The 132854-nt window shown below is 45.0% G+C and overlaps 2 protein-coding genes and 1 pseudogene across 3 annotated transcripts; all 3 read left to right on the forward strand.

The window, feature by feature from the left end:
* Nucleotides 1-4360: 4360 nt before the first annotated feature.
* LOC122946643 (histo-blood group ABO system transferase-like) lies at nucleotides 4361-39354 on the forward strand. Of its 2 annotated transcripts, none has more exons than XM_044306393.1 (7): nucleotides 4361-4522; nucleotides 28049-28130; nucleotides 30131-30190; nucleotides 30460-30510; nucleotides 34549-34584; nucleotides 36080-36214; nucleotides 38355-39354. In XM_044306393.1, the coding sequence occupies exons 1-7, from the start codon at nucleotides 4513-4515 to the stop codon at nucleotides 39043-39045; spliced, it is 1065 nt and encodes a 354-aa protein (XP_044162328.1). In that variant the 5' UTR covers nucleotides 4361-4512; the 3' UTR covers nucleotides 39046-39354. The 2 variants fall into 2 exon arrangements, with proteins under 2 accessions (XP_044162328.1, XP_044162329.1); XM_044306394.1 differs by having other exon boundaries at nucleotides 28052-28130.
* Nucleotides 39355-41444: 2090 nt separating this feature from the next.
* LOC122945936 (histo-blood group ABO system transferase-like) lies at nucleotides 41445-117834 on the forward strand. Its single transcript, XM_044305160.1, has 7 exons — nucleotides 41445-43745; nucleotides 58850-58928; nucleotides 61384-61443; nucleotides 61702-61752; nucleotides 72434-72469; nucleotides 74396-74530; nucleotides 117144-117834. Exons 2-7 carry the CDS (start codon nucleotides 58921-58923, stop codon nucleotides 117832-117834), a joined length of 981 nt encoding a protein of 326 aa, XP_044161095.1. The 5' UTR covers nucleotides 41445-43745; nucleotides 58850-58920.
* Nucleotides 76925-77986, forward strand: LOC122945937 (annotated as a pseudogene).
* Nucleotides 117835-132854: the final 15020 nt, after the last annotated feature.

A 132854-nucleotide genomic window follows, 5' to 3' on the forward strand; every position in this document is an offset into this window, starting at 1 on the left:
CTGTTATGTGGGGGATCTGTGGAGGACGCTGTTATGTGGGGATCTGTGGAGGACGCTGTTAATGTGAGGGATCTGTGGAGGACGCTGTTATGTGGGGGATCTGTGGAGGACCGCTGTTATGTGGGGATCTGTGGAGGACGCTGTATGTGGGGGATCTGTGGAGGACGCTGTTATGTGGGGGATCTGTGGAGGACGCGGTTATGTGGGGGATCTGTGGAGGACGCTGTTATGTGGGGGATCTGTGGAGGACGATGTTATGTGGGGGATCTGTGGAGGACGCTGTTATGTGGGGGATCTGTGGAGGACGCTGTTATGTGGGGGATCTGTGGAGGTACGCTGTTATGTGGGGGATCTGTGAGGACGCTGTTATGTGGGGAGATCTGTGGAGGACGCTGTTATGTGGGGGATCTGTGGAGGACGCTGTTATGTGGGGGGATCTGTGGAGGACGCTGTTATGTGGGGGATCTGTGGAGGACGCTGTTTATGTGAGGGGAATCTGTGGAGGACGCTGTTATGTGGGGGATCTGTGGAGGACGCTGTTATGTGGGGGATCTGTGGAGGACGCTGTTATGTGGGGGATCTGTGGAGGACGCTGTATGTGGGGGATCTGTGGATGACGCTGTTATGTGGGGGATCTGTGGAGGACGCTGTTATGTGGGGGATCTGTGGAGGACGCTGTTATGTGGGGGATCTGTGGAGGACGCTGTTATGTGGGGATCTGTGGAGGACGCTGTTATGTGGGGGATCTGTGGAGGACGCTGTATGTGGGGGATCTGTGGAGGACGCTGGTATGTGGGGGATCTGTGGAGGACGCTGGTATGTGGGGGATCTGTGGAGGACGCTGTTATGTGGGGATCTGTGGAGACGCTGTTATGTGGGGATCTGTGGAGGACGCTGTTATGGGGATCTGTGGAGCACTGTTATGGGGGATCTGTGGAGGACGCTGTTATGGGGGGATCTGTGGAGGACGCTGTTATGGGGGATCTGTGGAGGACCTGTTATGGGGGATCTGTGGAGGACACTGTTATGGGGGATCTGTGGAGGACACTGTTATGGGGATCTGTGGAGGACACTGTTATGGGGTCTGTGGAGGACTGTTATGGGGGATCTGTGGAGGACACTGTTATGGGGAATCTGTGGAGGACTGTTATGGGGGATCTGTGGAGGACACTGTTATGGGGGATCTGTGGAGGACACTGTTATGGGGGATCTGTGGAGGACACTGTTATGGGGGATCTGTGGAGGACACTGTTATGGGGGATCTGTGGAGGACACTGTTATGGGGGATCTGTGGAGGACACTGTTATGGGGGATCTGTGGAGGACACTGTTATGGGGGATCTGTGGAGGACACTGTTATGGGGGATCTGTGGAGGACACTGTTATGGGGGATCTGTGGAGGACACTGTTATGGGGGATCTGTGGAGGACACTGTTATGGGGGATCTGTGGAGGACACTGTTATGGGGGATCTGTGGAGGACACTGTTATGGGGGATCTGTGGAGGACACTGTTATGGGGGATCTGTGGAGGACACTGTTATGGGGGATCTGTGGAGGACACTGTTATGGGGGATCTGTGGAGGACACTGTTATGGGGATCTGTGGAGGACACTGTTATGGGGGATCTGTGGGAATGTTATGGGGGATCGTGGAGGACACTGTTATGGGGGATCTGAGGAGGACACTGTTATGGGGGATCTGAGGAGGACACTGTTATGGGGGATCTGAGGAGGACAATGTTATAGGCAGGGGATGTGTGCTATGACACATAGGGCCATGAGGGGGGCCAGCATAAGACACACATATAGCATCTTATGCTGGTCCCCCTCATGGCCCTATGTGTCCCCTCATGTGTCCTAAACTGCGCACATAACTGGCTTTGTGTACAAATTTTTTTACTACTGTCTGAACTCTGAAACAAGCTCTCTCCTATTGATAACATGGCCAGCCTCTGTACTCACTGTCACTATGAATACACTGTAGCGAGCGGGCCCGTGTTCTGCCACTTTTCTATACCCTGACAAAAGTCTATACCCGGAAGTGATGTAGCTGCACCGGAAGGCGCTCGCTGCAGTGCATTCATAGTGACAGTGAGTACAGAGGCTGGCCATGTTATCAATATATATATAAACATTTTTTAAAACAAAAAGCAGTGTAGGCTACCTCCTCCACCGCCGCTTCCACCTACACCGCCACATCCACCGCCTCCTCAACCTCCTACTCCATATGGACCTGGTCCTCCTAGATCAAGATTATTATTTTTTATTTTTACGTATTTAATGTTATTTTAAGTCATTTCCCTATCCGCATTTGTTTGCAGAGCACTTGCCATGCTCTTAACCACATTTTGAAGGCATTTGCTGCCCTCTAGCCCTTTCCATGACATTTTTACAGCCATTTTAGTACTCAAAAGTTCGGGTCACCATTGACTTCAATGGGGTTCGGGTCCCGAACTCGAACTTTTTTCTGAAATTCGGCCGAACCCGTCGAACCCGAACATCCAGGTGTCCGCTGAACTCTATATAGCACGTTTAGTGGAATCACAATTGTGTGCTTGCAGGATGTGTCTGGACACACTGGAGGTCGTGTATTAATAGATGTACGCCAATTTTTGGTATATATCTGTTGTAGATACGGTCGAAAGCGGACTTCTTCCGTATCCACGCCACGTACACCAGTTCTAAAAAAAGGGGGCACGGCGTGGGGGCCAGTCGCCTGTCTCATTTTCCTTTTCTAGGCCTGTTTTAGGCATAGAAAATGATCTAAATCTCCTCCACTGAGGGTGCTGGCGTAGATACAGGCCAGCGGGGGATGCGCCTCTACATAACTTAGGCGCATCAAGTGCCAGACAGCGGTGTGCCGGCGGCAGAAGGCTATTAGACAGATCGATCTGCTGCCAGCATGCTGTAAGATCAGGACTGCCTGATGAACGGGCGTTTGCTCATTCATTGGGCATTGAGAGGCAGTATTAGACTGCCAGATTATCAGCGACGAGCGCTCATATACCGTTAAGGCCTCTTTCTCACGAGCGTGACGGATTGTCTCCGGATGCGTTCAGTGAAACTCGCAGCATTTTGCAAGCAAGTTCAGTCAGTTTTGTCTGTGATTGCGTTCAGTTGTTCAGTTTTTTTTCCACGCGGGGGCAATGCGTTTTGATGCGTTCTTCACGCGCGTGATAAAAAAAACGGAAGGTTTACAAACAACATGTCTTAGCAATTATCAGTGAAAAACGCATCGCATCCGCACTTGCTTGCGGATACAATTCGTTTTTCACTGAAGCCCATTAACTTCTATGGGGCCAGGCCTGCGTGAAAAATGCAGAATATAGAACATGATGCGTTTTTCACGCAAAGCAGAACTGATGCGTGAAGAAAAAATGCTAATGTACACAGATCCAATTAAATGAATGGGTCAGGATTCAGTGTGGGTGCTAGGCGTTCATGTCACGCATTGCACCCGCGCGGAAAACTTGTTTGTGTGAAAAGGGCCTAAGTGAGGGCCCATAGCTTAGCAGTTGCAATCTTCCAGAAGGCACATGCTCTTGGCGGTTTCACTCACAGAGAGTCAAGCTGCAGTATTAGGCACAAACGCCATACGGACAAGCCAGTGTGTCAGTGACTTGCAGGAATGCCGAGGCTCCTGTCATTGTCATGATCCCGGGGGACCTAGAGTTCAGGCCCCCACCATCAATAGAAATGGCTTGTCCTAACGAGGTATTTGGCTTATTCCGCTTTCCCACTGAAAATGTAGGCACTCTTGGTCAAACCGAGCATGCATGTTTATGGGGCGCTTCTTCGGCTGACATCTACTGAACCTGTATGTCCGGAAAATCTTCCTTTATCATTTATAGGGTCCTGGCAACCATAATACACAGGAGTTACCTACACATCCTATAGAGAGCTGCAAGGGGTAAGATCCACAGCAATTCTGCAACAAATCCCCATATTTTGTGTCCGATTAGATTGTGGTGTATACTTCCTCGCCCTTTACAGCAGCTTGTTGTATGGTGTGAGAATGCAGTGTCCTCCAGGATAGCCCCCACTTGTAGATTTAGGCATTAAAGTGCAAATTACATTTAGCATAAAACAGGTCCCAGAGATTGGGAAGACCTTGGAGATGGTTGACGTTTGTCCTTGGCACACACAACACATACTGGAAGCATAGGCTGAATTAATTAGGCCAGAACCAGCAAATTAACACTTACTGCCCTGCACGTGGCGTTTTACAGGTTGAAAACCAGGAGCTTCTCATGCTTTGGAAAAGCTAAATGTCACCACACCCTAATTCTCATCTGATGAGCCAGACGTTCAGGTTTCTTGAGATGGGGTTGGAAGCCAAAATCAGGAGGGGATCATTAAAGGTAAGAAGTTACGGGCAGATGCAACGTCTCCACTTTTTTCGAAACGCCTCCTGTTTTTTTTTTTTGCTCCCAGAACAAACCTAAACAGATCTGAAAGCTCCAAGAGCCGGTTACTACAGCGGACACATCCGTACAGAAGAGCTGCCGTCATCATGAAGAAACGTAAGTATTATAATAAGTTTACGAGAGCTGGATACGTTCAGTTACAAAATGAAAAGAAATTCGAAAAATCTGTAATTTTTATCACTTACTGTATCTTCCTAGAATATCTTTTATTTTTTACTGTAAATGTGTCTATTACTTCCATATGGTTTTATAACAATATTTATATTCATAAAATGGATTTGTATTTGGATTATTCTTATTTATCATAGTTTTTTTTTTACTCTGGGAATATTGTCCCCCATAACAGTGTCCTCCACAGAATCTGTCATTAATTGTCCTTTAAAAAAAAAAAAAATGCCCCACTTTTTGAACCCTGTAGGAAGGTGCAAGGATCCGTTATTGACGGAGGGTATGTGTCACCGAGATTCCTGACCTCGGTGAGGTAAGAGCCGGTAATTTTAAGTGTCAGCGGCAGTTAGAGCTGCCCTGGTGCGGCCCGCCGAGTATACTGGCCAGAAAGTAGGCGTATTGTGCATCCATGGAGACTTAAAGGACTAGCCCATCGCCTGGTGTGACTTTCCGCAGTGGCTAACACGTGGACTCATGAGGTGGCCGTTGCCACAAAGTTGCACTATGAACTAATAATTGGGAGAGACTTCCCCGGTTTCCCGGCACTATGGCCGGATACGAAAGGTACTGATACCCAGGAGAAAGATGTGACCCTAGCAGAGTGGCCTGGCTCAGAACCATGGGAACCAGTCAGAAGGGCCAGCGGTAGGGTGACTGCCACTTTGGTGGAAGAGAGGGAGAAACCCCCGCTAAGTGTGATGGTGGGAGACGTGGAGGACTTGCCGCCTGGTCCGGAGTTGGCAGACCTCAATGTCTCCGGGGATAATTTTGGTACCGCCCAACACCGGGACCCAACCCTATCCTGAGCCTGGGAAAATGTATCAATAGTAGATGGTGAACCACAACAACCAGGGGCAGAGTCAGTGTTCCCCCGTTTTGTGGTTCATCAGGAGATGTTGTACCCCAGGCTTATCGCAAACTTCGTGTTAGAGTTAGCCCACCAACATGTTCTCGGGGGTCATCTGGGAATGCAGAAGACAAAGGACCGGATACTACAACAGTTTTACTGGCCCAGTGTGTTTAGGGAGGTGGAAGAATTCTGTAAATCCTGCCCGACCTGCCAGGCAACTAGCCCCCAACACCTTTTTCGCAGTCCCTTGGTACCTCTCCCAATCATTGAGGTGGCGTTTGAGCGAATCGCTATGGACCTCGTAGGCCCAGTACCGAAGTCTGCTAGAGGACACCAACACTTCTTGGTCGTCCTGGACTATGCCACTCGGTACCCGGAGGCGGTTCCACTGCGACATACATTGGCGAAGGTAATAGCTAAGGCGCTAATGGAGATGTTCTCCCGACTGGGGCTACATAAAGAGGTTCTGACTGACCAGGGGACTCCTTTTATGTCCAAAGTCATAAGGGAACTCTGTAAGTTGCTGCATATCAGACAGTTATGAATGTCTGTGTATCATCCGCAAACGGACGGTCTGGTAGAAAGGTTTAACAAAACTCTAAAAACTATGTTAAAAAGGGTGGTGTCTAAAGATGGGAAGGATTGAGACCTTCTGCTGCCCTATCTCATGTTCGCAGTGCGAGAGGTGCCCCAGGCCTCTACTGGGTTCTTGCCCTTCGTATTGCTTTATGGCAGACATCCTCGTGGTCTGTTGGACGTGGCCAAAGAGGCATGGGAACAGCAACCTACTCCGCATAAAAGTGTAAAATATGTTGTCAAGATGCAACAGCGGATAGAGACTGTTTTACCCAGAGCCGGCTCCAGGATCATGTGGGCCCTTGGGCGATGAAGTCTCAGTGGGCCCCCTTACACAGGGATAACTCTCTGAGTACAGATAATACAGTAGATATCACCTGCAGTCCTATGTAATAGCATAGATAACACAGTCATGGCTATCTGAGTACAGAAAATGTAGTAGTGTTACCTGCAGTCCTATGTAAAACCACAGATAACACTAGTGTAGATCATGTAGTAGTGTTACCTGCATCCTTAGTGTACCTCCCTGTGCCTCTACCACAGACTCCATGCTGGCGGTGCTGCCTCCTCTTCCATCTTCAGACACAGACACACACACACGCACGGGGACAGACACACACACGCACGGGGACAGACACACACACGCATGGGGACAGACACAAACGCACGGGGACAGACACACACACGCACGGGGACAGACACACACACGCACGGGGACAGACACACACACGCACGGGGACAGACACACACACACGCACGGGGACAGACACACACACACGCACGGGGACAGACACACGCACACGCACGGGGACAGACACACACACACGCACGGGGACAGACACACACACACACGCACGGGGACAGACACACACACACGCACGGGGACAGACACACACACGCACGGGGACAGACACACACACACGCACGGGGACAGAAACGCACGGGGACAGACACGCACGGGGACAGACACGCACGGGGACAGACACGCACGGGGACAGACACGCACGGGGACAGACACGCACGGGGACAGACACGCACGGGGACAGACAGGCACGGGGACAGACATGCACACACGCACGGGGACAGACACACACACACGCACGGGGACAGACACACACACGCACGGGGACAGACACACACACGCACACACAGGGACAGACAGACACACACACAGGGACAGACAGACACACACACAGGGACAGACAGACACACACACAGGGACAGACAGACACACACACACACACGGGGACAGACAGACGCACACACACGGGGACGGACAGACAGACGCACACACACGGGGACAGAGAGACACACACACAGGGACAGAGACACACACACGGGGACAGAGACACACACACACAGGGACAGAGACACACACACACAGGGACAGAGACACACACACAGGGACAGAGACACACACACACAGGGACAGAGACACACACACACACAGGGACAGACAGACGCACACACACGGGGACAGACAGACACACACACGGGGACAGACACCTGTGCAATCATCAACCAACTTCTATCTAATGTGTGGCCACCTTTAGGGGACATTAAAAGGGAATTCCACCTTTAGTTATGCTCCAACCTTTCGTTACCTTATAATATGACTCCCACTGATACCCAGCACTGAGTGGACATGGACTGAGGTTTAAAAGGGAATTATCAACATGTACCAGAAGGTGGTCTAAACCATAACCCATTAGGCACTGGCTAGACTGTGGTATGGAGTCTAAGCAATGCCTCAGTTCTTATGCACACTGCCATTATGCATCCGTTCCGTGCATTGGGGACCACAATTCGTGGTCCCCAATGCACTGGCAACGTCCGTGCGGCGGCCGGGACAGATTGAGACCCATTCAACCTGAATGGGTCCATGATCCGTCTGCACAAAAAAATAGAACATGTTCTATTTTTTTGCGGTGCGGAGGCATGGACGGAAACACCATGGAAGCACTCCGTAGTGCTTCCCATTGAGCGATTGCGGACCCATTCAAGTGAATAGGTCAGCATCCGTGATGCACACGGCCGGTGTGCATGAGGCCATAGACACAGAAAGGGGCACACACACAGGGACAGACAGACTGGCACACACACAGGGACAGACAGACTGACACACACACAGGGACAGACAGACTGACACACACACACAGGGACAGACAGACTGACACACACACACAGGGACAGACAGACTGACACACACACACAGGGACAGACAGACACACACAGGGACAGACAGACACACATCATGGCCCTCAGAATACACCTGGATCTGTATGATAAACCCCCTTAATTGCACCAGATTCCACTCCACTTGAAACCAGCTGCCCCCGAGTGCTCCCCCTGCCCCCTCATATATGAGCTCCATATGCTTCTCCTCACAAGTTCTATGTTCTCCAGCAGCACATCCTACCTCACTCTATAGCATCTTGCAGGCACACAGCCCTTCCTCCTCCCACAAGCTGCTGCTGCCGTCAGGGTCTGTCATGTGACCATGAAGGAGCATGTGACCAGTGATGTCACGGACCTCCTTCTAACAACTACATTCTAGCATAGGATCGATCATCTACCAAAACAACTCCATCTACCCTGTTCTGAGTCCTGGGGCCGCTTACCCCAGCAGTGCACATGGCGAAAATTGTCTGCCTTACTGGGGTAAGCTGCCCTAGAATTCAAAACAGGCAGGACACAGTGCCCCCCCCCCCCCCCCCCCCCAGGAGCAGGGGGCCCCGGCACTTGCCCAGGTTTGCCGGGTGGTGGCGCCGGCCCTGGTTTTACCTCTTGTCAGGGAGCATATGGAGGCCGCTCAGCGAGCCCAGAGTCTGATCTATAATAGGCAGGCTCAGGTCCGGAACTTTAACCCTGGTGACCGGGTTTTGGTTCTGGTACCGACCATGCACAGTATGTTCCTGGCTAGATGGCAGGGGCCCTACGAGGTATTCGAGAAAGTTGGAGAGGTAAATTACAAGGTACACCAGCCAGGGCGGTGGAAGCCGGAGCAGGTTTACCATGTGAATTTACTTAAACCTTGGAAAGATAGGGAGACCTGTACAGAAGACAGCCAGCGGCCGGGTTTTCTAGGGGAAGAGGTTCCGGCTCCTATGTCTGATACAAGGTTGGCGGTTGCCACGGTAAAAATTGCTGACAGCCTCTCCTCTAAACAGGCTCAGGAGACCAGGGAGTTTGGTAGTCGGAACACGGATGTGTTCTCGGACCTCCCTGGACGCACATCCATAATCCAGCTTGAGATTGTCACTGAGCCTCAGGCAAAAGTCCAGTTAAAGCCATACCAGGTACCCGAGGCTCGGCGACAAACCATATCGGAGGAGGTGCAGCTAATTCTGCGGCTAGACATCATCGAGGAGTCTAAAAGTGAGTGGGCCAGTCCTATAGTATTGATACCCAAGCCGGACGGGACATGGTGCTTCGTCCACATCGGCGATACGTCTCGTCTTACCTGGACGATATTGTCATTCACAGTACCGACTGGGAAAGTCACCTGCCCAAAGTACAGGCCATAGTGGACTCCCTTCGAAAGGCTGGTCTAAAAGCTAACCCCAAAAAATGTGCGATTGGGTTAGAGGAGACCAAATACCTGGGGTATGTCATTGGGCGCGGAGTCTTTAAACCCCAAGTAAACAAAATAGAGGCGATAAGGAATTGGCCCCGACCTGTCACCTCTCGGCAAGTAAAGTCATTCCTGGGAATTGTGGGCTATTATATGAGGTTCATTCCCCATTTTGCCACTTTAGCAGCTTCATTGACAGGACTCTTGAAGGGATGAAAGTCCCTGGTGGTCCGCTGGAATGACCAGGCGGAAGAGGCTTTTTCCGCTTTGAAGTCGGCCCTGTGTGGGTCCCCGGTTTTGGTGGCGCCGAACTTCAAAAGGGAGTTTATAGTACAAACCGATGCCTCCGAAGTAGGCATTGGTGCTGTACTGTCTCAGGAAGTCAACGGGGAGGAGCATCCCATTGTTTGCCTCAGCCATAAGCTCTCCCCAGCCGAGACTAGGTACAGTATAGTGGAGAGAGAGTGCCTGGCTATCAAGTGGGCACTCGAGTCTCTCCGCTATTATTTGTTGGGGAGAAAGTTCCGTCTGGTAACTGACCACTTCCCTCTCAAGTGGATGAGCCAAGCCAAAGAGAGGAATGCTCGGGTCACCAGGTGGTTATTGTCTTTACAAAATTTTAGTTTTTTTGTGAAACATAGGGCAGGCAGGTTACAGGGAAACGCGGATGCCCTGTCCCGGGTCCACTGTCTGGCAAGTGTTCACTCACTCAGGGTTAAACAAAAGGGGGGGGGGGTTTATGTAGGAAGGCGCAAGGGTCCGTCATTAACAGAAGGTATGTGTCACCGAGATTTCTGGCGGTGAGGTAAGAGCCGGTAATTTTAAGTGTCAGCAGGTAAGGTAAGAGCCGGTAATTTTAAGTGTAGAGCCAATCCGGGCCGGCTCTTACTGGGAGCAGCCAAAGTGCATGATGGGTTGCTTCTCCCCACGCTCCAGGCCGGGTTTTGGATGGGATAAAAACCCAGCCAGCAGTCTCAGCTGTGTGGATTATCCTCCACTTCACAGTGAAGCTGTGGAGACGCTGTGGTTTTGGGAGCTCTCTGTGCTGAGGTCTGAAGGCTGTGTGTTAGGCGAGCAGGCCGCCTTACAGCCTGCAAGTGGACTTTCTGAGGCTGAGCATTCACCCGGGTGTAAACTCACACCCAGGATACCAGGCGAATGTTATTTTGTTTTTTTCTATGTGTGAACAAGCACCAAGCCTGAAAAGGGACTGTTCTGTTATATTATGCGTGTGAAGATTAAAACCTGGTCCATTGCCTCTATATTGCGTCCGCTAACCTGCCTACCAGAGCGAATTACCACAACCCTTAGTGACCGGTCCATTTTGAGCCTTTTCTTTTCCACATCTCAAGAGCCATAAGATTTTATCTTTCCATCTGATGGCTTTTTTTTTAAGGGTGGGTTCACATCAGCATTATGTATTCTGATATGGATTTCCGTAACTAACATGGTTATAACGGAAAATAACGGAATCCATTTTGTATTATTATTTATTATTAAAGCGCCATTCATTCCCTGGCGCTGTACATATGATAAGCGGTGCACATACATAATACAGACAATTGCACTAATCATAAAGAAGACAAGTTACAAACTGGTACAGAAGGAGAGAGGGCCCTGCCCGGGAGGGCTTACAATTTACATGGTATAGGAGAAGGGCACAGTAGGTGCGGGTGAAGCTGGTCATGGCGGTATAGAGGCAGCAGGGTCACTGGTTGTAGGCTTGTCTGAAGAGGTGGGGTTTTTTAGGTTTCTTTTGAAGGATTCTACTGACGGTGAGAGTCTGATATGTTGGGGTAGCGAGTTCCAGAGTGTGGGGGATGCACGGGAGAAATCTTGGAGGCAATTGTGGGAAGAGGCGATAAGAGGAGAGGAGAGAAGGAGGTCTTGTGAGGATCGGAGAGAGCGTGTGGGGATGTATCGGGAAAGTAGCTCAGAGATGTAGGGAGGGGAAAGGTTATGGATAGCCTTGTATGTATTTGTTAGTACTTTGAAGTGAATTTGCTGGGCAATGGGGAGCCAGTGAAGGGATTGGCAGAGGGGAGAGGCAGATGAGTAATAGGGTGAGAGATGGATTAGTCGGACAGCAGAGTTGAGGATAGATTGGAGGGGTGCAAGAGTGCTAGATGGAAGGCAACAGAGGATAGTGTTGCAATAGTCTAGGCGGGAGATGATGAGGGCATGTACAAGCATTTTTGCAGATTCAAAGTTAAGGAAGGCGCAGATGCGTGAGATGTTTTTGAGTTGGAGGCGGCAGGTGGGGCTTGGATGTGCGGCCGGAAGGAAAGGGCAGAATCCAAGGTCACTCCAAGGCAGCGGACTTGGTTGACCAGGGAGAGTGTGCATCCATTGATCGTGATAGATAGGTCTGTTGAAGGGGGGGGTTGAGCAAGATGGGGGAAAGATGATGAATTCTGTTTTAGCCATGTTAAGTTTTAGAAAGCGAAAGGCGAAGAAGGATTATATAGAAGATAGACATTGTGGGATTCTTGATAGTAAGGTGGTGATGTCTGGACCAGAGAGGTAGATTTGTGTGTCGTCAGCATAAGAGTGATACTGAAAGCCATGGGACTCTATCAGCTGTCCCAGGCCAAAGGTGTATATAGAGAAGAGCAGGGGTCCTAGGACAGAGCCTTGCGGGACACCAACAGAGAGGGAATGAGACAAGGAGGTGATGTGAGAGTGGAAGACGCTAAACGTCCGGTCTGTGGGGTATGATGTGATCCAGAAGAGGGCCAGGTCAGTGATGCCAAGAGATGAGAGAGTTTGCAACAGAAGGGAGTAGTCGACAGTGTCGAAGGCAGAGGACAGGTCAAGGAGAAGGGGGACAGAGTATTGTTTCTTGGTTTTGGCTGTTAGTAGGTCATTGGTGACTTTGGTAAGGGCAGTCTCAGTCGAGTGGTGGGGTCGGAAGCCAGATTGTAGGCGGTCAAAGAGGGAGCAGGAGGAGAGGTGAGATAGTTCAGAATGGATATGTTTTGTAGCTTTGAGGGAAATGGAAGAAGTGATATGGGGTGATAACTGGACAAAGAAGATGGGTCAAGTGAAGGCTTTTTGAGGATGGGTGAAATGGTTGCATGTTTAAAAGCAGAGGGGAAGACACCAGAGGTTAGTGATAGGTTGAAGAGATGAGTTAGGGCTGGGATAAACACTGTGGTGAGGTTAGGGATGAGGTGGGATGGGATTGAGGCAAGTGCACAGGTGGTCAGATGAGATCTGGAGAGTAGAGTAGTTTTTCTTCTGTAATGGTGGAGAAGCGGATTTTGGGAGAAGACGACCGAGCAGTAGTGTAGAGGGTTTGTGGGGACTGTGTAGTGAAGCTTTCTCTGATGTTGACTATCTTTTGTTTGAAATATTTGGCAAAGTCCTCAGCTGGGAAGAGAGGAAAGGGTGGGGGTGCTGGGGGACGGAGAAGGGAGTTAAAAGTGTTAAAAAGTTGTTTAGGACTGTGTGACAAGGAAGATATGAGGGATGAGAAGTCGCCTGTTTTGCATCAGCGAGTGAGGATTTGAATATGAGGAGGGATTGCTTGCATGCGGTGAAATGATCTTAAGAATGGGATTTCGTCCATCGCCGCTCAGCAGCCCTGGAAGCTTGTCTGAGTTTTTTGGTCAGGTTGGTGTGCCAGGGTTGTCTGTTAATTTTTGGGGTTTTGTTGTGTGTGAGGGGGGCAACAGTGTCCAGAGCTGTACTTATTGTGGTGTTATATAGGGTGGTAGCAGCATCTAGGTCTTGGAGGGAACAGATGGTAGAGAGTGGGAGAAGAGATTCAGAAAGGTGTGTGCTGGTGTGTGGATTGAGAGAGCAGCAGAAGAGACCAGTGAAGAGAAGGTGAGTAGGTTGTGGTCGGATAGGGGGAGAGGCGAATTAGAAAGGTAAGATAGGGAGCAGAGGCGGATAAAGATCCAGAGTGTGACCATCTCGGTGGGTGGGAGCTGAAGACCACTGTGATAGGCCGAAGGAGGAAGAGAGTGATAGGAGTTTAGAGGCGGCCGAGTGGCAGGTGTCAATAGGGATGTTGAAGTCATCCATGATGATAGTGGGGATGTAGTAGCCAGGTGTTAAAGTGGTATTTGGAACGCAGACAGGGCCAGCTGAAGGAGGAGAACGCTCACTGGCCCTGTCAATCAACAGGAGGAGGGGGCGTTTTTTTGAAAGAAGGATGCAGCGGCTACCAGCAAGTAACCGCCCTACTTGCTGGTAGCCAGGTAATTAACATATTATAAAAGTGCAGTTTTTAAAGAAACTAAACCACAGAAAAATGTATATTGAATAATCGCACTATAAGGATTTTAAAGAGGACCTTTCACTAGTATACAAACTAAAAACTAACTCCATCAGTGGGCAGAGCGGCGCCCAAGGGTCCCCCTGCACTTACTAGTATGCCTGGGCGCCGCTCCGTTCGCCCGGTATAGGCTCCGGTGTCTCAGCTCCGTCTGTTGTACTGGACTGATTTTTTGTAGGAGGCGTGTCCCTTGCTGCAGCACTGGCCAATCGCAGCGCACAGCTCATAGCCTGGAGCGGCGCCCTGGCATACTAGTAAGTGCAGGGGGACCCCTGGGCGCCGCTCTGCCCACTGATGGAGTTAGTTTTTAGTTTGTATACTAATGAAAGGTCCTCTTTAATTAGCCGAAAAATGGCTTTTGGGGGGTGACAGAAGCCCTTTAAGGGGTTGCAGAAATTTGTAGAAGGAGATTTGTAGTGGGACATGGAGATGATAGTGGGGATTTGCTGAGGGGGGCTTGGATTTGGAGAGATATCACCAGCAATAAGGAGAAGCAGAGAAAGTGTTAGTAGGTGAGAATAAGAGAGAACAGGAGGTATCTGTGTGTGTTTGGGGAGGAAGTGTTTTATGTTGTCAAGCGTCAGACGAGTAGGTAAGATGGAGGGAGAGATGAATAGGTCCTTGCTGGGTGAATGGATGTGGGGGTATTTCAGGAGGTTGTTGAAAAGTGGGAAGAGTAAGATGAAAAATGTAAACATTGTTTGCATTAACTATGTCTGTAATTGTGGTAGGAGCTAATCGAGGAACAGAGTAGGCATGCCTATGTACTGCCCTGAACCAACTGGCTGGAGTGTGCCCGGTGCCAGTGACGAGGTAAGGCCTAGATAAGTGGGCAAAGAGAACCGGCCCGGAGTAGGGTGCAATGTATTCTTGGAGCATCATGGAACCCATAAAGCCCAAAGAACGAAAGGCTCTGACAATCTCAACTCGCGGATTGGGAATATACCTGGGGTAGCAGGACAACCGCTAACGACCCACCTTGCGGATGACGTGTGCTGGTACCCGATGACTGGATGCTGCGGAAGCGGGACCCTACGTGAGAGGAGTGCCTGGGTACCGTGCTAGGGTTGAACCCCACCCCTGCCGCCAGGGTGCGGATATTGGAGACAAACTGGGCCGAAGAAGGGGGGCCTACCGTTGATCGGGAGCAACGGGTCGTCTAACGCGGGAGACTGGAGTGAGGCCAGAAGCTCTTGGAGTGCCTTGGCGGAACACCAACAGTTGGCCGTAGGGCAGAACTCTACCTCGGTGGGAGGACCAGCCTGATTGGACTTGGTGGCTGGGATGGACAGTATAAAGTGGACCGTATGCCAGGCGAGATGTCGCCTGAGCAGGGTCGCTCGGTTGACCGTGCCGTAGGTGAACTCCCCGGGTCTAAACACCCATAGAACCCTAGGTACATGGCTGCTTTGGTGATGATGCTTGCTGAGTGCCCAAAAGGGAGACAATCTAGGGCTACGGACAATCTGCGGAAAAGCTCGCCTGACACTGGTTGCCTACGCACCTGGACCGCTGCGCTAACCCTGAGGGTGGCTTTGATGGCCTTATACAAAAAATGGATTTGGCAGAGGGGTCGCTGAGCATCCGATGGTGTTGAATGCTAGCCAAATACAGCTTGATGGTGTTAAATGACAGGTGGCGGTGAGTGTGGCAATGGGCTATAAAGCCATGAAACGTAACCTCGTCCACCTCCCCCCGAGGATGGGTGTTTTTTTTGTTTTTTTTTGGAGACTGAGGAGCAGGGAAGTGAAAGACCTGCCCTGGGCATGATCGTAAATGCACAGTTGAGGAACCCTAACAGGAACCCTAACAGGGACTGGAGCTCCCACTTGGACTTGGACTAGGACCCTGGAAGTAGCCGCAGATGAACGGCAGCCTGGATCTTAGCCTGGCGAAGAGCTGGGGCAACTAGCCCAGCCCGAGAGGACGCCCTGAGGTCCCTTGACGATCAGGAATCAGGGTGCAGACTGCCCAGGTGAGATTGAGCAAAACCATGACGTAGCAATGAACAGGAGAATGCCGCTTGAGTGGGAGCAGAGTACAATACCTGATGTAACAACAATTGTCGAGATAATGGATGACCATGTCCAAACCCCCGTGATGAACCCGGATCCAATGCAATCAGGGATTCAAACATGCGGAACCCGAACCGGGTAAACAGGAACCATTGGATACTGCTGGAAAACCCCGAGCGTTTCAGGCAACTGCGTACAACCTGTGGGACAAAAGACCTGAGCAATTCAGGCAAATGCGAACAACCTGTGGGAAAAAGAGCTGAGCGAATCAGGCAAATGCGAACAACCTGTGGGAAAAAAGACCTGAGCGATTCAGGGAATACGTAACCTGAGTGAATCAAGAAAATACACACAACCTGGAAATACCGCCAACCTGAAAGAGACAGGAAAATACAAAACCTGAGTGATTCAGGGAAATACGTAACCTGGGTGAATCAGGAAAAACATACCGCCTGGAAATACCGGCAACCTGAAGACAGGAAATACAAAATCTGAGCGATTCAGGGAAATACCTGACCTGAGCGATTCAGGGAAATACGTAAAACCTGAGTGACTCGGGCACATACATAAACCTGAGCGATCCAGAAACATGAACCCGGGTGATTCTGGAAACATAAACCCGATTGATTCAGGTGAATACATGAACCCGAGCGATTCAGGGAAATGCATGAACCCGAGCGACCCAGGAAACACGTAAAACCTGCGCGACTCCGGGGAATTAGACCTAGGTGAATGGGTAAATACGTGAATTTTGGGCTAATCCGGGAAATACATGAAACCTGAGAATCAGAAGGAAACAGGAACGAACATGGTATAGAAAGGATCGCAACCTAACCGAATCAACGGACTGCGCTGCCAACTCTCCGGCGATACTGAAGACCTAGGAATGGAGGCTCGTGATGAACGAAGGAAGGCTCTGAGCTGCGGAGAAGCATCACGCCGCCACTTGGCTGGAATTTACGTGAAACCCGGCACCGCGGAGTGACCGAGCATGGAGGAGCCATGCGACACAATTGAGGATGGATCGAAATTCCGGTGGCCTAAGGCCCTGTTCACATGAAAAATAAGCTTGCGTTGGCACGAGACCTGGAGAGAGGTGTGATCTGGTGGCACTGGAAAGAGGCGACGGAGAACCAGGATGCAGCCTGGGCGCCATGGCCAACTGCTGGGTGACCCTGGACAGCCAGAATAAGAGCCCGAAGTTGCGCCGCATGCAACAAACCTGCGGAAAACAGGAATCTGGACACAAATCGGGTAACCAGGAACCAGCCGGACGCTGCTGAACAAACCCCCGAGCGTTACAGGCTGATGCATGGAACCCGCGTAATTCGGGCGATACACTGAATCCTGAGCGGTTCAGGCAACATGGAATCCTAAGCAAAGCAGGCAATTACATACACCTTCATAAGGAGGACGGACACCTGGGTGGGTCGGGCAGTACCTTGAACCTGGTTAGACCTGGCCACTACCTACCCACTGGGAGACAAGGGAAAAACAGAAGCCTGGGCGAATCAGGCCAACCTGACCTGAGTGAATCAGGGGAATACATAACCAGACTGTTCAGGAAAATATGCAACCTGGGAAACAACCGACCTGGAAGAGGTAGGAAAAACAAAACTCGAATCAGGGAGAACATGGCACCTGAGTGATTCAGGGAATACATGACACCTGAGCGATTCAGGGAACACACAAGATCCGAGCGATTCAGGGAACACACAAGATCTGAGCGATTCATGGAACACACAAGACCCGAGCGATTCAGGGAACACACAAGACCCGAGCGATTCAGGGAACACACAAGACCTGAGCGATTCAGGAAACACACAAGACCCGAGCGATTCAGGGAACACACAAGACCCGAGCGATTCAGGGAACACACAAGACCTGAGCGATTCAGGGAACACACAAGACCTGAGCGATTCAGGGAACACACAAGACCTGAGTTATTCAGGGAACATTACCCCTAAGTGACTAAGGGGAGGCATAACACCAGAGCAATTCAGGGGACCTGACCCCTAAGTCACTTAGGGAAGACATGACACATGCATATCTTGGGTAAATGACACCTGCAATTTGGAGAAAACATAACCCTGAGCGATTCAGGGAAGACATGACACATGCGATTTTGGGAACATGACACCTGTGATTTGGAGAAAAAACACGACGCTTGAGCGAATCAGGGAAGACAAAACCTGAATGATTCAGGGAAGACATGACACCTGTGATTTGAGGAAAAACATGACACCTGAGCGATTCAGGGAAACAAAACCTGAGTGATTCTGGGAAGACATGACCTGCGATTCCGGAAACATGACACCTGTGACTCGGGGAAAAACATGACACCTGAAGACATAACACTTGAGTGGTTTAGGGGAGACATAACACATGAGCGATCAGGGGAGACATACTACCTGAGCGATTCAGGGAAGAAATTACACCTGAGCGATCCGAGGAGCCATACTACCTGAGCGATTCAGGGAAGACCTTACACCTGAGCGATTCAGAGAAGACATTACACCTGAGCGATTCAGGGAAGACATTACACCTGAGCGACTCTAGGGAAGACATTACACCTGAGCGAAATTAGGGAAGACCTTACCCTAAGCGATTCAGGGAACATATGACACCCGGTGGTTACAGGGATGACATAACATCAGAGCGGATCGGGGAACAAGTGACACCTGGGCGGTATCAGGAATGACATCACACCTGAGCGATTCCGGGAAGACGGGACCCCTGGGCAATTTTAGGGCAGCCGTAACCCTGAGAGGTTCAGGGAACACCTGGGCCCTGAATTCAAGGAATACCACAGCCCCCAGCCACCCAGGGGGTGAAGATTTATAAACGTAATAGCGTGATTGGCATAGGAGCCCAGGGTGACCGGAGCCTGCACCTGGCAGTAAATCACAATTTTCCTTTTTTTCGGCAGTCTGGGGGTTAAGGGCAGCAGGCCAAACAGCCAGCGACTCGCCCACACGGAGAAGCGGCGCCCACTGCAGACAGGGCGGCTGTGCTGCTAGTCCTGCCGCCCGGGACCCCCGCACTGGGGAACATAATCAGGAAGAAGGCATGACTGCCACAGTGCCAAGCTTCCCTGGCAGCCACAACAACCCAAAAACTGGTCAACAGATGACTTAACCACAGTGCCGCATCTAAACTTCCTGACCTTGGATGGCTTGCAGGCGTCTGCAAGGTCTTGCAGTATAGAGCCTACAACAGCCCCATCATTCACACCTGCCCCCCTTTTCCCGGGCCGCGCCACACCAACTTGCGGCGCATGCGCCGGAGGTGCCCGGTACCTGGAGGGGGGAGGCGATGCATGCTCCGGCAGCCGGCGTGAGGCAGGGGGCCTGACGTGGAGCTACCGGCCAGGCTGTGAATCGGTGGAACACAAGGTGCCGATGGCAGGCGCGTCCGCCCGGGCCACAGAGCGGTGATACTCTGCTAGGCTGCAGGGAGAGAAGCGGGGGTTTGTCCGCACTGCCAACAGGGCTCGGCTACCCAGCCGGGACCAACTTACCGGAGGCGCCGTGGTCTAGATTCCACGAGGAAGCGAAACCGGAAGTGACGTCACAGCAGGTAGAAACCGGAAGTGACGTCACAGACGGGCGTTACTGCAAAGAACGGGTGCCCTCCTGCTTGTACCAGGGGGTTTAAATAGGGTAAGTCGCTCCACCCACAATTACAGGCTGCACGCCGCCTTAGGCTACTTTCACACTAGCGTTCGATCGGATCCGTTCTGAACGGATCCGATCGTAATAATGCAGACGGAGGCTCTGTTCAGAACGGATCCGTCTGCATTATATTAGCAAAAAAAAAGCTAAGTGTGAAAATAGCCTGGGACGGATCCGTCCAGACTTTCAATGTAAAGTCAATGGGGGACGGATCCGCCTGAAGATTGAGCCATATTGTGGCATCTTCAAACGGATCCGTCCCCATTGACTTACATTGTAAGTCTGGACGGATCCGCACGCCTCCGCACGGCCAGGTGGACACCCGAACGCTGCAAGCAGCGTTCAGCTGTCCACCTGTCCGTGCGGAGGCGAGCGGAGCGGAGGCTGAACGCCGCCAGACTGATGCAGTCTGAGCGGATCCGCCTCCATTCAGACTGCATCAGGGCTGGACGGCTGCGTTCGGGTCCGCTCGTGAGCCCCTTCAAACGGAGCTCACGAGCGGACCAGCGAACGCTAGTGTGAAAGGAGCCTTAACTATTTACCTGTGGTCCCCTTATAGTCACATTCTGGCATAATTCAGTAGGTGCACTAAAGAGTTGCACTTAAGAGATGCTGCATTTGGAAAGACCAAGGTCTGGAAGACCTAGGAACTTAGATTCCATAAGATGGAAGCCTTTAAGAGGCATTCAATTTTGATCCTTCATAACTGATCCCTGTGGTTCCCGTTATGCAGAATGGACAAAAAAGTTACGTCGACAGGAATTTTTTTGTCCATTCTGCATAACGGGAGCCAGACGGATCCGTTAAGATTCCCATAGACTTCCATTATGACAGATCAAAACGGAATGCCTCTTAATGGCTTCCGTTTTGACTTCCGCCCTATGGATTCCGTTATTTTCCGTTATGGCTTTCCATTATAACTTGCTTATAACGGAATACTTAACGCTGATGTGAACCCAGCCTTATTTGAATTAGTTTTTTATGGCCCAGGTTTGGGGTACATATAATCATATTGATTAAGGGGAATGTGTCCCCTCTTTTATTATTATTATTATTATGTAACTGCCGTTTTCTTTTTTGTAGGGACAGTGACAGGGAACTATTTTGTAATATACTTTATTTAGGGAAAACGTTTATTTGTGGTAGAAAACTGGGGCTGAAATGTCCCTTCGCAGCGCTCTCTCAGATGAGCATTGCTAAGGGTCCTCCGTCTTCTATCAGCATAGGAGAGGCGGGCAGTGTGGGAGCTGTGGGTCTCTGCCTGCCCTGCCCCCTCAGCCCGGTGGGCACAGGAGCCTTATGTGTTATAATTAACTCTACATTCCCCCTTTTTATTAGATATAATGAACTTGTACACTCTGTGTGCTCAGTGCCCAGCGTGGCCGGAGCTGTCAGTGAGCGCTCCCCCTGCACTCCGGGCACGCTGACTAATGGAGCAGCCGCCGGGAGCGATGCCTGACTGAGCGGTGAGCGCCACTACAGGCCGTGCAGGGAGGCAAGGGGAAGCTGTGATATAGGGAGAGTTATGTCCCTCTATACTGTGCCCCCCAATACTATCCTGCAGAGACAGTCCCCCTGAAAATACTGGTACCACACAGTGTGCCGGATACACCACTCACTGCGCTGTGCATTATATAGAGCTCGGATACACCACCACTGCACTGTGCATTATATAGAGCTCGGATACACCACCCACTGCGCTGTGCATTATATAGAGAACAGCTCGGATACACCACCCACTGCGCTGTGCATTATATAGAGCTCGGATACACCACCACTTCGCTGTGCATTATATAGAGCTCGGATACACCTCCCACTGCGCTGTGCATTATATAGAGCTCGGATACACCTCCCACTGCGCTGTGCATTATATAGAGCTCAGATACACCACCCACTGCGCTGTGCATTATATAGAGAGCAGCTCGGATACACCTCCCACTGCACTGTGCATTATATTGATAACAGCTCGGATACACCACCCACTGCACTGTGCATTATATAGAGCTCGGATACACCTCCCACTGCACTGTGCATTATATAGAGAACAGCTCGGATACACCTCCCACTGCACTGTGCATTATAGAGAGAGCAGCTCGGATACACTTCCCACTGCGCTGTGCATTATATAGAGAACAGCTCGGATACACCTCCCACTGCGCTGTGCATTATAGAGAGAGCAGCTTCGGATAATCCTCCCACTGCGCTGTGCATTATACAGAGAACAGCTCAGATACACCTCCCACTGCACTGTGCATTATATAGAGAGCAGCTCGGATAAATCTCCCACTGCGCTGTGCATTATATAGAGAGCAGCTCTGATACACCACCCACTGCACTGTGTATTATATAGAGAGCAGCTCGGATACACCTCCCACTGCGCTGTGCATTATATAGAGAGCAGCTCTGATACACCACCCACTGCACTGTGCATTATATAGAGAACAGCTCGGATACACCTCCCACTGTGCTGTGCATTATATAGAGAACAGCTCGGATACACCACTCACTGCGCTGTGCATTATAGAGAGAGCAGCTCGGATACACCTCCCACTGCGCTGTGCATTATATAGAGAGCAGCTCGGATACACCTCCCACTGTGCTGTGCATTATATAGAGAGCAGCTCGGATACACCTCCCACTGCACTGTGCATTATGCAGAGAACAGCTCGGCTACACCTTACACTGCGCTGTGCATTATATAGAGAACAGCTCGGATACACCTCCCACTGCGCTCAGGGCCGGTGCAAGAATTTTTGCCAACACAAGCATAGCTACAATTTGGTGCCCCACCCCCGCAGCTCACCTGGCGCTGGTTCCATCTGCAGCAGCTAGCTTCTCCTCTGTGTGGTCCTTGTATCTTCGCTCTGGAACCAGTCCTCGCTGGTTTGAGGACTGGATTTTTCGCCCTATATAGATTTTAGAGGAGGATAATAAGAAAAAAAATATTTTCCATTACACCTCAGGTCAGACCAGCAATCAGACCCCCAATGTTAATCAGACCTCAGATCAGACCCCCATGCCTCCATGTCAGCTATCAGCCCCCCGTGTCACATTTCTCCCCCCTCCATCCATGTTGTCACATTTCTCCCCCTCCATCCATGTTGTCACATTTCTCCCCCTCCATCCATGTTGTCACATTTCTTCCCCTCCATCCATGTTGTCACATTTCTTCCCCTCCATCCATGTTGTCACATTTCTCCCCCTCCATCCATGTTGTCACATTTCTCCCCCTCCATCCATGTTGTCACATTTCTCCCCCCTCCATCCATGTTGTCACATTTCTTCCCCTCCATCCATGTTGTCACATTTCTCCCCCTCCATCCATGTTGTCACATTTCTCCCCCTCCATCCATGTTGTCACATTTCTTCCCCCTCCATCCATGTTGTCACATTTCTTCCCCCTCCATCCATGTTGTCACATTTCTTCCCCCTCCATCCATGTTGTCACATTTCTTCCCCCTCCATCCATGTTGTCACATTTCTTCCCCCTCCATCCATGTTGTCACATTTCTTCCCCCTCCATCCATGTTGTCACATTTCTTCCCCCTCCATTCACGTTGTCACATTTCCCCCCCTCCATCCATGTTGTCACATCTCTCCCCCTCCATCCATGTTGTCACATTTCTTCCCCCTCCATCCATGTTGTCACATTTCTTCCCCTCCATCCATGCTGTTGCATTCCCCCCCATCCATGTTGTCACATTTCTTCTCCCTCCATCCATGTTGTCACATTTCTTCCCCCTCCATCCATGTTGTCACATTTCTTCCCCCTCCATCCATGTTGTCACATTTCTTCCCCCTCCATCCATGTTGTCACATTTCTTCCCCCTCCATCCATGTTGTCACATTTCTTCCCCCTCCATCCATGTTGTCACATTTCTTCCCCCTCCATCCATGTTGTCACATTTCTTCCCCCTCCATCCATGTTGTCACATTTCTTCCCCCTCCATTCATGTTGTTACATTTCTTCCCCCTCCATCGATTTTATCACATTTCTTCCCCTCCATCCATGCGGTTGCATTCCCCCCCATCCATGTTGTCACATTTCTTCCCCCTCCATCCACGTTGTCACATTTCTTCCCCCTCCATCCATGTTGTCACATCTCTTCCCCCTCCATCGATTTTATCACATTTCTTCCCCTCCATCCGTGCTGTTACATTCCCCCCCATCCATGTTGTCACATTTCTCCCCCTCCATCCATGTTGTCACATTTCTCCCCCTCCATCCATGTTGTCACATTTCTCCCTCCATCCATGTGTCACATTCTCTCATGTTGTCACATTTCTCCCCCTCCATCCATGTTGTCACATTTCTCCCCCTCCATCCATTTTGTCACATTCTCCCCCTCCATCCATGTTGTCACATTCCCCCCCATCCATGTTGTCACATTTCTCCCCCTCCATCCATGTTGTCACATTTCTCCCCCTCCATCCATGTTGTCACATTTCTCCTCCTCCATCCATGTTGTCATATTTCTTCCCCTCCATCCATGTTGTCGTTGTCACATTTCTTCCCCTCCATCCATGTTGTCACATTTCTTCCCCCTCCATCCAAGTTGTCACATTTCTTCCTCCTCCATCCATTTTGTCACATTTCTTCCCCCTCCATCCATGTTGTCACATTTCTTCCCCTCCATCCATGTTGTCACATTTCTTCCCCTCCATCCATGTTGTCACATTTCTTCCCCTCCATCCATGTTGTCACATTTCTTCCCCTCCATCCATGTTGTCACATTTCTTCCCCTCCATCCATGTTGTCACATTTCTCCCCCTCCATCCATGTTGTCACATTTCTTCCCCCTCCATCCATGTTATCACATTTCTTCCCCCCTCCATCACATTTCTCCCTGCGGCCGCACAGACTACTCAGAGACAAATGTCCACACAGTTACTCACCACCAACAGCTCCACCTCCAGTTTCCAGACCTCCGCTCCCCAGTCTACACCAGTTGCTGCTGCCTGCCCTCCGCCGCTGCAGCGCCACTCGGCAGTCACCCCCCCTGACCCCGTGACTGTCTGTGTTGCCAATGCCGTGCTGCTGCTGAGCCTGCGTGCCGCTCTGTGAGGAGGTGAGTGCCGGGGCCGCACGGCACACCTGCAGGCTGGGGAGGGTGGCCGGGCCTGGCGGGGCAAGTCCGCAAGTTATGTATAAAAAATAAAATAAAAAATTAAAATAAAATTCCACCCTGGCACCGCCTTCCCCCTTCTCTGCACCCATAAGAGCCGCTTGGTCTGCCTTATTATAGAGCCGGCCCTGACTGCGCTGTGCATTATAGAGAGAGCAGCTCAGATATATTCTCACACCGTCCTGAACAGTCACTGCTCTGCAGACTCCAAGGTAATGGTGCCACACAGTGGAATTAACGACAACTCCCCGCTCCTTTTGCAGACAGTCACGAACAGGGACGGGCTGGGATGGGGGGCAGGGAGGCAATTGCCCCCCAGGTCGCCCGAAAAAAATGGCCGCTGGGCTGTCTTTAACAAATACATGATTTTTTATTCCTCAGGGCTGCACCACCGATCACCACAGGCGGCGTGGCCCTGGATGTAGTGGTGGCGGCGGGCAGTAGGAGATGAGCGCCTCCATTGTGGAAGCGCTTATCTCCATATTCATCTGGCATTTTTAAACTGGCATATTACACAGGACACTATGCTGAAGGGGGAGAGGAGCACTATGAGGGCATTTACTGGGGCACTATATTGGGGTATTTTATACTGGCATACATTATGGGGACATTAGCTCAACTGTGGGAACTAAATGGGGGTATTTCATGTACTGTCATATTATAGAGAGAATTATTACTACTAGGAGGTATTATGCAGAGCTTTACTACTACTGGGGGGCTATGAGGAACATGATTCTAGTATGGGCACTATATGGGCATTATTACTACTAAGTGTGCTCTGGCAGAGAATTATTTCTATTGGTGGGATTTTGGGGAGCACTGTTACTTTGGGGGGCACCCTGGCACAGAATCAGCTTAGCACAATTATTTTTGGGGGACATTATCTTTATACTATTATACTATCTGTGTGGCAGTAGTATTTCCAGGGGGACTGTTTCTGCAATATAGTATTGGGGGCACAGTGGGCACAGTATTGGGGGCACTATCTGTGTGGTAGTATTATTTCCAGGGGTACTGTTTCTGCAGTATAGTATTGGGGGCACAGCGGGCACAGTATTGGGGCACTATCTGTGTGGTAGTAGTATTTCCAGGGGGACTGTTTCTGCAGTATAGTATTGGGGGTGGCAGGAAAGGGTGTTCAGAAGATGGAAATGTGGGAAGCAGAGACGGGAGATGGCTGAAAAATCATCATGGCGGTCTGGTCTGAATGGAGAAGATAAAGAAAGAGAACGTCTACAACAAAGGTGACATCTCTGGATGTAAGAGGTATGAGGCGCTATGTAGGAGAGGAGATGCTCCGGCTGCTCCCCCTGCCATTTGAAGAAGGAGGATTCAGAGCTGGGTGAGGACGGTCAAACGGGGGCAGCAGGCCACGGGCGGGTGGCAGATGGTGGGGGGAACCACAGGCCTTGAGCAGGATCGGGGGAGGGAGGAGAGCGGAGGAGGAGCTTCCTGGCTGTAGCCGGCTGTCTATTGTATGATGTGCAGCAGGCAGTGCAGCCAGGACAGGCCTCCCCTCTCCGTATGATGTGTAGAGACAGGCCGCAACTATAGAATGTCAGCTGTACAGTGTTTGTTGGGAGTGGCCTATTATATGTAGGAGGGGCTTGTAATAATGGACGGGGTTAGAAAAATGGGCCACTTGACTGGATTTGCCCCCCAGGACTAAGGATGGCAGGCATCCCTTGGTCACGAGGGGTGGTGCGAGGTCACCAGCAAGGAGAGGGCCCGGGTCACTGGTGCAGCAACCAGATTACAGGTAGCTTGGATAGACCGCTTGTTTGCATTAGCTCCCTCTGCTGGTCAAGTGGGAAACATGGAATATTGTTATTTCTTTTTTCATATTTCCAAAAAAGTAAAAACTAAAAAAATCTTTAAAATGGACAAAATCTTAAAAAATTGCATGAAAGATTCCTTTGAACTTTTTCACTGATAAGAGGATAAAAAGTATTTTTGAAAAGTTCTTAAAGGGTAACTGTCATATTTTTCTTATTATGCAATTGGATTGGTCAGACTAAGTTCACCTTAGTTCCCTAGTTATTACTAGGACAAGAAAAGGCATTTTCTATGACAGTGTCGGCGATGTGCGGTCCGCACATTGCCCGTGTCCGTGTTTTGTGGATCCGCAATTTGCTCAGCTCACACCCCTCCCTTTCTCTAGAATAAAAAGAAAAAACCATTATAGGCACTCCTGCGTCCCTAATCACCCATACTATAAAAATATAACAATATTATTCCTATACAACAAACGGAAAAAATATCAAAATGGCCGATTCAGTATGTTTTTAAAACGTAAATTTCCAAAATAAAGAATCCCCCCTTACTGAATCACAATAGACCATAGTATATGGGGGAAAACAAAGAGAAGGCACAGAAACAACCAGGACATACCAATATGGAGCTGGAGGGGGATGAAAAATCCCAACGTACATTTCGCTTCGTACTTTACGCCCCCAGAAGAAGCGAGGCGAAACTTACATTGGGGTTTTTCATCCCCCTCCAGCTCCATATTGGTATGTCCTGGCTGTTTCTGTGCCTTCTCTTAGTATTTTCCCCGTATACTAGGGTCTATTGTGACTGAGTAAGGGGGGATTCTTTCTATAACATGTAGACTGCAGGGGATGATGCCTGTGTCCGATTGTTTTCCCACCATATATTGACATTTTTAAAAAAGATGGTATGTGGATAACCAGACCCAGACACTGACTATTTAGCGATGTGGATATAGGCACCAACCAGGGATCCAGTTTGTATATACCAGTTATAATTCTAGACCTTTCTACATGCGATTGTATATGTAGATTTAGAGCTAGGTGGGGGATATCACCTTCACTGCACCCACCTGCTTTGCTGTTTTTATTGCTTTTGATAATCATGTTTGTAAATCTATTTGGAGAGAACATAATAAAGATGTTTTTTGCATAATAAGTGTTGTTCTACCCTCCCCAAAGTCCATTTACTTTACTGAACATGTGTCTGACGAGAACCTGGACTCTGACGTACCGCAGTTCATGACGAGTTCAGTACCCCCTGGATGATTGCCAGTAGTGTCGCAGAGCAAGGAGTGACCACCCGAAAATCACACAGAATCTTACACTATAGGGTTTGTGGTCGCAAGTTGCAGACTGCACATGACCATGAGCACAATACAAATGCCGCGTGACCGTGTGAGAGCTTGTTTATTGTTCTGGGGCGAGTTGTAGTTTTAATTAATTTTGAATTCTCATTTTTAGGGATGAACAAAACAAAATAACAATATTTATAAAAATAAAACTGTAATATTTTAGAGTTCAAGTGTGAAATGTCCTCCCAGTGACCACATAACCTACGTTTTGTTCCCTATTTTTCTCTTAGTAGGAAAAATAACAAGTCTGAAGAAGATTCTTATTTGTGCATCTTTTGCAATAACAATTATATTAATCTTCACCATGACCTGGTAAGTGAACCCTGAAAAATCCATAAAAAGCAATCACCACATTATTAATATTAACAGAAATACTACAATAACTTATGCCAAGTGACATATTGAAGTATTACATGAGCAACAATATAACTACTATAATACTGCCTCCTATGTATAAGAATATAACTACTATAATACTGCTCCTATGTACAAGACTATAACTACTATAATACTGCTCCTATGTACAAGAATATAACTACTATAATACTGCTCCTATGTATAAGACTATAACTACTATAATACTGCTCCTATGTACAAGAATATAACTACTATAATACTGCTCCTATGTACAAGAATATAACTGCTAATAATACTGCTCCTATGTACAAGAATATAACTACTATAATACTGCTTCTATGTACAAGAATATAACTACTATAATACTGCCTCCTATGTACAAGAATATAACTACTATAATACTGCTCCTATGTACAAGAATATAACTACTATAATACTGCTCCTATGTACAAGACTATAACTACTATAATACTGCTCCTATGTACAAGACTATAACTACTATAATACTGCCTCCTATGTACAAGAATATAACTACTATAATACTGCTCCTATGTACAAGAATATACCTACTATAATACTGCTCCTATGTACAAGAATATAACTACTATAATACTGCCTCCTATGTACAAGAATATAACTACTATAATACTGCTCCCTATGTACAAGAATATAACTACTATAATACTGCTCCTATGTACAAGAATATAACTACTATAATACTGCCCCTATGTACAAGAATATAACTACTATAATACTGCTACTATGTACAAGAATATAACTACTATAATACTGCTCCTATGTATAAGACTATAACTACTATAATACTGCTCCTATGTACAAGAATATAACTACTATAATACTGCTCCTATGTACAAGAATATAACTGCTAATAATACTGCTCCTATGTACAAGAATATAACTACTATAATACTGCTTCTATGTACAAGAATATAACTACTATAATACTGCCTCCTATGTACAAGAATATAACTACTATAATACTGCCTCCTATGTACAAGAATATAACTACTATAATACTGCTCCTATGTACAAGAATATAACTACTATAATACTGCTCCTATGTACAAGACTATAACTACTATAATACTGCTCCTATGTACAAGACTATAACTACTATAATACTGCCTCCTATGTACAAGAATATAACTACTATAATACTGCTCCTATGTACAAGAATATACCTACTATAATACTGCTCCTATGTACAAGAATATAACTACTATAATACTGCCTCCTATGTACAAGAATATAACTACTATAATACTGCTCCCTATGTACAAGAATATAACTACTATAATACTGCTCCTATGTACAAGAATATAACTACTATAATACTGCCCCTATGTACAAGAATATAACTACTATAATACTGCTCCTATGTACAAGAATATAACTACTATAATACTGCCTCCTATGTACAAGAATATAACTACTATAATACTGCTCCTATGTACAGGAATATAACTACTATAATACTGCTCCTATGTACAAGAATATAACTACTATAATACTGCTCCTATGTACAAGAATACAACTACTATAATACTGCTCCTATGTACAAGAATATAACTACTATAATACTGCTCCTATGTACAAGAATATAACTACTATAATACTGCTCCTACGTACAAGAATATAACTACTATAATACTGCCTCCTATGTACTAGAATATAACTACTATAATACTGCCTCCTATGTACAAGAATATAACTACTATAATACTGCCCCTATGTACAAGAATATAACTACTATAATACTGCTCCTATGTACAATACTATAACTACTATAATACTGCTCCTATGTACAAGAATATAACTACTATAATACTGCTCCTATGTACAAGAATATAAGTATTTCATTGTATAAGATGCAGTATGTGTCATATAATATATAATATAAGGAGAAGTAATGACTCCGCTGTTTCACCGTTTAGGGGACATATGGACATTAGGAACTGGCGCACAATCACTATAATTTCCTGCAATCAGAATGGGTGAGTACATTTGTAATTAAATTCTTGCACTGCAAGAATTTTTCTTACACCATGCTTTACACTGCTGCTGTGCTTGTTCAGAATGTCTGCTTTGCACAAGATGATGAGCTGGGGATTGTATTTTGCAATGACTGAAGACCACAATTTTACAGTTTGACCCTGTGTGGTTCTCGTGATTTCTGATATTTGGGGGGGGGGGGGGGGGGGGGGGGGAGGCCACAATTTTTTATTTCCTTCAATTCTCAAAATGTCTTATTTTTGTGTCACAGGGAAAACAAATCATTGATCTTCAGTCACCGGCAGAAACCTATGATTGACAGGTGAGATGATGACTACTCCTAAGTTTGCATTCACAGGACCGTATGTATTTTGCGGATCAACAAAAAATATGGATGACAGCTGTGTGACGTCTGCGTTGTGTCCGTCTTTTTTTGTGGATCTATTATAACAATGCTATTCCCTGTTCTATCTTGTTTTCCAGAACTGCAGAACAGGTATACGGATGCGCACAGCGCGCGGTGTGCTGTCCGCATTTTTTGAGGACCAATTGAAATGAATTGGTCCATTTCAATTGGACCAAAAACTGCGGATCAGATGCAGACCAAAAATATGGTCATGTGACTGAGGCCGATCTGCGTGGATGTAGAGTTACAGCAGCTCTCTGTCTGCTCCCTGCACTCATCTGTATGAGACATGCAGGAAGACAACAGAAAGTGACAGCCAGGAGAACACGAAAGCCAATGGAGGAGCAAAACTTAAGAGAAACATCACCACGAGGTGGCGCTGTAACTAAAACTAATCATGGAAGCTCACATTTTGGGCCAATGCTGGTCCCTTCCTCGATTAGAAACACAAAAGTGGGACCGTATATAAACTGTATATATATATATATATATATATATATATATACACACATTTCTCTTTTCTACATTAAATATGACATAATTGTTTTGTTTAATGGATGTAAATGTTCACAAGTGTAAAAGCCATATCTAACCAGTAGGTGGCGCTGGTGTACACGATCCTGTGATATTATTTCCAGCAGTAGGTGGCTCTGGTGTACATGATCCTGTGATATTATTTCCAGCAGTAGGTGGCGCTGGTGTACACGATCCTGTGATATTATTTCCAGCAGTAGGTGGTGCTAGTGTACATGATCCTGTGATATTATTTCCAGCAGTAGGTGGCGCTGGTGTACATGATCCTGTGATATTATTTCCAGCAGTAGGTGGCGCTGGTGTACATGATCCTGTGATATTATTTCCAGCAGTAGGTGGCGCTGGTGTACATGATCCTGTGATATTATTTCCAGCAGTAGATGGCGCTGGTGTACATGATCCTGTGATATTATTTCCAGCAGTAGGTGGCGCTGGTGTACATGATCCTGTGATATTATTTCCAGCAGTAGGTGGCGCTGGTGTACATGATCCTGTGATATTACATCCAGCAGTAGGTGGCGCTGGTGTACATGATCCTGTGATATTATTTCCAGCAGTAGATGGCGCTGGTGTACATGATCCTGTGATATTATTTCCAGCAGTAGGTGGCGCTGGTGTACATGATCCTGTGATATTATTTCCAGCAGTAGGTGGCGCTGGTATACATGATCCTGTGATATTACATCCAGCAGTAGGTGGCGCTGGTGTACATGATCCTGTGATATTATTTCCAGCAGTAGTTGGCGGTGGTGTACATGATCCTGTGATAATATTTCCAGCAGTAGGTGGCGCTGGTGCTCACTGGTAGGATAAGAATTAGTTTTCCTTTTGCTATAGGTCGGTACCCACCATGTAGTGAAGCTGTTCAGCCACAAGATGTCAGCAGTGAGCTGAATGGACCTTTCCATAGAGTTACAGGGCGGGGGAATATGGGGTCACTTCTGATGAATTTACCGCTCATTGGGGGTGATTTCGGAGACTGTCTATGGACAGATAATTGGTTTGAGTTACAGAGGAGAATATATGGGGGGGGGGGTTATAAAGTCTTATATCCTATAAACCTCTGTCTTTATGAGAACTTCACTTCTGTCGTTTGCTGAGGTTACGATGTGATCGATCGGAGGGACGGTGATCGGATTTTACACGGATGTGTTTGGGGGATCGTCTTAAATGTGATGGCGAGGTAGAGTTTGGTTGGCGACATATTGTGATCCACAGCAAGCGTCTATGAGACAGAGGACGTAACAGGACTGAGCGATTGATGGGGTGTAATATGGACTCCTCTCCTGCGGTGTTTACTGGATTCAATATACAGGCTCTGAGGATTGCTGACAGTCTCCAGGTTTTCTCTGGGGAGGAGGGTGAAGAGATGACGTTCAGTAGACTGTGGAACCCTTTAAGAACATTTCTGATGGTTCCCTGTGGATTTAAAGAGAAGACTCTGCTGTTTGTTGGGTTCTTGTCTTTTTTAAAAAGTTTTTTTCTGTTTCCAATGGTTCTTAATGAACCCGTCCCTAATAAATGACTCCAAAGCTGGTGAGAAGGCGTCACTTTCGCTATTAAAGCAGACAAAATCCCCACACCAATACCAAGGCTTGTAGGGAAATACTGCGGTTATTGTCCAGAACTGCAGCCAGCAAACTCAAAAACTACCAGTGTTCCTCACCCCTCTGGTTGGAAAGAAGCTAATGCTACCCCTAGGTTTTCACCAGAGCCTGCTGCATGGACTTGGCTTCTAGGGACCCAGGTCACATCTGTGATAGAAGACAGCAGAAAACTAGTGCGAGCTCGCTGGTAGCAGACTGACCAGACTGACCAGGAAGGTACAAAAAAGTATTGGACAAGCAGAGTCAAAACCAAGAGAGACAGATACAACTGGACAAGTAGACGAGGAGTAAATCCAGAGACAAGCCAAAGGTCAGTTCACCAGGAGAATTAATAGAAGGCAAGTCAGCAGACTGAGGGTTAATCCAGAAACAAGTGAAAAGTCAGCGCAGCGGGAATTCTAAAGCCGGAGCTGAGAGGAGCACAATGGACAGAAGCCAAGACACATACGTAATCACAGGCAGTGACGCAGAATGATTGCCTGGTGGAAATCCTCTGCCCGGCCTTCAGATTGGACGCCAAGTTGGAGCGCGGTTTTGCTTTACGTATTCCACTCTCTGATTGGATGATCGTCCGGAGCTTGACTTATTGGCATGACTTTCCGGGAAGGGCCACTAGTGGATATGCTGCACGTGATCGCCCCAGAACCGCCACACAAACCAAAGTGACCACTGCTGGGGAAGAGGAAGACACCACGGGATGGCAGCTAGGTAAGTTCCTTACAGTATTGGTGCCCATTACCCCTAAAAAGAGAAATAGAAAATGTGGCCAAATCTAAAAGATTTAATAATTTTGAAGAGTCAACTGCGGGAAAGATGGAAAACAAGAAAAGCAGACGAGATCCCAACAGACATCAGAACACTCACTATATAACCATCATACATGTGCTGAATAAATAGAGATCCACCTCTAAAACCAACCTCCCTAATGTCTGCTATGGAAGGGCCCCAACTCTGAAACTGCTTGTGGCCCCCAGTCATCCAGAGCAGCATAAGAGGAAACCATCAGTAGTCTCAAGATGAAGAAGAAGGGGAGCGATCGGTGCAGCAATCCTCGGAGCCGCAGGAGAGGACGTCCATATTACACCCCCGACCGCTCGGTCCATTTGCGTCCTCTGTCTCACAGACACTTGTCGTGGATCACAATATATGTCGCCAACCAAACCTGCCCCCCCGTCACAGTAAAAGCCGATCCCTGAAACATGGCGCATCCCAACATTGTACTCTGAAAGATACGTAGAAAATCCGATCTCCGTCCTTCCAACGTTCTCACAGAGAGGTTTATCGGATAAACGACTCCAAACTCTCCGGCTCCAGGTCTGATTCCGATCTCTGAGAACATTCAGACAACCGTGTTCATAGCGGATACTGGAAATTGTGCGATAGTTCCATCCACAACCCGCCAAATACAACTTTAGGTTTTGTCCATATAAATTTTTTTATGTACACCAGCGCCACCTACTGTTGGAAATAATATCACAGGATCATGTACACCAGCGCCACCTACTGCTGGAAATAATATCACAGGATCATGTACACCAGCGCCACCTACTGCTGGAAATAATATCACAGGATCATGTACACCAGCGCCACCTCCTGGTTAGATATGGCTTTTACATTTACATCCATTATTCTGCAGGCCAGCAGAAGAGATCTGAAAGACAAGCACAAGCCGTGGCCTGCAGCAGGGAGTGAGCCTGAGGCATCTGGCACCCGGACCTGCTGCAGGCATGAGAGGGCACGCGGAGCGCCGTTTTAATATGTAGACCGATCAAATACAATAAAATAATACAGCTGACATCTTCTCTGTTTCCAGGATGCTGTACGAGAAACCAGAAGCCCTGAAGCCTCCGTAAGTTACTCCAAGTGCTTAGTGCAGTGGTGTACATAGAGAAGTAAGGCCCCCATAGCAAGGATCAAACCAGGGCCCTTCACACAGAACAGTAGGAGTTACACCTAAACCCCTTTCAATCACCCTTGGACCGTTTTTTCCACTGCCTCATTTGCTAAAAGTTCTTCCTTTTAGATGGTATAGTCCTGACCGAGTTTTCACCTCCAGTAGAAGAGAAGATAATCCCAACTAAGACTGGGCGCACTCTTGCATTTGGGCCCCGTAGCAGTCGCATGGTCTGCCGCTATGGTATTTACACCCCTGGCTGATAATCATAGTAATTGATTTGAGTAGGAACGGTGAATACAGGCATAAAAGGTTCATACAGGTCCCATAGGGGCAACAGGCTTAGTGGGTACAGTCCTTACAGTCGGCATCAGAAGAAGTAGAATTTAGTGCAGGTTCCTGTCCTAAGAGATCGCCTTGTCGTTGGTGGACAGGCACAAATACATAATTTTGTACAAAATGTATTTGTCAAGAATCTCACATTTACGGCTCGTGTACACGATCGTTGTCGGCCAGTGCCTGTATTGAAGCTTTCAACAGCAGGTCCGCAATATATGGGCACCGGCTGTTTGTGCACCTCATCATGGATGTGGACCCATTCACTTGAATCTACGGAGTGCTTCCGTGGTTTTCTGTCCGTGCCTCCATGTTCTATTTTTTTGTGCTGCGGACGGATCAAGGTTCCATTCAAGTTGAATCCGCATGGATGGTGCCAGTGCATTGGGGGCTGCAATTTGTGGTCCCCAATGCACAGAACGGACGGCACACGTTAGTTTGCTGGAGCCCTTATAATGTAGCTGTAGCATTAAGTACCTTTTCTCTAGTGAGTATGGCTATTGCATTTACTTTATTATTTGTCTTTGTTACTACATTATTCTATGAAAAAATTATAATGAAAAGCAGAAAAAAAACATTAAAATCTTCAAAAGATGAAACAATGCGGCCCTCACCCCAAAGCCGGTGTATTTTATGGATTTATGAAGAAAGTAAGGATTTTATGGTGAGCGACGCATTGTTGTATCTTTTGATGATTGGACTGTGAAGTATTTGACCCAGAGCACCGTCCCTGAACAAGTTCCATAGAGTTCAATGGTATCGCAGTGATCTGAGCAGAGGAAGGCAGTGTCGACACATGTAATTTATTGAACAAAAAACATTAAAATGTGACATTTTTAAGATGAAACAATTTGGCGCAACAAACTGCTTTTGTAAAATTTTGGTAAAGGCGGGAGATTACATATTATTTCTAGAAAACAGTTTGGCTGCATTTCCCATGAAAATGTAAAACTTGTGGTTGAAAATGGAAGAGGGAGCAATTGTCTAGAGAGCGAGATCTCCGGGCTTTATTACTTGTGGAAAACACGGCCAAACGCAAACTGGAATAACACTTTCATCTACTTGGAAAAAAAGACACACTGGGTGTAATGATTAATGCTCTTCTCTCTGCCAGACGGACAGATGTTCTCACTCTGACTCCATGGCTAGCGCCGATTGTATGGAATGGACTCTACAATGTAGACATACTCAACGCACAATTCCACAAGAGAGGAGTTCACATTGGACTGACTGTGTTTGCTATTAGAAAGTAAGGAAATCCAGACTATTGACACTCATTCTATATAGTATAACTACTATAATACTGCTCCTATGTACAGGAATATAACTACTATAATACTGCTCCTATGTACAAGAATATAACTACTATAATACTGCCTCCTATGTACAAGAATATAACTACTATAATACTGCTCCTATGTGCAATAATATAACTACTATAATATTGCTCCTATGTACAAGAATGTAACTACTATATTACTGCCTCTTATGTACACGAATATTACTACTATAATACTGCTCCTATGTACAAGAATAATATTACTATAATACTGACTCTTATGTACAAGAATATAACTACTATAATACTGCCTCCTATGTACAAGAATATAACTACTATAATACTGCTCCTATGTACAAGAATATAACTACTATAATACTGCTCCTATGTACAAGAATATAACTACTATAATACTGCTCCTATGTACAAGATTATAACTACTATAATACTGCCTCCTATGTACAAGAATATAACTACTAGAATACTGCTCCTATGTACAGGAATATAACTACTATAATACTGCCTCCTATGTACAAGTATATAACTACTATAATACTGCTCCTATGTATAAGAATATAACTACTATATCACTGCCCCCTATATACAAGAATATAACTACTATAATACTGCCTCCTATGTACAAGAATATAACTACTATAATACTGCCCCCTATGTACAGGAATATAACTACTATAATACTGCCTCCTATTTACATGAATATAACTACTATAATACTGCTCCTATGTACAAGAATATATTACTTTAATGCTGCCTCTTATGTACAAGAATATAACTACTATAATACTGCCTCTTATGTACAAGAATATAACTACTATAATACTGCCTCCTGTGTACAAGAATATAACTACTATAATACTGACTCCTATGTACAAGAATATAACTACTATAATACTGCTACTATGTACAAGAATATAACTACTATAATACTGCTCCTATGTACACGAATATAACTAATATAATACTGCTCCTGTGTACAAGAATATAACTACTATAATACTGCTCCTATGTACAAGAATATAACTACTATAATACTGCTCCTATGTGCAATAATATAACTACTATAATGCTGCTTCTATGTACAGGAATATAACTACTATAATATTGCTCCTATGTACAAGAATATAACTACTATATTACTGCCTCTTATGTACACGAATATTACTACTATAATACTGCGCCTATGTACAAGAATAATATTACTATAATACTGACTCTTATGTACAAGAATATAACTACTATAATACTGCCTCCTATGTACAGGAATGTAACTGCTATAATACTGCTCCTATGTACAAGAATATAACTGCTATAATACTGCCTCCTATGTACAAGAATATATCTGCTATAATACTGCCTCCTATGTACAAGAATATAACTACTATAATACTGCCTCCTATGTACAGGAATATAACTGCTATAATACTGCCTCTTATAAACAAGAATATAACTACTATAATACTGCCTTCTATGTACAATAATATAAATACTATAATACTGCTCCTATGTATAAGAATATAACTACTATAATACTGCTCCTATGTACAAGGACATAACTACTATAATACTGCTCCTATGTATAAGAATATAACTACTATAATACTGCTCTTATGTATAAGAATATAACTATTATAATACTGCTCCTATGTACAAGAATATAACTACTATAATACTGCTCCTATGTACAAGAATATAAGTACTATAATACTGCTCCTATGTATAAGAATATAACTACTATAATACTGCTCCTATGTATAAGAATATAACTACTATAATACTGCTCCTATGTACAAAAATATACCGACTATAATACTGCTCCTATGTATAAGAATATAACTACTATAATACTGCCTCCTATGTACAAGAATATAACTACTATAATACTGCTCCTATGTACAAGAATATAACTACTATAATACTGCTCCTATGTATAAGAATATAACTACTATAATACTGCTCCTATGTACAAGAATATAACTACTATAATACTGCTCCTATGTATAAGAATATAACTACTATAATACTGATTGGTTTTCTTCTTGGTTTATAAACCACATGTTTTTTTTACAATTTTTTCTGTTTTTTTTTTTAGATACACCCAGTTTATTGAACATTTTCTGGACACAGCTGAGAAGTTTTTCATGACTGGACACCGGGTCACTTATTATGTAATGACCGACCAGCCCGCTGCCATCCCCAACATTACGTTGGGTGAAAAGAGAAATCTGGTTGTCCTGGAGGTCCCGGCCTACAAAAGATGGCAGGACATCACCATGAGGAGGATGCAGATCATTCGAGACTACATCCATGATTGGTTCATCAATGAGGTGGACTATCTGGTGTGCTTAGATGTTGACATGGAGTTCAAAGACCAGGTTGGGGTTGAGATCCTCAGTGATGTTTATGGAGTCATCCATCCGGGTTTTTTTACATCGTCTCGCAAGGAGTTCACCAATGAAAGGAGACCTCAGTCTGCAGGTTACATCCCTGAAGACGAGGGCGATTTCTATTACACGGGGTCCCATTTTGGGGGCACAGTGGAAGAGATCTACAAGTTGACCAACCATTGCCACCACGCCATGCTGGCCGATAAATACATAAACATAGAAGCTCGTTGGCATGACGAGAGTTATCTCAACAGGTATTTCCTGTGTTACAAACCCACCAAAGTCCTGTCTCCAGAGTATTCCTGGAACTACTACTACGGAGACCCGGCCGTGGTGGAGAAGAAGAGATTTATTGATTTGCCTAAGGAATATGCCAAAGTACGTGACAACCGGTGACACTCCACACAGCGGATTGGAGGTTGAGGGTTTTTATACAATATCTCTAATTCTTCCATAGTCCTCATCCTCCCGCATATTAGCTTAGACCTCTTTGTTCTTGAGTTCTCGTATCTCGTGAATCTTCCATGTTACTCCTCATGGATGATACTTGAACCTGATTGTGCCTGCACAGATCCTGCTGCCATTCCTATGAGGCCTCATGCACATGACCGTTATGGTTGAGGGCCTTCTGGTCAGCTGACCTTCTAAAACATTACATGCGAGAGCCTGCAGGTGAGCTGGCCCTCTAAATGATTCTAGGTGAGGGCCTGCTGGTGAACTGACCCTCTAAAAGATTGTAGGTGAGGGCCTTCTAGTGATATGACCATCTAAAACATTACATAAGAGGGCCTGCAGGTGAGCTGACCCTCTAAAAGATTGTAGGTGAGGGCATTCTAGTGATATGACCATCTAAAACATTACATACGAGGGCCTGCAGGTGAGCTGGCCCTCTAAAAGATTGTAGGTGAGGGCCTGCAGGTGAGCTGGCCCTCTAAAACATTATATGCGAGGGCCTGCAGGTGAGCTGACCCTCAAAAAGATTGTAGGTGAGGGCTTGATGGTGAGCTGACCCTCTAAAACATTATATGCGAGGGCCTGCAGGTGAGCTGACCCTCTAAAAGATTGTAGGTGAGGGCCTGCTGGTGAGCTGACCATCTAAAACATTACATATGAGGGCCTGCAGTTGAGCTGGCCCTCTAAAAGATTGTATGTGAGGGCCTGCAGATGAGCTGACTCTCTACAACATTCACTTCTTTGGGGCCTGCGTTGCGTGAAAAATGCACAAAATAGAACATGCTGCGATTTTCATGCAACGCACAAGTGATGCGAGAAATTCACTGCACATGTGCACAGCCCCATAGAAATGAATGGGTCCGGATTCAGCGCGGGTGCAATACGTTCACCTCGTCTGTGTGAAAGAGGCCTTATTCTGTCTCTTTTTGCTTTTGACGCGTCAGAACACATGCCCAAACCGTTGGTGGTATGGTTAGGCCTTCTACAGTTGGTAAGGGTTTGTATAAATTGATAGATATATAGAATATTAGAAGATAGATATTAGAAAATAGATAGATAGATAGATATTAGAAGATAGATAGATACTAGGAGATAGATAGATAGATATTAGAAGATAGATAGTTAGATACATATATATATATATTAGAAGATAGATAGTTATTAGAATATAGATATTAGAAGATAGATATATATTAGAAGATAGATAAATAAATAAATTGATAAATAGATGATAGGTAGATAGATGTGGAGATCACTGCCCAATATGTCTCTACCTGTCACCAACTGAGAGGAAGACACCATGGACTATTATACCCCCATACTGTCCCTTTAACCCAACATGCACCCCCTTTAATTCCCACATCAAACCCTTCTCCACAATACCTATTATTTATTTTGCTTTGGCAATGCTAAATGTTTTACTTGGACGTGCCAATAAAGCTTTATTGAATTGATAGATAGATAGATAGATAGATAGATAGATAGATATTAGGTGATAGATAGATAGATACAAGATAGATAGATATCCAGATAGATAGATAGATAGGTGGTAGATAGGTGGATAGCTAGATAAATATAAATAGCTATTAAAAAATAGACAAGAGATTTATAAGATTTCAATAGCATCATAGGATTGTAATAGCTTCATAAGATGCATAGGGTTTTAATAGTCTAATAAAAGAGGCTGATAGAACCTTTAATATCATTTTATTTTTAAAGATATTAAAATGTGTGTTCTGACTATACCATATTAGTATGTGTCTGGACAGGTTTTGACAACTGTTTAGCTTTAATTAGGACTGTTATTCTGGCTCTTTTGTTAACTGCTATTGTCACAGCTGGGAGGGTAGATATATAGATATGTGATAGATAGATAGGTAGATAGATAAATAGATAGATTGATAAACATATAATAGATAAATAAATAGATAGATATGTGATAGATAGATAGGTAGATAGATAAATAGATAGATTGATAAACATATAATAGATAAATAAATAGATAGATATGTGATAGATAGATAGGTAATAGATAAATAAATGGCTGGATATATTTAGATAGATAGATATGTCATAAGTATATAGGTAGATATATTGGATAGATAGATAAATAGATGGATCGCTAGATAGATAAATAGATATATAGATAGTTTGAAACGCAACTGTACTAATGAGGATAGATTTGAACAAGAAGCAGTAGTACTAAATTAACAATTCATTGCAAAAGAATATCCTCTGACCAAAATTGAGACATCCCTGGAAGCTAAGGAAGCTAGATAGAAATTCCTTTTTCAGTGAGAACACTGAAAGTAGGGCTACATCACAAAAAGATAAAACCCCATGTATAATCTTGCCATTTAACGCACAAAACAAGAAAATCGAACGTATCATTAAAACACACTGGCACCACATTCAAAAGGACAAGTTGATAGGCCCCACCATCTCTATGAACCCACATATCATATACACCAGGGACCCAAACCTAGGCCTGAAAGTTGCCCCATTCATTAAAACACAATAAAAAAAAATAAAAAAAAAACTCATTAAACGCGTGGCAAAAACTAAGAGGATTCTACAGATGCAACCACTACCTTGCTCTAATATGAAATAAAAGAAACCCCTGACTTGCAGCAGCACAAATGTTATTTACATCACACAAATGCCCCTGCAAAGAGCAATATATTGGCAGGACAAAAAGATGTTTAAAAAAAAAAAAAAACGCATATCAGAACATATGAGCAATATTAAGAAAGGTTTTGAAAAACACTCCCTCTCTAAACATTTTAGGTTACATCACAACCAAGGTCCCTCAGGCCTGTTTTTCGCAGTCCTGGAAAGAATAGAAACAGATTGGAGGGGAGGCAATCATATTGCAAAGATGTGACGTACAGAAACAACGTTCATGTTTGAGTTTAGCACACTCATGCCAGAAGGCTTGAACGCTGACTTAGAATTGTTCAGCTTCCTTTAGAATTATTGCGTGGTTGCCTCCGGCCGACTGGGGATAGGCGTCAGACTGGTTAGCAGCACCCCTAACCCCACTCGGTATGAGGCCACCACTCCCTATCCACATACTATCTCAAAGAAAACTGGTAAAACATGTGACTATACATCGGTTACAAGTAGAAGAAGTTATCTTTCAGTAGAAAACCTTATGTGTGATGATCTTACAAGTGTTCAAAAGACGGTGCAAAGACTGTCTCTACACATAGGTTCATATAGATGTCTTCCATTCTGTCTTCCAACGTTTAACGCCATTTTTACCTAAAGAAAGGTTCCCTAAAGAAACTTTTGCATGGAATACCTCCAGTGCTATACTTTACAGGTTGTACATAAAAAATGCACCGCATTCGAAATGTAACTATGTATTTACATCCAAGCATCACAATACCGATCTCTGCACTTATAAAGACTGTTGCCAAAAACATGAAATCAAGAAAAAAGAAGGAAAAATAGCATCCTATGACTAGTCACATCCACACCATGGAATCCAGTCCAGCTCTTTGATGATCACCACAGACAGGGTATAAAAACGGCCTGATGGGCAGGTGGCGGGTAACCACTGATGAAGGAGGCAGGTTGGACCTCCGAAACGCGTCTGACCCGCATCTGTACAATTTGATGGACGACAAATAATTACTCATTTCTTGGAAGCGCTTCCAATATTGACCTTCTCCCCTTCTGAATGAAGATCACCGCGCGGTGAACGCGGACCGGCCCGCAAAAACGTGGGGGCGCCGAACACGGTGACGTCACACCCACGTGGGACGCCAAACGAGGAGACTCGGACGCCAAGAAAGGGGACTCGAATGGCGAACTAGCGGTCGCGGCCGACAAGATCACCGGAGAAGGTAACTACAGTCGGGGTACAGACTTCCTTACCTTGTGGGACACCACAACAGCTACAACACCCGACTGTTTTATGTTAGTACGAACATAGACAGCCCTGCTATTGTCATCAGAGACTAACTTATTGTGAAGAAACGTTTCAAGTGGATGTTGAATGCACTAATACACTGACTTCCAGATAAGCAGACTGGAATGAAGATTATATCGGAAACTGCCATACAATAACAGTAAAGGTCCACCATATTTGTGACAACAGAGAGGCGACATTACCGGCAATATAAGAACAGTTACTGCATTACAGCCAATATATAGCTATTATATACCTTTCCCACTGAGAAAGCTACTTACCTGCCTGTTAGAGAAATACTCCACCAATTAACATCTAGAGTGCGAATGACCAGAAAATAGCCCTGTATGGTGGTGACCATTGCCAAACCTTTATCCATCCTGCACTTTCTATATTTTTATATTCTATATATGCTTTTATTGATTTGTGTATTGATATTTTAGTCCTATCCGTACTCCACTCCCACTGACGTGACACAACAGTAACGCGGGTTCTCTTCCCCAATGGAAGGGTGGATCCAGTAAATGTATATTCATTTGCAATGTATGACTTTTTGTTGTGATTGATGTTTATAGGAAATAAACGTATTTTGGTCACCCCTACATTGCTTTCTGTTTGTCACCAGGTGAAGAGTGCCGTTCATTCTATTTAATACTCCATATGTGACCATCATCTCTGATCGGGTGAATCAGCTGAACCTAGAGCACCTGTACATTGTGTTGGTCAGGTGAGCCACCAGTACTTTTTTTTCACGCAATAAAAAAACTATGGCTCAGAATATGGATACACTAAAACATAATGTTATTGCACCCAAATTAGTATTGACTTACAGTTGACAAATCTCCCAGATAGAGGATGTTATACTCAAATGTCTCCCCATCTTATATGAGGATGACATTTTATATGAAGTATTAAAAACTGGTTGTCGGGTGGTATCAAGACGTTCACGAACTTTAGCTAACACTCTTTCCCCTTAATTTATGTGACCAAAACGACAACCAACATTTGAAATACATGGGTTTTTCAAGATGTGGAAGTTATCCATGTAAAACACGTACAAATCGGATTCCCAAAAAGTTGGGACACTATACAAATCGTGAATAAATACTGAATGCAATGATGTGGAGGCGCCAACTTCTAATATTTTATTCAGAATAGAACATAAATCACTGAACAAAAGTTTAAACTGAGAAAATGTACCATTTTAAGGGAAAAATATGTTGAATCAGAATTTCATGGTGTCAACAAATCCCCCAAAAGTTGGGACAAGGCCATTTTCACCGCTGTGTGGCATCTCCCCTTCTTCTTACAACACTCAACAGACGCCTGGGGACCGAGGAGACCAGTTTCTCAGGTTTAGAAATAGGAATGCTCTCCCATTCTTGTCTAATACAGGCCTCTAACTGTTCCATCGTCTTGGGCCTTCTTTGTTGCACCTTCCTCTTTATGATGCGCCAAATGTTCTCTATAGGTGAAAGATCTGGACTGCAGACCGGCCATTTCAGTACCCGGATCCTTCTCCTACGCAGCCATGATGTTGTGCTTGATGCAGAATGTGGTCTGGCATTATCTTGTTGAAAAATGCAGGGTCTTCCCTGAAAGAGATGACGTCTGGATGGAGCAGATGTTGTTCTAGAACCTGAATATATTTGTCTGCATTGATGGTGCCTTTCCAGACATGCAAGCTGCCCATGCCACACGCACTCATGCCACCCCATACCATCAGAGATGCAGGCTTCTGAACTGAGCGTTGATGACAACTTGGGTTGTCCTTGTCCTCTTTGGTCCGGATGACATGGCGTCCCAGATTTCCAAAAAGAACTTCGAATCGTGACTCATCTGACCACAGAACAGTCTTCCATTTTGCCACACTCCATTGTAAATGATCCCTGGCCCAGTGAAAACGCCTGAGCTTGTGGATCTTGCTTAGAAATGGCTTCTTCTTTGCACTGTAGAGTTTCAGCTGACAACGGCGGAGGGCACGGTGGATTGTGGTCACTGACAATGGTTTCTGGAAGTATTCCTGAGCCCATTCTGGGATTTCCTTTACAGTAGCATTCCTGTTTGTGGTGCAGTGTCGTTTAAGGGCCCGGAGATCACGGGCATCCAGTAGGGTTTTACGGCCTTGACCCTTACGCACAGAGATTGTTCCAGATTCTCTGAATCTTCGGATGATGTTATGCACAGTTGATGATGATAGATGCAAAGTTTTTGCAATTTTTCGCTGAGTAACACCTTTCTGATATTGGTCCACTATCTTTCTGCCCAACATTGTGGGGATTGGTGATCCTCTACCCATCTTGGCTTCTGAGAGACACTGCCGCTCTGAGAAGCTCTTTTTATACCCAATCATGTTGCCAATTGACCTAATTAGTGTTAATTGGTCTTCCAGCTCTTCGTTATGCTCAAATTTACTTTTTCCAGCCTCTTATTGCTACTTGTCCCAACTTTTTGGGGATTTGTTGACACCGTGAAAATTTGAATCAACGTATTTTTCCTTTAAAATGATACATTTACTCGGATTAAACGTTTGATCCGTCATCTACGTTCTATTACAAATAAAATATTGACATTTGCCATCTCCACATCATTGCATTCAGTTTTTATTCACAATTTGTTTAGTGTCCCAACTTTTTGGGAATCCGGTTTGTATATTTTTTTTTTTAGTGCAAACACAAAGCAAATTCCATGAAATCTCGCATCTGATGTAATTTTTTATGTGGATTCTATTTGTTATATGTGACAAGTTAATTCTCAGAAAGAGGAAAAAGAACGGCAAAACAAGGACTGGATCAGAATCTGAAATCTGACGCAAATACACCGATACATAAGACAAGACATTATTGTCATTGCGATTAACGTTGCAATTCCGAAATTGTTTTTCTAGCAGCAAAGTGAAACCAGCAGATTCCATCAGGCAGAGGTCAGGGCATAAACTACCAGACTCAAAAACCAAGGAGGCACCATGGACAATGACAGCACATGCACCAGAATTTTTTAGAATAAAATTAACTGTCCGATGCAGAATGCGAATTCGCCGAGCCGTCATCGCAGAGGATCTGTTCCCTGGTAAAAAGCCCCATGCGTCTGCCAGACAGTGAATACCTTTAGCTACGCTCTTGCCTCAGAGATGAAACATCTGGCGCATGCGCGCCACCTCTGACGAGAGTGGAGAACCAGGGCAGGTCATGCTTATCAGATCTGTCGGGCTCTGACACAGATCAGCTGTTGGGGGCGGCCGCCAGCACCAAAAACAATATTGTGGACCTGATATCGGTCGCAGAACTTTTCTGTAACAAAAATCTGCCTTGTGTGAAGGTGCCCTTAGGTCAGGTGTCCTAATGCAGGTTTGTAAGCCAAAACCAGGAGTGAAGTAAAATAAGAGGAGACGTCGTATCTGTCCTTTATACTTTCCTTCCTTTATGATCCACTCCTGATTTTTGACTTACAAAATTGCATCCAGAAACCTGATCGTGTGGCCGTACCTTAGGAATAAAAGTGCAAAATTACATTTAGCATAAGATGCCTTAGATTCCAAGGCTGAGAAGACCTTGTTTGCCCTCTGGACATATAACAAGTACTCTAAGCCAGAACCAGCCAATCACAATGTGCTTACTTGAAAGAGTAGTTTTACAGGTTGTGGAGCAGGTAGATGTAGATGCTAAAAGTCACCACGTCGTAGTTCTCATCCTTCAAAGCCACAAGTTTTGGTTTCCTGATACAGGAGGCCAAAATCAGGAGTGGATCATACAAGAAGAGACTACATTACGGACAAACAGATACGACGACTTCTCCTCTTTTCCAAATCCACTCCTGGTTTTGGCTTCCAAAGATTCATCAGAAAACCTGAACGCGTGACAGCACCCTCACAGAACTGGAACCTCCAAGAGCGGAGACATCGACTATATACAGAAGAGCCACCATGATCATGGAGAAATGTAAGTAATATCATGACAGATAAATACATTTAGCCACAAATATTAGAAAAACTATTTTAATAAATACAGATTTGCTATTTTTACCATGTAATTACCTTCCCAGAATATTTTTCTATTTCCATAAATGTGTCTATTTCTTGTATCTGGTTTTATAATATTTATATTCTTCAGTTATTGCATTTTTAAACTTGTATATGGATTATTGTATTATTTATTAAAGGGGGGGTATTGTTTCTAAAAGAAATAAAATAAAAACTGCCCAAAAAAATAAATAAAAAATGAAGCTTTAACCCCCAAGTGACCAGTCTGTTTTGAGAAACTTTATCTGCTTCCGTAGGCATGGCCGTATGATGGCTTGTTTTTTGCAGGAAGATATAACTTTACTGATAGCTCTTTTTTAAATTGTTTTTTGGAGAGGGAGTAAAAAAACAGCAATACTTCTTAAATTTCGATTGATGCTGTTGACTGTACGGTACAAACATTTCTCTGGGTCCGTATGAGTACAGCAATATGAAGTGTATGTTTTTTTTTTGTTAATGCTTTACTACGTTTGCACAATAAAAACCCACCTTTTAATCGCATATACCAAGAGCGGTATTTTTATTTTTCTATAGACAGGATTGCTTTTCTCTTAGACGACTTGTAGATTTTATTGGTGCCACTTTGACTTACCTTTTATTTATTTTTATAATTGTATTTTTATTTAAATAAAACTAAACAATTCTGATTCAACCGTACACACAAATGTACAAGGTAAAGGGAGCTAAGCAGTACCCACGACATATGCAACGAATCAACATGTACTATAACTTCCCACTTTATGTGCAATGAAAAGCAAACGAAAACCCCAAAAGTTACACGAGAAACCTGTGTCTTGTGGTCTTCATTTCTTAGATAAACATAGATATATGAGAAACAAAAAGGAAAAAGGAGAAGTGAAGAAAAAGAAAGAAATTATCAATGGCGCCCGAGATATGAGGAACTGTCATGAAGAAGTAGCTACATTGATCTAATATTAGTGTGTGTGTAATCCAAACCGAGCCCGACCTGAATGACGACTCATCAGGGGGCGGGGAGGGGGATTACACCATTCCCTTGCGCTCTTCTTCATTGCCCTCATTGTACAACCTTGAACCTTCACAGTAGTTTTGTACAGATGTGTGCCCCCTCACAGTAGTTATGCCCACATTGTGCCCCCTCACAGTAGTTATGCCCACATTGTGCCCCCTCACAGTAGTTATGCCCACATTGTGTCCTCTCACAGTAGTTATGCCCACATGGTGGCCTCTCACAGTAGTTATGCCCACATTGTGCCCCCTCACAGTAGTTATGCCCACATTGTGCCCCCTCACAGTAGTTATGCCCACATTGTGCCCCCTCACAGTAGTGTTGCCCACATGGTGCACTCTCACAGTAGTTATGCCCACATTGTGCCCTCTCACAGTAGTTATGCCCGCGTTGTGCCCTCACAGTAGTTATGCCCACATGGTGCCCTCTCACAGTAGTTATGCCCACATGGTGGCCTCTCACAGTAGTTAAGCCCACATTGTGCCCCTTCACAGTAATAATGCCCACTGTTGCCCCCTTCATTGCAGTAATGCCCTCTGGCTCTGTGCCCTCTCCATAGTCGAAATGCCCATTGTGCCCCCTTCACATTAGTAATGCCCTCTGTGCCCCCAGCTGTTTGAAGAGAGGGCAGCGCTCATATGAGAGCTGCTTTCTCTGCTCTGTTCACCCGCTCGCCGTAGCATTTGCAGTGATGAGCAGGTAAACAGAGCAGAGAAGGCAGCTCTCATACAAAAAAAAAAGTGGACAACCCCTTTAAAGACATACTTGGAAAACATTACATACAGCGCCACATATGTACCTCTTCCATCCAGTGACTTCTCTTCTCTGATGTAGACGTTCTCTTTCCTCTTCTTCTCCTGTCAGACCAGACCGCCATAGTGACTTCTTTCAGCCGCGCCTCGTCTCTGCAGAGTGTAACAGACATCTTGCTTTCCTACTTTTCCATCCTCCTCACCTTCTCAACACCCCATCCTGCCCCCCAATACTGTGCCCACTGTGCTCCCAATACTTTCCTGCAGAAACAGTCCCCCTGAAAATGCTGTTACCACACAGATAGTGCGTCAGTACAAAAACAACCCTTTATATTGTGCGCTAGTAATAAAAAAACACTTTCCTTTCAGATCAGACCCCCATATAAAACCCTAAATGAGACCCCCATCTCAGACCAAACCCCCTTTAAACCTCTATCTCAGACCCCAGAAAAGACCCCAGTTTTAAACCTCAGATCAGACCCCCATTAGACTTCCATGTAAGACCCTGACCCAATATCAGACCTCAGATAAGACCCCCATATAAGACCCCCATTAGATCTCCAGACCCACATATCAGACCTCAGACCAGACCCCCATATTAGACCTCCAGACCCCCATTAGACCTCCAGACTCCCACTAGAACTCCAGACCCTCATATCTGACCCCATTAGACATCCAGACCCCCAATCATACACCCATTAGACCTCTAGACCCCCCAGTCAGACCTGCAGACCCCAAATCAGACCCCCCATTAGACCTCTATACCCCCCAGACCTCCAGACCCACAATCAGACCCCCATTAGACCTCCAGACCCCACAGTCAGACCTCCAAACCCCCATTCAGACCCCCATTAGACCTCCAGACCCCCTCAGTCAGACTTCCAGACCCCCATTAGACATCTACATCCCCCAGTCAGACTTACAGACCCCCAATAGACCTCTAGACCCCCCCAGTAAGATCTCCATTAGGCCTCCAGACCCCCCCTAATCAGACCCCATTAGACCTCCAGACCCCCATTAGACCACTCCAGACCCCCAATCAGACCTGCAGACCCCCCAGACAGACCTCCAGACCCCCATTAGACCTCCAGACTCCCACTAGACCTCCAGACCCCTCAGTCAGACCTCCAGACCCCAATCAGACCCCATTAGACCTCCAGACCCCAAATCATACCCCCATTAGACCTCTAGACCCCCCAGTCAGACCTCCAGACCCCCAATCAGACCCCCATTAGACCTCTACACCCCCCAGTCAGACTTCCAGACCCCCAATAGACCTCTAGACTGCTGGGGGTAGTGGATGGTATAGAAAGGAGGTCATAGAAGAATGGCGAGAGACCAGAGGAAACCTACTACAGGTCCGCCAAATGGATTTAGTGGAGGGCATGGGCCCCAAAAGATCCCTAGTTGATGATGTATTATATGGATTAGACCATAGCAAAGAATTAGGGTGTATAGAAGCCAGAAAATAAACAACGTAATAGAGATGCAAGTATAGCCCTCTGAGACTCCCAGGACAATTATAACTACGAGAACCTCAGAAAACTGAGGCAAAAGGGAGATAAAACTTAACTTTTACTTTTACTTATGTTAAGATAAAACCACAAACTGCACCAAAAAGACATACAAAACACAACTATGCATAAGTGCATGTAGTAAAGAATTGCCTAGAATGTTGCACAGCCATAGTAAAGGGCCCATAGAAAACAATGGAGGGAGAAAAAATTGGAATGATCTCACCAATCCAGACGTAGTTGGTCTTCTTGAGGATGTGAATCACTTGCAGACCCCCAATCTGAGATGGTACCCCGATGTGCTCACATGAACATGATGTAAATATGTAGACAGGTGAATCTTGTACTTTCAAATGCAGAATAGGACGGGGTGCTCATAACTTCAGTGGATAGATGGCATCAGGAACAACTAGCCTTATTATACCCTATGATGGGGGAAGGGACTAGGAATACCCTGCCTATCTATACAGAGCACTCGCCCCGAAAGGGGCGACCCCGTTCCGATACCTAACCCTAGACCCGGATAGTATCCCTAATAGACCCTAAAAGACGTTCCCGACGTGCCATGTTTAGTTGAATAACTCATCAGGGGAAACGGACAAAATTAGGGTGCGCTGAATACATAGTTTGCTGAATACACTAATTAAACAAAAAATGGGCCCAAAAGAAAGGGTCAAAAATACACAGATGATGTGGGGGGAATGGGAAGCATTATCCCATAATACTCACCCAAGACCAGTGGGTAGGGGCTGTATGTCTAAACGCCATGTGTGGTGTGCGGTGTAGTCAATTTAAAGACCGCATCCAGCACGCCTTAACCCGGGGACAGCCTACCTGGTCAGGTGCTCAGAACATGTGACCCGCACTGCGCAAAACAAGGGACGCAAGCCTAGAAGGCAGAGCGTCCCGTGGAATGCAGCGGCGGTCACGTGGGGCGGAACCAACACCGTGGGGAGGCGGAGCGGATGCCTGGCGACACAAGACGCCTGGCAACAAGGTCCTGGACCCGTCGAGTGCTGCAGGAAGGCACAAATCATTAGTGCCCGCTTGTATACAACTAGAGCTATAAGTAGGGAAGCATTCCGGGCAAAAATCAAGCCACATACAATTGCCCATAGGGCTGGAGGAGGCCAAAGTCACAAGACAATTAAGTAGAAATAATAAACTGAAGAGAAATTAAATAAATCATAAATTAATGATAAATTAAAAAGGGAGAAAAAATCAAGAGGGAAAATGAGCGGAAAGGGAACTATATGGACTGTTCCTCATGAACAGTGCCATCTCTTGGTTTCATAGTCTTATGACAAGAGTAATAGTCTTGTCATAAGACTATGAAACCAATAGATGGCGCTGTTCATGAGTCTTGAACAGCGCCATCTATTGGTTTTATAATCTTATGACAAGATTATTAGTGTAGCCTTTTGCATAGAAAATTTGCAATAAAAATTTGCGATTAGAATATTCGCGATCTACACTACTCATAAACAGCGCCATCTATTGGATTCATAGTCTTGTCATAAGACTATGAAACCAATAGATGGCGCTGTTAATGAGAAGTGTAGATCGCAAATTTGCATGTCTTTCCCATATGCCCATGTTTATGCAAATTAGTTTTTACATGACAAAACTGTATAGAAAGGTTATTGAATATTATGTTAGGACAATCTGAAAACTTTTCGTCTCCCTAATGATATTGATCTAGGTGCGCAGGTCCACCCAAGCCATCCAACAGATCTGAAGTAACTTTGAGGTTTACTGGCTCTCAGTCAGTTGGTTTGGAATGTCTCATAGAGCACAAGGCTGCCATTGTAAGGTATGCTGACTGTTATCTGTCTCATGGATGGATAGCTTGTTGGCATATACCTGGCTGTTGGCATATAGCCTTTGTGTGGTTGTCTATTGTATGTCATAGATAATAGGAGTCCAAGATGCATACAACCATCCTCTTAATGCTGTTTCCAAACCATTTTGATGGGGTTTCCATCAATTTCTAACCTTTTTTTGTGAACCAGGCACCCTCTCTTCTTCAGAGCAGGGGGTGCCTGGTTTGATGCTCGGGTCTCCAATTGACTTTCATTGTATTAAATTGTACTCGAGCACCCGCAGTATTCAGCCAAGCACTTGGATGTGCCGAGGATAGCGATGCTTGAGCTGAACAGCAGTTCGGCCGAGCATACTCGCTCAACACTAGAAGTTATACATTGTTGATAAGAGGTGGCTATCGGCCAAAAGGGGCTAAATAGACTTTTTAAACAAAGCAACCGAAGTTGAGTTGCTTGTTTAAACCCATTGGGTTTGTGGTCCTCAGATAATAAATCCAGCGAGTCTCTCTCTGAAGGATTACTCTGTCCCAATTGCCAACCTTTTTGGTGGAGCACCTTTATCAATGCCCATAAAGGACACACCTTGCCATTATGATGGCAGTAGACATGTTGGGCTATCAGTGTGTCCCTTATGTTGGCGATGTCATTAAGGTGCTCTCCTGCTAAATTTACAAGTGGTTTTTGCCAATGTATTCTTTGCCACATTCACAGGAGAAACGGTAGATAACCCCTCTGGTTCTACAATTAATCAGTGCTGAATGGTAATACTCTCTCAGTAATGTTACCGGTAAAGGTCTTACCAGTCTGGACATATTTGCAGGCAACACAACCACTGCACTTAACACAACCCTTCGTGCGCATTTGTAACCACGAGTGCCCTGAGGGGGTCAATGGTGTAAATCCTCTATGTGCTAATCTGTGTTGTAGGCTACAACCACGACGGTATGTAATATGTGGATAGTCGCCTACAACCGCCTTCAAATCTGGATCCATGGTGCTGGTTCACAACGTCCCGTATCTGTGCCGCCGCTCTATCATAAGTTGTGATGAGGCGGATCACCTTCACTTCATTGTTCCCCCCAGGTTTGGGCGAAAGCAGATTAGATCTTTCCTCTTGTAAAGCAGACCTGTAAGTCTGAGGCCTGACAAATGAACTCGCGTTTAGTGGAACAGTTCCTTTGAAGATGAAGATACTGCCCCTTGGGAATTTCTTTTCTGAGAGGGAGTGGATGACTACTCTCCCATCTCCGAAGGGAATGAGTGGAGCTTGGTTTCCTATATACAGAGGTGTCTAACTCACCTTCCTCATTCCTAGTTATCAATACATCAAGAAAAGGTAAGGACACCTCGTCCAATTCATAGGACGGAAGCCTACTATGCAAACTACGTATTCAGCAAACTATGTATTCAGCATTGTATTCAGCAAACTATGTATTCAGCGCACCCTAACTTTGTCCGTTTCCCCTGATGAGTTATTTAACGAAACGTGGCACGTCGGGAACGTCTTTTAGGGTCTATTAGGGATATTGTCCGGGTCTAGGGTCAGGTATCCGGCCAGAGTCTCTCTATCTGCATGCAGATATAATAAGGTTGCAGAGATGCCAGGCTGTGATGCAGTGTAGCTGAGCTGTCCAGTAATATTTGATCAGGTCAGGTACTCTCAGACCACCCTGAGACTTGCTAGACAGAAGTACAGACCTAGGAGTCCTATGGCGTCTTTCAACCCATATAAATCGGAGTAGCTGGGACTGAACAGATCTCAAGTTTTTGAGAGGGACCGGGACGGGTAAGGTCTTAAAGAGGTACAGTATCTTAGGTAAGATTGTCATTTTTGCAGCCGCAATGCGACCTAGGAAGGATAATGGGAGTGTGTGCAATTTGGTAAGAAGATCTCTAATTTCTTTATATATAGGTGGGAAATTAGTCCTGTAGAGGTCCGTGTAACAGGGGGTAAGGTCCACACCCAGGTAGAGTAAAGAATCCTTCTTCCAACGGAATGGGAAGTTTACCCGGAGGAAGCCAAGAGTCTCCCGATGTAAAATAGGGGGAAGGGCATCATTTTTATGGGTGTTGACCTTATACTCCGACAAATATCCAAACTCTTGTAAAATGGAAGGTTTGGGAGGAAGGTATGGAGTTTGGTGAGGAGAACATCGTCCGCTTATAGTGACAACTTAAACTCTTTATCCCTGACCGTAATTCCCCTAATATCTGGGCAAGGACTGATTTTAGCTGCTAGGGGTTCAATCAGGGGCGGATCCAGGTTAATGTGGGCCCTTGGGCGATAAAGTCTCAGTGGGCCCCCTTGGGGCATTTTGCACGGCGCTTACAGCAATGAAACTGCATGTATTATAGGTTAAAAACCGTACACAGAGCAGATATTTGTCAATCAGTCCTTATGTGCCTACTTTTATTTTCTACCCAGTGTTTTAGTCCCTCAGGTCTACTCACAGATATGTGCCCCCTACCAGTAGATATGCCAATATATGTGCCCCCCTCACAGTAGATATACCAAGATATGTGCCCCCCTCACAGTAGATATGCCAACATATGTGCCCCCCTCAAAGTAGATATGCCAACATATGTGCCCCCCTCACAGTAGATATGACAAGATATATGCCCTCTTACGGTGGATATGCCAAGATATGTGCCCTGTGCCCCTTCACAGTGGTTATGCCCAGATGTGCCCCCTTCACAGTGAAAAAAAACAAACCAATAAACCCTCCTGGTCTCAGTCCCCTGGCTCCTCCCATGATCGGCGCTCTCCATCAGCAGGATACTGTGACACATGGCGCTGCTGTGCAGGAGGCGTAGAGGCTGATTCCAAGCCTGCCTTCCCCCCCCCCACAGATCAGCAGGACCATGTGTGAGGACATCGTGCTGCGGAACGCTGGCGGCTCAATGGTGGAGCGGGGAGCAAATAGTTCCCTGCTTTAGTTGTATGCCTACAGTGTTTGGCACCGGCGGCGGGTCCTTTCTCTGCCCCCCCATGCTTTAAAAAAACTGGTACACCCTCAGAGTATTATTGCCCTCATTGTACAACCTTCACGGTAGTTTTGTACAGATGTGCCCCCTCACAGTAGTTATGCCCTCTCTGTGCACACAGGCCAGCAGCGTGATCTGTGCCTGCAGGCTGAATGGTGGGGCGGGGAGAAGTCTTCCTACTTCACCATTTTGTGCGCCGCCGGCCTAAGGGAGGGGAGGAGCGCAGGGACCTGAGCAGTGAGTGACAGGACCGCAGCTCCCAGTGCTCCAGCAATGAGTGCTTCCATCTGTATTGATGGAAGTGCTCATTGCTTCTGGCCTCTGGCAGCTGTGCTGTGGGCCCCGGCACTTGCCCGGGTATGCCGGGTGCTGACGCCAGCCTTGGGTTCAATACACATTGCAGATAGTAGAGGGGATAAGGGACATCCTGCCTTGTCCCATTGGCTATTGGTTGAGACTCAGCCTGTGGGTAAGGAGTATAAGCCTCGGATGGGCTGAACAAAGGGGCTAGAGAGACCTATGCCTTCAAGGTCGCAAATAAAAACGTCCAGCTTAAGCGATCAAATGCTTTTTCAGTGTCTAAACTAAGAAGCAATGCCTCCTCCCCTGAGCGGTCAACCACCTCCATCAGGTCGATGTTCCGTCTCGTGTTGTCACTGCCCTGCCGACATGGGACCAAACCTACCTGATATTTATTCATCAATGAGGGGAGAAAGGCGTTTAAACCGGAGGCTAGTATTTTAGTAAAAATCTTGAGGTCCGAATTAATTAGTGTAATGGGCCTATAGTTTTGGCAATCGAGATGGTCCTTTCCGGGTTTTGGAATCAATGTAGGATATGAGTGGGACATGGGGGTAGGTACCGCATCACCTGATAGGAATCAATTAAAGAGGTTTGCCATATGGGGAATCACTTCTGTCTTAAAGATCTTATAATATTTATATGAGAAACCATCGGGGCCCGGCAACTTCTCCTCCGGTAGGTGGTCAATGACCTCCTCTATCTCCTCCACCGTCACAGGTTTATTAAGGGCATTAGCATCTGTAGTTGAGAGGGTGGGGGGTTACATAAGGGCAATTATGACTGCAATAGGCGCTCTCTGGTCCCTTATTTTGCGGGGAGGTCACTAGTCAGATTATAGAGGGAGGCATAGTAAGCCCAGAATCGCTCTGCAAGTTCCCTGGGTTCATAGTGAACTGTCCCACCCGCTCCCTTAACTGCACACGGGCCAGTTTGCTGGGGGTGATTCCTAGCTAACAGCGTGTGGGGCTTATTCCCCCATGCATATTGCCATTTGTCAACTCTGTCCAGGGCTATCCTGTGTAGGTGGGCTCTGACATCCACTATCTGCTTTAGCACGTGGCGGGTAGGGTGGGCAGACACTGTCTCCTCCAGGGCATGCAAACTTCAGGGACTATAATGTCGCTATCGAGTCATTTTTTAGTCTTGTGCCCAAGGCGATACAGTGCCCTCTCATTACCGCCTTATGGGCCTCCCATAGGGAACGTACATCCTTCACTGACCGTTCATTAGGCTCAAAATAGGATTTTAGGTGACCGCGTAGTTCGTCTCGTAAAATTGGGCTCTTAAAGAGGGTGTCATTGAGACGCCAGTGAGATTGGCGAGTATGACCGGACCCGGGATCTATTCTAACCATTACTGGGGCATGGTTTTTATTTTAAATAGTTCATCATAAGGAAGAAATATCCCAATCAAAGTTATCGCATACAATTATTAAGGATGTGGAAATACTAATTACTTTTTTTTTTTTTTCATGATAAAGCATTGTCAAAAAGGAAAAGGCATTTTAGGTGCTAATATGGTGACAGCCTCCTCCTTCTCTAATCCACTTAGATGAGAGCAGGAGCTTGGCTGTCATTAGGTAATCAAACACCTGCCCCACCTTCTACCCCTCAATAAAGGGTTAAAGCAGGGGCGTAGCTAAAGGCTCATGGGCCCCAGTGCAAAAGTCCAGCTTGGGCCCCCCTTCCCTCAGTGCTTTGTGGCCAGGGACAGGGAAGCACGTAGCGTTTCTGCTGCCAGAGGCAAAAATTTAAACAGCACACTACACCGCCCTTCCCATAACAAATTTTTGACCTTACCCCTTCCCTCCAGCCAGAGGTGTAACTTGACCAGCATGCACTTCCTATAATACCGGTGTCTTCTTATGTGACACAAGGCTCTTTGGACCCCCTCAGGCTCCTGGGCCCGGTAGCGACTGCTACCTCTGCACCCCCTATAGCTATGCCCCTGACGGGGACACTGTACTCTTTGTAGCCCCCAAAATGAACAGAACAGCCATTCGCACATGCGCGTAGATACTCAGGTAATATCTATAGGAATTATGGAGATAGCCGAGCGCTGTACTCCCCTGCTATCTCCAGAACTCCTATAAAAATGAATGGAGTGGACGCACGCATACACAACTGGCCGCTGAGTTGATTTTGGGAGGCTCCATGAGGAACGTCCCTGTTCTTGTGATCTGTGGTGGTCCCAGTGGCAGGACTCCCACCAATCTAATAGTTAACCCCTATCCTGTGCATGACCTGAATACCCCTTTTAGCTTTATTTACATGCATTACGTGGATTTTTCCAACACAAATTACATCCAGCATGAACATACCTTTAACCTGGAACAGACCATTCATATCTGATCTGTGAGGGTCTGACACCCTGCATCTCCACTAATTAGCTTTTGATAAATGTAGAAATGCTGGGGGCCCCGCAGCTGTGAGCCTCACTGATTACTAGAACTGAAGTCCTGAACCCCTGTGGAGTTTGGAGGGAGCAGTGGTCACACGTGCACTTCCAGTCCATGCAAAGTCTATGGGACCTGATGGAAATAGCGAGGTACAACGCTTGACCATCTCTGCAGTTCCCTACAGATTGGATGAATGGCAGCGTGCATGATTATGGCTCCATTCAACCTCTTCCACAACAGGAGCCTGGGACCCCCGTTCTAGTGATTGTTGGGGGTCCTAGCTGTGTGGCCCCCGCAATCATCCTGTGAATAGATGATAAATACTTTTTATGGGATAATCCCCAGAGCTTTCCATTTAACAATATCTCCAGTTAGGGATGGCACCTCCAGAAGTGCTTGACACCCGCCATCTAACCCTAATGCTGCGAGTACATCAATCACTCATCCTCTGTAACACCAGTCACCGGCACATCACACCCCAGACACCCCCGTCACCTACTCACTGGGACGCAGGGTGATCACACAGTCAGTGAGTCACTCACTCGTCTAGCAAGTTCGCAGCACCGCGCGCTACACACAGCAGCTTCCTCTTCCGACCGCAACTGAAGGCTGAAGCCACTCCCCCTCCTCACTTCGCCTGGCCCTGCCCTGCACAATGCGCGTCACACAGGGCTCGGCTCTCAGCCTCCGCTCCGATCCGATCTGATTTCAGACAGTTAACGGCTGCGGGCTGCGTTCTCCTGGCTTGAGGCGGGGGCCCTGTGGGCCCCCTGACTTAGGGGCCGGTCGCAATTGCGACCGCTGCGACCCCTATAGCTACGCCACTGGGTTAAAGCTAATGTTTCCTCCCGTTATGTCTTAGGTGGACGTGGACTCGGACTCCTTACCATTTATGATTAGTTCTGAATTCTCTTAGGTCGGCAGCATTTAACTACCACCAACCCCTGGGTCACCTGTAAAATTTTACTATACATATAGTCTAAAATTAAAGTGTGAAATGTCCTCCCAGTGTCCACATCAAAGACATTTTATTCCTTTTTTTTCTCTTAGTAAAAACCGCAAGTCAGAAGAAGATTCTCATTTGTGTACTTTTTGTGATAACAATTATATTAATCTTCACCATGAAAAGGTAAGTGACATCTGGAAAACCAAACAGAACAATCACTTTGCTATTAATATTAACACAAATGCTACAGTAATAACCTCACATTACATAGAAAGCTCCTATGTACAAGAATATAACTACTATAATACTGCCTCCTATGTACAAGAATATAACTACTATAATACTGCTCCTATGTACAAGAATATAACTGCTATAATACTGCTCCTATGTACAAGACTATAACTACTATAATACTGCCTCCTATGTACAAGAATATAACTACTATAATACTGCCTCCTATGTACAAGAATATAACTACTATAATACTGCTCCTATGTACAAGAATATAACTGCTATAATACTGCCTCCTATGTACAAGAATATAACTACTATAATACTGCTCCTATGTACAAGAATATATAACTACTATAATACTGCCCCCTATGTACAGGAATATAACTACTATAATACTGCCCCCTATGTACAAGAATATAACTACTATAATACTGCTCCTATGTACAAGAATATAACTACTATAATACCGCTCTATATACAGGAATATAACTACTATAATACTGCCTCCTATGTACAAGAATATAACTACTATAATACTGCTCCTATGTACAAGAATATAACTACTATAATACTGCTCCTATGTACAGGAATATAACTACTATAATACTGCTCCTATGTACAAGAATATAACTACTATAATACCGCTCTATATACAGGAATATAACTACTATAATACTGCTCCTATGTACAAGAATATAACTACTATAATACTGCTCCTATGTACAAGAATATAACTACTATAATACTGCCTCCTATGTACAAGAATATAACTACTATAATATTGCCTCCTATGTACAAGAATATAACTACTATAATACCGCTCTATATACAGGAATATAACTACTATAATACTGCCCCCTATATACAAGAATATAACCACTATAATACTGCTCCTATGTACAAGAATATAACTACTATAATACTGCTCCTATGTACAAGAATATAACTACTATAATACTGCTCCTATGTACAAGAATATAACTACTATAATACTGCCCCCTATGTACAAGAATATAACTACTATAATACTGCCTCCTATGTACAGGAATATAACTACTATAATACTGCTCCTATGTACAAGAATAGAACTACTATAATACTGCTCCTATGTACAAGAATATAACTACTATAATACTGCCTCCTATGTACAAGAATATAACTACTATAATACTGCTCCTATGTACAAGAATATAACTACTATAATACTGCCCCCTATGTACAAGAATATAACCACTATAATACTGCTCCTATGTACAAGAATATAACTACTATAATACTGCTCCTATGTACAAGAATATAACTACTATAATACTGCTCCTATGTACAAGAATATAACTACTATAATACTGCTCCTATGTACAAGAATATAACTACTATAATACTGCCTCCTATGTACAAGAATAGAACTACTATAATACTGCTCCTATGTACAAGAATATAACTACTATAATACTGCTCCTATGTACAAGAATATAACTACTATAATACTGCCTCCTATGTACAAGAATATAACTACAATAATACTGCTCCTATGTACAGGAATATAACTACTATAATACTGCTCCTATGTACAAGAATATAACTACTATAATACTGCCTCCTATGTACAAGAAAATAACTACTATAATACTGCTCCTATGTACAAGAATATAACTACTATAATACTGCTCCTATGTACAAGAATATAACTACTATAATACTGCTCCTATGTACAAGAATATAACTACTATAATACTGCTCCTATGTACAGGAATATAACTACTATAATACTGCTCCTATGTACAAGAATATAACTACTATAATACTGCCTCCTATGTACAAGAAAATAACTACTATAATACTGCTCCTATGTACAAGAATATAACTACTATAATACTGCTCCTATGTACAAGAATATAACTACTATAATACTGCTCCTATGTACAAGAATATAACTACTATAATACTGCTCCTATGTACAAGAATATAACTACTATAATACTGCTCCTATGTACAAGAACATAACTACTATAATACTGCCTCCTATGTACAAGAATATAACTACTATAATACTGCTCCTATGTACAAGAACATAACTACTATAATACTGCCTCCTATGTACAAGAATATAACTACTATAATACTGCTCCTATGTACAAGAATATAACTACTATAATACTGCTCCTATGTACAAGAATATGACTACTATAATACTGCTCCTATGTACAGGAATATAACTACTATAATACTGCTCCCATGTACAAGAATATAACTACTATAATACTGCTCCTATGTACAAGAATATAACTACTATAATACTGCTCCTATGTACAGGAATATAAGTATTTCATTGTATAAGATGCAGTATGTATGGGATAACACATCATCTAAAGAGAAGTAATGACTCCGCTGTTTCACCGTTTAGGAGACACATGGACATTAGGGACTGGCGCACAATCACTATATTTTCCTGCAATCAAAATGGGTGAGTAAATTTGTATATAAATTCTTGCACTGCTAGCATTGTTCTTACACCATGCTTTACACTGCAGCTGTGCTTGTTCAGAATGTCTGCTTTGCACAAGATGATGAGCTGGGGATTGTATTTTACAATGAGTGAAGACCATAATTTTAGGGTTTGACCCTTTGTGGTTCTTGTGATTTCTGATATTTGGGGGGGGGGGGGCAGGCCACAATTTTTTATTTCGTTCCATTCTCAAAATGTCTTATTTTTGTGTCACAGGGAAAACAAATCATTGATCTTCAGTCACCTGCAGAAACCTATGATTGACAGGTGAGATGATGACTACTCCTAAGGTTGCATTCACAGGACCGTATGTATTTTGCGGATCAGCAAAAAATATGGATGACAGCTGTGTAACGTCTGCGTTGTGTCCGTCTTTTTTTGCGGATCAATTATAACAATGCTATTCCCGTCTGCAAAAAAGACAAGAACAGGACATGTTCTATCTTGTTTTTCAGAACTGCAGCACAGGTATACGGATGCGCACAGCGCGCGGTGTGCTGTCCGCATTTTTTGCTGAAGCATTAAAATAAATAGGTTTATATCTAATCCGCAAAAACTGCGTATCAGATGCGGACCAAAAATATCATGTGACTGAGGCCGATCTGCGTGGATGCAGAGTTACAGCAGCTCTCTGTCTGCTCCCTGCACTCATCTGTATGAGACATGCAGGAAGACAACAGAAAGTGACAGCCAGGAGAACACGAAAGCCAATGGAGGAGCAGAAATTAAGAGAAAAATCACCACAAGGTGGCGCTGTCACTAAAACTAATCACGGAAGCTCACATTTTAGGCCAATGCTGGTCTCGTCCTCGATTAGAAACACACAAGTGGGAGCGTATATACAGTCATGTGAAAAAATTAGGACACCCTTTGAAAGCATGTGGTTTTTTGTAACATTTTTAATAAAAGGTTATTTCATCTCCGTTTCAACAATACAGAGAGATTAAAGTAATCCGACTAAACAAAGAAAACTGAAGAAAAGTCTTTTCAAGATCTTCTGTAAATGTCATTCTACAAAAATGCCTATTCTAACTGAGGAAAAAGATAGGACACCCTTGCCCCTAATAGCGAGTGTTACCTCCTTTGGCTGAAATAACTGCAGTGAGACGGTTCTTGTAGCCATCTACCAGTCTTCGACATCGGTCTGAGGAAATTTGACCCCACTCCTCAATGCAGAACTTTTTCAGCTGTGAGATGTTTGAGGGGTTTCTTGCACGTACAGCCCTTTTCAAGTCACCCCACAGCATCTCAATGGGATTCAAATCTGGACTTTGACTTGGCCATTCCAGGACTCTCCATTTCTTCTTTTTCAGCCAATCTTTGGTTGATTTACTAGTATGTTTTGGGTCATTGTCATGTTGCATGGTCCAGTTCCGCTTCAGCTTTAATTTTCTAACTGATGGTCTCACATGTTCTTCAAGCACCTTCTGATACACAGTAGAATTCATCGTGGATTCTATGATGGTGAGCTGACCAGGTCCTGCTGCAGCAAAGCAGCCCCAAACCATGACACTTCCACCTCCATGCTTCACAGTTGGTATGAGGTTCTTTTCTTGGAATGCTGTGCTTTGGTTTACGCCAAACATGTCCTCTGCTGTTGTGTCCAAATAATTCAATTTTGGACTCATCTGTCCAAAGAACATTATTCCAGAAGTCCTGGTCTTTGTCAACTTTATCTCTGGCAAATGTCAGTCTGGCCTCGATGTTTCTCTTGGAAAGCAAAGGTTTCCTCCTTGCACACCTCCCATGCAAGTTAAACTTGTACAGTCTCTTTCTGATTGTAGAGGCATGTACTTCTACATCAACAGTAGCCAGAGCCTGCTGTAGTTCTCGAGATGACACTTTAGGGTTTTTGGAGACCTCTTTTAGCATCTTGCGGTCTGCTCTTGGGGTGAACTTGCTGGGGCGACCAGTCCTGGGCATGTTGGCAGTTGTTTTGAAAGCCCTCCACTTGTAGACTATCTTCCGGACAGTGGAATGGCTGATTTCAAAATCTTTTGAGATCTTTTTAAATCCCTTCCCAGACTCATAGGCTGCTACAATCTTTTTTCTGAAGTCCTCTGACAGCTCTTTTGCTCTCACCATGGTGCTCACTCTCACTTCAACAGTCAGGAGCACACCAAACTAAATGTCTGAGGTTTAAATAGGGCAAGCCTCATTCAACATGCAGAGTAACGATCTACTAATTATGTGCACCTGGTGTGATATACCTGTGTGAGATCTGAGCCAATTTAAGAGGGAATACATGTGAGGGTGTCCTATCTTTTTCCTCAGTTAGAATAGGCATTTTTGTAGAATGACATTTACATAAGATCTTGAAAAGACTTTTCTTCAGTTTTCTTTGTTTAGTTGGATTACTTTAATCTCTCTGTATTGTTGAAACGGAGATGAAATAACCTTTTATTAAAAATGTTACAAAAAACCACATGCTTTCAAAGGGTGTCCTAATTTTTTCACATGACTGTATATATATATATATATATATATATACACACATACACACACATACTGTACGTTTCTCTTTTCTACATAAATATAACATAATTCTTTTTTTTTATTGATGTAAATGTTTACAATTTTAAAAGCCATATCTAACCAGTAGGTGGCGCTGGTGTACATGATCCTGTGATATTATTTCCTGCAGTAGGTGGCGCTGGTGTACATGATCCTGTGATATTATTTCCAGCAGTAGGCGGCGCTGGTGTACATGATCCTGTGATATTATTTCCAGCAGTAGGTGGCGCTGGTGTACATGATCCTGTGATATTATTTGCGGCAGTAGGTGGCGATGGTGTACATGATCCTGTGATATTATTTCCGGCAGTAGGTGGCGCTGGTGTACATAATCCTGTGACTTTATTTCCAGCAGTAGGTGGCGCTGGTGCTCACTGGAAGGGTAAGAATTAATTTCCCTTTTTTATAGGGCGGTATCCACCATGTAGTGAAGCTGTTCAGCCACAAGATGTCAGCAGTGAGCTGAATGGACCTTTCCATAGAGTTACAGCGCGGGGGAATATGGGGTCACTTCTGATGAACTTATTGCTCACTGGGGGGAGGGGCGATTCTGGAGACTGTCTGGGCATGGACAGGTCATTGGTTTTGGTTGAAATGGAAAATATATTTTATTGTAGTTTATTTGAAATATTACATTTTTAATATGGACAAAATATAAAAGTTGTATTTGGCAGGTTATGGATGGAACTATCGCACAATTTGTATGAATGTACTCGGAGATCGGAATCAGACCTGGAGCCGGAGAGTTTGGAGTCGTTTATCCGATAAACCGCTCTATGAGAACGTTGGAAGGACGGAGATCGGATTTTCTACGTATCATTTTTTGGAAGCGTTTTATAGACGATGTTTTTTGCATATGGCGGTGCGACATTGAGACCCTACAAGAGTTCTTTTCCTTTATAAATAACATATGGCCCGAATTAAAATTCACAGCACATACAGATTTTTCTAAAATACCTTTTTTGGATACTTGGGTCATAAAGGGTCAGGATGGAGTTTGTCAAACAGATCTATATATTAAGAGCACAGACCGTAATAGCCTACTTTGCTATGATAGCAACCACCCACCGGCAACGAAAAGGTCCATTCCTTATTCTCAGTTTAAAAGGGTCAGCAGGATAGTTAGTGATCCCTCAATTCGGAATATTCGCCTTGGAGAAATGACCAATAAGTTTAGGCAAAGGGGCTACCCCGAACGGCTACTTACGGATCAACGTAATAAATGTGAAACATTGCCAATCAAACGCGAAACCATTTCTAAAAAACTTCCCCTAGTTATACAATATCATCCTTGGATTAACCGAGTTAGGGCGGTAATTAATAGGCATTGGAATATTATCACCAGGTCTTACCCTCAGATTACAGAATTCCAAAGTCCCCCAATGCTATGTTACAAGCGGGCAAATAATTTAAGGGACAAAATCATTAGAGCAGATGTAGGTACAGCTAAAAAGGGCCCCCGACAAATGACATTCTCTACTGTCAGGAAGGGCACCTTTTCCTGATTAAGCTGCATCCACTGCTCCAGCATAATAAAAGGCCCATATATCTCACATCCGCATAGTGGGGAACAAATTCCCGTAAAGGGCCACTTCACATGTAACAGTTCCTTCATTATATATCTATTGAAATGTCCATGTGGACTCTGTTACGTAGGGGAGACTACAATGAGAATGAAGGATCGTTTTGCGAAACACAAATCGACCATTCGTAATGAAAATCTATTATTGCCAATTCCTTTGCACTTTTCGCAACAAAAACATAATGTGGCCCAGCTTAGGTTTCAGATTATCGAGGAGGTATTACCCCCCCGAAGAGGGGGAAATAGGGTTGAGTTATTGTTACAACGTGAAGCCTATTGGATACACCGCCTACAGACGCTGACACCCAAAGGGTTGAATCGTGAGTACGCGGTCAGCAGTTTTCTATGAGAACATATATGAATTGATCTTGCGAGTAATTACCCGTTTATATTCGTATTAATGAGAACTTTTGTCTTTATATTCTTTATGTGTTTCCACAGTGTAACTGAACTTGCGATCCCTGACGATACAGAGGGATCGCATCCATGTGTGTATTTCAGATGTTAGTAAACATACCTTGGTTGCCTTGCCAACATGACGCTTGAATCAGATGACCTGAAGTTCGATCATGTGATGAGGGGCGGGCTATTTAAACATGTCTTGATATTCATTTCATTGCCATTTGCATGAGTTTGAGAAAGGCACTTGCACGTGCCGAAACGCGCGTCACTTCTATCCATAAGTGGCGAATAAAATATTGAGAATTGTACCAGAAGGAGTGCCGACCTTTTCTTCATATATGGTGTACATGATCCTGTGATATTATTTCCAGCAGTAGGTGGTGCTGGTGTACATGATCCTGTGATATTATTTCCAGCAGTAGGTGGCGCTGGTGTACATGATCCTGTGATATTATTTCCAGCAGTAGGCGGCGCTGGTGTACATGATCCTGTGATATTATTTCCAGCAGTAGGTGGCGCTGGTGTACATGATCCTGTGATATTATTTGCGGCAGTAGGTGGCGATGGTGTACATGATCCTGTGATATTATTTCCGGCAGTAGGTGGCGCTGGTGTACATAATCCTGTGACTTTATTTCCAGCAGTAGGTGGCGCTGGTGCTCACTGGAAGGGTAAGAATTAATTTCCCTTTTTTATAGGGCGGTATCCACCATGTAGTGAAGCTGTTCAGCCACAAGATGTCAGCAGTGAGCTGAATGGACCTTTCCATAGAGTTACAGCGCGGGGGAATATGGGGTCACTTCTGATGAACTTATTGCTCACTGGGGGGAGGGGCGATTCTGGAGACTGTCTGGGCATGGACAGGTCATTGGTTTTGGTTGAAATGGAAAATATATTTTATTGTAGTTTATTTGAAATATTACATTTTTAATATGGACAAAATATAAAAGTTGTATTTGGCAGGTTATGGATGGAACTATCGCACAATTTGTATGAATGTACTCGGAGATCGGAATCAGACCTGGAGCCGGAGAGTTTGGAGTCGTTTATCCGATAAACCGCTCTATGAGAACGTTGGAAGGACGGAGATCGGATTTTCTACGTATCATTTTTTGGAAGCGTTTTATAGACGATGTTTTTTGCATATGGCGGTGCGACATTGAGACCCTACAAGAGTTCTTTTCCTTTATAAATAACATATGGCCCGAATTAAAATTCACAGCACATACAGATTTTTCTAAAATACCTTTTTTGGATACTTGGGTCATAAAGGGTCAGGATGGAGTTTGTCAAACAGATCTATATATTAAGAGCACAGACCGTAATAGCCTACTTTGCTATGATAGCAACCACCCACCGGCAACGAAAAGGTCTATTCCTTATTCTCAGTTTAAAAGGGTCAGCAGGATAGTTAGTGATCCCTCAATTCGGAATATTCGCCTTGGAGAAATGACCAATAAGTTTAGGCAAAGGGGCTACCCCGAACGGCTACTTACGGATCAACGTAATAAATGTGAAACATTGCCAATCAAACGCGAAACCATTTCTAAAAAACTTCCCCTAGTTATACAATATCATCCTTGGATTAACCGGGTTAGGGCGGTAATTAATAGGCATTGGAATATTATCACCAGGTCTTACCCTCAGATTACAGAATTCCAAAGTCCCCCAATGCTATGTTACAAGCGGGCAAATAATTTAAGGGACAAAATCATTAGAGCAGATGTAGGTACAGCTAAAAAGGGCCCCCGACAAATGACATTCTCTACTGTCAGGAAGGGCACCTTTTCCTGATTAAGCTGCATCCACTGCTCCAGCATAATAAAAGGCCCATATATCTCACATCCGCATAGTGGGGAACAAATTCCCGTAAAGGGCCACTTCACATGTAACAGTTCCTTCATTATATATCTATTGAAATGTCCATGTGGACTCTGTTACGTAGGGGAGACTACAATGAGAATGAAGGATCGTTTTGCGAAACACAAATCGACCATTCGTAATGAAAATCTATTATTGCCAATTCCTTTGCACTTTTCGCAACAAAAACATAATGTGGCCCAGCTTAGGTTTCAGATTATCGAGGAGGTATTACCCCCCCGAAGAGGGGGAAATAGGGTTGAGTTATTGTTACAACGTGAAGCCTATTGGATACACCGCCTACAGACGCTGACACCCAAAGGGTTGAATCGTGAGTACGCGGTCAGCAGTTTTCTATGAGAACATATATGAATTGATCTTGCGAGTAATTACCCGTTTATATTCGTATTAATGAGAACTTTTGTCTTTATATTCTTTATGTGTTTCCACAGTGTAACTGAACTTGCGATCCCTGACGATACAGAGGGATCGCATCCATGTGTGTATTTCAGATGTTAGTAAACATACCTTGGTTGCCTTGCCAACATGACGCTTGAATCAGATGACCTGAAGTTCGATCATGTGATGAGGGGCGGGCTATTTAAACATGTCTTGATATTCATTTCATTGCCATTTGCATGAGTTTGAGAAAGGCACTTGCACGTGCCGAAACGCGCGTCACTTCTATCCATAAGTGGCGAATAAAATATTGAGAATTGTACCAGAAGGAGTGCCGACCTTTTCTTCATATATGGTGTACATGATCCTGTGATATTATTTCCAGCAGTAGGTGGTGCTGGTGTACATGATCCTGTGATATTATTTCCAGCAGTAGGTGGCGCTGGTGTACATGATCCTGTGATATTATTTCCAGCAGTAGGTGGCGCTGGTGTACATGATCCTGTGATATTATTTCCAGCAGTAGGTGGCGCTGGTGTACATGATCCTGTGATATTATTTCCAGCAGTAGGTGGCGCTGGTGTACATGATCCTGTGATATTATTTCCAGCAGTAGGTGGCGCTGGTGTACATAATCCTGCGATATTATTTCCAGCAGTAGGTGGCGCTGGTGTACATGATCCTGTGATATTATTTCCAGCAGTAGGTGGCTCTGGTGTACATGATCCTGTGATATTATATCCAGCAGTAGGTGGCGCTAGTGTACATGATCCTGTGATATTATTTCCAGCAGTAGGTGGCGCTGGTGTACATGATCCTGTGATATTATTTCCAGCAGTAGGTGGCGCTGGTGTACATGATCCTGTGATATTACATCCAGCAGTAGGTGGCTGTCCATAGAGTTACAGGGCGGGGGAATATGGGGTCACTTCTGATCAATTTACTGCTCATTGGGGGGTGATTTCGGAGACTGTCTATGGACAGATAATTGGTTTGAGTTACAGAGATAATTATTTGGGGGGTTAAAGTCTTATATCCGATAAATCTCTGTCTTTTTGAGAACTTCACTTCTGTCGTTTGCTGAGGTTACGATGTGATCGATCGGAGGGAAGGTGATTTAAAGAGAAGGTTCTGCTGTTTGTTGGGTTCTCGTCTTTTTTTTTATTTATTTTTTTATTTTTTTTCTGTTTCCAATGGTTCTTAATGAACCCGTCCCTAATAAATGACTCCAAAGCTGGTGAGAAGGCGTAACTTTCGCTATTAGAGGCAGACAAAATCCCCACACCAATACCAAGGCTAAAAGATTGTAGGGAAATACTGCGGGTATTGTCCAGAACTGCAGCCAGCAAACCCAAAAACTACCAGTGTTCCTCACCCCTCTGGTTGGAAAGAAGCTAATGCTACCCCTAGGTGTTCACCAGAGCTTGCTGCATGGACTTGGCTTCTAGGGACCCAGGTCACATCTGTGGTAGAAGACAGCAGAAAACTAGTGTGAGCTCGCTGGTAGCAGACTGACCAGGAAGGTACAAAAAAGTATTGGACAAGCAGAGTCAAAACCAGGAGAGACAGATACAACTGGACAAGTAGACAAGGAGTAAATCCAGAGACAAGCCAAAGGTCAGTTCACCAGGAGAATTAATAGAAGGCAAGTCAGCAGACTGAGGGTTAGTCCAGAAACAAGTGAAAAGTCAGCGCAGCGGGAATTCTAAAGCCGGAGCTGAGAGGAGCACAATGGACAGAAGCCAAGACACATACGTAATCACAGGCAGTGACGCAGAATGATTGCCTGCTGGAAATCCTCTGCCCGGCCTTCAGATTGGACGCCGAGTAGGAGTGCGGTTTTGCTTTACGTATTCCACTCTCTGATTGGATGATCAGCCAGAGCTTGACTTATTGGCATGGTAACTTTCCGGGAAGGGCCACTAGTGGATATGCTGCACGTGATCTCCCCAGAACCGCCACGCAAACCAAAGTGACCACTGCTGGGGAAGAGGAAGACACCACAGGATGGCAGCTAGGTAAGTTCCTTACAGCATTGGTGCCCATTACCCCTAAAAAGAGAAATAGAAAATGAGGCCAAATCTAAAAGAATTAATAATTTTTGAAGAGTCGACTGCGGGAAAGATGGAGAACAAGAAAAAGCAGACGAGATCCCAACAGACATCGGAACACTCACTATATAACCATCATACATGTGCTGAATAAACAGAGATCCGCCTCTAAAACCAACCTCCCTAATGTCTGCTATGGAAGGGCCCCAACTCTGAAACTGCTTGTGGCCCCCAGTCATCCAGAGCAGCATAAGAGGAAGCCATCAGTAGTCTCGAGATGAAGAAGAAGGGGAGCGATCGGTGCAGCAATCCTCGGAGCCGCAGGAGAGGAGGTCCATATTACACCCCTGACCGCTCGGTCCAGTTACGTCCTCTGTCTCACAGACACTTGTCGTGGATCACAATATATGTCGCCAACCAAACCCTGCCCCCCCGTCACAGTAAAAGCCGATCCCTGAAACATGGCGCATCCCGACATTGTACTCTGAAAGATACGTATAAAATCGGATCTCCGTCCTTCCAACGTTCTCATAGAGCGGTTTATCGGATAAACGACTCCAAACTCTCCGGCTCCAGGTCTGATTCCGATCTCCGAGTACATTCATACAAATTGTGCGATAGTTCCATCCATAACCTGCCAAATACAACTTTTATATTTTGTCCATATTAAAAATGTAATATTTCAAATAAACTACAATAAAATATATTTTCCATTTCAACCAAAACCAATGACCTGTCCATGCCCAGACCGTCTCCAGAATCGCCCCTCCCCCCAGTGAGCAATAAGTTCATCAGAAGTTACCCCATATTCCCCCGCGCTGTAACTCTATGGAAAGGTCCATTCAGCTCACTGCTGACATCTTGTGGCTGAACAGCTTCACTACATGGTGGATACCGCCCTATAAAAAAGGGAAATTAATTCTTACCCTTCCAGTGAGCACCAGCGCCACCTACTGCTGGAAATAAAGTCACAGGATTATGTACACCAGCGCCACCTACTGCCGGAAATAATATCACAGGATCATGTACACCATCGCCACCTACTGCCGCAAATAATATCACAGGATCATGTACACCAGCGCCACCTACTGCTGGAAATAATATCACAGGATCATGTACACCAGCGCCACCTACTGCTGGAAATAATATCACAGGATCATGTACACCATCGCCACCTACTGCCACAAATAATATCACAGGATCATGTACACCAGCGCCACCTACTGCCGCAAATAATATCACAGGATCATGTACACCAGCGCCACCTACTGCAGGAAATAATATCACAGGATCATGTACACCAACGCCACCTACTGCTGGAAATAATATCACAGGATCATGTACACAAGCGCCACCTACTGCCAGGAATAATATCACAGGATCATGTACACCAGCGCCACCTACTGCCACAAATAATATCACAGGATCATGTACACCAGCGCCTCCTACTGCCACAAATAATATCACAGGATCATGTACACCGCCGCCACCTACTGCTGGAAATAATATCACAGGATCATGTACACCAGCACCACCTACTGCTGGAAATAATATCACAGGATCATGTACACCAGCGCCACCTACTGCTGGAAATAATATCACAGGATCATGTACACCAGCACCACCTACTGCTGGAAATAATATCACAGGATCATGTACACCAGCACCACCTACTGCTGGAAATAATATCACAGGATCATGTACACCAGCGCCACCTACTGCTGTATGTAATATCACAGGATCATGTACACCAGCGCCACCTACTGCTGGAAATAATATCACAGGATCATGTACACCAGCGCCACCTACTGCTGGAAATAATATCACAGGATCATGTACACCAGCGCCACCTACTGCTGGAAATAAAGTCACAGGATCATGTACACCAGCGCCATCTACTGCCACAAATAATATCACAGGATAATGTACACAAGCGCCACCTACCACTTAGATATGGCTTTTACATTTACATCCATTAATCTGCAGGCCAGCAGAAGAGATCTGAAAGACAAGCACAAGCCGTGGCCTGCAGCAGGGAGTGAGCCTGAGGCATCTGGCACCCGGTCTCGGAGCGCAGTTTTAACATGTAGACCGATCAAATACAATGAAATAATACTGCTGATGTCTTCTCTGTTTCCAGGATGCTGTACGAGAGACCAGAAGCCCTGAAGCCTCCGTAAGTTATTCCAAGGTGCTTAGAGCAGTGGCGTACATAGAGAAGTAAGGCCCCCATAGCAAGGATTAAACCAGGCCCCCACACACAGGACAGTAGGAGTTACACCTAAACCCCTTTCAATGACCGTTAAACAATTTTTTCCACTGCCTCATTTGCTAAAAGTTGTTCCTTTAGAAGGTAAAGTCCTGACCGAGTTATCACCTCCAGTAGAAGAGAAGATAATCCCAACTAAGACTGGGCCCCCTGTTGCATTTGGGCCCCGTAGCAGTCGCATGGTCTGCCGCTATGGTAGTTACACCCCTGCCTGATAATCATAGTAATTGATTTCAGTGGGAACAGTGAATACAGGCGTAAGAGGTTCATACAGGTCCCATAGGGGCAACAGGTAAGGCTACTTTCACACTTGCGTTCAGAGCGGATCCGTCTGCATTATATTGCAAAAAAAATTCTAAGTGTCAAAGTAGCTCAGACGGATCCGTCCAGACTTTACATTGAAAGTCAATGGGGGACGGATTCGTTTGAAAATTGAGCCACAGTGTGTCATCTTCAAACGGATCCGTCCCCATTGACTTACATTGTAAGTCTGGACGGATCCGTTTGCCTCCGCACGGCCAGACGGACACCCGAACGCTGCAAGCAGCGTTCGGGTGTCCGCCTGCTGAGCGGAGGACAAATGCTGCCAGACTGATGCCTTCTGAGCGGATCCGCATCCACTCAGAATGCATTAGGGCAGTACGGAAGCGTTCGGGGCCGCTTGTGAGAGCCTTTGAACGGAACTCACAAGCGGAGCCCCGAACGCTAGTGTGAAAGTAGCCTTATTGGATACAGTCCTTACAGTCGGCACCAGAAGAGGTAGAATTTAGTGCAGGTTCCTGTCCTAAGAGATCGCCTTGTCGTTGGTGGACAGGCACAAATACATAATTTTGTACAAAATGTATTTGCCAAGAATCTCACAGTTACGGCTCGTGTACACGATCATTGTTGACCAGTTCCCGTATTGAAGCTTGCAAACAGCAGGTCCGCAATATATAGGCACCGGCCATTTGTGCACCTCATCACGGATGTGGACCTATTCACTTGAATCTATGGAGTGCTTCCGTGGTTTTCTGTCCGTGCCTCCATGTTCTATTTTTTTGTGCTGCGGACGGATCAAGGTTCCATTCAAGTTGAATCCGCATGGATGGTGCCAGTGCATTGGGGTCCACAATGCACAGAAAGTAAAGCACACGTTAGTTTGCTGGAGCCCTTATAACTTAGCTGTAGCATTAGTACCTTTTCTCTAGCGAGTATGGCTATTGTATTTACTTTATTATTTGTCTTTTTCATTACGTTATTCTATCAAAAAATTATAGTGCAAAGCAGAAAAAACATTAAAATCTTCAAAAGATGAAACAATGCGGCCCTCACCCCAAAGCCGGCGTATTTCATGGATTTATGAACAAAGTAAGGATTTTATGGTGAGCGACGCATTGTTTCATCTTTTGATGATTGGACTGTGAAGTATTTGACCCAGAGCACCACTTATCCACTGCTTGTCGCCCCTGAGCAAGTTCCATAGAGTTCAATGGTATCGCAGTGATCTGAGCAGAGGAAGGTAGTGCCGACACATGTCATTTATTGAACAAAAAACATTTCAAATTTGACATTTTTAGGATGAAACAATTTGGTGCAACAAACTGCTTTTGTAACATTTTGGTAAGGGCGGGAGATTACATATTATTTCTAGATAACAGTTTGGCTGCATTTCCCATGAAAATGTAAAACTGGAGGTTGAAAATGGAAGAGGGAGCAGTTGTCTAGAGAGCGAGATCTCCGGGCTTTATTACTTGTAGAAGACACGGCCAAACGCAAACTGGAATAACACTTTCATCTACTTGGGAAAAAAGACACACTGGGTGTAATGATTAATGCTCTTCTCTCTGCCAGACGGACAGGTGTTCTCACGGTGACTCCATGGCTAGCGCCGATTGTATGGAATAGACTCTTCAATATAGACATACTCAACGCACAATTCCACAAGAGAAGAGTTCACATTGGACTGACTGTGTTTGCTATTAGAAAGTAAGGAAATCCAGACAATTCACACTCATTCTATATACATTCTATATAGTATAACTACTATAATACTGCTCCTATGTACAAGAATATAACTACTATAATACTGTTCCTATGTACAAGAATATAACTACTATAATACTGTTCCTATGTACAAGAATATAACTACTATAATACTGCTCCTATGTACAAGAATATAACTACTATAATACTGCCTCCTATGTACAAGAATATAACTACTATAACACTGCTCCTATGTACAAGAATATAACTACTATAACACTGCTCCTATGTACAAGAATATAACTACTATAATACTGCCTCCTATGTACAAGAATATAACTACTATAATACTGCATCCTATATACAAGAATAGAACTACTATAATACTGCTCCTATGTACAGGAATATAACTACTATAATACTGCCTCCTATGTACAAGAATATAACTACTATAATACTGCCTCCTATATACAAGAATATAACTACTATAATACTGCCTCCTGTGTACAAGAATATACCTACTATAATACTGCTCCTATGTACAAGAATATAACTACTATAATACTGCTCCTATGTACAAGAATATAACTGCTATAATACTACTTCTATGTACAAGAATATAACTACTATAATACTGCCTCCTATGTACAAGGATATAACTACTATAATACTGCTCCTATGTACAAGAATATAACTGCTATAATACTGCCGCCTATGTACAAGAATATAACTACTATAATACTGCCTCCTATGTACAAGAATATAACTACTATAATACTGCCTCCTATGTACAAGAATATAACTACTATAATACTGCCTCCTATGTACAAGAATATAACTACTATAATACTGCCTCCTACGTAGAAGAATATAACTACTATAATACTGCTCCTATGTACAAGAATATAACTACTATAATACTGCTCCTATGTACAAGAATATAACTGCTATAATACTACTCCTATGTACAAGAATATAACTACTATAATACTGCCTCCTATGTACAAGAATATAACTACTATAATACTGCCTCCTATGTACAAGAATATAACTACTATAATACTGCATCCTATGTACAAGAATATAACTGCTATAATACTACTTCTATGTACAAGAATATAACTACTATAATACTGCCTCCTATGTACAAGAATATAACTACTATAATACTGCCTCCTATGTACAAAGATATAACTACTATAATACTGCTCCTGTGTACAAGAATATAACTACTATAATACTGCCTCCTATGTACAAGAATATAACTACTATAATACTGCTCCTATGTACAAGAATATAACTGCTATAATACTACTTCTATGTACAAGAATATAACTACTATAATACTGCTCCTATGTACAAGAATATAACTGCTATAATACTACTTCTATGTACAAGAATATAACTACTATAATACTGCCTCCTATGTACAAGAATATAACTACTATAATACTGCCTCCTATGTACAAGAATATAACTACTATAATACTGCCTCCTACGTACAAGAATATAACTACTATAATACTGCCTCCTACGTACAAGAATATAACTACTATAATACTGCTCCTATGTACAAGAATATAACTACTATAATACTGCTCCTATGTACAAGAATATAACTGCTATAATACTACTCCTATGTACAAGAATATAACTACTATAATACTGCCTCCTATGTACAAGAATATAACTACTATAATACTGCCTCCTATGTACAAGAATATAACTACTATAATACTGCCTCCTACGTACAAGAATATAACTACTATAATACTGCCTCCTACATACAAGAATATAACTACTATAATACTGCTCCTATGTACAAGAATATAACTACTATAATACTGCTCCTATGTACAAGAATATAACTACTATAATACTGCCTCCTATGTACAAGAATATAACTACTATAATGCTGCCTCCTATGTACAAGAATATAACTGCTATAATACTGCTCATATGTACAAGAATATAACTACTATAATACTGCCTCCTATGTACAAGAATATAACTACTATAATACTGCCTCCTATGTACAAGGATATAACTACTATAATACTGCTCCTATGTACAAGAATATAACTACTATAATACTGCCTCCTATGTACAAGAATATAACTACTATAATACTGCCTCCTATGTACAAGGATATAACTACTATAATACTGCCTCCTATGTACAAGAATATAACTACTATAATACTGCTCCTATGTACAAGAATATAACTACTATAATGCTGCCTCCTATGTACAAGAATATAACTACTATAATACTGCTCCTATGTACAACAATATAACTACTATAATACTGCCTCCTATGTACAAGAATATAACTACTATAATACTTTTCTTTATAAACCACATGTTTTCTGACCATTTTTTCTGTTCTCTTTTTTCGGTACACCAAGTTTATCAAACATTTTCTGGACACAGCTGAGAAGGTTTTCATGACTGGACACCGGTTCACTTATTATGTAATGACCGACCAGCCCACTGCCATCCCCAACATTACACTGAGTGAAAAGAGAAATCTGGTTGTCCTGGAGGTCCCAGCCTACAAAAGATGGCAGGACATCACCATGAGGAGGATGCAGATCATTCGAGACTTCATCGATGATCGGTTTGTCAATGAGGTGGACTATCTGGTGTGTTTAGATGTGGACATGGTCTTCGCAGACCAGGTTGGGGTTGAGATCCTCAGTGATGTTTATGGTGTCATCCATCCGGGTTTTTTCACATCGTCTCGCAAGAAGTTTACCAATGAAAGGAGACCTCAGTCTGCAGGTTGCATCCCTGAAGACGAGGGCGATTTCTATTACACGGGGGCCCATTTTGGAGGCACAGTGGAAGAGATCTACAAGTTGACCAACCATTGCCACCACGCCATGCTGTCCGATAAAGCTATAAACATAGAAGCTCAGTGGCATGATGAAAGTTATCTCAACAGATATTTCCTGTATTACAAACCCACCAAGGTCCTGTCTCCAGAGTATTCCTGGAACTACTACTACGGAAACCCAGCCGTAGTCGAGAAGGAGATTTATTGATTTGCCTAAGGAATATGCCAAAGTACGTGACAACCGGTGACACTCCACACAGCGGATTGGAGGTTGAGGGTTTTTATGCAATATCTCTAATTCTTCTATAGTCCTCATCCTCCCGCATATTATCTTAAACCTCTTTGTTCTTGAGTTCTCGTATCTCGAGAATCTTCCATGTTACTCCTCATGGATGATACTTGAACCTGATTGTGTCTGTACAGATATTGCTGCCATTCCTATGAAGCTTATTACAATGGCCATGCGATGACTTGTAAAATAGTTTTTGAATTGAGACATTGTATTTACTATATTGACATTCTTTGGTGAAATTTGTGTAATTTTTTATTATCTTTTTTGCATGGCCACTCGTAATTTTTGTAAGTGTAATGCTGAGATATCACCCACACCAAGGAGCCCGAGCAAATAAAAGGGGTAATCTGACTCTAAACAGTAACATTCAACTGGTTAAATATGGTCAGTTTACCTTTACAATTTGGCGCTGAAGGTCAGCTGCGATCCTAATCATTCACCGCTGTCATTTAAGAATCTTCTAGCAAAATGTGACTGCAGCAACCAAGCTGAGCCAGCACTATGACTATGGTGGTAAATGTAGAGAATACACAGCCTTTTTAATGTCTTCTCGCATCTTTAACCCCTTAAGGACGCAGGGCGTATCGGTATTCCGGCGCCGCGGGGGTTAATCGGAACGGGATGCCGGCTGAAATCATTCAGCCGGCATCCCGTAACAACGCAGGGGGGGGTCATTTGACCCCCCCGTATCGGCGATCGCAGAAAACCGCAGGTCAATTCAGACCTGCGGTTTTCTGCGTTTCCGGTCCATTCGGGTGTCCTGTGACCCGATGAACCGGAAAAAGACTGCGATCGGTGGCGTAATTATACACCACCAATCGCAGTCCGAGGATTTGAGGAGGCGGTGCTGGCCCTGGTGCTGAACACTGCTGTCCAGGGTGCTGATTGGTGCAGGGGAGAGAGGCGCGAGATTCAAACTTCCTGCGCTCCTCTCTCCCCTCCTCTTCCTGTTCTGCACGAGCACCCGGCAGCATCGTCCAGCACCAGCTCCAGCACCAGCTCCCCCTAATCGCCATCCATCACCCTCCTGCACCCATCGCCACCCAGGTAGGTTAGGGTCAGTGAGGGAGAGGCACCGTTAGGCAGGGAAAGAAGGGAAAAGTTAGTTAGAAAAAAAACAAAACTTTTATTCCTAACTTTTTTGATCCATCTATCAGACCCCAGCCTCCCCCCTGCCACTTGCCCCCCCCTACCAGCCCCCCACCACCACCAGCCCCCCCACCCCCCACCAGCCCCTCCCCCCCCCCCCAGCCCCCCACCAGCCCCTCCCCCCCCCACTTCACCACCAGCCCCCTTTTTTTTTTTCTGCGTGCACTGACTGGTCGGCACTTTTTAGCGTCCGTCCACTGTTAGCGCCCGCCACCCCACTGTTAGCGCCCCACCACCCCACCGCTGATCAGCCTTGTACCGCTGATCAGCAAGTTTTAACTTTTTTTCCTAACACTTGCCCTTTTTTTCTTGCCTTTTTTAGTACGCGAACACCCATTGCCCCCACACACACGCACATATAATAAAGTTTGCCACACACGCACACCTACACGCACACACACCCATGGCCCGCCGGGTGTTCTCGGCCGAGGAGGCATATGCCCAGATTGCCTCAGACTCTGAGAGCCCCAGTGAGGATGAGGATGACCCCACATTCCTTTTATCATCCGCATCCTCCTCATCATCATCGGATGACGATGAGCCACCAAGGCGGCGGAGACGCCGCCAGGCGGAGCCAGGGGCCCCACATGCTAGGGATCCTGTGGCCCACCCTAGTACGAGCCGCCCTGGGGTTCGTACTGGTTTCCCGGCCCACCAAATAAGTTCACCGGAGCCCCCTGCCGATGAACTTAGCTGGTGTCCCCCAGTGGACTTTGAGCCTGAGATTCCGGATTTTGCTGGCAATCCTGGAATCCAGATTCCCACAGTGGGGTTTACTGAAATAGACTATTTTAGTTTTTTTTTCAGTAACCCACTGGTGAATCTGATGGTGGAGCAGACGAATCTGTACGCCCAACAGTTCGTCGCTCAAAACCCAGGCTCATTTTTGTCTAGACCCGGTGGCTGGACGCCGGTCAGTGCAGCCGAGATGAGGACATTTTGGGGCCTCATGCTGCATATGGGCCTGGTCAAAAAACCCAGTGTCAGGCATTACTGGAGTGGGGACGTCCTATACCAGACCCCACTGTACAGTATGGTCATGACACGTCCCCGGTTTGAGGCCATCCGGAAATGTCTGCATTATTCCGATAATGCAGCATGTCCACCCCGAGGTGATCCTGCCTATGACCGGCTGTATAAGATACGGCCGGTCATCGATCACTTTGGGGCCACATTTCAGCAGGCCTACGTACCTGGAAGGGAGGTCGCGGTTGATGAGTCTCTCGTTGCGTTCAAGGGGAGACTCAGTTTCCGCCAATATATTCCCACAAAGCGGGCGAGGTATGGCGTGAAGCTATACAAAATTTGTGAGAGTACCTCAGGGTACACTTACAAATTTCGTGTGTACGAGGGGCGAGATTCCCGTATTCAACCCCCAGAATGTCCCCCCACTCTGGGTGTTAGCGGGAAACTCGTGTGGGACCTTATGTACCCACTGCTGGATAAGGGTTACCACTTGTACGTGGATAACTTTTATACCAGCATTCCCTTGTTCAGGTCCCTTGCCGCCAGATCCACGTTCGCTTGTGGGACCGTGCGGAAAAATCAACGCGGCCTCCCTGCCTACCCCCTCCAGGTACCTATCCCCAGGGGTGAGACCCGTGCACTTACCAGTGGAAACCTGTTGCTGGTCAGGTATAAGGACAAGAGGGATGTCCTTATGCTGTCCACAATCCACGGTAACGGCACCACCCCAGTCTCTGTGCGAGGTACCACGGCAACGGTCCTCAAGCCCGATTGTATCGTCGACTACAATCGGTATATGGGAGGAGTTGATCTCTCTGATCAAGTCCTCACGCCATATAACGCCATGCGCAAACCCGGGCATGGTACAAAAAAGTTGCGGTCTACTTGGTGCAGGTTGCCATGTACAACTCTTTTGTACTATCCCGAAGCGCTGGCAGCACAGGGACATTCCTCCAGTTCTATGAGGCAGTCCTCAAGGACCTGATCTTTTCGGACCGGGAAAGAGCAGGCCGGAGTACCTCGGGAACTGTAGGCGTCCGGATCGTCCCTGGCCAACACTTTCCAGGTGTGGTCCCCCATACTGGAAAGAAGGGACGAACCCAAAAAAAGTGCAGAGTGTGTCGCAGGAGGGGATACGGAAGGACACCACCACTCAGTGCGACACGTGCCCCGATCATCCGGGCCTCTGCGTTATCGATTGCTTCAGGGAGTATCACACTCCCATGGAGTACTAAATTTTTATAATCCCCAACAGTCCACTAGAGAACATAAAAAACTATGGCTCTCAGCCTTTGGAGACACGAAAACATTTTTTTTTCCCCAAAAAATATTAGTTTTAGTGCAGGCATCCTCAAACTGCGGCCCTCCAGATGTTGTAAAACTATAACTCCCAGCATGCCCAGAAAAACCTACAGCCATCAGCAGGGCATGGTGGGAATTGCAGTTTTACAACATCTGGTGGGCCGCAGTTTTAGGATGCCTGCTTAGTGTCTCCAAAGTCTGAGAGCCATACATATTGGGCATCGTCGCGTGCGTAAAAGTCGTCGCTATAAAAATAACTTTTGACCAAACGCCTCGGATGAACGGTGTTAAAAATATAAAAAAAAAACGGTGCCAAAACAACAATTTTTGGGCAAAATTTCCATTTGAATCCTTTTTGCCGGTAATAAAGCAAGGGTTAACAGCCAAACAAAACTCAATATTTATTGCCCCGATTCTGTAGTTTGCAGAAACACCCCATATGTGGTCGTAAATGGCTATATAGCCGCAGGGCATAGAACGAAGGGAACTCCATACGGTTTCTGGAAGGCAGATTTTGATGGACAGTTTTTTTTTTGACACCATGTCCCATTAGAAGCCCCCCCTGATGTAGCCTAGACTAGAAACTCCAAAAAAGTGACCCCATCTAAGAAACTACACCCCTCAAGGTATTCAAAAGTTACTTTACAAACTATGTTAACCCTTTAGGTGTTCCACAAACTAAATAGCGAATGTAGAAACAATTTTAGAATTTTTTTGTTACATTGCCTCAAAAAAGAGTAATATAGAGCAACCAAAAATCATAGTTTACCCCTAAAATAGTCCCAAAACAACAACCCCCTTATCCCGTAGTTTCCTAGATGGGGTCACTTTTATGGAGTTTCTACTCTAGGGGTGCATCAGGGGGCTTGAAAGGGTACATGGTGTAAGTAAACCAGTCCAGCAAAATCTGCCTTCCAAAAACCGTTCCCCTTCTTCTATGTCCTGCCGTTCGGCCAAACCGTAGTTTACGACCACATATGGGGTGTTTCTGCAAACTACAGAATCAGGGCAACTCATTTTGAGTTTTGTTTGGCTGTTAACCCATTTTTTCCAGTAATAAAGTAAGGGTTAAATTGGAAAATTTTCCAAAAAATAGAAATTTCAAAATTGTTTCTCCATCTGCCATTAACTCTTGTGGAACACCTAAAGGGTTAACAAAGTTTGTAACCCCAGTTTTGAATACCTTGAGGGGTGTACTTTCTTAGATGGAGTCACTTTTTTGAAATTTCTATTCTAGGGGTGCAACAGGGGGCTTCAAATGGGACATGGTATAAACAAAACCAGTCCTGCAAAATCTGCCTTCCAAAACCCATATGGTGTTCCCCTCCTTCTATGTGCTCCTGTTCGGCCAAACAGTAGTTTACAACCACATATGGGGTGTTTCTGCAAACTACAGAATCAGGGCAACCCATTTTGAGTTTTTTTTGGCAGTTAACCCTTGTTTTACTCCTGGAAAAAATTGATTATATTGGAAAATTTTCCAAAAAATAGACATTTCAAAATTGTTTCTCCATCTGCCATTAACTCTTGTGAAACACCTAAAGGGTTAACAAAGTTTGTAACCCCAGTTTTGAATACCTTGAGGGGTGTACTTTCTTAGATGGAGTCACTTTTTTGAAATTTCTATTCTAGGGGTGCAACAGGGGGCTTCAAATGGGACATGGTATAAACAAAACCAGTCCTGCAAAATCTGCCTTCCAAAACCCATATGGTATTCCCCTCCTTCTATGTGCTCCTGTTCGGCCAAACAGTAGTTTACAACCACATATGGGGTGTTTCTGCAAACTACAGAATCAGGGCAACCCATTTTGAGTTTTGTTTGGCAGTTAACCCTTGTTTTACTCCTGGAAAAAATTGATTATATTGGAAAATTTTCCAAAAATTGACATTTCAAAATTGTTTCTCCATCTGCCATTAACTCTTGTGAAACACCTAAAGGGTTAACAAAGTTTGTAACCCCAATTTTGAATACCTTGAGGGGTGTACTTTCTTAGATGGAGTCACTTTTTTGAAATTTCTATTCTAGGGGTGCAACAGGGGGCTTCAAATGGGACATGGTATAAACAAAACCAGTCCTGCAAAATCTGCCTTCCAAAACCCATATGGTGTTCCCCTCCTTCTATGTGCTCCTGTTCGGCCAAACAGTAGTTTACAACCACATATGGGGTGTTTCTGCAAACAACAGAATCAGGGGAACCCATTTTGAGTTTTGTTTGGCAGTTAACCTTTGTTTTACTCCTGGAAAAAATTGATTATATTGGAAAATTTTCCAAAAAATAGACATTTCAAAATTGTTTCTCCATCTGCCATTAACTCTTGTGGAACACCTAAAGGGTTAACAAAGTTTCTAAACCCAGTTTTGAATACCTTGAGGGGTGTACTTTCTTAGATGGAGTCACTTTTTTGAAATTTCTATTCTAGGGGTGCAACAGGGGGCTTGAAATGGGACATGGTATAAACAAAACCAGTCCTGCAAAATCTGCCTTCCAAAACCCATATGGTGTTCCCCTCCTTCTATGTGCTCCCGTTCGGCCAAACAGTAGTTTACGACCACATATGGGGTGTTTCTGCAAACTACAGAATCAGGGCAACCCATTTTGAGTTTTGTTTGGCAGTTAACCCTTGTTTTACTCCTGGAAAAAATTGATTATATTGGAAAATTTTCCAAAAAATAGAAATTTCGAAATTGTTTCTCCATCTGCCATTAACTCTTGTGGAACACCTAAAGGGTTAATAAAGTTTGAAAAAACAGTTTTGAATACCTTGAGGGGTGTAGTTTCTAGAATGGGGTCATTTCTGGGAGGTTTCTATTATCTAAGCCCCACAATATGACTTCAAACCTGAACTGGTCTATAAAAAGTGGGATTTTGAAGATTTCAGAAAAATTTCAAAATTTGCTTCTAAACTTCTAAGCCTTGTAACATCCCCAAAAAATAAAATATCATTCCCAAAATGCTACAAACATGAAGTAGTCATATGGGGAATGTAAAATCATCACAATTTTTGGGGGTATTACTATGTATTACAGAAGTATAGAAACTGAAACTTTGAAATTTGCTAATTTTTCGAAATTTTTGGTAAAAATTGTATTTTTTTATGCAAAAAAATTCACTTTTTTGACCCAATTTTAGCAGTGTTATGAAGTACAATATGTGACGAAAAAACAATCTCAGAACGGCCTGGGTAAGTCAAAGCGTTTTAAAGTTATGAGCACTTAAATTGACACTGGTCAGATTTGCAAAAAATGGCCAAGTCCTTAAGGTGAAATAGGGCTGAGTCCTTAAGGGGTTAAGCACACTGCCCCCATGAGCACGGCAAGGGGAGGGTGTTAAAAAATATGGATCCCAGCCATGTATCATCTTCATAAACTGCAATCAATAGCGATCGTGCTGTGGTCTAATGGACACTGGCTCCCTATAAATGACAATCACTAGCCCATCATTATGTCTGCTTCTTAAAGGCATAGTACTAAAAACTCTGTTTACTTCCAGGACTGATGGGCTTATACAAATTGATTAAAATATGCACAATGTGCATACTGTAGTGATAAGCTCCTCCCTCTGGGCTGTCCTGTAGTGCTGTGATAATAAGCTCCTCCCTCTGGGCTGTGCTGTAGTGCTGTGATAATAAGCTCCCCCCTCTGGCCTGGGCTGTAGTGCTGTGATAATAAGCTCCTCCCTCTGGATTGTCCTGTAGTGCAGTGATAATAAGTAGTGTTGATCGAGCACCAAAGTGCTCGGGTGCTCTGGTGCACGGATCAAAGACCTCGGGATGCTCGAGTGCTGTATCGAGCACCTGAGCACAATGGAAGTCAATGGGAGAACCTGAGCTTTAAACCAGGCACCCCCGCTCTGAAGAGGGGAGGGTGTCTGGTTCAAAGGAAAAGGTCAGACATTGATGGAAACACCACCGAAATTGTTCGGGAACAGCATAGGGAGGATGTCTGGATCCATCTTGGACTCCCAGGTCGCTGCTGGGAACGATGTTGTCCGAGTAGTACGCCATACAAAACCGAAGATTAAATCGATTTTAGAGGAAAAAATTTTAGGAAATATTCTTTCCTAGATATTTACTTGTATATAAAGTACAAGTGCTGCCAAAAATTACAAGGAACCGGCACTCCAATACACCCTTTATTACACATAACGAAGGGCATCATACACCCTTTTATAAATTATGATTGATGGCCTGCTGGTGACCCTCAAAAACATTAGGAGCAAGGGCCTGCTGGTGACCCTCTAAAACGTTACGGGTGAGGGCCTGCTACTGATCTGACCATCTAAAATATTAGGGGTGAGGGTCTGCTACAGAGCTGACCCTCTAAACCATTAGGGGCGAGTGCCTGCTGCTGAGATGACCATTGAAAAAATTATGGGCGAGTCCCTGCTGCTTAGTTAACCATTGAAAAAATTATGAGCGAGGGCTTGGGGTGAGCTGACCCTGTAAAACATTATGGTTGAGGGCCTGCTTTTGAGCTGACCCTCAAAAACATTATATGCGAGGGCCTGCAGGTGAGCTGACCCTCTAAAAGATTGTAGGTGAAAGCCTTCTGGTGAGCTGACCCTCTAAAAGATTGTAGGTGAGGGACTGCTTTTGAGCTGACCCTGTAAAACAGTATGGTTGAGGGCCTTCTTTTGAGCTGACCCTTAAAAACATTATATGCAAGGGCCTGCAGGTGAGCTGACCCTCTAAAAGATTGTAGGTGACGGCCTGCTGGTAAGCTGACTCTGTAAAACATTATGGTTGAGGGCCTGCTGGTGAGCTGACCCTCAAAAACATTATATGCAAGGGCCTGCAGGTGAGCTGACCCTCTAAAAGATTGTAGGTGAAAGCCTTCTGGTGAGCTGACCCTCTAAAAGATTGTAGGAGAGAGCCTGCTTTTGAGCTGACCCTGTAAAACAGTATGGTTGAGGGCCTTCTTTTGAGCTGACCCTTAAAAACATTATATGCAAGGGCCCACAGGTGAGCTGACCCTCCAAAAAATTGTAGGTGAGGGCCTACTGGTGAGCTGACCCTGTAAAATATTATGGTTGAGGGCCTGCAGGTAAGCTGATTCTCAAAAAACATTATATGCGAGGGCCCGCTGGTGAGCTGCCCCTCTAAAAGATTGTAGGTGATTGCCTGCTGGTAAGCTGACCCTGTAAAACATTATGGTTGAGGGCCTGCTGGTGAACTGACCCTCAAAAACATTATATGCGTGGGCCTGAATGTGAGCTGACCCTCAAAAAGATTGTAGGTGAGGGCCTACTGGTGAGCTGATCCTGTAAAACATTATGGTTGTTGGCCTGCTGGTGAGATGATTCTAAAAAAACATTATATGCGAGGGCCTGCTGGTGAACTGATCCTCTAAAAGATTGTAGGTGAGGGCCTGCTGGTAAGCTGACCCTGTAAAACATTATGGTTGAGGGCCTTCTGGTGAGCTGATTCTCAAAAACATTATATGCGAGGGCCTGCTGGTGAGCTGACCCTCAAAAACATTATATGCAAGGGCCTGCAGGTGAGCTGACCCTCTGAAAGATTGTAGGTGAGGGCCTTTTGAGCTGACCCTATAAAACATTATGGTTGAGGGCCTGCTCATGAGCTGACCCTCTAAAACAGGGGTGGCCAACCTTACGGACACAAAGAGCCAGAGGAAAAAAAAAGGAGCCACAAGCTATACATCGCGCGGTTGTGATTTTTTTTTTTCTGTTATGGCTTTCACCCCACAAGAAATATTTTTTAATAAATATTTAAATAGTTGACACTTTTTTGGGCATGGCGATATGTATTATGTATATTTTTTATTGTTTGTAAATTTTATATGTAAAATTGGGAAAGGGAGCAATTTAAACTTTTTGTATTTTTATTTTTGTATTTATTATTAGCCCCCTAGAGATCTATTCGGTTGAATAGAACTTTACACTATCCCTGCTGCTCTGTGCATAGTACACACAGCAGCAAGGAGCTTACCATGGCAGCCAGGACTTCAGTAGCGTCCTGGCTGCCATGGTAACAGATCGGAGCCCCAGGATTACACTGCTGGGGCTCCGATCGAAACTTCCACCAATGAAGAGGGGGGAGGGACCTTGTGGCCACTGCCACCAATGATACTAATACTTGGGGGGGGGGGGGCACTGTGCCACCAATAGTTAGAATTTATAATACTGGATGGAGGGGGCACTGCACCACCAATGAATGTAATTAACACATTAATTCAAGTATAGGAAGCAGCGTGCGCCGGCGGCGATATCACATACCCGGCACCCGGCCTCAATAAAAGGGTATTAATTTCCGCAGTTCGGCGGATCACATGCCCTGTTATTGAGGCCAGGTGCCGGGTATGTGATACTGCCACAGGCACTCGCTGCTTCTTATTCTTGAATTAATTACATTCATTGGTGGTGCAGTGGCCACAGGGCTCCCCTTCTCCTCCCTGCTATCCCCATTAGTGGCAGCAGCAGCCGCATCACAGTGGAGAGGGAGGGACTCCCTCCTTCTCCACTGTGCTAGTGAAGAGAACATGGTAGGCGCTGAGAGCGGCACATGCCATGTTCTCTATTAGGCTGCGCAGCTGCTTCCCATCTCCACTGCAAGAGCCGCACTTGAAGTGGCAAAGAGCTGCATGAGGCTCTAGAGCCGTGGGTTGGCCACCCCTGCTCTATAACGTTATATGCAAGGGCCTGCAGAAGAGCTGACCCTCTAAAACATTACATGCAAGGGCCTGCAGGTGAGTTGGCCGTCTAAAAGATTGTAGGTGAGGGCCTGCTGGTTAGCTGACCCTCTAGAACATTATATGCAAGGCCCTGCAGGTGATTGTAGGTGAGGGCCTGCAGGTGAGCTGACCATCTAAAACATTATATGCGAGGGCCTGCAGGTGTGCTGGCCCTCTAAAAGATTGTAGGTGAGGGACTGCTGGTGAGCTGACCCTCTAGAAAATTATATGCGAGGGCTTGCAGGTGAGCTGACCCTCTACAACATTAAGAGCTAGGGAAGACTAATAAGCATCATGTTGATATGATGGAAGAGGAGGAGAAGGATGAGAAAAGGAAGATTGAACCATATACCCTTTTTTGTGGTGGAAGGGGTACATGGGAATGCAGTGTATTCAGTACATTATACAAAAAACATTTAAAGTGCCTTTATGTTCAGCTGCTTTCCTCTGGTGGAGTAGAGAAGTCAGAGGCAATCCAGGCCTTTTTCATTTTGATAAGAGTCAACCTGTCAGCATTTTCAGTTGACATGCGGATGCGCTTATCAGTTATTATGCCGCCAGCAGCACTAAATACCCGCTGTGATAAAACGCTGGCAGCAGGGCAGGCCAGCCCCTCCAAGGCGTAGAGCGCCAGTTCGTGCCACGTGTCCAGCTTAGACACCCAGTAGTTGTAAGGCACAGAGGGATCACTGAGGACGCTGATACGGTTTGCTACGTACTCCTTCACCATCTTCCAAAATGTTTCCCTCTTTGTGACTCTAGGCCGCGCATCAGGGTGAGGCTGCTGGCGGGGTGTCATGAAACTGTCCCAGTCTTTGGAGAGTGTTGCCCTGCCTCTGTTGGAACTGCTGTGTGTTCCCCTCGTCTCCCACTCTCGGTTGCAAAAGGAACTACGAACTCTGCCACCGAATTTTGGAGCTATTTTTCCACAAGGACCTTCAGGTATTGCACCATTTTGCTCGTCCTCTCCACCACAAAAATGAGAGATGAGAAGTTCTCTTTGTAGCGGGGTCGAGAAGGGTGAACAATCAGTAATCAGTGTTGTCCAAAATGGGTAAAACGGGAAAGGCAGCCCAGCATAAAGTCAGCCATGTGAGCCATAGTCCCAACAGGCAAGACTTCGCTGTCGTCATCAGGAGGATGACTCTCAATCTCCTCATCCTCTTCCTCCTATTCTGCCCATCCACATTGAACAGATGGAATTAAACTTCCATGGGTACTACTCTCTGTAGCGGAGGGAACCGTCCCCCGCTCCTCCTTCTCATCATCATCCAATTTGCACTGAGAAGACGAACTGAGGGTGGTCTGGATATCGCCCTGTGTAATGTCTTCCCCCATTTCCACATGCAAAGAGTCTGCCCTAATTGTGAGCAGTGAGCTTTTGAGTAGACACAGAAGTGGGATGGTGACGCTGATAATAGCGGCATCGCCGCTCACCATCTGTGTTGATTCTTCAAAGTTGCGTAAAACCTCACAGAGGTCAGACATCCATGCCCACTCCTCGCTTGTTAAGTGGAAGCTGACTGGAAAGGCGACGACCATGTTGCAGCTGGTATTCCACTACAGCCCTCACAAAGCCTGGCCAGCATGTGTAACGTTAAAGTGTTTGCTCACTTCGCACAACAATCGGTGAGCTGGCAATTTCCAGCTCTGCTACAGCGTTGCCAGACGGGCGGAAGCTGTCGATGACTTATGGAAATGGGCACAAATGCGGCGCGCCTTCACTAGTAGCTCAGGCAAATTGGGGTAGGTTTTGAGAAACTGCTGAACCACTAAGTTGAAGATGTGGGTTAGGCATGGGATGGGTGTGAGCTTGCCAAGCTACAAAGCCACCACCAAGTTACGGCCATTATATGCCTGGTTGTAGGTTGAGTGGAGAGAGCCACAGCTCAGTCTGGTCTCTAATACCCTGCCCCAGCTCTGCGGAGGTGTGCTGTTTGTCACCTGAGCAAATCAGCTTAAGCCAATCAGAAGCGTTTTTCACTCTGGTATTGAGACCCTATGACGGATCTCAATGCCTAGACGGCTGCCACTGCTGGTGGTATGGCAGGGGAGGAGCCAGGGCGGGTGGTGGGATGGCCCAATGATTTCTATGTACGTCCCTGACTGTGGATGCTCAAGAGTTTGGGAATCAGGGCACAAGATCTCCTAATGTCCCTCTTCAAGCGGGCTTGGCGAGAGGCCCAAATGAAGGAATGGAGATGAAAAGAGCTCCTTGGGATATGCGAGTGTGGGATCACTTGTTTGCAAAGACTCTCCATGGTGGGAGGAAGGAGGATCAGGGGGAAGATTCTGTTGACCAGACTCTTGGTTACTGAGACTGGACTTTGTGGAAGACAGGGTGGTGCTGGAAGCATTATCTGCTGCAATCCAACCGACCACCTGGTCGCACTGGTCTGACTTCGAGAGTGGTGTCCTGCGCCGCCCTGCAAACTGGGACATGAACTTAGGTATCGTGGATGAGTGTGTTACTTGTGCTCTGGCAGCAGGCACAATTTCACCGCGCCCAGGGCCACGGCCTCTGCCTGCAACATCAGCAGCACGGCCACTTCCCCGTCCCTTACTGCTCGCCTTGAGCATATTAAATGGTATATATGCTTGCAAGTATGTCACACATACAGTAGTGTAGGATTTGTAAGTGTTTGCGCAAATTTTTTTTAAAAGGTATTTGGGATATGGAAATGTCACACAGGAGATTTCCCGCAGATAATGTCGCTGATGTCAGCAGCGGTTAATATAAAATTACAGGGAATGTCACAGGTATTTTGGATGTGGAAACCTTACACAGGAGATAATGTCACTGTCCGCAGCAGACACCGTCTACGGAAAAAGTACACTGGATGTCACAGAAATTGTCACTGGAGCTGTCTTGATTGCGTTTGGCAGGGCATTCCACAAGGTAGGGGCAGCGTGACAGAAAGCTCTGGCTCCAAAGGGTTTCTACTTGAATTCGGGGGGTGGTCGTTTTTTGGATCCTTTTAATCTGAGGTTGTATGAGGTGTGACGCGGATGCAACAACACCTTCAGGTATCCAGGGCCTAGGTCGTGTAGGGATTTGAATGTTAGCATGCCAATTTTGAAAAGGATTCTCCATTTTATGGGTAACCAGTCTAGTGAGCAGAGGATTGGTGTTATGTGACGGTGGCGGGGTTGGCTTGTTAACAGTCTTGCGGCAGCATTCTGTACTAGCTGCAGGCGGTGTCGGTCTTTACTAGGAAGGCCTACATAAAGGACATTGCAATAGTTTAGCCGTGATTTGATGAAGGCGTGAACTAGGGTTGGAAGATCTTCTGATGGAATGAGATGCTTCATTTTTGCAATATTCCTTAGGTGAAAAAAAGGAGTGTTTCACCACAGCTGAAATTTGGTTCCTGAGGTTTAACTCCTCATCCATCAGTAAACCCAAGCTGCGCACAGTGTTGGAGCTAGTAAGGTCCGAGGTCCCTGCCCTCAGTGGTGTTGACTGTGTCTGGAGCAGTTTTGCTGTTAGGCGGTGGCCTCCCATGACAAGAACCTCTGTTTTGTCAGCATTTAGTTTAAGCCAGTTTCCATTCATCCACTCCTGAAGATCGGCTAAGCATGTGTTTATTTTTGGCATTCGGTCTGTCATATCGGGTTTGAATGACATATATAGCTGGGTGTCATCAGCATAGCAGTGGTACGTTAGACTGTGTTTTTGGATGATTTTCCAGAGTGGCAGCATGTATATGGAAAACAACAAAGGGGATAGGATTGAGCCCTGAGGCACACCATATTTTAGTGGTACAGGGTTGGACTGGAAAGGGCCCAAGGCTACCGTTTGAGTTCTGCCAGCCAGGAAGGACTAAACCATCAATGCCACAGTACTCTTGCAGTCTGTTGAGCAAGATTTCATGATAAATTGTATTAAAAGCCGCTGAGAGATCAAGCAGGACCAGGATGGAACACTCGCCTCTGTCTCTGGCCATTAGCAGGTCATTGCAAATCCGGACCTCACAGCTGTGGTGCTTCTTGAAGCCAGATTGTAGGGAGTCAAAGATGTTGTTCATTAAGAGCCTGGCTTCAAGTTGGAGATATGCAGCCTTCTCAATAACTTTTCCCAAAAAGGGAAGGTTGGAGACCGGTCTGTAGTTGCTCAGAATATCCGGATCTAGGGATGGTTTCTGATGATTGCTTCTTTTAGACAGGTAGGGAACTTTCCCACTTGCAAGGAGCAGTTGACTATCTTATGGAATGCTGGCATTTCAACATGAACTGTGTGGGGCCAGGGGCCAGGTCGCAGGTAGTCTGGCGAAGGTTTAGAAGGATGTTTGAGATGGCTTCTTCGGTAATTACCTTAAAGTCATACCATGGCAGTAGGTTGTTGTGGCATCCATTATGAGGCTCTGCATAGGTTTTCGGTGTTGTAGATTTGATAGCAGACCGAATAGATGAGACTTTGTGAAGAGGAGGGCATATTTCTCACATAGGTCCTAAGAGGATGTTATGTTGGGATTCCGGCACGATGGATTGCATAGACTGTCTACTGTGCGGAATAGCTGGGCTGGTTTGTTGGCTGCTTTTGCAATTTCCTGTGATAGAAAAAGGACTTTTTCTTGTTGATTATTGCCTGATAATTCTTTTGGTGACGAATTAAGGAGTGTTTATCCTTTAAGCGCTGGTGTTTGCGCCATTGTCGTTCTAGTCTGCGTCCCTCTTTCTTCAGCTCCTTTAAGGAGTTGTCGAACCATCGCGCATGATGTAATGGTGTGGAGCGTGTGATGCGTAGGGGAGCAATAGAGTCAAAGGAAGATGATACAAGGCAGTTATATTTATGGACCATGGAGTCGAGGTCTAAGCTGTGTTCTGTTAGTCCATCCAGGTTTAGGTTGTGCTGAAGATGTTGGGGAGATAGACATTTCAGAGAACGGTATATTGTGAGATCTTTTGCTTGGCTTTTTAGAGCTGGTCCTGCATGGGAAAAGTGGATAGTGTGATGGTCTGACCAAACTACAGGATTTACTTCCATCTTGGATATTGATAGTCCTGAACGAAATATGAGGTCCAAGGCGTGGCCTTTCTTGTGTGTAGGGAGGTGAACGGCTTGAGAGAAGCCCAGTTCATTCATGGTGAGAAGTAGATCACTCCCTACACTATCTTTCCCTTCTTCAGCACAGCTCTCCCTGACTAACACTGAGCCGAACACGTGTCATCGGGTGCTATATAGCACCCGATGCTGCGTTCCGGCCAGCCAATCACTGTAATACTAGTAACCAACATGGCTACAGTATTACAGTGAAGGGCAGTACGTACCTGCATGTTTATTGGCTGCGTAGCAGCCAACAAACTTGCGGGGAGGAGACTAGAGCATAGCACTAGAGCACAGGGGCGGGCTGGGACAATTGCCCCCCAGGCCACCCGTAAAGTATGTTAAAAAATGGCCACCCGCTGAGCACCAGAGGACCAGGAAGCGGTGAAATGACTTGCGCACCGCCAGTCTGTTCCTGGTATCTTCTCTCTGGGCTCCCGACAAGTTGTTAAGGACCTTCCCCACTCAGCCAATCAGTGGCTGCAGCTGTGTCACGTGTCAGGCCAGTGATTTCCTGCTGAGCAATTCACTGGCCTGACACATGACACAGCTGTGGCCACTGATTGGCTGAGTGGGATAGGTCCTCAACAACTTGTCCGGAGCCCAGAGAGAAGATACCAGGACCACACAGAGGAGAAGGGGAGCTGCTGCAGACAGGGCCAAGTGAGGATAATGTTTTTTTAAACAACATTAATAGAGGGGGGTGAAATGTGACATGGGGGGTGAAATGTGACATGGAGGGGGGGTGAAATGTGACATGGATGGGGGGGTGGGGGGTGAAATGTGACATGGAGGGGGAAAATTGTGACATGGATGGGGTGAAATGTGACATGGAGGGGGGGTGAAATGTGACATGGATGGGGTGAAATGTGAAAATTCATATACACTGCGTTCCAACTCATTATTAAGTGATATTTTTCTCAGATTTTCCTAAATGGTCGATGCTCGTGACAGTATAAGGTTCAAGTCCTCAACCGTCAGAGTATAAATCACATTTTATGGAACAAACTTCCCAATGATGACAGGATGTTTTTCACAAATTAAAAAGCACAAAATGCACTGTTCCAAATTATTCTGCACAACAAGAGTTTCTAGACATTTTATAGGTTGTAAAGAACGAAAAATGGTCATTTGTTGAATTTGCAGCTTTAAGAGGTCACATTTACTGAAATCAAAAGCTATTTAAATCAAAAACATCTTAACAGGCCAAGTTCCATGCTCACATAGGACCCTTCTCTGATATCACCTTCACAATTCTTACATCAATTGACCTTTTTGGAGAGTTTTTTGGAGAGTTTCTGCTTGAGAAGAGCCTCCCAGAGCTGTGCTTTTGATGTGAACTGCCTCCTACCCTCGTATTCCAAAGGTTCTCAATAGGGTTTAGGTCAGGGATGATGGCCACACCATGGGTTTCTCTCCTTTTATGCCCATAGCAGCCAGTGACTTAGAGGTCTTCTTTGCAGTATGAGATGGGGCATTGTCAGCATGAAAAGGGATTTTGAAGTGGTCAGTCATAATCTCTATATACTTTGCCGAGGTCAGTTTCACACTTTCAGGGACCCTAAAAGGGCCCTACCAGCTCTATCCCCATGATTCCAGCCAAGACATGACTCGCCACCTCTTTCCTGGCATCGCAGCCTTGTTGGGACATGGTGGCCATCCACCAACCATCCACTACTCCATCCACCTGGGCCATCCAGGGTTGCACAGCCCTCCCTCATCAGTAAACTAGATCAAAAATGAGTCTTCATGTACACTCACCTAAAGAATTATTAGGAACACCATACTAATACGGTGTTGGACCCCCTTTTGCCTTCAGAACTGCCTTAATTCTACATGGCATTGATTCAACAAGGTGCTGATAGCATTCTTTAGAAATTTTGGCCCATATTGATAGGATAGCATCTTGCAGTTGATGGAGATTTGAGGGATGCACATCCAGGGCACGAAGCTCCCGTTCTACCACATCCCAAAGATGCTCTATTGGGTTGAGATCTGGTGACTGTGGGGCCATTTTAGTCCAGTGAACTCATTGTCATGTTCAAGAAACCAATTTGAAATGATTCGAGCTTTGTGACATGGTGCATTATCCTGCTGGAAGTAGCCATCAGAGGATGGGTACATGGTGGTCATAAAGGGATGGACATGGTCAGAAACAATGCTCAGGTAGCCCGTGGCATTTAAACGATGGCCAATTGGCACTAAGGGGCCTAAAGTGTGCCCAGAAAACCTCCCCCACACCATTACACCACCACCAGCAGCCTGCACAGTGGTAACAAGGCATGATGGGTACATGTTCTCATTCTGTTTACGCCAAATTCGGACTCTACCATTTGAATGTCTCAACAGAAATCAAGACTCATCAGACCAGGCAACATTTTTCCAGTCTTCAACAGTCCAATTTTGGTGAGCTCGTGCTATTTGTAGTGGAGATGAGTGGTACCTGGTGGGGTCTTCTGCTGTTGTAGCCCACCTTTCTTTCCCATTCTGACATTCAGTTTGGAGTTCAGGAGATTGTCTTGACCAGGACCACAACCCTACATGCATCGAAGCAACTGCCATGTGATTGGTTGACTAGATAATTGCATTAATGAGATCTAGAACAGGTGTTCCTAATAATTCTTTAGGTGAGTGTATGTCTCGGCCCTCTGCAACCGTTGTGCTTGTGAGCACTAGGGGGTTGCAGAATATTAGATTTATGCACAACTGCAGCCTCTGGTGGGTCCTACACCTTGAGGTCCACCGGACTCCAGAGGCTTCATGTACCAGTTTGCTGCTTTGTAATGGCATTTTAGCACCTGCTCTCTTAATACAATGAATTTGTTTGGCAGAAACCTTTTGCATAATAATTTGGAACGTTGTGTAAAAATATGGACGTCACTAAACAAAACGCACCAGAACTCCATTGCGAATTGCATCAAATATCTGGATAACATGGCAAGCGCCATTTTTATACAAATTACTGGTATTACAGTAGGCTGGTACTAGTGACATCACTATATTACAGGAGGCCGGTACCGGTGACATCACTACATTACAGGAGGCCGGTACCAGTGACATCACTACATTACAGGAGGCCGGTACCGGTGACATCACTACATTACAGGAGGCCAGTACCGGTGACATCACTATATTACAGGAGGCCGGTACCATCACTACATTACAGGAGGCCAGTACCGGTGACATCACTACATTACAGGAGGCCGGTACCGGTGACATCACTACATTACAGGAGGCCGGTATCGGTGACATCACTACATTACAGGAGGCCGGTACCGATGACATCACTATATCACAGGAGGCTGGAACCGGTGACATCACTATATTATAGGAGGCTGGTACCGATGACATCACTACATTACAGGAGGCCGGTACCGGTGACATCACTATATTACAGGAGGCCGGTACCGGTGACATCACTATATTACAGGAGGCTGGTACCGGTGACATCACTACATTACAGTAGGCTGGTACTAGTGACATCACTATATTACAGGAGGCTGGAACCGGTGACATCACTATATTATAGGAGGCTGGTACCGATGACATCACTACATTACAGGAGGCCGGTACCGGTGACATCACTATATTACAGGAGGCCGGTACCGGTGACATCACTATATTACAGGAGGCCGGTACCAGTGACATCACTATATTACAGGAGGCCGGTACCGGTGACCTCACTATATTACAGGAGGCTGGTACCGGTGACATCACTACATTACAGGAGGCTGGTACTGGTGACATCACTACATTACAGGAGGCCGGTACCAGTGACATCACTATATTACAGGAGACCGATACCGGTGACATCACTATATTACAGGAGGCCGATACCAGTGACATCACTATATTACAGGAGGCTGGAACCAGTGACATCACTATATTACAGGAGGCTGGAACCAGTGACATCACTATATTACAGGAGGCCGATACCGGTGACATCACTATATTACAGGAGGCCGATATCGGGTTCCCATGTGTGATAGGAAAAGTAGGAGCGCATCATGTCCCCCAAATAAATATGGATACTGTGACTGCGAGCAATACTGTTTGGGTGATGGTAAATTGGAAGGGAGAGGGGGGCTAACGAGGTATCTGGCTTATTCCTCTTTCCCACTGAAAATGTAGGCACTGTTGGTCAAACCGTGCATGCATGTTTATGGGGCGCTTCTTCGGTTGACATCTACTGAACCTGTATGTCCGGCAAATGTTCCTTTATCATTTATAGGGTCCTGGCAACCATAATACACAGGAGTTACCTACACATCCTATAGAGAGCTGCAAGGGGTACAATCCCCATATTTTGTGTCAGATTAGATTGTGGTGTATACTTCCTCGCCCTTTACAGCAGCTTGTTGTATGGTGTGAGAATGCAGTGTCCTCCAGGATAGCCCCCACTTGTAGATTTAGGCATTAAAGTGCAAATTACATTTAGCATAAAACAGGTCCCAGATATTGGGAAGACCTTGGAGATGGTTGATGTTTGTCCTCTGCACACACAATAGATACCGGAAGAAGAGGCTGAAGGAACAAGGTCAGAACCAGCAAATTATCACTTACTGCCCTGAACGAGGCGTTATGCAGGTTGAAATCCAGGAGCTTTCACCTTTCAACTTCTCGCCTGAAGGGGACGGCCAGACATTCAGGTTTCTTGAGATGGGGTTGGAAGCCAAAATCAGGAGTGGATCATAAAAGGTAAGAAGTTACGGGCAGATGCAACGTCTCCACTTTTTCGATTCCACTCATGGTTTTTCTTGCTTCCAAAACAAACTCACCAAACAGATCTGAAAGCTCCAAGAGCCGGTTACTACAGCGGACACATCCGTACAGAAGAGCCGGTTACTAGAGCGGACACATCCGTACAGAAGAGCCGGTTACTAGAGCGGACACATCCGTACAGAAGAGCCGGTTACTAGAGCGGACACATCCGTACAGAAGAGCCGGTTACTACAGCGGACACATCCGTACAGAAGAGCCGGTTACTACAGCGGACACATCCGTACAGAAGAGCCGGTTACTACAGCGGACACATCCGTACAGAAGAGCCGGTTACTACAGCGGACACATCCGTACAGAAGAGCCGGTTACTACAGCGGACATATCCGTACATAAGAGCCGGTTACTACAGCGGACACATCCGTACAGAAGAGCCAGTTACTACAGCGGACACATCCGTACAGAAGAGCCGGTTACTACAGCGGACATATCCGTACATAAGAGCCGGTTACTACAGCGGACACATCCGTACATAAGAGCAGGTTACTACAGCGGACACATCCGTACAGAAGAGCCAGTTACTACAGCGGACACATCCGTACAGAAGAGCCGGTTACTACAGCGGACACATCCGTACAGAAGAGCCGGTTACTACAGCGGACACATCCGTACAGAAGAGCCGGTTACTACAGCGGACATATCCGTACATAAGAGCCGGTTACTACAGCGGACACATCCGTACAGAAGAGCCGGTTACTACAGCGGACACATCCGTACAGAAGAGCCGGTTACTACAGCGGACATATCCGTACATAAGAGCCGGTTACTACAGCGGACACATCCGTACATAAGAGCAGGTTACTACAGCGGACACATCCGTACAGAAGAGCCGGTTACTACAGCGGACACATCCGTACAGAAGAGCCGGTTACTACAGCGGACACATCCGTACAGAAGAGCCGGTTACTACAGCGGACACATCCGTACAGAAGAGCCGGTTACTACAGCGGACACATCCGTACAGAAGAGCCGGTTACTACAGCGGACACATCCGTACAGAAGAGCCGGTTACTACAGCGGACACATCCGTACAGAAGAGCCGGTTACTACAGCGGACACATCCGTACAGAAGAGCCGGTTACTACAGCGGACACATCCGTACAGAAGAGCCGGTTACTACAGCGGACACATCCGTACAGAAGAGCCGGTTACTACAGCGGACACATCCGTACAGAAGAGCCGGTTACTACAGCGGACACATCCGTACAGAAGAGCCGGTTACTACAGCGGACACATCCGTACAGAAGAGCCGGTTACTACAGCGGACACATCCGTACAGAAGAGCCGGTTACTACAGCGGACACATCCGTACAGAAGAGCCGGTTACTACAGCGGACACATCCGTACAGAAGAGCCGGTTACTACAGCGGACACATCCGTACAGAAGAGCCGGTTACTACAGCGGACACATCCGTACAGAAGAGCCGGTTACTACAGCGGACACATCCGTACAGAAGAGCCGGTTACTACAGCGGACACATCCGTACAGAAGAGCCGGTTACTACAGCGGACACATCCGTACAGAAGAGCCGGTTACTACAGCGGACACATCCGTACAGAAGAGCCGGTTACTACAGCGGACACATCCGTACAGAAGAGCCGGTTACTACAGCGGACACATCCGTACAGAAGAGCCGGTTACTACAGCGGACACATCCGTACAGAAGAGCCGGTTACTACAGCGGACACATCCGTACATAAGAGCCGGTTACTACAGCGGACACATCCGTACAGAAGAGCCGGTTACTACAGCGGACACATCCGTACAGAAGAGCCGGTTACTACAGCGGACACATCCGTACAGAAGAGCCGGTTACTACAGCGGACACATCCGTACAGAAGAGCCGGTTACTGGAGCGGACACATCCGTACAGAAGAGCCGGTTACTAGAGCGGACACATCCGTACAGAAGAGCCGGTTACTACAGCGGACACATCCGTACAGAAGAGCCGGTTACTACAGCGGACACATCCGTACAGAGGAGCCGGTTACTACAGCGGACACATCCGTACAGAAGAGCCGGTTACTACAGCGGACACATCCGTACAGAAGAGCCGCCGTCATCATGGAGAAACGTAAGTATTATAATAAGGTCACGAGAGCTGGATATGTTCAGTTACAAAATGACAAAATAATTTCTAGAAAAGCAATTAGAAAAATCTGTAATTTTCATCACTTTCTGTATCGTCCTAGAATATCTTTTGTTATGTTTTACTGTAAATGTGTCTATTACTTCCATATGGTTTTATAACAATATTTATATTCATAAAATGGATTTGTATTTGGATTATTCTTATTTATTATAGGTTTTTTTTACTCTGGGAATATTGTTTCTATCGGTCATTGATTGTCCCACTTTCTGAACCTTTAGTGAGGCTTCACCTCAGCGTTATGTATTCCGTTCTAAGCATGTTATAATGGAAAGCCATAACGGAAAATAACGGAATCCATATAATGCATTATATAGAGAGCAGCTCGGATAAACCTCCCACTGAGCTGTGCATTATATAGAGAGCAGCTCGGATACACCTCCCACTGCGCTGTGCATTATAGAGAGAGCAGCTCGGATACACCTCCCACTGCGCTGTGCATTATATAGAGAGCAGCTCGGATACACCTCCCACTGCGCTGTGCATTATATAGAGAGCAGCTCGGATAAACCTCCCACTGAGCTGTGCATTATATAGAGAGCAGCTCGGATACACCTCCCACTGCGCTGTGCATTATAGAGAGAGCAGCTCGGATACACCTCCCACTGCGCTGTGCATTATAGAGAAAGCAGCTCGGATACACCTCCCACTGCGCTGTGCATTATATAGAGAGCAGCTCGGATACACCTCCCACTGCGCTGTGCATTATATAGAGAGCAGCTCGGATACACCTCCCACTGCGCTGTGCATTATATAGAGAGCAGCTCGGATACACCTCCCACTGCACTGTGCATTATATAGAGAATAGCTCGGATACACCTCCCACTGTGCTGTGCATTATATAGAGAGCAGCTCGGATACACCTCCCACTGCGCTGTGCATTATATAGAGAGCAGCTTGGATACACCTCCCACTGCGCTGTGCATTATATAGAGAACAGCTCGGATACACCTCCCACTGCACTGTGCATTATATAGAGAACAGCTTGGATACACCTCCCACTGCGCTGTGCATTATATAAAGAACAGCTCGGATACACCTCCCTCTGCGCTGTGCATTATATAGAGAACAGCTCGGATACACCTCCCACTGCGCTGTGCATTATATAGAGAACAGCTCGGATACACCTCCCACTGCACATTATATAGAGAACAGCTCGGATACACCTCCCACTGCGCTGTGCATTATATAGAGAGAGCACAGTCTTTTTGAAAAGTTCTTAAAGGGAAACTGTCATGTTTGTCTTATTATATAACTGGATTGGTCAGACTGAGTTCACCTTAGTTCCCTAGTTACTACTTTTGTATAGGTATTGAATTACCTAGTAATTGCAGCGCGTCCTCTCCTCCCCCAGGCATTTCAGTGGTGCAGACAAGACAGCGTTGCTAGGTGTCCTCTGTCTCCTATCTTCTATATACAGAAGGCGGAGGGCGGCAGTCCAGGACGCTTTGGAGGAGCGGTTGCTATGGACGGAATCTTATTAAATAATTAGTGATTACGGATTATCACCACAGCAGCAACAACATATATGAAAATTTAATTTTGAGTGAAAATATGACGGTTATCCTTTAACTCTTTAGATCACTAACAAATATTGTGCAGCCATTAACTCCTTCTGGACCTCTGCTGTAGATGTACAGCCGAAGCCGGTCTTTGAAGATGGTGCCTGCTCGCGAGCGCAGTGGGCGCCATAACTGCCGGGTTTCTGCTGTTTTAAATAGCAGAGACCTGGGTATAATGTCTGCAATCAGCGAAAATGCCGATCGCAGACATGTAACTGCTCAGATGCCGTGAGAGCGTTAAAACTGGAAGCTGCACACTTCCCAGACCGGGCAGCCTTCCCCTGGCGGAGATTGTGGATATCGATCCATACTAGTAATAGGCCTGAGCCTGTACAAGGCTTTCAGCCTGATTATTAGTATTTTCCAATGATGGCCTACAGGTGGCAGCACCGCATTGGATTATACTAAATCTAGTTCTTTATAATGCAAAGATATCTATTACAGAATATCAGTGGCAATCTAATGATCCCACCTAGGGTAGCTTAAAAAATTTTTAAAAAGGAAAGAAAAAAAGATTTAAAAAAATATACAAAAATTGAAAATATAAATGTTCAGCTCACACCCCTCCCTTTCCCTAGAATAAAAAGATAAACATGACTCCTGTGTCCCTAATCAATCATACTATAAAAATGTAAAAATATTATTCCCATACGACAAGCGGAAAAAAATATTAAAAATGGCCCATTTAGTATGTTTTTCAAATGTAACTTTCCAAAATAAAAATTTAATAAAATGTGATGGAGCAGTCATAGACACCCTGGTATCGATAAAAACTACAGATCGTCCCACAAAAAATGAGCTAGACATAACTATAAAAATGTTATGGGGGGGGGGCAGAATATAGCGATGAAAATAAAAAATACTTTTTTTTTTTTTTTTACAGGTTTAATTTTCTTTGTATTAATAAACAAGAAAAACAATATAAATGGGGTATTGTTCTAATCATACTGACCCGGAGAATGAAGGGTAGGGGTCAGTTTTACCTCACAGGGAACGCCATGAAAACAAAACCGATTGCGTTCTTTTCCATTTAGAATTTTTTTCCAGTTTCCCATAACATCCCATCAAATGCAATTTTAAATAGTGCCATTAGAAAGTGCAACTAGTCCCACACAAAAAACAAAACAAAAAAAACAAGCCCTCATACGACTATGTTAATGGTAAAATAAAAAATGTATGGCAAGGCATGGATTAAACACGGAAAATCGCAAAGTCCTGAAGGGCTAATTTTGCAGCCTGACTGAGCAGTGTGGGAACATAACTGAAACCCAATTCAAGGACACCACATATACAGTTGCAAGAAAAAGTATGTGAACCCTTTGGAATGATATGGATTTCTGCACAAATTGGTCATAAAATGTGATCTGATCTTCATCTAAGTCACAACAATAGACAATCACAGTCGGCTTAAACTAATAACACACAAAGAGTTAACTGTTACCATGTTTTTCTTGAACACTCCGTGTAAACATTCACAGTGCAGGTAGAGAAAGAATGTGAACCCCTAGACCAGGCATGCTCAACCTGCGGCCCTCCAGCTGTTGTAAAACTACAACTCCCACAATGCCCTGCTGTAGGCTGATAGCTGTAGGCTGTTCAGGCATGCTGGGAGCTGTAGTTTTGCAACAGCTGGAGGGCCGCAGGTTGAGCATGCCTGCCCTAGACTAATGACATCTCCAAGAGCTAATTGGAGTGAGGTGTCAGCCAACTGGAGTCCAATCAATGAGATGAGATTGGAGGTGTTGGTTACAGCTGCCCTGCCCTATAAAAAAAACACACCAGTTCTGGGTTTGCTTTTCACAAGAAGCATTGCCTGATGTGAATAATGCCTCGCACAAAAGAGCTCTCAGAAGACCTACGATTAAGACTTGCATAAACCTGGAAAGGGTTAAAAAAAAAAATCACCAAAAGCCTTGCTGTTCATCAGTCCACGGTAAGACAAACGGTCTATAAATGGAGAAAGTTCAGCACTGCAGCTACTCTCCCTTGGAGTGGCCGTCCTGTAAAGATGACTGCAAGAGCACAGCGCAGACTGCTCAATGAGGTGAAGAAGGATCCTAGAGTGTCAGCTAAAGACTTACAGAAGTCTCTGGCATATGCTAACATCCCCGTTAGCGAATCTACGATACGTAAAACACTAAAAAAGAATGGATTTCATGGGAGGAGACCACAGAGGAAGCCACTGCTGTCCAAAAAAAACATTGCTGCACGTTTACAGTTTGCACAGGAGCACCTGGATGTTCCCCAGCAGTACTGGCAAAATATTCTGTGGACAGATGAAACCAAAGTTGAGTTGTTTGGAAAAAACACACAACACTATGTGTGGAGAAAAAGAGGCACAGCACACCAACCTCAAAACCTCATCCCAACTGTGAAGTATGGTGGTGGGGGCATCATGGTTTGGGGCTGCTTTGCTACGTCAGGGCCTGGACGGATTGCTATCATCGAAGGAAAAATGAATTCCCAAGTTTATCAAGACATTTTGCAGGAGAACTTAAGGCCATCTGTCCACCAGCTGAAGCTCAACAGAAGGTGGGTGCTGCAACAGGACAACAACCCAAAGCATAGAAGTAAATCAACAACAGAACGGCTTAAACAGAAGAATATACTCCTTCTGGAGCGGCCCAGTCAGAGTCCTGACCTCAACCCGATTGAGATGCTGTGGCATGACCTCAAGAAGGCGATTCACACCAGACATCCCAAGAATATTGCTGAACTGAAACAGTTCTGTAAAGAGGAACGGTCAAGAATTACTCCTGACCATTGTGCCCGTCTGATCTGCAACTACAGGAAACGTTTGGTGGAAGTTATTGCTGCCAAAGGAGGTTCAACCAGTTACTAAATCCAAGGGTTCACATACTTTTTCCACCTGCACTGTGAATGTTTACATGGTGTGTGCAATAAAAACATGGTAACATTTAACTCTTTGTGTGTTATTAGGTTAAGCCGACTGTGATTGTCTATTGTTGAGACTTAGATGAAGATCAGATCACATTTTATGACCAATTTGTGCAGAAATACCTATCATTCCAATGGGTTCACATACTTTTTCTTGCAACTATATAATACAAAAGACATCTTTATTATGTTATCTCCAAATAGATATACAAACATAATTATCAAAAGCAATAAAAACAACAATGCAGGACATATCAATATGGAGCTAGAGGGGGATGAAAACCCCCAAAGTAAGTTTTGCCTCGCTTATTCTGGGGGCGTAACGTACGAGGCGAAGCTCCATATTGGTATGTCCTGGCTGTTTCTGTGCCTTCTCTTAGTATTTTCCCCGTATACTAGGGTCTATTCTGACTGAGTAAGGGGGGATTCTTTCTATAACATGTGGACTGCAGGGGATGATGCCTGTGTCCGATAGTTTTCCCACCATATATTGAATTTTTTTAAGATGATGGTATGTGGATAACCAGACCCAGACACTGACTATTTAGCGATGTGGATATAGGCACCAACCAGGGATCCAGTTTGTATATACCATTTATAATTCTAGACCTTTTTATATGCGATTGTATATGTAGATTTAGAGCTAGGTGGGGGATATCACCTTCACTGCACCCACCTGCTCTGCTGTTTTTATTGCTTTTGATAATCATGTTTGTAAATCTATTTGGAGAGAACATAATAAAGATGTCTTTTGCATAATAAGTGTTGTTCTACCCTCCCCAAAGTCCATTTACTTTACTGAACATGTGTCTGACGAGAACCTGGACTCTGACGTACCGCAGTTCATGACGAGTTCAGTACCCCATGGATGTCGCAGAGCAAGAAGTGACCACCCGAAAATCACACAGAATCTTACACTATAGGGTTTGTGGTCGCAAGTTGCAGACTGCACATGACCATGAGCACAAGACAAATGCCGCGTGACCGTGTGAGAGCTTGTTTATTGTTCTGGGGCGAGTTGTAGTTTTAATTTTGAATTGTCATTTTTAGGGATGAACAAAACAAAATAACAATATTTATGAAAATAAAACTGTAATATTTTAGAGTTCAAGTGTGAAATGTCCTCCCAGTGACCACATAACCTACGTTTTGTTCCCTATTTTTCTCTTAGTAGGAAAAACAACAAGTCTGAAGAAGATTCTTATTTGTGCATCTTTTGCAATAACAATTATATTAATCATCACCTTGACCTGGTAAGTGACCCCTGAAAAATCCATAAAAAGCAATCACCACATTATTAATATTAACAGAAATACTACAATAACTTATGCCAAGTGACATATTGAAGTATTACATGAGCAACAATATGACTTCTGTAATACTGCTCCTATGTACAAGAATATAACTACTATAATACTGCCTCCTAGGTACAAGAATATAACTACTATAATACTGCTCCTATGTACAAGAATATAACTACTATAATACTGCTCCTATGAACAAGAATATAACTACTATAATACTGCTCCTATGTACAAGAATATAACTACTATAATACTGCTCCTATGTACAAGAATATAACTACTATAATACTGCTCCTATGTACAAGAATATAACTACTATAATACTGCTCCTATGTACAAGAATATAACTACTATAATACTGCTCCTATGTACAGGAATATAACTACTATAATACTGCCCCTATGTACAAGAATATAACTACTATAATACTGCCTCCTATGTACAAGAATATAACTACTATAATACTGCTCCTATGTACAAGAATATAACTACTATAATACTGCTCCTGTGTACAAGAATATAAGTACTATAATACTGCTCCTATGTACAAGAATATAACTACTATAATACTGCTCCTGTGTACAAGAATATAAGTACTATAATACTGCTCCTATGTACAAGAATATTACTACTATAATACTGCTCCTGTGTACAAAAATATAACTGCTATAATACTGCTCCTATGTACAAGAACATAACTACTATAATACTGCTCCTATGTACAATAATAGAACCACTATAATACTGCTCCTATGTACAAGAATATAACTACTATAATACTGCTCCTATGTACAAGAATATAACTACTATAATACTGCTCATATGTACAAGAATATAACTACTATAATACTGCTCCTATGTACAAAAATATACTATAATACTGCCTCCTATGTACAAGAATATAACTACTATAATACTGCCTCCTATGCACAAGAATATAACTACTATAATACTGCTCCTATGTACAAGAATATAACTACTATAATACTGCTCCTATGTACAAGAATATAACTACTATAATACTGCCTCCTATGTACAAGAATATAACTACTATAATACTGCTCCTATGTACAAGAATATAACTACTATAATACTGCTCCTATGTACAGGAATATAACTACTATAATACTGCCCCTATGTACAAGAATAAAACTACTATAATACTGCCTCCTATGTACAAGAATATAACTACTATAATACTGCTCCTATGTACAAGAATATAACTACTATAATACTGCTCCTATGTACAAGAATATAACTACTAAAATACTGCCTCCTATGTACAAGAATATAACTACTATAATACTGCTCCTACGTACAAGAATATAACTACTATAATACTGCTCCTACGTACAAGAATATAACTACTATAATACTGCCTCCTATGTACAAGAATATAACTACTATAATACTGCCTCCTATGTACAGGAATATAACTACTATAATACTGCTCCTACGTACAAGAATATAAGTATGTCATTGTATAAGATGCAGTATGTGTCAGACAATACATAATATAAGGAGAACTAATGACTCCACTGTTTCACCGTTTAGGGGACATATGGACATTAGGGACTGGCGCACAATCACTATACTTTCCTGCAAACAAAATGGGTGAGTATGTTTATATATAAATTATTGCACTGCAAGCATTGTTTTCACCCCATGCTTTACACTGCAGCTGTGCTTGTTCAGAATGTCTGTGGACTGAAGACCACAATTTTAGGGTGTGACCATTGGTGGTTCTCGTGATTTCTGATATTTGGGGAGGGGGGGGGGGGGGCAGGCCACAATTTTTTTATTTCCTTCCATTCTCAAAATGTCTTATTTTTGTGTCACAGGGAAAACAAATCATTGATCTTTAGTCACCGGCAGAAACCTATGATTGACAGGTGAGATGATGACTACTTCTAAGGTTGCATTCACAGGACCATATGTATTTTGCAAATCAGCAAAAAATATGGATGACAGCTGTGTGACGTCTGCGTTGTGTCCGTCTTTTTTTGTGGATCCATTATAACAATGCTATTCCCTGTTCTATCTTCTATCAGTTTTCCAGAACTGCAGAACAGGTATACGGATGCGCACAGCGCGCGGTGTGCTGTCCACATTTTTTGCGGACTTATTGAAATGAATAGGTCCACATCTAATCCGCAAAACCTGCGGATCAGATACGAACCCAAAATATGGTCATGTGACTGAGGCCGATCTGCGTGGATGTAGAGTTACAGCAGCTCTCTGTCTGTCTTTGTCAGGATAACACTAAAGCCAATGGAGGAGCAGAAATTAAGAGAAAAATCACCACAAGGTGACGCTGTAACTAAAACTAATCACGGAAGCTCACATTTTGGGCCAATGCTGGTCCCTTCCTCGATTCGAAGCATATACTGTATATATATATATATATATACACACACACACACACACACACACACATACATTTCTCTTTTCTACATTAAATATGACCTAATTGTTTTGTTTAATGGATGTAAATGTTCACGAGTGCAAAAGCCATATCTAACCAGTAGGTGGCGTTGGTTTACATGATCCTGTGATATTATTTGCGGCAGCAGGTGGCGCTGGTGTATATGATCCTGTGATATTATTTCCTGCAGTAGGTGGCGCTGGTGTACATGATCCTGTGATATTATTTCCTGCAGTAGGTGGCGCTGGTGTACATGATCCTGTGATATTATTTCCGGCAGTAGGTGGTGCTGGTGTACATGATCCTGTGATATTATTTCCGGCAGTAGGTGGCGCCGGTGCACATGATCCTGTTATATTATTTATGGCATTAGGTGGCGCTGGTGTACATGATCCTGTGATATTATTTCCGGCAGTAGGTGGCGCCGGTGCACATGATCCTGTTATATTATTTGTGGCAGTAAGTGGCGCTGGTGTACATGATCCTGTGATATTATTTTGAGCAGTAGGTGGCGCTGGTATACATGATCCTGTGATATTATTTGTGGCAGTAGATGGCGGTGGTCTACATGATCCTGTGACATTACTTCCAGCAGTAGGTGGCGCTGGTGCACATGATCCTGTGATATTATTTGTGGCAGTAGGTGGCGCTGGTGTACATGATCCTGTGATATTATTTCCAGCAGTAGGTGGTGCTGGTGTACATGATCCTGTAATATTATTTCCAGCAGTAGGAGGCGCTGGTCTACATGATCCTGTGATATTATTTGTGGCAGTAGGTGGCGTTGGTCTACATGATCCTGTGATATTATTTCCAGCAGTAGGTGGCGCTGGTGCACATGATCCTGTGATATTATTTGTGGCAGTAGGTGGCGTTGGTGTACATGATCCTGTGACATTACTTCTAGCAGTAGGTGGCGCTGGTGTACATGATCCTGTGATATTATTTCCAGCAGTAGGTGGCGCTGGTGCACATGATCCTGTGACATTACTTCTAGCAGTAGGTGGCGCTGGTGTACATGATCCTGTGATATTATTTCCAGCAGTAGGTGGCGCTGGTGCACATGATCCTGTGATATTATTTGTGGCAGTAGGTGGCGTTGGTGTACATGATCCTGTTATAATAGTCACAAACACACACACACACAGGGGGGAGGATAGTGACCACTGCGCTCCACCCTTACCCCTGCTTACTTGCCTCACGAGTCCTGATGACAGGGGACAACTGGACGGCAGTCCCTAACTTAGGATACGTGCGGGAAAGGCAGACAAGACAAATAACGGATAGTGAATGGACCGGGTCAAAACCAAGAGGACAACGCAGTACAGAGGGATAAGCAAAGAATGGTCAGGAGAAACCGGGGTCATAAATACCAGGAGAGTCGAGAAGTACCAAAGGAGTCCGCAAAGAATAGTCAGGTGGAAGCCGAGGTCAATATACCAGGAAGGATGCACAGTACAGGAGGAGCAGGCAAAGGATCGTCAGGGAACAGGATCAGGTAAGTACACGGGTATCCAACAACTGCCAGGAACCTAAATTAACAGGCAACCTGTGGCCAGCAGGCTGCCTGTATTTATAGTGGTGAGTGAGAGTCATGTGACATGGCCAGCGTCACATGACCGACAGACCGACCAGTCGAGCACTGAGTGCACCGAGCTAGCAAACCCACCCTGGGAACAAGGTCAAACACAGATCCTCGCTCCCGAAGCTAAGCAGCAGGTCTGCGGCTGATGGGAGACCGAGTGCGCCTTCGGCACCCCGTTACAGTACCCCCCCTTTTACGAGGGGCCACCGGACCCAAGACTTCAGGCGATGGCCTTTCAGGGTGTTCTAAATGAAATTTTCGAACAAGTCTAGGAGCATGAACCTCCCTGGCAGGTACCCAAGATCTCTCTTTAGGTCCATACCCCTTCCAGTGAATCAGGTACTGCAAGGAATTATGCACCTTCCTGACATCCACTATTTTAGACACCACATACTCGACAGCATCATTAACAAGAACCAGCAGAGGCGAGGCTTTCGATGGTACTACCGGTTCAAAATATTATTTAAGTAGAGATTTATTGAACACATTATGAATGTGGAATGACTCGGGCAGCTCCAACCTAAATGATACCGGGTTAATCACCTCCGTGATCTTATATGGTCCAATAAAACGAGGAGCAAACTTTTTAGAATCTACCTTAAGAGAGAGATTCTTGGAGGACAACCATACTTTATCCCCAACCTGAAAATTCACCCCCCCTTGAACGTCTCCTATCGGCCTTGAGTTTCTGAGGACTTTGATCCTTTTCTAAGTTCGATTGAACCCGGGCCCAAACTGTGCACAGTTCAGAGGAGAGCCTATCCGCCTCAGGGTGAGGAGGAGACGGATGACCCAGAATGAAAACGGGGATGGAAAGCATGGTTACAAAAGAAAGGTGAAACCCCAGCAGAAGAATTGACACGGTTATTCAAAGCAAATTCAGCCAATGGAAGAAATTTCACCCATAATTGCTGGTCATCAGCAACATACAACCTCAAAAATTGTTCCACAGACTGATTAAGGCGTTCAGTCCGCCCATTACTCTCAGGGTTGTAGGCAGAGGAAAAAGACAATGAAATTTGACATTTTGACAGAAGGCCCTCCAGAATTTGGACACAAACTGCACACCCCTGTCAGAAACAATATTTTCCGGGATACCATGCAATCAAACAATTTCTTTCATAAAAATAGATGCCAGGGTTTTGGCATTCAGAAGTTTAGACAGGGGAATGACATGGACCATCTTGCTAAACCTATCGACCACTACCCAAACTACAGTCTTACACTCCGCTGGCGGTAGGTCAGCTATAATGTCCATTGAGATATGGGACCAGGGTCTACTCGGAATGGGTAGGGGTCGTAGGTTACCAGCAGGGCGAGTCCTAGGTGTCTTGGACCTGGCACAAACCTCACAGGCTGATACGTAGGACTTGACATCCCTAGTTAGAGTGGGCCACCAATAAGATCTAGAAACCAGATCCTTAGTGCCCTCAACACCCGGATGTCCACAAAAGACAGAATCGTGACACTCACCCAACAGCTGGAGACAAAATTGTACGGGAACAAACAACTTATCTGTTGGGGTTGATACCGGTGCCAGATGTTGTTCAGACCTAATGCGAGCCGAGATATCCTGGTTTAGAGCTGCTATGAAGATTGGTACCTCAGTAGGTTGAAAACCATGGAAGCTCCGAGATAATGCATCCGCCTTCACATTTTTACTTCCTGGCCTGAACGTAATGGAAAAATCAAAACGAGTAAAAACAGAGCCCATCTGGCTTGACGCGGATTCAACCTCTTAGCAGACTCGAGAAACACACACAGGGGGGAGGATAGTGACCACTGCGCTCCACCCTCACCCCTAGCCCTGCCTACTTGCCTCACGAGTCCTGATGACAGGGGACAACTGGACGGCAGTCCCTAACTTAGGATACGTGCAGGAAAGGCAGACAAGACAAATAACGGAGAGTGAACAGACCGGGTCAAAACCAAGAGGACAACGCAGTACAGAGGGATAAGCAAAGAATGGTCAGGAGAAGCCAGGGTCATAAATACCAGGAGAGTCGAGAAGTACCAAAGGAGTCCGCAAAGAATAGTCAGGTGGAAGCCGAGGTCAATATACCAGGAAGGATGAGCAGTACAGGAGGAGCAGGCAAAGGATCCTCAGGGAACAGGATCAGGTAAGTACACAGGTATCCAACAACTGCCAGGAACCTAAATTAACAGGCAACCTGTGGCCAGCAGGCTGCCTGTATTTATAGTGGTGAGTGAGGGTCATGTGACGTGGCCAGCGTCACATGACCGACAGACCGACCAGTCGAGCACCGAGTGATCAGCTCGGCGCTCAAGGCAGACCTAGGAGCAGGGAGCCTCCCAGCTAGCAAAGGGAGGTCAAACACAGATCCTCGCTCCTGAAGCTAAGCAGCAGATCTGCGGCTGATGGGAGACCGAGTGTGCCTTCGGCACCCTGTTACACCTGTGATATTATTTGTGGCAGTAGGTGGCGTTGGTCTACATAATCCTGTGACATTACTTCCGGCAGTAGGTGGTGCTGGTGCTCACTGGTAGGAGAAGAATTAGTTTTTCTTTTGCTATAGGTCGGTATCCACCATGTAGTGAAGCTGTTCAGCCACAAGATGTCAGCAGTGAGCTGAATGGACCTTTACATAGACTTACAGGGCGGGGGGAAAATAGGGTCACTTCTGATGAATTTACTGCTCATTGAGGGTGATTTCGGAGACTGTCTATGGACAGATAATTGGTTTGAGTTACAGAGGAGAATATATTGGGGGGGGGGGTAAACTCTTATATCCAATGAACCTCTGTCTTTATGAGAACTTCACTTCTGTCGTTTGCGGAGGTTACTATGTGATCGATCGGAGGGACGGTGATCGGATTTTACACGGATGTGTTTGGGGGATCGTCTTTAATGTGATGGCGAGGTAGAGTTGGTTGGCGACATATTGTGATCCACAGCAAGCGTCTATGAGACAGAGGACGTAACAGGACTGAGCGACTGATGGGGTGTAATATGGACCTCCTCTCCTGCGGTGTTTACTGGATTCAATATATAGGCTCTGAGGATTGCTGACAGTCTCCAGATATGATGGTTTCCTCTGGGGAGGGGGGGGGGGGGTCAAGAGGTGACGTTCAGTAGACTGTGGATCCCTTTAAGTACATTTCTGATGGTTCCCTGTGGTTTTAAAGAGAATACTCTGCTGTTCGTTTGATTTTTTTTAGTTTTCTATGGTTCTTTTCTGAACCCATCCCTAATAAATGACTCCAAAGCTCATGACAAAGCGTCACTTTCGCCATATACCCAAACTGCCAAATATGACTGTTATGTATATATAAAAATCTGTCTATCAAATAATCTACAGTGAAATATATTCTCGAATTCAACCAAAACCAATGACCTGTCCATGCCCAAAGTCTCTGAAATCGCCCCTCCCCCCCCAGCGACCAATAAATTCATGAGAAGTGACCCCATATTCCCCCGCGCTGTAAGTCTATGGAAATTTCCATTTAGCTCACTGCTGACATCTTGTGGCTGAACAGCTTCACTACATGGTGGATACCGACCTATAGCAAAGGAAAACTAATTCTTATCCTACCAGTGGGCACCAGCGCCACCTACTGCTGGAAGTAATATCACAGGATCATGTACACCAGCGCCACCTACTGCTGGAAATAATATCACAGGATCATGTACACCAGCGCCACCTACTGCCGCAAATAATATCACAGGATCATGTACACCAGCGCCACCTACTGCCACAAAAAATATCACAGGATCATATACACCAGCGCCACCTACTGCTGGAAATAATATCACAGGATCATGTACACCAGCGCCACCTACAGCTGGAAATAATATCATAGGATCATGTACACCAGCGCCACCTACTGCCACAAATAATATCACAGGATCATGTACACCAGCGCCACCTACTGCCACAAATAATTTCACAGGATCATGTACACCAGCGCCACCTACTGCCACAAATAATATCACAGGATCATGTACACCAGCGCCACCTACTGCCACAAATAATATCACAGGATTATGTACACCAGCGCCACCTACTGCTGGAAATAATATCACAGGATCATGTACACCAGCGCCACCTACAGCTGGAAATAATATCACAGGATCATGTACACCAGCGCCACCTACTGCTGGAAATAATATCACAGGATCATGTACACCAGCGCCACCTACTGCTGGAAATAATATCACAGGATCATGTACACCAGCGCCACCTACTGCTGGAAATAATATCACAGGATCATGTACACCAGCGCCAACTACTGCTGGAAATAATATCACAGGATCATGTACACCAGCGCCACCTACAGCTGGAAATAATATCACAGGATCATGTACACCAGCGCCACCTACTGCTGGAAATAATATCACAGGGTCATGTACACCAGCGCCACCTACTGCTGGAAATAATATCACAGGATCATGTACACCAGCGCCACCTACAGCTGGAAATAATATCACAGGATCATGTACACCAGCGCCACCTACTGCCACAAATAATTTCACAGGATCATGTACACCAGCGCCACCTACTGCCACAAATAATATCACAGGATCATGTACACGAGCGCCACCTACTGCCACAAATAATATCACAGGATTATGTACACCAGCGCCACCTACTGCCACAAATAATATCACAGGATTATGTACACCAGCGCCACCTACTGCCACAAATAATATCACAGGATTATGTACACCAGCGCCACCTACTGGTTAGATATGGCTTTTTCATTGACATCCATTAATCTGAAGGCCAGCAGAAGAGATTTGAAAGACAAGCACTAGCCATGGCCTGCAGTAGGGAGTGAGCCTGAGGCATCTGGCTCCCGGACGCGGAGCGCCGCTTTAAAATACAGACCTCAAATACAATGAAATAATACTGCTGTCCTCTTCTCTGTTTCCAGGATGCTGTACGAGAAACCAGAAGCCCTGAAGCCTCCGTAAGTTACTCCAAGTGCTGAGAGTCTGATAATCATAGTAATTGATATAAGTAAGAACGGTGTAATACTTAGAGTCACCTGTGGGGGCGCTGCAGAAAACCAGAGCTCTTCTTACTAAGTTACATCACCGAATAGAGTTGCACACTGTGGAGATCAGCCTTGGGTTACCACTGTAAGGGGGTCAGATCTCACGTAAGGATCTGCTCCATACTGTAGGATGGTGGAAGGAATCAGGCGGACACAAGCGTAAGAGGTTCATACAGGTCCCATAGGGGGCAACAGGCTTAGTGGGTACAGTCCTTACCAGAGGCTTGGTGGTTACGGTCTCTAATGAGGCACCCGGCTTGGTGGGTACAGAGCCTCTCAAACATAGTAACTGCTCACTCGGGGGTAACTGCTCACTCTTGGCATCGACACTCTAGATCAGGAATGCCCAACCTGCGGCCCTCCAGCTGTTGTAAAACTACAACTCCCAGCATACCTGGACAGCCTACAGCTATCATACTACAGCAGGGTTTGGTGGGAGTTGTAGTTTACAACAGCTGAAGGGCCGCAGGTTGAGCATCCCTGCTGTAGATGGAGTCTCCTCTGGTTGCAGCAATAAAGATGGAAATAGTGACTGTGCAGGCTATTGCACCCGCTCTCCTTCTCAGGGCACTAAGAGGTCATGGTATTCCTCTCCTCACGACACGCAGCATTGCACATAGTCTGTACCCCCGGGCGTGGCATTTCTAGGTGGCACCTTTCAGAAGGCAGGGGCTCGGTGTCTTTTTCTACCCTTATACTCTGGACCTCAGCTCCCCTCTGCTGCCCGGCTGCATCCTCGCCCCATCAGGGCCCTGAGGTGGTGTATCTTCACGGCTGGTGCCACTCACCTCCCCTGCAGGAGCTTGCATCTTCCGGCGCACGCTCTGTATGCTGTACTGCAGAAGGACACATTCCTCCTAAGACTGAGTTCACATCATCGTTTAGCTTTCCGTTCTTCTGATCCGTCAGATAAAAAAATAATATTTAAAAATAATTTCCGTCTGAGATCCATATTTTTTTAAATAGAAATAAAAGTCCTGCATGCAGCGGTTTTTTCCTTTAAAAACAAAATGGATCTCAGACAGATATGGCTCAAACGCTTGCAACAAGATCTGTTTTTTTTTTTTTTTTTGCTTTTTTTTTACAGAATCCTTTTTTTTCTTCTTATGTTTCCAAGCCTATTACACTATTCTGCTCTCTGTGCATTTATTGGAGGCCATTTGGCACCAGCAGAGGCAAAATACAGACTGGGCTCAGCATGCATGTGGAAACCCTGCATTCCCTGTATTTTATGGAGGCCAGTAGGAGATAGTATTTAGTGTAGTTTCCTGTCCTAAGAGATCGCCTTGTCGTAGGTGGAAAGGCACAAATAATTTTGTAAAAAATATATTTATGTCACAAAGAGGGGGAGGGGATGGTGCACCACTGACTCCACCCACACCCCTGGCCCTGCCTACTTGCACTATAGGTCCTAGGTAACGTAGCACAACTGGGCGGCGTTCCCTAGCCTAGGTAAGTGCGGTGGGACAAACAAGACAAACAAACAAAGAATGGTCAACAAGCCGAGTCAGAACCCAGAGGTAACTACCAGGGCCGGTGCAAGGATTTTTTACAACACAAGCGAAGCTAAATTTTGGCGCCCCTCCCCCCGCAGCTCACCCGGCCCTTGTCCCATCTGAAGCAGCTGGCTTCTCCTCTGTGTGGTCCTGGTATCTTCGCTCTGCTTCAGACAATCGCTGGTTTGAGGACTGTATTTTTCACCCTATAAGACGCACCGACCCATAAGATGCACCTCGGTTTTAGAGTAGGATAATAAGAAAAAAATATTTTCCATTGCACCTCAGGTCAGACCAGCAATCATACACCCAATGTTAATCAGACCTCAGATGTTGTCACATTTCTCCCCCATCCATGTTTTCACATTCCCCCCCTCCATCCATGTTGTCACATTTCTCCCACCTACATCCATGTTGTCACACTTCTCCCCCTCCATCCATGTTGTCACATTTCCCCCCCTCCATCCATGTTGTCACATTTCTCCCACCTACATCCATGTTGTCACACTTCTCCCCCTCCATCCATGTTGTCACATTTCCCCCCTCCATCCATGTTGTCACATTTCTACCCCTCCATCCATGTTGTCACATTTCTCCCTCTCCATCCATGTTGTCACATTTCTCCCCCTCCATCCATGTTGTCACATTTCTACCCCTCCATCTATGTTGTCACATTTCTCCCCCTCCATCCATGCTGTTACATCCCCCCTCCTCCATCCATGTTGTCACATTTCTACCCCTCCATCTATGTTGTCACATTTCTACCCCTCCATCCATGTTGTCACATTTCTCCCCCCTCCATCCATGTTGTCACATTTCTCACAAGAATATAACAACTATAATACTGCCTCCTATGTACAAGAATATAACTACTATAATACTGCTCCTATGTACTAGAATATAACTACTATAATACTGCTCCTATGTACAAGAATATAACTACTATAATACTGCTATATACAAGAATATAACTACTATAATACTGCTCCTATGTACAAGAATATAATTACTATAATACTGCTCCTATGTACAAGGATATAACTGCTATAATACTGATTGGTTTTCTTTATAAACCACATGTTTTCTGAAAACATTTTCTGTTCTCTTTTTTAGGTACACTAAGTTTATCAAACATTTTCTGGACACAGCTGAGAAGTTTTTTATGACTGGACACCGGGTCACTTATTATGTAATGACCGACCAGCCCGCTGCCGTCCCCAACATTACACTTGGTGAAAAGAGAAATCTGGTTGTCCTGGAGGTCCCAGCCTACAAAAGATGGCAGGACATCACCATGAGGGGGATGCAGATCATTCGAGACTACATCCATGATCGGTTCGTCAATGAGGTGGACTATCTGGTGTGTCTAGATGTGGACATGGAGTTCAAAGACCAGGTTGGGGTTGAGATCCTCAGTGATGTTTATGGCGTCATCCATCCGGGTTTTTTCACATCGTCTCGCAAGGAGTTCCCCAATGAAAGGCGACCTCAGTCTGCAGGTTACATCCCCGAAGACGAGGGCGATTTCTATTACACGGGGTCCCATTTTGGAGGCACGGTGGAAGAGATCTACAAGTTGACCAACCATTGCCACCACGCCATGCTGGCCGATAAAGACATAAACATAGAAGCCCTTTGGCATGATGAGAGTTATCTCAACAGATATTTCCTGTATTACAAACCCACCAAGCTCCTGTCTCCAGAGTATTCCTGGAACTACTACTTTGGAGACTCGGCCCTGGTGGAGAAGAAGAGATTTGTCGATCTCCCTAAGGAGTATGCCAAAGTACGTGACAACCCATGAAGCTCCACATAGCGGATTAGAGGTTGAGGGGTTTTATGTAATTTCTCTAATACTTCCATAGTCCTCATCCTCCCCCATATTAGCTTAGACCTCTTTGGTCTTGAGTTCTCGTATCTCGAGAGGCTTCTGTGTTACTCCTCATGGATGATACATGAAGCTGATTGTGCCTGTACAGATCCTGCTGCCAATCTGGTGAAGTGTATTACAATGGTGATGAGATGTAGAATACTTTCTGAGTTGATACCCTGATACACAGTAACATTTAACTAGTTAAATATGGTCAGTCTACCTTTTAAATTTGGCGCCGTTATTCAGCAGCGCCCCTCGACATTCCTCGCTGTTATTTAAGTGTCTATGATCTTGGTGGCAAATGTAGACAATACACAATTATTGTTTTTGAATAATATTTTTTTTGAAAATGGAAAATGTTTTTTATCCCTACCTGCATTTTCCAGTACATAGTTGTGACCGCTGGCTTACAGGAGCTGTGACTATGAGCAGGGGTCAAGAAAACTCAGATCCCAGCCATGTACCGCCATCACCAACTGCAATCATTAGCGATCGCACTGTGGTGTAATGGATTGTAGTGCAGTGATAAGCTCCTTCCTCTGGGCTGTCCTGTACTGCAGCAATAAGCTCCTCCCTCTGGACTGCTCTGTAGTGCAGTGATAAACTCCTCCCTCTGGGCTGTCCCATAGTGCAGTGAAACTCCTCCCTCTGTGCTGTCCCATAGTGCAGTGAAACTCCTCCCTCTGGGCTGTCCCACAGTGCAGTGAAACTCCTCCCTCTGGGCTGTCCCACAGTGCAGTGAAACTCCTCCCTCTGGGCTTTTTAATAGTGCAGTGACACTCCTCCCTCTGAGCTGTCCCATAGTGCAGTGAAACTCCTCCCTCTGGGCTGTCCCATAGTGCAGTGATAAGAAACTCCTCCTTCCGGGCTGTCCCATAGTGCAAAAAAATCACAGAAAAAACTAAGATAAAAACATCATGCACGGTATGATATCCAAATCTGTCGATGTCACTGGCCATATTATTGAAGAAAATCACAGAAATACGGTAATAATAATGCACTTAGTAAAGTAGATGCAAGCATTATAAATGGACAAAGTCCTCACTCTGATATGATAATATCTGAGACACTTAGCCAATATATTTTGATCAAAACACATCTGAGCCTGCCTACCAAGCGCCAAGGTGGTCTCAGGTCAGACGGGTCCTACGCTAAACCTACCTAAGCCACTGGGCTTCTATGTTCAGGAGAGCAGACTCCGCACATATGGTGTGCTGCTCCTAGTCACCTCCAGGTGCATCAAGCAACCAATGGGAGGAGGAGCAAGCACACCTGTATGTACCACCTAATCAAGGTGCTCTATTGGATAGGAAGGGCAAAAGTGCAGAGGAATGCTACTCCCAAGACAAAATAGGTGCGCATTCACACTTGAAGGTGCCACTCCCTCAAGCAAATACTACATAGACAAAAAAATCACAGAAAAAAAAAAAATCCTGCACGGTATGATATACAAATCTGCAGATGTCATTGGCCATATTATTGAAGAAAATAACAGAAATAAGATAATAATGCACTTAGTAAAGTAGATGCAAGCATTATATATGGACAAAGTCCTCACTCTGATATGATAATATCTGAGACATTGGTTGCTTGATGCACATGGAGGTGACTAGGAGCAGCACACCATATGTGCGGCGTCTGCGCTCCTGAACATAGAAGCCCAATGGCCTAGGTAGGTTTAGCATAGGACCCGCCTGACCTGAGACCACCTTGGCGCTTGGTAGGCGGGCTCAGATCTGTTTTGATCAAAATATATTGGCTAAGTGTCTCATACCAGAGTGAGGACTTTGTCCATATATAATGCTTGCATCTACTTTAGTAAGTGCATTATTATCTTATTTCTGTGATTTTCTGTCCCATAGTGCAGTGATAAGAAACTCCTCCCTCTGGGCTATCATGCCTTGATAATTAGCTCCTCCCTCTGGGCTGTCCTGCTGTGATAAGCTCCTCTCTCTGGGCTGTCCTGCCATGATAAGCACCTCCCTCTGGGCTGTCCTGCTGTTATAAGCTCCTCCCTCTGGACTGTCCTGCAGTGCAGTGATAATAAGCTCCTCCTCTCCTTACTGGAGTTTGCTCATGGAAGCAGCAATCTACGCCTGGTGGGGCTGCCGGAGGGGGTAACAGGGTCAGAGCTAAGACGCATATGCGAGTCTGATCTACCGATAGCGCTTGGCCTGTCTACATCACGAAGAGTGGAGCGAGCACATAGACTGGGTGGGACCAAAAGTGAACTCCCCAGAAGGACCCAGGTAACCTTAGAAAAATCCCTGAGAGCGAGACAGGACATAATGAAATACTTAGAGGATATCATACGCGCTTATCGAGCCCGCAAAGATCCACTGATCTATCAAGGTCATAAAATCATGCTGTTTAATGACTATTCTGCAACGGTCACAAAAAAAAGGAGAGCTTTCAGTGAAATATGCACGTCCTTTTTTCAAAGAAACGTACGCTTCCAGATGGATCATATAAGATGGATCATATAAGAGCTTTGAATCCACCTCAGAAGCTGAAGCCTTCTTCGCCGAAGGCCCAAACCTACCGGATTGCGGGTGAGGAGATTGAAAGAAGTGGACTAAAGCGCAATTCTTCTGGGACACCACTGGACCAGGCAAAGCGGAGGATGGTCTGCGTAACCTCATCTGCAAAGGAACAAAGGCGCCATCATCACTAAAACCTACCAGGACATACAACGCAGCAATGTCCCTAGGGGACTCCATGCCATACAGGTACTGGCATACTGAATAACATAACAGAATGGGAGGAAGCAGAATGTCGCGTGCTACCAGAAAAAAAGAGTCCACGATCGTCCTCTTATCTATAGTGAGATTAACGCTCAGTTTAACATGTTCACTTATTCTTTTTGTTGGTATTTTTATCCTGTTATGTTTTTCCTGATAACCACTTTTATATTTCCATGGAATGACATAGCGAGAGTGAGGTGTCATATTACACATTATAATGGAACGTCAAGGGCCTGCGCTCCCCGCAGAAGCGCATGATGGTGCTGCACCATCTCAAACGCCTTAGAGCGGACATTGCACTTCTGCAGGAAATGCACCTTGTAAAAGAGGATTTCCAGAGAATGTCAAAGCTTTGGGTGGGAAAGGTGTATGGTTCCCCAGCAGTTCAAGGTAAAGCAGGAGTGATCACCTTAATACACAAAAAGCTAGTGCATAAGATACAAGGACAGACCATAGATGACGAAGGCAGAGGATTGGTACTAAAACTGAAAGACACAGATAGAGACCTCAGTCTCTATAATGTATATGCCCCCAATATAGCTCAAAAATAGTTTTTTGCATCTCAGAGAGACAGACTTTTACAGGATCTGATGGAAGACCAGATTATAGGAGGGGATTTAAATGCATGAGCAGTGGCAAAGGAAGACCGCAGGCAGGTAGACAATCCTACAGTCACAAATAGTAACGCAAGTGGGGTAGTGACCTCATTCCTAGAGGACATGTCTTTGTTGGATGTATGGAGAATCTCACACCCCGACAACATGCAATATACCCACTATTCCCACGCACAAAACTCATAGTCAAGAATCGACTACTGGCTCGCAAAGCCAGAGTTGCTATCTAGGATACAGGAAGTATCCATTGAAAATATGGTGATTTCGGATCACTCGCCAGTTTCCCTGACACTAGCAGACACAGCCCCGAGGGGAGCAGAGTTTTTTTTGGTAATTTCCGTCCTTCCTAACGAAAGACAAGTCTTTTGCTGAGCTACTACGGGGATGGTGGCTAGAATATAGCACTTTAAACCAGGAACATGTCACTAACCCTTTACTGTTCTGAGAGGCGGGCAAAGCAGTGCTAAGGGGGCAGACTGATGTCATATGTAGCAGGGCTTAAAAAGGCCACCAAGGCACAATATATCAAAACTAGTGTAAGCTGTGTACCGGGGTGGGCTCCCCAGGATACAGCAAAGTCACAGACAAGGAAAGCGACACTGACACCAGCTGCTTTATATGCAAGAACAGAAACTTTACTTTGGAAACAGTAATAACACAAGTAAAAACAGTATAAGTAATACCCCAGGCCCACAGTAACCGTCCCTGTCCGAGGGACAGGCCTAGCCCGTTGGCGCACACAGCAGAGCCTACAAGTCGTGCTGTGCCGCTATAGAGGACACACCTAAACGGTGGCAGATGCATCAGAGCCTGCAAGTCAATTACTGCGCTGCAGTCCAGTACGGCCTAACACAGCTTTAACCCTATCTAACTAGCTAATACAAGGCCTAGGCTAGTCTCTGTTACTTTAGGCGCCAAACAGTAAAGTACAATTGGTAATCAGGTGTACTGACCTGCGTCCGTTCTGGGCCCTAGGATGCTGCTTACCCGGGATGGCCACCAAGCTCTTAGCAACCGTGCGGCTTTGCTTGACGATAAGGCTTTCTGTCCATACACTGGAACTGGTCTTCCTGGAACAACTTTTTTTTTCAAAGAATTGGATCCAGAAAGGAGACAACAGATACTCTCCGTCCATCGAGTGTCAATTCACTGCCGGACATCCGCAAGCCAGGATGGAATCGGATTCAGTCCCTCACAGCACAATCCTTCCACCATGTCAGATCAGCTCACACTTCCTGGTTTTCAGAAGCAGCTTGCATGAGTCATCATCTGCTTTGCATATGCAGATCCCAGAGTGTGCTGACTGTGCTGCAAAACAGTGGCATCTAGTGCCCGGAATGCCAAATGACAGCTCCAATACAATTTTAACATAAACATTATACAGGCAGAGTTTATCCACAATCTCACATGCCACCCCACTCAAAGTTGTCGTCCTAGGCAACTTTCCCCATACAAACTCTTCCTGGGCATAGCGCTGTGGAGGCACACCAGCATTGGGCCTCGCTGACCTTCTCAGATTGAAGGTTTCAGAAATACTGGGGACATCAGGCATATTTGACAAGAGAGGAGCTGTTGACTGTTAAGCATTGCACCTTGGTGGCAAACCTGTCACAGCCGGAACCTCTGTGGACACCTGGGCAGGGACAACCCACCATTCCTCCTCTTTCTCATCTGAGGGACTTTCCTCCATACTCGGAGCGTGAAGAGGCACTCCCTCCAAGCACACCGGCTCATCAAAATTGCAATGTCTCAACATATTACGGTGTAAGTTCCGTGAGAGTCCCCCTGTCCCTACTGGCTCTACCTCATAGACCGGAATAGCGGTGTCTACCCTTCTCTTCACCGTGTATGGAACTGCCTCCCACCATCCATCCAACTTCCCAGATGGCTTTGACCATCACCCGATCACCCATTACATACCCATCTTTCTGCACTGGTCTTAGGTTAGGGTGTATTACCTGTCCCAGCCGCTCCCCCACAACCTTGTGGACCGCTCTCAGCCGGCGGCGGTGCTCCTGCACCCATGCGGTGGAACTTCTCGGTGGGGGCTCTATCGGGCTGGGCATGTGGAGATCTTCAATCTCCCGTCTGGCTCGTCCAAACATGAGCATATGTGGAGAGTATGCTGTGGTACTGTGTACTCTGTTGTTATATGCCCACATCAACTCAGGTAGGTACTCGGGCCACTGGGCTTTTTGATTGTCTTCCAGAGTCCACAGCATCTGAAGCAAGGTGCGATTGAAGCATTTGCACGCCCGGTTTCCCTGTGGGTGATATGGAGTGGTGCGGGAGCGTTCAATCCCATACAGTTGGTACAGTTCATTCATTAGAGTACCCTGAAAGCATGCTCCCTGGTCAGAATGTATCCTCTGTGGACACCTGAACACCTGTATAAAGTGTTTACAGACAGATTCGGCAGCCGACTCAGCGGTTTGGTCTCTGGTGGGCACAGCCACCGCATACTTGGTAAAGTGATCTGTCATGACTAGACAGTACGAGTGTCCCGAGGTAGAGTACCCAATCTGTACATAATCGATCATCAGAAGTTCTAGGGGCGCTGAGGTGCGGATGGTCTGCACAGGAGCCCGCTTGTTCAGTACTCTTACTCAACCCACAGGATCGACACTTAAGACATGCAGCAGCCACCATGTTGGATAGATCTGGACAGTATACCTGCCGTTGGAGCCACTTGACCGTTTTGTCGCTCCAAAAATGAGCTCCCTTTTCATGAGCTTCCCTGGCGGCCTCTGGTCCCAACAACATGGGAATGACAATCTGTTGCCGGTACTGCAGCTCTGACTGTAAGTATATGACCTGGCACAGGAGTCCCTGGGTAATTGTCAGCTTGTCCCACTGCCTAAACAAATTCTGACCCTCTGGGGTCAGACGGGCTCGTTCTTCTGGCCGAGGCCAGATCTTGCTCCAAACCCATTCTTTCACTTTCCACAAATCCCGGCAGCTATTCTGGACTCTCTTCCAATCAACGTTTTCCCCAGCACCAGCGTCATTACAGACGCCACCCCACTTGAATGTGCTACGTCCGGGAACAGAGGTAAGCGACCAAGGTCAGGAGTTTTAGTACCCTTTAACTCCTCATCGGCTCTCTGAGTCGACTGTCCTACTGGAACTCGAGAGAGTGCATTGGCGTTACCGTTCTCCCTACCGGTACGGAACTTGATGCGGTATTGGTACTTAGAGAGGCGGGCCAACCATCTTTGTTCAAGTGCACCGAGCTTGGCATTCTCCAGGTGTGCCAACGGGTTGTTGTCTGTCATCACGGTCACTTCTGCACCAGTCAGGTATTCTGCAAACCTTTCGGTCATGGCCCACACCAGTGCCAGTAGTTCCAGTTTAAAGGAGCTAAAGTTATCAGGTTTGCATTGTCGGGTATATAAAGCAAATGCTTTATATAAATAAATAAAAAAAATTAACAGATCAAAAGAAAAATTATGCAAACGATATTGACCCGTGAGATGGACGCAAACATCTCAAAAAGAGTTCAATCAAGAACTTAATTATTTTGTGCAATCAGTAAAACAGGGTACAAGTGCAAAAATATAAATGGTTTATTTACAATCAAAAATTAATCAACATAAATTTCAATAATATACAATGATATGCAGTACTCAGAATTCACCACTATATGGTGCCAACAAAACACTACTCAGCCAACACAAGAATATCATGAAATACGGCTTTAAAATTGTGAGAGCTATACAATCAATGGATTATGCAGAAAACTCAATCAAGAAAATGACAGCCCTTGCTCTGCCCTAAAATTATGACCAATCTCAGATAATGGTAGTATTGCAACAAAACTTATAAATTATTGGCTTGATATCAAACTAGGGAATATAAAGATTCCCAACAGAGAGTTTCTCCAATATTATCCCCATTTATTCAGTTATATGCATCATAACTGAAATCAGAGAAAATACTGATGTAGCAACTAACGTTACACGTCCGCAAATGAGCGGGTATCTGGCTAAGTATCAAGCCAATTAATTTAGATCAATACTACATAAAACAAAAATATACATTACCCAAGGGTCAAGTGATGTGCAGAGTCTTGGGGCAGCCAGCTCTCAAGAGTTTTTCCAGATAATCCAAATGTTTCTCCAGAAATCTATAAGCCAAAATGTTTCTTCAGAGATCTCCCTTTCTTTCTTTGTTTTTTTCTTTTCTTTCAGTTTCTTTTTTTTCCTTTTTGGTATCTGGTTTCTTAACCCAAAACTTATCAGATGAACACACCCTCCTAGTTTGGAACTTTTCAATCATTGTTGGATGGGTGTGTGCATTGATAAGGAGCATGATGTCATAATACTACCCATAATGCACTTTTGCTACTGATGTAGTATTAACTGCTCATATCTAGGTGGCACTGTTGTATAAGCAATAAGCATCATACCATTAAGGGTTAACTCATACATGCCTGATATTTTAAATACTACACACCTCTGACATCTGGAGTCCTTGTCTTAGAGCCGAGGGACAAACTTTCATAGATGAATGTATACTTTGAGGAACATCTAGACAATTTTCACACTGTGGAATTCATGTTCAGATAAGAAATACAATGAAGCCTCAGAATCTGCAGGTGCGGTGTATCTTCTAACCGTCTAAATGTATAATATATTGTTACAATAACACTAGCTTTTGAATGGCACAGTAATCTTCTCATGGACTTACTTTGGCCTACATGAAAATCCATACAAAACAGTGAATATAAATCAACATTGCTCTTAAAGGCAATGAATACCCATTATAATTAGAATAATTAGATATAACTGTTTACACTTATGAAAAAGCAAAACAAAAACCCCTTCATTACAATGTAATCCAATAGAGAAGTTGGACTACATTGGAATGTTACAAAGGACTTTTCATTCGGATTCCTCAAGAACTGGGGTGCGCAGACTCGGTTTGTAATGCTCCAACCAGAGCTTTGCTAAAGTCTTTCTGAAGAACTTTATCCAATGCACCACTTGGATGGTCAGGAAACGTAATCATCCCAGAATGGTGACAATCAGCACACCCCATATATAATCCACCCTCCATGTCCAAACGGAGGGATTTAACCACCTCAGGACCGCCGAACGCAGGATTGCGTCCTGGCGGCGGCCCGATTGTTCCTCCTGGAAGCGCCGATGCGAGAGGCGAGATTTCCTGTGAACGAGCGCACACAGGAGCGCACGTTCACAGGATCGGACTGTAAACCAGTGGATCTACAGCCTGCCAGCGGCGATCATTCGCTGGCAGGCTGTAGATGCGATTTTTTTTAACCCTTGAAAGGTATATCAGACGCTGTTTTGTTAACAGCGTCTGATATACCTGCTACCTGGTCCTCTGGTGGTCCCTTTTGCTTGGATCGACCACCAGAGGACACAGGCAGCTCAGTAATAAGTAGCACCAAGCACCACACTACACTACACTCCAACCCCCTGTAACTTATTAACCCCTTATTAACCCCTGATCACCGCCCTGTCATTGATCACCCCCCTGTAAGGCTCCATTCAGATGTCCGTATGTGTTTTGCGGATCCGCAAACACCGTGTCTTTGTGCAACGCAGAAAAGGTGAACGGATGGATCCGGTTTCACTTTTGGCTGAACGCTTCCAGGGTCTTTCATTGGAGGTAGCTGATCTCCGTAAGACTTTTTCTCAGCTTCAAGTGACCGGTTCAGCTTGCGTTCATGGAGTTTGTTCTGAGCCTAAGATCTCGCTCCCGGATACGTTCTCCGGGGGTAGTGAGAATTTTGTGCGTTTTAGAGAGGCTTGCAAACTCCATTTTCGCCTTCTTCCCCATTCCTCTGTTGATGAGGAACGGAGGGTGGGGATCATTATATCGCTGCTCAGGGGTAACGCTCAGTCTTGGGCCTTTTCGCTGCCGGAGGGGGCACGGCCTCTCCATTCAGTGGATGAATTCTTTTTAGCCCTGGGTCAGATATATGATGATCCGGATCGTATTGCTCTGGCTGAGTCTAGACTACGTCTATTATGCCAGGGTAAACAATCCGCAGAGATATACTGCTCATAATTTCGGAGATGGGCAGCTGATACTGGTTGGAATGATGCTGCACTCCGAAGTCAATTTTGCCATGGTCTTTCAGAGGGATTGAAAGATGCATTTGCCTTTCAGGAGAGGCCTATTTCCTTGGACTCTGCTATGTCTCAGGCCGTTCGTATTGACAGGCGTCTTAGAGAGAGAGGAGAGATATCTCCTTCCTGTCATACTCAGTCCCAGGACAGTGCAGCCTTACCCATTCCTTCCCGTCCTTGGACACATCTGTCCATGGACTTCATAACGGACCTGCCTCGTTCCTCGGGGAAGACTGTGATTCTGGTGGTGGTGGACCGTTTTAGCAAAATGGTGCATTTCATCCCTTTTCCTGGTTTGCCCAATGCTAAGACGCTGGCGCAGGCATTTATTGATCACATTGTCAAACTGCACGGTATTCCTTCAGACATAGGGGCACGCAGTTTGTTTCCAGATTCTGGAAGGCTTTCTGTTCTCGCTTGGGGGTTCGGTTGTCATTCTCTTCTGCTTTCCACCCGCAGTCAAATGGCCAGACAGAGCGCGTCAATCAGAATCTGGTGACATATCTGCGCTGTTTTGTGGCGGAGAATCAAGAGGATTGGTGTTCTTTTTTGTCTCTTGCTGAGTTTGCTTTAAATAACCGTCGTCAGGAGTCCTCTGATAAGTCACCATTTTTTGGTGCATATGGGTTTCATCCGCAGTTTGGGACTTTCTCGGGAGAGGGGTCTTCTGGTTTACCTGATGAGGACAGATTCTCCTCGTCTTTGTCATCTATTTGGCAAAAGATTCAGGATAATCTAAAGAGCATGAGTGAGAGATATAAGCGTGTGGCAGATAAGAGACGTGTGCTTGGTCCAGACCTGAATGTTGGTAATCTGGTGTGGTTGTCTACCAAGAATATCAAATTGAAGGTTCCCTCCTGGAAGTTGGGTCCTAGGTTTATTGGGCCTTACAAAATCCTGTCTGTCATCAATCATGTTGCTTACCGTCTTGATCTTCCTCAGACTTGGAAGATCCATAATGTTTTTCATAAGTCCTTATTGAAACCTTATGTTCAACCCATTGTACCCTCGTCTTTGCCTCATAAGTCCTTATTGAAACCTTATGTTCAACCCATTGTACCCTCGCCTTTGCCTCCTCCTCCGATTATGGTTGATGGGAATCTTGAATTTCAGGTCTCTAGGATTGTGGATTCTCGTCTTGTCTGCGGTTCTCTTCAGTACCTTGTTCATTGGGAGGGTTATGGTCCTGAGGAGAGGATGTGGGTCCCAGTGACGGACATTAAGGCCTCTCGTCTCATCAGGGCTTTCCATAGGTCCCATCCTGAGAAGGTGGGCTCTGAGTGTCCGGAGTCCACTCGTAGAGGGAGGGGTCGACTGTCACAACCAGACAGCTTAGAAGCTCTGACAGAAGCCTTTCAGAACCTCCTCCTTGAGTTTTCTTTGTTGTAGTGTTCAGTTCCTCATCTCGTTAGCCTCTCTCAGCTGTCATGTAGTTGGACTGATTGCTTCCCTTTAAATTCCTCCCCATAATGCATTACTGGGCGGCTTATACTTCTTCCTGGAGTGTGTGTGCATGCTGATCCTATTTCCCAGTCTGCTACTAAGTTAAGTGCTGTACATTAATCTGTTATTTTCTGTTTGCTGGATCCCAGGTGACCCTGACTCCCTCCGTGTCTGGTGTATGGAGCCGGTGGTCGTGTGCCCTCACTATTGTAGGGTGTTCAGGTGTTATATAGTCGAGGTACGTGGATATGCAACCATCCACCTCTGGGATTTTTGCATAGGCTGAGCAGCCAGGGAAAGTGCCAGGTTTTGTGCAGGGGTCTCCCTTTTGGTTCCTTAGCTTTGGATCCAGTGAGTCATATATGCATGTTGCTTTGTCTTGTTTTCTGTACACCGTCCGTGACACTTACACTTAAAAAAAGTAAATTACAAATATGATCACTCCAGTTAAAATAAATAAATAATTATTAAAAAATAAAAATAAAAATTTAAAAATTTAATTACAGAAATAAAAGTTAAAGTAATAACATATTAATAAAGGAATGCACATAATTCAAAAACTAAAATATCACAATAAATTACAAATAAACACTATAGTAATATTAAAAGAAGTTACACAAACACTGTTCCCTGTTCTATATTAGTAAATAGATAAATAGATAATATGTTGTATATAAAAAAATATAAAAATATAAAAAATATAAAAATTAATTAAAAATTGAAACCATAAAATATGAAAAAAGCATCTATCAATAATAAATACATATACACAAATGAATTTAGTTAATATAGAATATAATTAAAAATTAGAACATCTGACCTAGTATAGGACTAATAAATTAGAAATAAACATAAATAACTAATAATCAAGCAACAAAAAAAAAAATAATTATAATAAACAAAAGGTATTCTATGTATAGACTAATCTAATCCATAAGTTTGATAGACAGATGCAGAACTTATAATCATGTCAAATCATATCATATATATATATGCAGTATTCATTATCATGTTAAACAAATATTTATACAGTGATCTATCTTAATAATAAAAAAATAGCAGTAATCAAATTTCATTATGTAATCAGTGATGAACCCCTTATTCAGCCAATACATTACTTATAGAATGACAGTGCAATACATATCCATAATGTAATCGCTATAGATCGCAAGCCCTTCAGAATAGTAATGAGCTAAGTTATAGGCAGAAAGTAGGATCACGGATCTAAGTCCTAAGACATGCGCGTGACCATAAGAAGTATCGCGAGAAGATATGCGTCAGGACTAGCCGGACCAACCAGCCACTCAGTGCGAAGGTAACAAGGATCTATTATACTACGATCTCCGCGATTGGTCAGTATACTAACGCGTCATCAAATAGGAGGCTACAAATAACCCAGCCACGTCCGAACTCCGTACAGACTGCCCGATCCCCTGAAGACGCCATGTATATGGTGAAACATGTCGGGGGGCAGCATTTAGGGTTTTTAGACTTCAGTAGATTCCAGTGTGCAAATTCACCAGGCTAGTTTACAGGCAGCTAAGGCATCTAGGGCGCCGCAATAATAAACAATAGCAGCTCACAGAAAGAGCAGCGCTGACCGAATCAGGCAGCAAACACAGCGGATGATTGCTGCCAGTAATAGCCAGAAGGAACGGCAACAGCATCACAGAACCAGTTATAGCCGATGAATCACTAACAGGAAGCAGACAAAATAATTGCAGAAGCTACAAAGTAGCAGCATATACACCAATATATGTAACCATATAGCTATTGGCAATTGAGTGTTGCTACTATATAGCCATAGCCAAAGAAGCCTGGCAAGTAGCAGCAAGCAGGCAGCTGAACAGTAATAAGGTGACTAATGCAGCACTCATACAGCCATTAGAAATAGCTATCAATTGCCAGTCATAAGAGAATATCTGCAATTAATACAGTGCTACTGTAATAATAGTGTGAAAAGTTAACAAATCAAAAAAATAAATAAAATTGCACACACTGGAGCACTGGAGATAGTTTTGATTTAGTAGGTTAGATATCAACAAAATATTCACTATTTATTTTTGAAAAAGCAACAAATAAAAGTTAAATTTTCAATAAATACAAACACATTATATGCACCTGTCAAGAGTAGGCAATCAATAGTCTATGACTAAATGTAAATATAATGTGAGGGGGCACACTCAGAAGGGAAACACTAGATGGATGATATAATAGTATTTTAATACTTTAAAAACATACCCTTAAAATTGATATAAAACATACATAGAAACGCACATCACACGTATAAGGAACGTCGCGTGCAACACTCCTACACAATGATCTATAGTTGTAGGTCAATGCCGCAGCAATGTCCCAATTCAATGTGCTTGTAATAATAGTCCAAACAATGTCCCGATCAGAGTCCTATTTTGTGCATTAGTAATATAGTAATGGCACTGCGGCCAAATGTCCCAATCAGAGTCCTAATTTTGTAGGGTGTTGGTCAGGGGCGTAGCTAACAGCTCATGGGCCCTGGTGCAAGAGTTCAGCTTGGGCCCCCCTTCCCTCAGTGCGTTGTGTGTCTTCTTATGTGACACAAGGGTCTTTGGGCCCCCTCAGGCTCCTGGGCCCGGTAGCGACTGCTACCTCTGCACCCCCTATAGCTACGCCCCTGGTGTTGGTATAGTAATGCACTGTGGCCAGTTCTGATAGAACAGTGATGGTCATATAGCAATTCTGATGGAACAGTGATGGTAATATAGCAATGGCACTATGGCCAAATCCTGATGGAGCAGTAATGGTATCAATATACCTAGTACCAATGTCCGGTGGTGTGAGCGTTCAAAGGTAAGTTGTTAATGCTGACTTCACAATGAGACTGACAATCCGGTTACTTACAGTCTCTTGCAGCTTGTGACGTCCCAGTGCGAGCCTGGTCTTCCCCTTCTTGGCTGCCTGTCCGCAGCGCTGGCTTCCCAGGCGGCCGTACACTCGTAGCGTCCCACGTGGTGTACCCGGCCGAGCGTGGCGTCCCACGTGACCTGGTTGTCTAGGGTACCGGCTGGACGCTGAACTGACGTCACTGCTGTGCGACTTGTACTCCGGTTCTATGCCGAAAGGAGATCTCGTGCATTCATATCCTTTTGATATCAGGCTTCCTTGTTCTTTCTATGAATCCACGCTCACTCTGTATTGCCAGACGCGTTTCAGGGTCTTACGCCCCTTCCTCAGTGGCCAACCGAGTGAGTGGATTCTCACTCCTTATAAATGGAATTTGTTACCCACAATTGTTATCCTAATATGTGGGATGGATTGGATTGCTATTTCTTTATTTACTAATATGATGTGTTAACTGGCTTCTGATTTGATATTTTAAAAATCGCCAGCCTGCCAGCAACGATCATTGGCTGGCAGGCTGGTGACGTGACCCCCGTCAAACTTTTGCCGGCCCGCGATGCGCATGTATATGCGTGACTGTGCGCAGCGCTGCCGCCTCCGGAACGCGATCCTGCGTTAGGCGGTCCGGAGGCGGTTAAATTTGGTCTCTTTTCTCTCGCTCCCTCTCCCGCTTGGAATCCTGATTCCCCGCCCCCGGTAATCACCATGGTAGGCGCATAAAAGAACATCGAAAGTTAATAGAGCAGATGTCAAATTGGATGGTGAACATCACGGGGACGTGCGACATGGTGGGCCAGTAAGTTTGCACACACCTACACGAACCTGCAACTTCTGGGTCCCCAAATTGGGCACATGGCCTGAGCTTGCCCTTTACGCTTTGGAGGTGCTGGCCTGCCCTGCAGCCGGTGTATTGTCTGAACCAGTGGTGGGCACTGTTATGGGGGATCTGTGGAGGACACTGTTATGGGGGATCTGTGGAGGACTCACTGTTATGGGGGATCTGTGGAGGACACTGTTATGGGGGATCTGTGGAGGTCACTGTTATGGGGGATCTGTGGAGGACACTGTTATGGGGGATCTGTGGAGGACACTGTTATGAGGGATCTGTGGATGACACTGTTATGGGGGATCTGTGGAGGACACTGTTATGGGGGATCTGTGGAGGACACTGT

Source organism: Bufo gargarizans, chromosome 9 (assembly GCF_014858855.1).
Source record: "Bufo gargarizans isolate SCDJY-AF-19 chromosome 9, ASM1485885v1, whole genome shotgun sequence".
Lineage (NCBI taxonomy): Eukaryota > Metazoa > Chordata > Amphibia > Anura > Bufonidae > Bufo > Bufo gargarizans.

What these genes read in the sequence shown, in the direction of transcription:
- LOC122946643 (XM_044306393.1), top strand. An exon ending in ATTTCCTGCAATCAGAATGG is followed by an intron (nt 30,191 to 30,459) that starts GTGAGTACATTT and finishes TTTGTGTCACAG; the next exon opens with GGAAAACAAATCATTGATCT. An exon ending in CCAGAAGCCCTGAAGCCTCC is followed by an intron (nt 34,585 to 36,079) that starts GTAAGTTACTCC and finishes TCTCTCTGCCAG; the next exon opens with ACGGACAGATGTTCTCACTC.
- LOC122945936 (XM_044305160.1), top strand. An exon ending in CAGAAACCTATGATTGACAG is followed by an intron (nt 61,753 to 72,433) that starts GTGAGATGATGA and finishes CTCTGTTTCCAG; the next exon opens with GATGCTGTACGAGAGACCAG. An exon ending in ACTGTGTTTGCTATTAGAAA is followed by an intron (nt 74,531 to 117,143) that starts GTAAGGAAATCC and finishes TCTCTTTTTTAG; the next exon opens with GTACACTAAGTTTATCAAAC.